This window comes from Mytilus californianus, unplaced genomic scaffold (assembly GCF_021869535.1).
Source record: "Mytilus californianus isolate M0D057914Y unplaced genomic scaffold, xbMytCali1.0.p SCAF_5, whole genome shotgun sequence".
NCBI lineage: Eukaryota > Metazoa > Mollusca > Bivalvia > Mytilida > Mytilidae > Mytilus > Mytilus californianus.
The window spans coordinates 106,475,587-106,606,587 of record NW_026262701.1 but is presented as its reverse complement, the minus strand read 5'-3'; the positions used below and the strand labels follow the sequence as shown (position 1 = coordinate 106,606,587).

Here is a 131,001-nt window from a genome sequence, read left to right as displayed (position 1 = left end):
GGGAAAGTAATCTTAATGATACCTTTAGACAATGATATATCACTTTATGGATTTTAAAATTTATGGAATATACATAATTTGAAAATAAGTAGTTTTGTTAAAACTTTTTTATTTTATAAAAATAAGATGTGGTATGATTGCCAATGAGACAGCTATCCACCAAAGTTCAAATGAAGTGACTGTAAGTAATTATAGGCAACCATACAGCCTTGAACAATGAGAAAACCCCATACATATAGTCGGCTATAAAAAGGCCCACACATGAAAAGTATGAAACAATTGAATTGAGAAAACTAATTGCCTAATTTATAAAAAAACAATTTACGAAAAACAAATATAACAGACATGAACTACAGGCTTCTGACTTGGGACAGGCACATAAAGAATTGCATGCCTTGATGTGTTTCCTAGTGAACATTTCCTTATTCATGACAGCTTCTTGTTTACTGGTACTTTTATGAAGGTTATTTTGTTAACAATTGTATCAAGATTATATGATTTGTGCTATAATTTTGTCTATCAAATGGTTTTTCAGATAGCTAAAATGGAAAAATTTATACAAAATGCACAGAGGATTATTTCACAATATCAAGACATGGAAAGGTATCATAACCTGCCATTATTTATAACTTATTCATACTGTAAAAGGCAAATGATAATTGACCAGACACAAAATCATATTGAAGTTATTCTTAACAGTTACTGTTGACAGAAATCACAATCAAATGTCAGAATATAGCAAAATATATGTTGCAAGGTTATTTCCAAGAACAAAATACAAAAAAATGAATAGATCATGATAGGTACAACCACTGGAAATAAAAGGTAAAACACAGAAATGTAAAAAAAAACCACAAAAATTACTAATAACTATAAATCTTTTGTGAATGTTGTGAATGTTGTACTGTGGAAAACTTTTGAATGAGATGCTGTTTTTTTATGAAAAAAATTTTTAGTTATAAGTATGTTTGTACATTGTGAATACATAAATGTCATTTATAACTGTTACTCAATCAGAAACATATCTCTATTTTCTCTTATTAAGGACTTTTGTCTGATTTATAAGGTAGGGTGAACTTATAATTACGAGGCTTTTGCAGTCATAACAGCTTTGTGTGCTGGTGCTACACAAAATGACATCATTTTGTAGTCATTGATTTCTTTTATAGTTCTCTTCCAAAAACTAACTATTGAATTTTCGTGTGCTTAAGCGATAATTTGTAAGATTTGGACATTTTCCTTTAATTTAAGAAAACAAATTTGTGAAAAATTTTATTTGACAAAAATCTGTTTCAGAGAATTATCAAAAACAAAAGAGGAGAATTTATACTTAAAGAGACTGATGACTGAAAAGGTGAGTGAAGGTTTAACATGCAGTAAAGTCGGTTAATTTCCTTTTGGTCTGAAAAGATCAAATATTTCATTGACAAAAATTTAAAAGAATGAAATTTTGAGCCAGCATCATATACATTCAAACTGTTTGAAAATGTATGATAGTACTCAGTGAGTATTGAGTACATGTACAGTTATTTAAGCTAAAGCAATTTGTTATGAATAAACAATTACAAGACTGCATTAAAATGGTATGAAAGATTATATAAAGTTGAAATATAATATATTACAGAGATTGATTTTTTTTTCATCAAAGGGAAATAACTCTTTTTTAAATTTATTTCAGGGTTTATCTGGACATGGAAGGTAAGTGATTTACATATAAGAAGTATTTAAATTAAATGCGCTATTACTTGATTTTCTATAATAGTTTCTTTCTTGAAAATACGTCAATAAAAGTGTTTATGTTTTTTATTTTTTAGGCAAATGACCCCAGGAAAGTACAGTCCAGTATCTAGAGGTATGATTTAAGATGACATAATACTTGGATAATATCTGGAATAATGTGATATACATATTAGATGTTTTGTATTTCTATTGACTGAAAAATTTATTTGCATTGTATATTTCCATTTGTATTTTTATTGAATAAGAATCCCTTCTTCTGAAAACCAATTTTCATCAATACAGATTATTACAAGTGATTTTGTACAGTGAAAGTGTAAGAGAAATTCTAAAATTGCATCTTTTGATTGTTAACATTATTTGAAAGCGCCTTTCCTGGGTACCATGTATGGTTTTTTTAAATGCCTTTGTCTTTTCAAGATGTTTGAACGAATTGTAAAGAAAACATTGAATAAAATTGATTTTCATTGATACCATTATATTTTATTGCAGGCTCACCAGGCTTTATGCAGTCTGTAAGTAAAATCGTAAATTCATATACCGATAGTACTAAAAAAAATCTATAGCAATTTGTGAAAACTTTATAAATACACATACACATCATATTGTAACTTGAAAATCTGAGTATATATCATTTATATTTTGCTTGACATTAAAGAATGTTCACCTCACTGCACTTTGTAGTTTGAGCTCTAAAAGGTGGAGATGAGTCACGGAATATATAGCTATCAAGCCAGTAACAATAAGGTTTTTATTGGACTTCATGCAATCTTTACCTCAAAAATTGCAAAAATATTCAGTCAAATATATATGGGAATATCCATCTCAACTTCTCAAAAGTCATTACTGGGAATCCTTTTCAATTAACCATAACAGAGTCTATTCAAAAGTTAATAAAATTTTCAGTGGTTGATTTATCTCAAGTTGGATTGAAATCTTTCTATCAGTTTTTGCTCTTGAAGTAAGAAAGAAACTCATTGAACTATGATACAGTCTGGCTTTAGCTGATATCTAATATCTTATTTGATGTTTTAGTTCCAATCATCCAGTAGTTCAGGAAAAGTATCATGTACACCACCTAGTGGCAGACGGGGTATGTACTTGTTTACTGTAACATGTTTTGAATAACATAAAATGTACATGTAAAAGCATTTTTTCGATATTATATAGATAAGCATCATGACTAATATAATGAAAGGGAAAGTCAGATTTCAAGATGGACAAATAGATATTTACAATAATTTTCTGATAAGGGAATTTTTCTCCGTGATTTCTGTGAACATACTGAGCAATTGCATCATTAAATTTGGGATTGATATATGTAAATTGCAAAGCCAAAGGAAAGGTTACACAAAGTAAAACATTTATTTGGCCTTAAAAGATTACTGGATAAGTGCTCTAACCAGAAATAAAATGTGATGCCAAAAAATATACTAGAGATCCTCCTAATGCTTTTGTTTGATGTGTGAAACCGTAACAATCAAATAGCTTGTTATATACACATAGTTGTCTTTATAGTCAGATTCTTACATTCTACAAATTATTTATTTCCAGGTTCACCAGCCTTCCATCAGCAAGTAAGTTATATGTATCATATGTGTCCACAGTTTTGGTTGATTGATAGCTGTTTATTGTTCAGCGGCAAATATTACATGTCTATATTCAGGACAATAACATAATCACACTTTATGCTACACTGACATACTGAGTCTTATTTTTACCTTGCTAGCACATAAGCAGTAGAAATTTTTAATCTACACAGAAATATTATTCTGCCTCTGAGTTGACCTGTCTTTGGCCTACTCCTAAAGTAAATGCTGGTGCTTGGCTAAAAAAGCAGAAAATATTACCAATTTTAAAAGTCTTTGATTTGACCTGATTGTAATTAAAACCATGGCCTCGAGTTCTAATGGCAACATTGCTAACACCAGACCATAGAGGTGGTCCCACACTTTTTAGTAAAAAAAGAGGGGCTTGACAAGAAATAAATGTTAATTGGAGCACAGGGGAGGGGACTACAGTTAAATTGGGTCAACAATCTTGCCTTTGTTTCATTTTCAGGAAGCCTTTCTTCTGAAGCTGATAAATGTGATTATATGATGCCATACAATTTTTTTGTTTTCTGTGAATAGACCGGGCCAAATATCACCAAAATATACCTTTTCCTTTTACTCAAAGCCTAACTGACTGGAATGAAATGCAAACTTTTCTGCGACTTTCACTAGAAACCAAAAACGTCAATTAAAAATAAACGATGTTAATTTTTTTTAGTGTCAATTAATGCACCAACAAATTCAACAGCTGAAAAAGACAATTAAATTTTAAATGCATATACCATACTTAAATTGACTTTTATGCAACGCAATCTAGGAACTTAATTCAGTCACTAAGCTTGTATTCTGAATTTTAAAAAGTTGCTGGACTTGGTAAGACAATATGACTTTTGAAAGGGGAATGGGGGTATTTTCAAATAGTTTTAATTTCAATGCACAGACATCCAGTAGTTTAATAGTGGCTGATATTAAAGAAGAATATATTTATTTCAGAGTTCCACCCATAGCTCAATAGCTCCTGGAAGATTATCTGTTCGTACACCTCCATCAGGAGGGAAAATAGGTTAGTAACTTACCGTTAGTATTTAAGACTTATTTGTCTAAGGGCTGTTCCATTAAAACATACATGGTACCCAGGGAATGCACTTCAAAAATGGGGTAACCACCTATAGAGGCAAATTAGAATTTCATTTATATTTCCACTATGCATAAACAAAGATGACACCCACCCATAGTTGAGATTTGGAAGTGCCTTCCCTGGGTCCCATGTATGTTTTTATGGAACATCCCTAAAATAAAGAATCACATTTACACTTGAGACTTCTATTTGCCTTTTAAAGGTAATTTCTACTTGAACTCCCTCAGGCAAAGTTGACCATAGAAAGATTCAACTGGTTTTTTTTTTCAAGCACTAAAACATTTTGTATGTTTTCCAAACTTTTGGTCTTGAGAAATACTTGGTATAGGTTATTCCAGGAACACAAGTCATGCACACAATATTGATATTGATTTTACTGTAGCACTGTATTTTTTTATTTAAAGTTATTTTTGTAAATTCATATTAAAAATAACTGAACACAATTTTTTTGGGATTGGAAATATTGTGTTATACAAATCAGGCAAATGATTGTATCAAAACTTTCCCTTTATTTAGTTACTTAAGACCATAGTCAAGAGTTAATATAATGCTGTCCCTGAAGGAAAAAAATAATTTGTCATTTCACTTCAGGTACAGTGCCAGGAACACCTCAATCAGCATCAATACCAGTACCTCATACACCTAAGTAAGTACACCAATCAGCATCAATACCAGTGCCTCATACACCTAAGTAAGTATACCAATCTAAGACCAATGGAGTTTGTAAATGATTAAGTTTGAAAAAGTCATTGATTTCGATTCATAACCAGCTATTTACAAACTTACATCAAGGTAAGAAAGCAACTTTGAGACAATTAAGTCAAGATTTATCTTGTTGTGTCAGTTCAACCCTTATACCACTGCCTACAGGCAAATCATGAAAAGAGGCTGAACTTAAACTAAACACAATCTCAACCTGTAAGTCATCATAATAAACTAAAGTACCAAAAATCAGTTCCAGATCTGCAATCAGTATAAACAGTCAGGTCGAGTTCAGTTCTATGTCAAGGGGGCTTTATTCCTTGAAAATTCTTTTTAAACTCTTTCTGTAAGTCACCAATTCACAGTAATGTATAAAACACAGGTCAATATCTGCAGACATAACATAAAGAGCCCAGACACTTGTTTGATTTCAAAAGGACGGAAATGGGTATATGACCCTGCCACTTAGTGCCAAGGGTGTAAACATAGCATAAAAGAGCCAAATGCAGAACAGTTAAAAATGGCTATTTATATACAGTCAAACCTGAGTAAACCGGACCCTGAATAAACCGGTTTCCTGTCCATTCCGGCCGAAAATTAAAGTCCCATGTTTTCCCCTTCTAAGTCTTTGTTAAAATACCCTTTGTAAACCGGACCCTGTGTATTCCGAATTCCGGTCTAATGATGCAGTCCCAATACTCTTAATTACATCAATTATTACCTGTCAAAACCGGTTTGTCTAATTAATTTAGAATGATAACAGTATTGGTCGATATGCAATCAAAACATATTTGTTTATACAAGATGGCTTTTCAGGATAATCAATTAGCCAGGTGTTAAACCGTGAACTTACAATGGTAGAGTAGTGAGCTGTTTTAATAAAACACTATAAAAGTATAAATTAAACTAAAAGACACGCCGAATATATCTCGGATAGAACTTACGTTGTAACTTAGATCATTTTTTTTTTCAAATCGCGGAGTTAGAAAATTTACATCTTGGGTTGCCTGTTGTGAACCCCTAAACCAATGACCCTGATAATGAAGAACACCTGGACGGCAACAATCTATCAGTATTGTACACTGTACGACAATGTTTTGATCGTGATGAAATTTCATTTAATAAAATTCTGGCTTTTTAATCGGCTATACCAACGTCGGAAATGAATGATGGAAGTAAAACGAAACTCTCGTGTCACAATTCAAACAACGCGATGATTATGATACAAATGAAAACAATGAACACAAAGTGAAAGTGACATGTCGAATACTGATGCTACCGATGTCTATTTGACATACTAGGATATGTAAAAAACGGTTAGAATATTATTTTTTTTAATTCGAGGAGCAATCAGTTTCTTAAATTTATATAGCCAATGAATAAGAAGATTCAAAACAACGATCATGCGAAGTTATTAGGTTATTGCGTTTTGTATTAATGAGTTTATAGCTTACAATCAGACAGAACTTTTACATGCAATATATTGGACGTCACAAGTCATTAACTTCCGGTCAAAATGGAAACCTGAATAAACCGGCCCACTGTCCAAACCGGCCCTTTTTCATAGTCCCGTAGCCGGCCGGTTTATACAGGTTTTACTGTACCTGATTTGGTGCAAGCACTGTTAAAGGGTAAATGGTGTTTTCAACCTCGTACCTTTATGATATAATTTAAATACTTTCAAATCTCTTGGTAAGTAAGGAATACAATCATTAAGAAATCATAAGTTCCTCTAATAAGGTTGTTTTAAACTGTTAGTATTTACTATAAGTTGGTATAGATATATCAAAATGAGTTTATCTTTTCAGGTCAGTACCTCATCCTATATCACTTAAAGATTGGCAGTTAACACCTGATTGAACAACCCTAGGTATACATATAATTGAATAAGCAGCTGATAGATTGCTCCCCTCTCAAAAAAACCAACAAAAAACAAAAATTCAAAAATAAAAGAGTAAAAAAAGTGAATCAACTTTAAAAAAAAACAGGGTATGCATGTGGTGGTGTTATAACATGGAGTATTATTATTTAAAAAAATATTATTTTAATTCATCAGATCTTATAAAAACAGCTTCCTATCTTGTAGAAAACTGAAGGAAAACATGTCAACCAACAAAAAAGTTCCAAATAGACACAATCAACACTAACCTAAATGTAATTTGAAGTTTTGTTGTCACCTTACAGAAATTTTATTTTTATATCATATGAGCAATTATAGAATCCAACAGCATACCGTTTCACCATTTCTTTTCTCACAGTTTCTTTTTATTTTGTAGGTTCATTAAAGAATATTAACAAAGATAGCAGATTTTAAACTTTTGCAATATTTTAAATATTTATGTTTACATGACATGTACCTTATCAGAAAATTGTTAAATTCACTCTTATGTTTTGTTTTTCTTTTTCCATGGTTTAACCAATCACTGATCAAAATGCAGATTTTAAAGGGTTCTAGTAAGCCATTCAACAATTCTATGTAGATGTAACTATAGTTTTTTACCAAAAATAGAAAAGGGTGACACTTATAATTCTGTTCCAGTTGTTCATAAAGAAAATTATAAGCATGTAAATGTTCAAAGTTTACTATGAGACATGTTTATTGTCTACTTACTGCATCTGACTATGATCCATATACACATACAAATAAGGAGATATGGTATAATTGCCAATGAGACATCTATCCACCAGATTCAAAAGGGTGTGGATGTTAGCAACTATAGGTCCCTGTACGGTCTTCAACAATAAGCAAAACCCATACCATATAGTTCGTTATAAAAGGCCCCTAATTGACAAATGTGAAGCAATTCAATCAGGAAAACCAACTGCCTTATTTATTCTTAAACAATAAATATCAAAAAGAAATATAACAGACAGCAACATACGACAACCACTGAATTACTGCCTCCTCATTTGAGTCGGACACATGAAGAACGTGGCGGAGTCAAACATGTATGATAGAGCAAAAGCATACCATATATCAATGTCAGCACTTCTTAACATACAATTATCAAATTAGAAAACATAACAGTTGAACAATGTAAATTTTGTAACTGACATGTAGGAGTGCTGATAGCATATCAAGGTTCTGGATAAGTACTTCTTTATAAACCCATTTCATTAGAAAACTTGACTTTTAAACAGTGTAAAAAATCCAATATCATTGATTAATAATCATTAATTACTGAGATATGTTTCTTCATATTCTTCTTCAGGACGAAACTTAAACGTGTCGATAGTTCTCTGTGGTTTACCATATATCAATGTCCTATCACAACTTTTCTATAATCAGAAAATCTTTAATTAAATGTTGATGATGACAGCATCTATTAATTTGCATAAAGGTAAAACCTATGTCTTGAATATTCAATATTTCATAGTTTTCACATTCATACCACAACCTTGCTATGATCCTGATAAGATCCTGCTACGATTCCTCTACTATAGTAACACGTTCTAGTTATGATCTTGTCACATTCTTGTTATGTCTAATATGACATTACTGCGATGTACACGATCTCTGTACGCTTCTACCAAGACCTTCCTGATTGCATTACAATCTCAATACAAGTCTACTACGATGTAACCTCGACTCCACTCTGTTGTCACTGCCCTCTTCGTCCCTATAATTATCTTGACTTTCCCATTGTACACACCAGTTTCCTTGAGAAAACATGCTACTAAAGGTATCAAAAACACTTAGAGGTTTTGGTGCTAAAAGTAGATGTAGATGTACAGGAAGGGGTCATTCCCTTAATTTTATCAAAATATAACAAATATGACGGGTTCAGATGAGGAGTCTTACTTATTGCAGAAGTAGGTTTTGCTCCATGGTCCATGGTTGAACTATAGGTAGAAGTTATTGGATCCGTTTTTTTATATCAACAGAATGAGGTCGTGCAATTATCATGGCTAGGACGTAGTAGTATCGTAGTAAGGTTATACTAAGGATGGCAAGCGCGTAGTAGCAGCATACTATTGTCTTCCATATTGTAGTATAATTGTATCAATATCATAGCAGAAGCTTAATGAAGACGTAGTGAAATCGGGATAGTCACAGTCAAATCCTAGTAAGGTTACAGTGAAATAATGTCCATTGGCTTCCTGATTGCATGTTTCCAATAGGATGCTTCTACACCCATCCTGATCTTTCTACATCCTTCCTACGCTTCTACTGCATCTAGATTTGACCACAACTGCACTACAAATGTTTTGAGCATGTTCAAAGTTGGTCATGAACCTCCAGGATCATGAAGACCTTGGCACTTCCTTACTTAGACCTTACTGCGACCACCAAGATCTTACGACTTCAAAAATTTAGTGTGATGAGGGTATTACCAACATTTTTCACAGCCATGAGCAGAAAACTCTCAAATAGATGTTGACAATGGCACCATCTATTAATTTGCATAAAGGCAGAAACAAACTGACTGTAAAACAAACATTTTGTACTTTTGTATTGTAACAGTTACTGAATAATATACATAATGTCATATTGATACACTAATCATATTTAACAAACAGGGTAAAATATGAAAAACAACTTAAGAAATGTAAATGGTCAGCTTCAAAGAAGATGTTTGACTTTAAGAATTGGTTTCAAAAGACAGATCAATATGTACATTACAAAATTGTTGTGCTGCAAAAAAACGTATAAAACTATTTTATATGGTATTGTCAATAACATATTCACAAATAAATTGTAGTTATAGTGATGGATTCAAATGATTCCTTGTGACTTTATCAATACCTAAACTTGGCAAACTATTTAGCAATAAAAAAACCACATGTTCAATTACCACAAGGTCTATCTGTTTAATTATTATTTGATTAACACAATGACAGCAAATATTAATAATACCAGAACTGGAACCTATTATACTAGTTTTGACTTTATAAAATAATTGAAAAAGAAAATCATTCTGACATGAAAATTTCAATCACAGCCACTCATTAAATGCATTTGGCAGCAATTCTTTTTTTTTTTATCAACTATCAATTTATAATATTTTTAAAAAAAATATTGCACAACTAATTATGAAAGTAAATATTCTTAAATTAAAATTTCTTTCATACACAAAATGATATATAAACATTCAGATTTTAGATAAGTTGACTTTTTTTTATAAGACAATGTATACAAGATCTTATAAAGGAAATGAACAATGTCATAACAATTTGTGTTAGTGGTCCCTAGTATATATAAAACAAAACAAAATATATTTACATGTAAAACAGACATAGCACCAATCAAAAGTATTTTATGCAGTATAAAAAGCAGCTTTATAAATATTTACACTGTAAATTACTTATCAAAAAGATGAGAGATTACTATCACATACATCAAATTAGAAAAAGAGCAGTGTCAGAAAATCATATCAAGATTTTTGTTCATTTCAATGAATGAATAAAATAGTATTTGTCACAAAATATATTGTGGTAGGGATAAGAAATTTCAAAACTTCAATAAAATTGATGTCTAGCTCTTATGTTAACACTATAAAATGTACAGAAATCAGTTTGGTTTTATTGGTTTTCAATATTTCTGGTTTTCCTACAAATGAAAACTAGAGGCTCTAAAGAGCGTGTGTCGATTACCTGCATCTTCAACAATGGCCACTTTTTAGTAAAATTCATCATTTAAGGGGAATAACTGTAATAAGAGTTACCTGACAATTTCAGTCATGTTGATGTATTTGTACATTGATCTTATCTTGCTGATCATTTTTCCTTTCTAAAGTTTCTATTTATCTTTAATAGTTTTCAATAAAATTGGCAAAGAATGCTAAAAAAGAGTGCACATGCTGAAATGACTCGCCTGCTTCACTGACCATTGATTTTATGTTGAAGTCATAAAGATAAAGGTTTCACAACAAGTATCACATAATCATAATATTTTCAAAGATCCCTGACAATGAGGTCAAGGTCAGATAAAAACTGTCATACAGATATGTACACCATACAATTATACTATACACCAAATAAAGTTGACTTATAACTGATGGTAATTTAAAAACAGACCAAAACACAAAAGCTTAACATTGACCAATGCACCAAGAAAATGAGGTCAAGGTCAGATGATACCGGCTAGACAGATATTTACACTTTACAATCATTATAAAAATATAGTTGACTTGCTGTTTATAGTATCTGAGAAACGGACCTAATCACATAACTTTAACCTTGATCACTGAATCATGAAATGAGGTCGAGGTCAGGTAAAACCCTGTCTGATGGACATGTAGACGTTGCAAGGAACTCATATACCAAATATAGTTATCCTATTACTCATAATAACTTACATCGCCGCCAGAGAGTAATCCCTATGTCTTGCATACTGCCACCGAGACTAAAGTCTCAGGTGAAACAAAAATGGTAAAATTATCATTAAAGGGCAATTACTCCAATAAAGAGTGGACAAGATATTGGCTCTTTTGTAGATCTTGTCTGACTGATCATTTTTACTTTAAAGTTTCTATCTAACTATTATAGTTTTCAGTATAATAGGTCAAAATGCAAAAACTGGGAAAAATCATTAAAGGGCAATAACATCAAAAAGGCGTCGACTGAGGATTTCAACCATGTTAACTTATTTGTAGATCTGGTCTTGATGATCATTTTTGCTGTTTAATGTTCCTGGCGATCTATTAAAATTTTCCAAATAATAGGCAAAAATACAAAAATTTTTAATTTTGTCGTTTAAGGGCAATAACTCTTGAACATTTTCATCCCTGTCAGATTTTCTCTATAGCGTTTTTCATGATTATAGACAGAAATTGCATTTTATCCCTATGTTCTATTTTTAGACATGTTGGCCATGTTAATTGGCAGGTGTGGTCATCGGACATATTTTTCAAACTAGATACCCCATTGTGGCCAACTTTGGTTAAATTTGCTTAGAAGATAATCTTTGTAAAAGTTAACAGATGACGGATGATGGAGAACACCAAGTGATAGCAAAAGCTCACACCTTTGGACCAGATGTGCTAAAAAGCATGGTTAAAAGCTCTTATATTTTTTTGACTATATAATTTTCTAAATGCTTGTGAAAGTAAAATGTCTACCATGTATTTAAGAAGGATAATAAAGAAACTGCAGGAGGCCAGTAGCCGAAACATCTTAACAAATGGTTTAATAACTACAATAATATATAATTTTCATGATGTGCATGCATTTGTAAAGCAAAGGTACTAAATAAGTAGCAGCACTCTCATTCCTTTGGCATGATAAAGTTTTGGTCATGTTCAATGAAAGATATTTAATGTTGGAAACTACTGTATTTAATTATATACAGAATGTTTCGCTTGGCAAGCAGCTTATTTCATCTAAAATCATTAAAAATCTTACAGTTTTACATAAAAAAAAATGAAATTTCTGATGTATGATTTTTTAGAAGCAGAAGCACTTTTCTCTAGGTACAAATGGTATTTTTATGGTCAAATTGACAGTTCCACTAAAAGTTTGTACAAATAAAATCAAAGTTATTTGGTTTTGCTTGGCAAGCAGATTATTACATCCGAAATCATTAAAAATCTGACACAGTTTTACATAAAAAAAATGTAATTGCTGATGTATAATTTTTTGGAAGCAGAAGCACTTTTCTCTTTTTAAATGTTTATAAATGGTATTTTTCTGGCCAAATTGACAGTTTTACTAAAAGTTTGTATAAACAAAATCAAAGTTATTTGGTTCTGGTGGTATTTGTGGGGTTTCAGAAGGTATTGTAATTCCTTCAATATCCAACAGGTGGATCTTCGTCTCCATATTCAATAGAAGTTCCAAATCTTTATTTTTCTGACTACTATCCATCTATAAAAAAAAAAAAAAAAAAAATAATTTTACAATGAATAAATAAATAGTTTTGCATTAAAGACAACATGTTTAATATATTGAAGTCTCATAATATGATCCAGACACTGCAGAAATAAGCATTCTGAGAGTATTGCATGGCAATACATAGTCCCCTACCGGTCAAAAATTCATTGTACTGGAACAAAATGCAAACTTGATCTATAACTTGTCATGGTGTAAACTATATAACAAATATCAAGTCAATATCTTCAAGCATGATGCAAAAAAAGTGTGGAAAACTGATTATTTAAGTGAATTTTCTAAGTCCAAGGACCATAACTCTGAACAAAATCATCAGACCAGAACAAAATTTGAACTTGATCTGTAACTTGTCATGATAAAACTATATACCAATTATCAAATCAATATCTTGAAGCATGATGAAAAAAAGTGTGGAAAACTGATAATTTGAGTGAATTTTTTTAAGTCCAAGGACCATAACTCTGCACAAAATCATCAGACCAAAACAAAATTCGAACTTGATCTGTAACTTGTCATGATAAAACTATATATCAATTATCAAATTAATATCTTCAAGCATGATGAAAAAAAGTGCGGAAAACTGATTATTTGAGTGAATTTTCTAAGTCCAAGGACCATAACTCTGCACAAAATCATCAGACCGGAAAAAAATTCGAACTTGATCTGTAACTTGTCATGATAAAACAATACATCAAATATCAAATGAATATTTTCACGCACGAAGAAAAAAAGTGTGGAAAACTGATTTGCCGGACTGATGGATGGACAGACAGACAGACAGACCGTGTGCAAACCTAAAGTCCCCTTCGACTTCGTTGGTAAGGGGACTAAAAAGCAAGCTCAGTGGACATGTGGATTTTTAAACCAAACGCCTAATAAGCTAAGAACTTTAAATAAAGCCCAATTACAAAAATATCAAGCACCTGATTTCTTTGATAATGTAAGAAAAAAAAAAGCAAATATTGCAACATCCATGAGACTGATACGTTTTATGCATCATATTTAAAGATTTCTGAATTTTTTTATTATATTTTGTATGCTGGTTGGTTGACAGAGTCACTAGATTTCATTTTGTAATAAAACACTTTAAAGATGATTGTTCTAAATGTCAGGTTCAAATTTTCCAATTAGACACAAAGTGATAGGAAAGCTTACAATTGCTCAACTGGAAAGGTGAACTAAAATTAACATTTACAAATCAACTCGAATTAAACATACATAATATTACCCAAAGGTACTTTACAAATGGGGGAGTCACTCCTAATAAAGATTCTAAAGAATAAACATCCACACAGATGTCTTGTGAATCTGGCTAGATCAACCCTTAGACAGATCTATACTTCCTTGTTTTTTCGTCTTTCATTTAAATTCTACATTATTGTTTAGGGGCAAGCTGAAGACCACCTCTGGGTGGGGTATGTTCTCGTTGCATTGAAGACCCATTGATGGCCTTGGGCTGTTTTCTGCTCTTTGGTCGGGTTGTTGTCTCTGACACATTCCCCATTTCCATTCTCAAATTTTATTTTTATAGATATCAAATGGAGACCTTTATATACAGGTTTGACTCGATATGATTATTTTATACTATCCTTTTCAGTGTGATGATTGCAAGTTGGAAATAAAATAACTTAAGAAGTACTAATACCATAAGATATCAGTGTTAAACCTCTAACATACCTCATTTCCTAATAAAACATTTAAACCATCAGTCCACATATCAAGTTCTGTCTCATCTTTGGCAACAAAACAAAAGTTCTCAGGATTCTCACTTGAGGAGGGTTGTGGTTGTATAGCAAAGTAAAGGTTAATTGCCTGAAAGACAAATTAATTACTATAGAAGTATTAGTAACTACATAGATATAGGAAGATGTGGTATGAGTGCCAATGAGACAACTCTCCATCCAAGTAACAATTTATAAAAGTAAACCATTATAGGTCAAGGTACAGCCTTCAACACGGAGCCTTGGCTCACACCGAACAGCAAGCTATAAAGGGCCCCAAAAATTACAAATGTAAAACCATTCAATACATGGTCATTTTTATAACCCAGCTGGTATAAAGTGTTGAAAGTGTCCTCAATTCAATCAATCAGTTCATTCATAGTTTAAATATTCTTTCGAAAAGCATATCCATAAATCTTATTGATTACTTTGTATATGTGCTGGTATATTGTATGGATAACCCTGGAAATGATTTGAACAATAATACTAAAGTGTACCTCTTATTTTATTTATTGATTAAGATGGTTTTTGGGATTTCCAAATTCAACATACTGTGTCTTCATTTCTCTATATATAGGTTTCATAGGCTTGATTCAACTCTTTTGTCATGTATTATTTTCAACAATAAAATATGTTTAAACTTTAGACTTGATCATTTTTGGCTGATTGTACTATAATGACACTTTTGATTTATCATCATATATTTACAGTGGATGTTCAATTCATACAAATGTTGATTTTTTATTGGCTGAAAGATGCATCATTTGATTGACATATGCTTTCATTTGATACTAAAACAAGCCAAGCGGTATGAGGCATCCCAGGAATCCAGGATTATAGAATTATTACAGAGTTCTCGAAAAGTGGTGGTCTCAAGGTTTTGACCACCAAAATTCTGCAAAAGACGGACACAATTTTGGTGTTTTGCAATAAAAATTAACATGTGGACCAGCAGGGAAAAAAAGGATTTTGAGAACTCTGTTATTAGCTCCACCTAACTAATGAATATACATAATTTTTTCACATTGTTTGTGTTCTTCATGCAAACAAAAATGCTTTTGCCAAATTAATGAAGTATTATAATTGATTTCACTTGGGTTGATACTTTTTTCAAAGATTAACTTCCAAATACATAATTTAAATAACATCTATTTATTTCAAAAATCTGTTTGAAATATCAGATTTGAATGCTGTTTTTTTGAAAATTGTTACCATCACATTTTTTTTAGCAAGCAAGAAGTGCTTCCGTGCTTCATACAAAATGTGATGATCCCTTGCTTCCATTTCATAAAAATTTGTTCTTAAAAAGCATTCAATTTTATAATGCAGTCGACTATACTGAGCTATTATATTTTAACAAATTGCTTGAGTTATGGGTCTTTGTGGCCTATTGTAAAATACAGGAAAATTTTGTGAGCACCTGACTTCTCTGAAACCATATATCCAAAAGCTTCGGTACTTTAAAATAAGATTATTTGTAATTATAAATAGTTAATTATTCTATATAACCAATTTGATTTGGTCAAATAGAGTTTGCTTTATGATCTAATTATTCGTTTAATCATCATTTTAAAGTTCTACCGTATTTCAAACACTTCGCTGCCCCATAATTTCTGTGTCATTTAATTTATGAACATGTAGAGTAAACATGTTTAGAAAGGGATGACCAAGTAAAATCTGAAAGCTAGACAAAAATGTTTGTCCAAAAAATATGAGCCAAAAAAGTTTGAGTTTACTTACACCTTTGGCTTTCTTTGCATGTTGGCAATCCTTTCCCACCAGTATACTCTTCATTTCACTTATTGTCACTGAAAAATACATTGTAATTCTAAATTAGAATAGTTACAAGCATTCTGAGAGTATTGCATGACAATACATAGTCCCCTACCAGTTAAAGATTCATTGTACTGGAAGAAAATGCTAACTTGATCTATAATTTGTCATGGTGTAAACTATATAACATATATCAAGTCAATATCTTCAAGCATGACAAAAAAAGTGTGGAAAACTGATTATTTAAGTGAATTTTCTAAGTCCAAGGACCATAACTCTGAACAAAATCATCAGACAGGAACAAAATTTGAACTTGATCTGTAACTTGTCATGATAGAACTATATACCAAATATCAAATCAATATCTTCATAAATGAAGAAAAAAAGTGTAGAAAACTAATTTGCGGGACTGACGGATGGACAGATGGAGTGAAAGCCTAAAGTCCCCTTCGACGACTAAAAATAGATAAAAACTCATTTGGCAAGGTGGCAAATGAATATTTGTTAAACAAAGCAGAATATTCCAATACAATTGGCAGGAGTTCCACTAACTCAGCAGCTGGTCTTGTGGACATCTGCCAAATTATTCTGCTGAAAAAAAACCATTTCTATAGAAATAATGTATTTAAATCCCTTGAGCCACTATAAAGCAATTATTTCCCTTCTGGTACCCATAACAAAATATTAAAGAAGGATACATACTTATTCTTATTTTTGTAAGCAAACATAAAATTAGAAAAAAATCCCATAGGATTCTATAGTTAATGTAACATTCAAAGGTGACCCCTCAAAGTACTCCTATTAGACCCCTGTGAACAAATAAAATCATGCACAGTTATACATGTAAGCCTAACTTTGAGAATCGAGAATATGAAAAAAGTATTTTTGGAGACTAAATTATACATAAAACAACCAGAAAGAGCCTAAAGTTCTTATTGACAAAAAAATAATAATGTAACAGCTAAACTGTGCAAGTATGAAACAAAATGGGAGCCATCTTACAGGAATAGACATTAAACTCTCCAAAAGATGACTTCTGGATTGTAAGAAAAATACACCCTCCATTGGTCTGATCATCACATGTAAACACCTACATTTATTAGACAGATCATCACATGTAAAACAGGTCAGATCATCACATGAAGAACACCTACATTTATTGGACAGATCATCCCATGTAGACAGATAATCCCATGTAGATCACCTATATTTATTGGACAGATCATCCCATGTAGATCACCTATATTTATTGGACAGATCATCCCATGTAGATCACCTATATTTATTGGACAGATCATCCCATGTAGATCACCTACATTTATTGGACAAATCATCACATGTAAATCACCTACACTTATTGGTCAAATCATCACATGTAGAACAACTACATTTATTGGACAGATCATCACATGTAGAACACCTACATTTATTGGACAGATCATCACATGTAGAACACCTACATTTATTGGACAGATCATCCCATGTAGATCACCTATATTTATTGGACAGATCATCCCATGTAGATCACCTACATTTATTGGACAAATCATCACATGTAAATCACCTACATTTATTGGACAAATCATCACATGTAAATCACCTACATTTATTGGTCAAATCATCACATGTAGAACACCTACATTTATTGGACAGATCATCACATGTAGAACACCTACATTTATTGGACAGATCATCACATGTAGAAAACCTACATTTATTGGTCAGATCATCACATTTAAAACACTTACATTTATTGGTAAGATCATCCAGTGCCACATCACAATTTTCTGAGCAATCAGCATACAAGAATGATTTTGAGTTAGGTGCTAGTCTCCAAAACCAATATTTATCTGAAAGTATATATAATTTTTTTCCGAAAAAAATTAATACATGAAATTTATTTGTATGAGTCTATAAAAATCAGGACCAGGCTTGCCGATTTCCTTTAATTATGAATAAATTTTATATTTCCTACAATGTTTATGTATTGATTTTATCCTGCAATTTACCACTGGTACTTTTTAACATTTAGTTTTTAAATTGCAAATAGTTGTCTCTGATTTGAATAGAAATTGACATGGCTAAAAAGCAGACAGCAAAGAGGACTCTAAAATGAACTGTTACCAAAAAAGATATATTTAAAACATTTCCATTCTCAAATTGAAAGCAGGATAACAGGAGACTTTATTTGTACCAAAAAAAATTATTTGCAGTCTGGTGTATCCGCCCACCTGACTTTTGGCTTCACTTTGGTAAATTCATAAAACCAATAATCTGATAAATATTGTATGAACAAATTCATGAAATACTTTAATTTCATGAAATCTTCTTAATGTATGATTTCAACCTTAAGATTTTGTGTTGTGTGTGTCCAAAAATAGGGAAACCCTTATTTTGACATTTTTTCAAATGTCATGTGATTTCCCGCATGCCATCTAAAAATAGTTAATTTTGAATAAAGGAAAGATTTTATAATACGAAATACTGTTCAGTTTGAACCAAACAGACTGCTAAGGATGCGGAGCGCGCAAAAATCATTTTGTTTTGATAAAATTTGCCTCAAAATGAAACCAATTTTATTTGATGATGTCATAATTTTTATGGACAATGACTAAATATAGTTAATCATGGCTTTGCAAAAATAAATTTATGCTTGAACTTATTAATTAATTTTAATCTTTCCTGTCCTTTCGGAAGACTAAAACAATTACAAGAACGATTTTATATTATTTTAAATTGCGGATATGACGAAATCAGATAATGTGAGGTATCACTGGCCACATGAACACAAGGGATTCCACTGTACCTGTTATTTGAACAATAGTTGGCTGATTGCAGGATAAAAATAAATACCATAATCTAATAAGGAACTAGAGGCTCTGTGTCGCTCATGCATCTTCAATTATTGCCACTTTTTTGTAAAAATCATCATTAAAGGGGAATAACAGTAACAGAGAGTTAACTGACAATTTAAGCCATGTTAATGTTTTAGTAGATATTATCCTGCTGATCACTTTTCTTTTTTAAAGTTTCTATTTTTCTATTATAGTTTTCAAAATATTAGACAAAAACACCAAAACAAATGGTAACAAGAGTGCACACGCTGAAATGTCTCGCCTTCTTTACTAATCATTGATATTATGTTGATAGTCCTAAATATAAAGCTTTACTACAACTATCACATACACTTAACATGATCCAAGAAAATGAGGTCAAGGTCATATAAACCAAACAAGAAATACATGTACACCTTACAATCAATCAATACACTAAATATAGTTGACCTATTGTTTATAGTTTCTAAGATACAGACTTAACCAAGAAAACTAAACATTGACCAATGAACCAAGAAAATGAGGTCAAGGTCAGATGAACAATGCCAGGCAGACATGTACTACAGCTTGCAATCCTTCCATACAACAAATATAGTTGACCTATTGCTTATAGTATTAGAAACACAGACCAAAACACAAAAACTTAACACTGAGCAATGAACCGTGAAAATGAGGTCAAGGTCAAATAAAACCTGCAAGACTGACAGGAAAATCATAAAATATTTCCATACACCAAATATAGATGACCTATTGCATAAAGTATTAGAAAAAAAGACCAAAACTCAAAAACTTAACTTTGACCACTGAACCATGAAAATGAGGTCAAGGTCAGAAGACACCTGCCCGCTAGACATGTACACCTTACAATCATTCCATACACCAAATATAGTAGACCTATGGCATACAGTATAAGAAAAACAGACCAAAACACAAAAACTTAACTATAACCACTGAACCATGAAAATGAGGTCAAGGTCAGATGACACTTGCCAGTTGGACATGTACACCTTACAGTCCTTCCATACACCGAATATACTAGACCTATTGCTTATAGAATCTGAGATATGGACCTGACCACCAAAACTTAACCTTGTTCATTGATCCATGAAATGACGTCGAGGTCAAGTGAAAACTGTGTGACGGGCATGAGGACCTTGCAAGGTACGCACATACCAAATATAGTTGACCTATTGCATATAGTATTAGAAAAATAGACCAAAACTCAAAAACTTAACTTTGACCACTGAACCATGAAAATGAGGTCAAGGTCAGATGACACCTGCCCGCTAGACATGTACACCTTACAATCATTCCATACACCAAATATAGTAAACCTATGGCATACAGTATAAGAAAAACAGACCAAAACACAAAAACTTAACTATAACCACTGAACCATGAAAATGAGGTCAAGGTCAGATGACACCTGCCAGTTGGACATGTACACCTTACAGTCCTTCCATACACAGAATATACTAGACCTATTGCTTATAGTATCTGAGATATGGACTTGACCACCAAAACTTAACCTTGTTCACTGATCCATGAAATGACGTCGAGGTCAAGTGAAAACTGTGTGACGGGCATGAGGACCTTGCAAGGTACGCACATACCAAATATAGTTATCCTATTACTTATAATAAGAGAGAATCTAACATTACAAAAAATCTTAACTTTTTTTTCAAGCAGTCATTGAACCATGAAAATGAGGTCAAGGACATTGGACATGTGACTGACGGAAACTTCGTAACATGAGGCATCCATATACAAAGTATGAAGCATCCAGACCTTCCACTTTCTAAAATATAAAGCTTTTAAGAAGTTAGCTAACGCCGCCGCCACCGCCGCCGGATCACTATCCCTATGTCGGGCTTTCTGCGACAAAAGTCGCAGGCTCGACAAAAATTATCATTAAAGGGCAATAACTCCAATAATGAGTCAACTGAAGATTTCTACCATGATGGCTTATTTGTAGATCTTGCCTTGCTGATCATTTTAGCTATTTAAAGTTTATATCTGTCTTTTATAATTTACGAAATAATGGGCAAAAATAAAAAATCAAAGCGTTATAGCGCTAGAAAAAGCATTTGCCATATATCTTAAAAATGTAAAAATCTAGATCATTTCGTTTAAACTGTTTCCATACGAAATACCGTGCATCGTAAACCAGTCCGGTAATGATATATCTTAATACCACAAATTACCACGTGGAAATAAACAAGACTTGTTGCAGATCCGCAAACACAGTAAGGTTTACCAATATGACACTCCAATTAAATTAACAAAAGTATTTTGATATTTTGATATTTAAACAAGCAAGAGAGCCACTATTTATTCTTTTAAACAGCAAAATTTAATTCGTAAAAAATAAAATTAACCATGTTGGTACACTTTAAACTGGTAATAAGACAGATCGAGATTAGCCAATAGAGGGCGCTGAATTTCACTGTATCACTGCATTTGATAATGAAGCCTGTTACGTAACCTTTTGCGGATCAACATTTCTAAGTAAAGGGGTTAACTATTAAACTTCCATTTAAATATTGCATTTAAGGAATGCTTAATCAAATTAAGTTAATATTCAATACAAAAATCAAGCAAACACATACTTTTACTAAATCTTGAAAGAACTATAGATTGAAAAACATGTGCACTCTATTTTGACGATAAACAAAATAGCCATGCACGATGGCAGTAAAAGCAAATGCTTTTAAAAATGGTAAAATTCATCGTTTAAGGGCAATTACTGTTGTAAGAAGTTGTCTGACAGTTTTGATGTCATAAGACATCAGATAATTCTCATCATTCTGAACATTTTTGCCCCGTCAAATTTCCTCTATCTTTAACGATTTTCAAGATAATAGCCAAACATTGCATTTTACCCCTATGTTCTATTTTTAGCCATTCCGGCCATTGGTAGGAGGGCCGGGTCATCAGACACATTTCTTAAACTTGCTACCCCAATGATGATTGTGGCCAAGATTAGTTCCAATTGGCCCAGTAGTTTCAGAGGAGAAGATTTTTGTAAAAGTTAAAGTATGCCAAGTGATGAGAAAAGCTCACTTGGTCCTTTGGTCCAGGTGAGCTAAAAAATACATTGAACTAATGTAAAATAAATATGTTCATCAAATGCAAACTGAATACCTTCATCTAATGTATAAAAATTACCTTCATCTAATTAAAAATAAACACCTTCATCTAATCTAAATAAATACCTTCATATAATGTATAATAAATACTTTCATCTTATGTAAATAAATACCTTCATCTAATGTAAATAAATACTTTCATCTTATGTAAATAAATACCCTCATCTAATGTTTGATAAATACCTTTATCTGATGTGAAATAGAAAACTTCATTTAAAGGAAAGTAAATAAAATCAATTCTTACCTCTGATTTTTCCTTTGTAGTTAAATTTTTGAAAATTTGTTCCTTCCATGAGAAAATTAATTCTTTGCTGTTTTATCAAGTTTAACATGTCTGGTGTAATGTGTTGTCTAAGTTCACTGAAATAGGATGCTATCACATTAAACAACACATATGGAAAGATTTGTAATGCTATTTAAAAATATGTTAAAAATTTAGAAATTTGTATGTTTAATGTTTCTAATACATAATGCCAAAAAAATGTGTCTGGGTACAGATAGAGTTCTTTAAACCCTTTACTTTTATTTTCATAATGTAATTTTTAAAAGACAAATTTTCCGGGGTTGTATTGAATAATTTGGCAGTTCAGCAAACTATAGAAAACTTGTTATAAACTAGATGTGTCGGAATGACACGAATGGCCAGCTTGCAAACAAAAACTTGAAGCCATTTTTAGGAGTGAAAAATTGAGAATGAAAGTCTCTATAACTGTTATTTTCACAAAATGTTCAAAGTCCAAAGCCAGTAACTTTGGCACAAATCAGCAGAGCAGAACTAAACTTAAACTCAATCTTTAACTCATTACCATTTGACTCACATGCTAAAAATCAGCTGAATATGTGAAGGCATTAGATAATAAAATGCTTCGCCAATCGCAGCCTGATACGACCGCAGAGGTTGAACCCTGAACAGTTGTCATCAACGTTTTTTCATGATTTACTCCTTAAAAATGGAATTTAGAATTAAATTATAAGGAATGACTGTGATATTTTTTCTGTATATTGGAAATAACCTCAAAAATGTGTAGCACACTTTTAAATAATGATGAACTACTTAGACCACAGAGGATGCACCCAGAATAATAGTTTTAGAACTAACATAATAGGTTTAGCCTGAGATTCCCAGTCCTCCTTTTTCTGTCGATCTTCTGCCCAGAGTTTCAGGATGTCTTGGTAAGTAAGTGTCTGAAGACGGGTTTTTAACACTTCAAATGACCTGGGTTGTACTTGTAATGCTCTAGTTATTTGTTCTTTTACTACACTAAGTACCTGTAAAGAAAAAAATATATCAACAATGGATGACATAGGTAAGCAATTTGAAAGCTGGTGCCGATCCAGGATTTTGAATAGGGGGAGGGGGAGGGGGAGGGGCCCTCACAAGACAATGTAAGGGTTGGGACTGAAAAATTTCTAAGAATTAACGATATATGTAGCTCCAAAAGGGGGATCCTAGCCCCATGTACTCCCCCAACAACCTAAATCTGTCTCTGGAAAGGTAGTATAATGGTAATAACTCAAGTACAAAATGTATTAGGTATGAACATCTGTTTAAATGCTAGTAAAAGGTTATATTTATTGATTTCTGACAAAATTAGGGAAAAGTGCATTCTCCCATGAGGTATAAGCTTAAACAGACAAAAGTTCCAGTAAACATATAGGTAAGGGAAAAATGGGCAACAAACTCAAAAGGTGGGGTTGCTATATCTATGGTTAGCAATTTGAAAGGTCATATCAATGGTAATGACAAAAATTATTTATTGAATTCTAACAATTTTTTTCTTTTACAATATAGAAAATGTGTTTCAAAAAGTATAAGGAAAAATGAAGATCGGTTGAGAGCTTGTTTTAGAAATACATGTACAAACATTTGAAATATGGGCCTTCTTTTACTTTAAGGGTCCCTATACTTTAGAGTTAGGGTTCATTCGTGGTAATGGTTAGGTTAGGGGATGTTCTAGGTTAGGGTTAGGTTTTAGGGTTAGAGCTAGTGTAAGGTTAAGGTATGGTTTAGGGTAAGGTTTAGGGTTAAGGATAGTTGAGTATAGCTCTATATGGGTTGGGACCCCTAAAGTAAATTAAGGCTGAAATATGTTTACTTATGCAGAGTTAAATTTAAAATTTCATCTGTTACTGAAGCAATTGAATGGCTTAGATATTATTATAGGATTGGCATGGCCTCTATGAGTTTATTAACTATTCTATTGAAACAATTATGATTTACCATATATTTATGAGTAATTACAAAATTATTTTTTTAGACATCTTTATTTGTAGATGAGACTTGAGAATGATATGAAAATAAAAATATATATTACAACCAAAAAAAACGTTTGAAAAACCAGAATTTTTGGTGAAAAAAAAATGCCTCTAAATTTTTTATATGCCATATATGGGAAGAAATGACTGTTTCTTGGAAATAAAGTGGATAGATTGATTGATTGATTCATGTTTGCTTAATGTTTAGTGGCAAATCATAGTAGAAATATAAAGTGTATTTGTATGATTTTAAAAAATATATAAAAATCAAAAGATTGCAAAACTTTTTTTCATTTAATTGCTTACAAAAAAGCCAAAAAGAATACAAAATGTTAAGGAAAAGTAATGAACATCATTAGAACAACATTAATTCACTTTCATAAATATATAAACTTGATCAAACATTTCCTACCTTAGGAAAATCTTCCTCCGAGGCTCTCATTTCTCTCCATGTTTTATTAAGAAGCTGTATACATATACAAAATAATTTCTCAAATGGTTTGTCATCATTGAAAAACATTGGGTAATAGGTTTTCCCATCGTCAGAAGCTGTAAAATGAAAAGTGTCAAATATTTCACTGTTAGATTCAAGGCCTGTTCTGATTAAAAAAATATTGTACCCAGGGAAGGCACTTTGAAAATGGGATAACAACTTAAAAAGACATTAGAATTTCACTTAATTTTCTTTGTACTTGACACCCATTCATAGTATAGATTTCAAAGTGCCTTCCCTGGGTGGGTCTCATGTATGTTTTTATGGAACAGCTCTAGCAAGATATTGCAAACCAAGTCATGCAAAGTCTACCCTACTAATTAATAGAAATTACAAAAATTCCATGCTCCGCGTCATGTTAAAAGCTTATAGTTGTTAACATTCTCATCCTTTCTTCTCTAATGGATAGTTGATCTTGTTGGGAATCATACATTTCCTTATATCTATGTTATAAACATTCCAGTATTGCCAAGCAGGAATTGAATGCCCAGATCTACAATCTCTTATAGGGTAACATTATAAACATTCCAGTATTGCCAAGCAGGAATTGAATGCCCAGATCTACAATCTCTTATAGGGTAACATTATAAACATTCCAGTATTGCCAAGCAGGAATTGAATGCCCAGATCTACAATCTCTTATAGGGTAACATTATAAACATTCCAGTATTGCCAAGCAGGAATTGAATGCCCAGATCTACAATCTCTTATAGGGTAACATTATAAACATTCCAGTATTGCCAAGCAGGAATTGAATGCCCAGATCTAAAATCACTTATAGGGTAACATTATAAACATTCCAGTATTGCCAAGCAGGAATTGAATGCCCAGATCTAAAATCACTTATAGGGTAACATTATAAACTTTCTTTTTAAATATTAAATCATTCTTCAATACAAGATGAGTGAAATGTAACAGAAGTCAAAAATAAGGTTGTGTTATCTAAAAACACCTAGAACTACACATTAATTGAAAGAAAACATTTTTTATTTCAAGGGTTCAAAATACTAGGATACTTGGAGGGAACTTCCAGAAACCATTTTTTGCAAAACTTTTAAAATTTTGGTAACAGTGACCTTGACCTTAGACCTATAAATCTCAAAACTCATACTCTTATTCCACTTTTCTATATCTTCAATGTGTATAAATTTCATATCAATGAAGCAAGGGATACTCAAGTTATCTTCCGCAAAACCATTTGTTTGGGACAAACGGACGGAAAAGTGATTACTACTGTGAAAGTACTTTTATTGGTCGGTATCAAATTTCGTGGTTCGACCAAAAGTAACATGTTCGTGGATTCTTCAATTCATGGATTTTAGTTTTCTGAAGAAGAAAAAATTGAGTGAGGAATTTGAAGCTATCAGAAACGAAGATTCTTGAAAATAATCATATGTTGTTTAATGATGATTTGTTGGACATTGCAAAATAAGGTGTTCATTTTCACTTATTTTGTCTTTCATTGCGAACAACATTCTTCTAATATTTTCAAAATAAAATAATTGCTTTCGTATATAAGCTGATTCATCTATGCTTACAAATTGTCTCGAATGAAGGAAATTGCAAAGTAAAAATTTTAATTATTGCACACACGTAATCAGGAGTAATGACACTAATTAACCCCAGATCGAATGATCAACAGATTAACGATCACCAAAGATGTTAATTGGGCCATAAACATGTCACTTAAAGCAAACGGTTACATAAAAAAATGCTACAAATGTACTTTGAAATGTAGAATTAATTCTAAATGAAATAAAAAAGCAAGCCCCTATGTCTTTTTTTTTTTGGTATGAGAATTATGAGGAGATAAAATGAACACTTCATCTTCGTATATCATCACCAGAAGTCTGACTTTCATCAATCAAAACTTATTTTTCATGACAATTAAAAAGTTAAAAGTCCTACAATTTAGGTTTATAAAGATCAAATGGGTAAAATCAGGTCTGAGGTTGTATATATAGTTCATAGCATGTTTGCTTATATTCGATGCATTCTCTAGATATGACGTATCAATGTAGTCAAACCTACATGGTGATCTTTCCATCTCTTTATTTGGACAACAGTTGTTATATTTCGTTGGACACTTAAATTCGTGGATAAAGCCATCCACGAAAACCACGAAAATTGATACCCCACGAATAAAAGTACTTTCACAGTAAATGCTCTCAAAATTTTTTAAAGCATAAAAATTAAATCATATGACTGCCATCTGTAAAACAGTCAGTCCCAACTCCTGTCTGTTACCACAAAAATCATAATTAGCATACTTACGTGGTTCTCCTATTTTGAGTATATTACACAGGACTCTAGTTAACATTATACTGGAACGTATAAACGGACAATCATGTTTATCTTCTCTACAAGAATTTTCTAGCACCACCTACAAATGAAATCATATTATACCTGTATTACAGAGTAAAGAGCTTTTTCTGGACTGATATTTAAAAAAAAAATATTTCACAATATACCTTCTCCCCATCTACCTTTTTCACCAATAAAATATAATTTTTCTACAAATGTGAGTTGGTGAAAATTGGTTCAATCTAAGAACTCACCCAAGTTATTCATATTTCTAACCTTGAAACAAAAAAACAGGATTAAAATTCGGTCATTTAACACAACAAACACTGTCAGTTACCTCCAGGTAATGTGTGTCATAAACCCTTCTTTTGGTTGAAATTCTCAAATTTAACCTTTTATCTACTAACAAATATTTTCGCTCAAAATAAAAAATTTTATGAATCATTTCCATCTATAAATTCATCCTAGATATTCATAATTGCAGCCTTCAGACAAAAAAAAATAGAAATCAGGCCAAATCTAGTCAAATCATCACATAAAAAAGTGTGACAAACAGAAAAAACATATAGCTCCCTCTCCCACAAAATCACAATATAGATGAATTATAAAAAAATTTGTTACAAGTAAATAACCCCTCAGAATGAACAATGGCTGCTTCCTTGTTAAAATTACTTTCAAATATGTGAATATAATTTAATTTTGGATGTAACACGTCTTCTGATTGGCTGACGTTGTTTTGTTTATCAGCTCATAGACATAATTCTGTCATGTGACCGTGACGTCATCAACGTTTTTTCATGGTTTACTCCGGTATAAAATGGAATTTAGAATTAAATTATAAGAAATGACTGTAATATTTTTTCTGTCTATTCGAAATAACATAAAAAATGTGGTGCACACTTTAAAATAACCCGCTATGCGAGTTATTCAGTGTGCACCACATTTTTGATGTTATTTCTTCATAGACAGAAAAAATATTACAGTCATTCCTTAAAGAACATAACATTGTTACCTTTATATAATTTTCTGACTGGTTTTGAGCAAAATAGTAAACATTGTCTAATGCAAGGATCCCAGGTGGAGTGTGCCTTACAAAATCCTGTGCTGGATGGGAGGAATCCTGTAAAACATATTATTTAGACATTACTCAATATTTCTGTAATAAATATATTGTATGATGTCTCTGCATAGATAAACTCATCAAAGATACTAGGATTAAAATGTTGCACACCAGATGTGGGTTTCATCTACAAAAGACTCATCAGTGACGCTTGAATCAAAAAAGTTAAAAATAAAGTGGGAAGTTTTGAGATCTATGTACTTATAATAAGAACCAGTTGAATTGTATCATTTACTAGTTCTATAACCACATAATCTGGAAACTCTATCTTTGTAATTTTGTTAAGAATCAAGAATTCTTAGAATTAAATTGTTTCATATGATGTGTGTAGTATACATGTAGTACTTGCCTTTTTGAAAATCAATGGGGTTGATTGAATGTTAAAAACACACTTACATGTTAAATGAAATTCTTCAATCAAAAACCTTGAAGATCATATTATACAACTCATCTACCCTGTACATGAATAGCCACTATATAATGCATGAATGTATTTTAAACTGATAATTTACTAAATAATCTGAATAGAATGCAGTTTTTTTTAAAAGTTCATTATAATTTACCTCAAATCCCAATTTCTTATATACATTAGACTTTCTATTTCCTAGTTGATTAGAATCTGCTTCTATATCCAGCACAGGTTTTCTCAGGGTTTCAATAATTCCTGTTACAGACTGGAATAAATTTACACATACATTAATATAGTATAATATAAGCTGTTAGCATTATCTATTCAGTTCTCTTCCCTCTTGTCATATTCATAAGATTTCAAAAAAATATTCATACATAACTAGGGAAATCATTGGATTATTTTGTTGGTACTTTTTTCTGTTGGGCTAAATTTGAGATTTCCTGAATTCAGCTATTGCTGTGTTTCGTTAAATTTTTCACATTTGCCTAAGGGGATTTAAGCTTAAACTTTCAAACAACCATCTTTGATGTTTAACTCTGTCATGCTTTTTTTATAAACCTTTAGTTTTACCTGTAAATTAGTAATGTGAAACTGTGATTTAATTGGAAAAAAAGTGCTACAAGCCATGAAGATTAAAATTTCTGAAACCTTGTCAAAACTACTTTTTCCTACTTAATATTTTCACTATAGTCTGCACCCCTTCCAGCTCCAAAAACCTTTTTGATGTTTGACTGTGTCATGCCTTCTACTTGCTTTTATATAAACCTGTAGATTTACCTGTGAATTAGGATCAGCCGGTGTCATCATTTTTTCCTCATACATATTTAGTAACAATGTCTGTAGTTTATACAACTGATGAGCCATCTCTGATCCAAGTTTACCTCCAAACACTGACTGAAAAATGTTGGTTAGAAAAGAAATTAACTATGAGTTACTTTTTCGGGGAAGAAGGGGGGTCAAATAATAAAGCTATTAACTTTTCGATTTAAACTCCTTTTTTAAACAAAAGATATACAAACAAAAGGTGACCTGTGTAAATGAATTTTTCAAAGAATATCTAGAAATGATAAATACTATATATTAGATCTATATAAATGTTTGATCTCAGTGAACATGGTGAAGAAAAGTCATCTTGGGAAATGGTGTCATACTGTATTTTGACCTTACTTTAAAATTTATCCAATATTCAATTTTCCATAAGATGACCTGTAAGGGGATGTAAAATACCATATGACAGTGGTGACCAACCTTGATATGACTCAGGGTTAATAAAAACATTCATAGTTTTCCTTTTTCTATTTCAGCAGAAATCTGGTATGGAAACAGGAGTACATAAAATAATTTCAAAGAACCAATTAAGAAATGTTTAACAAAAAAGCTAATTGAACATAAAATATAATATACATACAGACATCAACACATTTCTAAAAGCTCTGCTCTGCACACTGTCTGCTAATTTCTGCAATAATACAAAATAATTACTTTCTTTCTGTTAAGGAGTGTATCAACAATATACATATTAAAACCAATACAAACTTTTGCAGGATTAAAAACTGTCAATTGAATTATACACTGTATCAGATGATGATGATGGATGGCTGCTTAACTTCCAGCGGCAAATTAATATGCATATTCAGCACAACACTGTACGGTAAGGCTACATTAGTTGGAAGAAAAATTTTGATGGTAAATATTCAAGAAAAGTGATCTAAACATATCAAGGACTGTGTATGTGATTTTCATTTGGACGCAAATACTTATGATGGACCACTTTAAATATATATGTTGCATATACCATATGAGTATTTGGACCATATGTGTAAGAACACAGGGACAGCACTTATAAAGTACTGCTATTTTAAAATCATATAAATAGGAGCATGCACAAATTAAATATCTAAAAAAAAAATTGAAATGTTAAAGAAATTCTAATTTACTCAAAAATCAAATTTAAACACCAAAATAAAGAGAGAAAAAAAACTGAGAAAGGGGTTCAATGCCCCAAGTACATATGGGTAAAACAGTCAGTGACTTCTTGTTGAACATACAAGTATGGTCCAAATATTCATATAGTTGGGGAAATATACACCTTCCATAGGTGTGAACTTTAACAATTAAATAAGAAAGCAATGAAATTTGATTGTTAAAATTAATTAATGAGTACTTGAAAATAGCTCACTATTAAAGGTGAAAATTACATGGTAGATTTTTATAATGGAAATGTTTAGCTTATTTTGTATTACCACCTAATTTAATTTTGTAGGTTATATTCTTTCTTTTTGCACTATAAATATGGACAGTTCTTTCACTTATCTCATTATCTTGTCATTATAATGTCAAAATTTCCTCTACAGATAGAAAGTTGGGATTTTTAGACACAGGCTGATTTAGAGCTCGAAATCAAGTATAAACACCTGTAATACAATACATGAGTACATGAGGCTGTATTTTGTGCTTTAGGTGTCTTTTGTTATTGGGTTGCTGTCCTATTGACATAAACCCCACATCTCCTTTAATCCATTTTTAGTATTATTTAGGTCATACATGTACTCACCTTTCTCTTCTCTGGTCCAGCCTTTATGAACAATGCATTCAGCAAAGCTATAGCATTCTTCTGTACATCATTACTGCAAACAAAATAGTAGTAGATATTCTCTATTCCATAGCATAGCTCAATTACTTTGATTAATAATGTTTATATATACTCTTAATACATAATTTTATTATTACTTAAATCATTATGCAAAACAAAATGCTAAGTTTTTTGTAAAATATTTACTCCTTCAATGTAAGGGCTTTATTCTATTCATGATTAATAATGTTTATAGATACTCTTAATACATAATTTTACTAAAATCATTATGCAAAACAAAATGCTTTTGCAAAAAAATATTAAACGCTTTCAATAAAAGGGCTTTATTCTATTCATTTGTCGTCGTGTTTGATTTTTTTCACCCTACACTTATTTTTAAGAATTTCAACTTGTATTAGTTTAGAATTAAAAAAAAAAACTTTTTAATGATTTAAAACGGCTAATAAATCCATTTCATGAAATTTCCTATTAAAATTATCATAAAACAATTACTATTCTCATAACATTACAACGTGTAATAGATAAACAGAATTTAAATTTGCCTCTTTGAAATTGGTTTATTTGGCAAAAATTCACTGGGGTAAGATCAGATTTAACTAGTCCCAGTCAAGTAAGCTTTTGTTACCAGTTCCATGATTTGAATTACCATGATTACCAACAATGATAACTTTTACTCCTAAATTATATAGTAAATAGAGCTAATACTAATTTCATGGTTTACAAAACAAACAAGCAAACAGAACTTTGGTGTACTTGGTAAACACTCAAATAGTTAACTGTAACAAAACTGTGATCAAAATTTCAAAATAAATCTCTGTAATATAACTGAATGACATTAATATGTCAAAACATCCAACATGTAACTCAACCTTTGCTTACACACATAAAGCTCTCAATTATATTTTTGCTACATTTTCTACTCCAAGCTTTAGCAATAAGAAAATGCACTGATTTAAAGAGAAGAAGACAGCATATTTTACTAATGTGAAGCTTACAGAATTTCACCTTTCTTATTTCAAAACTTTACAAATATTAAAATGGCTTGTATATTGTACTAAAAATTATTTTACATATGTGAATCTTGAGGCAGTAGATGTGAAATTGCCTGATTTTTTTTTATCATTCAGTTGAAAATTAACAACTTCAATTAAAGTAGTTTGGGGATAAATTTATTACATTTCTATAGTTTATGTATCAAGTCTTCTGCTAGGAAACTTAAGTCCAACTGAAAACTTGCAAATCTCTAGAGCATGCAAGTTGTTTCCCTTGTTATATATTATACTCAGATTTGTATTCCCTTAATATTATTATAGTTCTTTCAAATTGTACGTGTGGAAGCCGGGAGGGTACTTTTTCTAGTAATTTGAAGACACAAAAATTAAAAGTAAATTCATACATTTACATTATACTGTTAAGAAGCATCTATGTCAATTTTACCAGAATAGAAACTAGAACATAACAATAGACCTTTCACAATAATATGAAAGCATGCTTGTAAGGTGACTGAGATGGCAAAATGAAACATTTTCCTGTAAAACCTGAGTTATTTAGCTCTTTGCCATCTATAGTAGTTTTATACACAATCCCTTTCCCTAAAAATATGTTTCATTAGAAGAAGGATAACCATCAGTTAAAATCATGCTAAATCAAGTCTGAAAATAGCACAGTTTAATCAGTATTCAATGGTCATTGAAATGTATAAAAAGTATTTAAACATAACATTTGCTGAGGCTGCAAGTTTTCAACATGGATAAAAAAATATACAATTCAAAGCCGAAATATCTTCTTTTTTTTTATTCTTTAATGTTTTCTTTAACATTAACTGTCATTTATCATTCCACTACTGAATATGCATTTTAATATTATGTCATATTTAGATGTAGAACAGCAATAAAAGTTCTGTATAATCATCCTTTGAAACTTCATTTATTTCAGTAACATTTACCAAACAAGAATGTGTCCATAGTACACGGATGCCACACTCGCACTATCTTTTTCTATGTTTAGTGGACCGTGAAATTGGGGTCAAAACTCTAATTTGGCATTAAAATTAGAAAGATCATATCATAGGGAACATGTGTACTAAGTTTCAAGTTGATTGGACTTCAACTTCATCAAAAACTACCTTGACCAAAAACTTTAACCTGAAGCGGGTCAGACGAACGAATGAACAAACAGACAGACGAACGGATGGACGGACGGACGGACGAACGAACGGACGCACAGACCGAAAAACATAATGTCCATAAATGGGGCATAAGAATACCTCCAACCAGACTATGTTGAAAATCAAAAAGATAAATGTACGACATATGCATGTAAAAATAGAGAAACTGCATCAAATGAAAGTACAGGCAAATTCAATACACATTCTGCTTCAAAATGTATAGAATCTGATGCATTATATCAACTGCATATAGTATTTTATACACATAAACAATACATTTATATACAACAAGTTCAAATTATCAAATAATTGGTAAACAAAGAAATAATTCAACTGAATTTTTCTCAATGGGATAATCTATGTGTTGTGCAAAAGGAGTACAAAAAAGTAATATGAAATGAGTGTGTTTAACCTAGAAGAACATAAAATAATGTGTAAAGAATTAGTTTGCAGATATAAATATCATTCTTTTTGAGTCTTAATTTGTATCTATTTTGGGGTCATTTGTAACTTTAAACGGTAAAGTTGGAAATTTTCTATAATATCACGATTAAGATAAATCAGGAATTATTCGTTGGCATAAATTTGATCTTAAAGAAAGACCAAAATCAAATCAAGAAAAATGAGAATTAAACCTCACAAACAGGTTTGGCCATTGCTAATGTGAGTTTATACTCTGCAAAAAAAAACCACACTATACAGTAATCATTGATTTTTAAAGAATATCTAGATAGTGTTGTACTCTAGAACTGATAAAACAAAGTCTTATTATATACTCTTTCATTAACAATCTATATATAAATAGAAATTGTATTCTTGGCTGAAAAATGCTATGTGCCTTTAAAATTGTATTTTTTTTCAACAGTATGAAAAAAATGCACACTCTTATTTACACTAAATTTATATTACAAGCCTTGCTTTTATATGTGTTGAAATTGAGATATTGATGAAGAGCTTTAAATTTACATTGACTATATAACAATAACTCATAAAATATCTCAAGTAACGTTGGCTACAAAAATAATTCCAAAAGGAAACATGATAAACCCTAATGCTAGCAAGAATTGGCTTTTAATTTTAATGTTTGCAAAGAATTGACAGAACTGGCAACACTACTAAAGAATACAAACACTATTCAGTCTAGATCACATTTTAATACATAAAATAACTTAAAATTGTTATCAATGAGAGTAATCTTTCAATCAGATTATTTCATAACATTTTAACTGAAACATTAAACTAGAGGCTCTCAAGAGCCTGTGTCGCTCACCTGTATTTACTGATGCTTTGGAAATCATGTAAAATAAGGTTAAAATCATAATTAATAGTATTAGATATTAGATATTATAATGATATCTAAGATAATAACAAAAAACTTCAAAATTTTTGTAAAATTACTAACTCAGGGGCAACCTGATGAACATTTTTACCCCCTGTCAGATTTGCTCTAAATGCTTTAGTTTCAGAGATATAAGCCAATAAAATGCTCCGCAGGGCGCAGCTTGATACGACCGCAGAGGTCGAACCCTGAACAGTTGGGGCAAGTATGGACACAACATTCAAGCTTGATACAGCTTTGCATTTGGATTGTGATTAAATATTTGACACAGCATAGGTTTCTGACACAGAATGAATGTGGTCTAAGAACTTAAAAATTTTAAATTGGACATTCACCTATTATGGTCCAATATCCAAAATCTAAATACATGGTTAGATTCAGCATATCAAAGAACCCCAAGAATTCAATTTTTGATGAAATCAAACAAAGTTTAATTTTGGACCCTTTTGACCTCAATGTGGACAAAGTTGATAACGCGGCCCAAAAATCAAAAATATAAATACATGGTTAGATTCAGCATATCAAAGAACCCCATATATTCAATTTTTGTTGATATCAAACAAAGTTAAATTTTGGACCCCGATTTGGACCAACTTGAAAACTGGGCCCATAATCAAAAATCTAAATACATGTTTAGATTCAGCATATCAAAGAACCCTAAGAATTCGATTTTTGTTAAAATCAAACTAAGTCTAATTTTGGACCCTTTGGACCTTAATGTAGACCAATTTGAAAACGGAACCAAAAATTAAGAATCTAAATGCATGGTTAGATTCGGCATATCAAAGAACCCCAATAATTCAATTTTTGATGAAATCAAACAAAGTTTAATTTTGGACCCTTTGGACCTCAATGTGGACCAATTTAAAAACGGGGCCCAAAATCCAAATACTAAATACACGGTTAGATTCAGCATATTAAAGAAACCCAAGAATTCAAGAATAAAACCCCATTGAAATTGGTCAAGAAATAAGCAATTTATACGAAGTATCTTCTTTTGCACAATACTGTGCAATTAAATATTTCTTGCTATTGCGCAATACTGTACAATTGACAATTTCTTGCTATTGCGCAATATTGTGCTATTGGATATTTCTTGCTATTGCGCAATACTGTGCAATTGAAGATTTCTTGCTATTGCGCAATACTGTGCAATTGAAGATTTCTTGCTATTGTGCAATACTGCGCAATTGAAAATTTCTTGCTATTGCACAATACTTATTATATAATAATTTACACATCCTGTTTGGTGTGTATATCCTACCATATCATTATTATTTGCTTTTAAATATAAATCAGAAATAACCAACTAAAAATGGAAAATTTTAAAAGAAAAAAAAAAGGGAAAAAAAAAAATCCCCCCCCGCCCCAAATTTTTTGAACCCCCTTATGATTCATCACCCCGAAACTCAATCCCAGCCTTCCCTTTGTGGAATGGTACCTTGCAGTACAATTTCAGAGAGATCCATACACTTGAACACAGGTTATTGTCTGGAAACTAGAAAAATGTGTTTTTTGGCCCCTTTTTGGCCCCAAATTTCTAAACATTTAGGGCAATTACCCCCAAACTCAAACCCAGCTTTCCCTTTGTGATATGGAACCTTGTAGTACAATTTCAGAAAGATCCATACACTTACACACAAGTTATTGTCCTGAAATTAGAAAAATGCTTGTTTTTTGCCCCTTTTTTGCCCCTAATTCCTAAAATATTGAGGCAATTACCCCCATCATCAATCCCAGCCTTCCCTTTGTGGTATGGTACCTTGCAGTACAATTTCAGAGAGATCCATATACTTGAACACAAGTTATTGTCTGGAAACTAGAAAAATGCTTATTTTTGGCCCCTTTTTGGCCCCCAATTCCTAAACCTTTCGGCAATTACCCCCAAACTCAATTCCAGCTTTCCCTTTGTGATATGGAACCTTGTAGTACAATTTCAGAAAGATCCATACACTTACACACAAGTTATTGCTATGAAACTAGAAAAATGCTTGTTTTTTGCCCCTTTTTTGGCCCCTAATTCCTAAAATTTTGAGGCAATTACCCCCAAAATCAATCCCAGCATTCCTTTTGAGATATGGAACCTTGTGGTACAATGTCAGAGAGATCCATACACTAACACACAAGTTATGTCTGGAAGTTACAAAAATGCTTATTTTTGGCCCCTTTTTGGCCCCTAATTCCTTTACTGTTGGTACCATAACCCCCAAAATCAATCCCAACCTTCCTTTTGTGGTATTGAACCTTGTGGTAAAATTTCATAGAGATCCATTCACTTAAACTAAAGTTAGAGTGCGAAAACCAATGTGTCTTCGGACGACGCCGGACGACGACGACGACGACGACGAGAACGACGACGACGACAACAACGTCATACCAATATATGACCACAAAAATTTTTTTGCGGTCGTATAAAAACTGCATTTTACCCCTATGTTCTATTTTTAACCAAGTCAGCCATGATGGTTGGAAGGCGGGGTCATCCGACAAATTTTTAAACTAGATACCCTAATAATGATTATGGCCAAGTATGGTTAAATTTGTCTCAGTAGTTTCATAGGAGAAGATTTTTGTAAAAGATTACAAAAATTTACAAAAAATTGTTAAAAATTGACTATTAAGGGCAATAACTCCTAAAGGGGTCAACTGACAATTTTGGTCATGACAACTTATTTGTAGATCTTACTCTGCTGAACATTATTGCTGTTTACAGTTTATCTCTATCTATAATAATATTCAAGATAATAACCAAAAACTGCAAAATTGCCTTAAAATTACCAATTCAGGGGCAGCAATCCAACAACAGGTAATCTGATTCATCTGAAAATTTCAGGGCAGATAGATCTTAACCTGATGAACATTTTCACCCCTGTCAGATTTGCTCTAAATGCTTTAGTTTCAGAGATATGCATTTTACCCCTATGTTCTATTTTTAGCCATGTCGGCCATCTTGGTTGGCAGGCGGGGTCATCGGACACATTTTTAAACTAGATACCCTAATGATGATTGTGGCCAAGTTTGGTTAAATTTGGCCTAGTGGTTTCAGAGGAGAAGATTTTTGTAAAAGTTAACGGACGACGACAACGGACGACGGACGCCAAGTGATGAGAAAAGCTCATAGGTGAGCTAAAAAGGTAAATTAAAAAAAAAAAAAAATGAATAAACTGAATAATCATTTTATACCATTTTAGTGGAAAAACCAGGGACTACTACTACTTACTCTAGAACAATAAACATGGAGCTCTTCTTTAGGAAAAGGATAAGAAAGTCAATATTTCATCTACTCCTATCTGTTTTTATGTGTTTTAAATAAAATTGTTATAAAAGATTACACAATTTATTTTGATTTGATCAAATCATATTTTTTATTTAGTAAATCTTTAATCAACGTGTTCTTGTGGTGAAGATGACATTCCCTAAAAAGTCAACTTCAAAGGGCGATAACATTCTTACCACTAAACTTACAACTGGCAGAAATAGTTTTATTTTCGGAGCATGTAAATAATGAATATGTCAAAAAAATTAATTGAGACAAAGTTCATGTGATCTAGACTGGTTTCTATACAGACCTTGGAGAACTTATTTTTTCTGGTTTTCTAACATCTAATTTCCTGTTACAATTATACAAAACTCTCATTTGTAATTAATTTGAAATGTATAAGAAAAGAGTACACTCGTCAGCTTTACTGATCATAATTAAATTTTATGCTGAAAGTATCATAAACACAATCAATAAAAGTGAGGTCAGGGATAGATGAACCCTGTCTGACAGACATGTTCACCCCACAATATCTTATCAACAATATATAGTTGACCTATTGTTTTTAGTATCTGAAAAACTTACCTTATCAGGAAAACTTAACATTAACAAATGATCAAAGAAAATGAGGTGAATGTTGGATGAACCTTGCCAGATGGACATTTACACTTTATAATCAATGAAGTTCACCTTATAACCATTCTATACACGAAATCTAGTTAACCCTATCACATTTGGTGCCTGTACCAAGTCAGCTTATCTGGACCACATTTTGTTAGCTGTTGTTTCTCTTTGTTTGGACATGTTGGGTTTTTTTTTTTTGCATAAATCTGGTGTTGGTTGTTGAATGTGGTTTGTTGTAGCGTCCAATACTTTTGGTGATTCCTTTTATCCTTTTTATGCACTACCATTTATAGTTGACCTTTTGCTTACAATATCTGAGAATCAAACCTACCGTATCAGTTTTGCTCATTGTTGAAGGCCGTACAGTTACCCATAGTTGCTTACCTCCTGGTAATTTTGATTGCTGGATAGTTGTCTCATTGGAAATCATACCACATCTCCTTAGTTTTATACTAATCAACACAAGAGTGCACACACTGAAATGTCTCGCCTTCTTTACTAACCATTGATTTTATGTTGATAGTCCTAAATACAAAGCTTTACTACAAGTAACACATAAAGTTAACATGATCCAAGAAAATGAGGTCAAGGTCAGATAAACCAAACAAGAAATACACGTAAACCTTACAATCATTCAATAAACCAAACATAGTTGACCTATTGCTTATTGTTTCTAAGAAACAGTCTTAAACAAGAAAACTTAACATTGACCAATGAACCATGAAAATGAGGTCAAGGTCAGATGAACCATGCCAGACAAACATATACACCTTACAATCCTTCCATACATCAAATATAGTTGATCTATTGCTTATAGTTGAAGAAAAAAAAGACCAAAACACAAAAACTTAACACTGAGAAATGAACCGTTAAAATGAGGTCAAGGTCAAATAAAACCTGTGAGACTGACATGTACATTATAAAATATTTCCATACACCATTTATAGTTGACCTATTGCATATAGTATTAGAAAAAAAGACCAAAACTCAAAAACTTAACTTTGACCACTGAACCATGAAAATGAGGTCAAGGTCAGATGACACCTACCAGTTGGACGTGTACACCTTACAATCATTCCATATATCAAATATAGTAGACCTACTGCTTATAGTATCTGATATATGGACTTGACCACGAAAACTTAACCTTGTTCACTGATCCATGAAATGAGGTCGAGGTCAAATGAAAACTGTCTGACGGGCATGAGGACCTTGCAAGGTACGCACATACTAAATATAGTTATCCTATTACTCATAGTAAGAAAGAAATTAACATTACAAAAAATGTTGACTTTTTTTCAAGTAGTCACTGAACAATGAAAATGAGGTCAAGGACATTGGACATATGACAGACGGAAACTTCGTAACATAAGGCATCTTTATACAAAGTATGAAGCATCCAGGTCTTCTAGCTTCTAAAATATAAAGCTTTTAAGAAGTTAGCTGCTGCCGCCGCCGCCAGATCACTATCCCTATGTCGAGCTTTCTGCAACAAAAGTCGCAGGCTCGACAAAAACCTAAAGTTGACCTGAATTAATCATAAAAAACTAGATCAATGTCAGGGTGAACCCCGTCTGACAGACAGTTCCCCCTCTCCTTACTGAATACTTCCTGATCTGTTTTCTGCACTTAAAGCATAACAATTGAAATGAAGTATGCATTGCATGCCTTCTTTTACCTGACAAAAGGCATTTCAACTTTAGACAGTCAGTGCAAAATCTAAGCAATTCATAAGTGATATAATTATGACAAAAATTTCAAATTACTATGGAGTTAACATTAAGTGCCAAAAACTAATAGTTAGCTTGGTGTGATTTTAAGACACTTCAATGCCTGTCAAAGCATTGTATTGTAGTGATTTCTTAAACACTATTCAAATACGAATGAAAACTAAGACGAAACATGAAAAAAAAAATGTCAATTCAAATATTCCTACAAAATGTAAAATGTTCAACACAATATATGCTAATACTGGATATGCATAGCCTAGCTGATTTCTATTCATTTTTTTATCTAGATATTCCTTACCCATGCACTGTGCCAGTCTATTTTTAGGCTAAACATTGTATCTGGGTATTTCTTATGCATGCACTTTGCCAGTCTATTTTTAGTCTACCTTTGTTGCAGATTATATGGGTACACATACTTTACTCTCAAAGCAATACCTCTTTGTCTCTATACCACACCAACATATGTTTTCTCAATGCAATCTATCGTCACCTGTCTATGATCTGACCTAGGACTTGAATATATGTGATATACAAGGGCTTTGACAGGCAATGCTAGTATTTTTTTACCCATGTTAGACAAGCTAACAGCCAGATAGAAATGTACAAACCTCTGTGCAAGAATAATTCTGAAACCATAAGGCTTACATATAAAAACCAAAAAAATGGAATAATATCGTACATCGGGAAATTTTCACGTGTCTTATTTTCCTGTTGGATATTTTACTGAGAAATTCACCTACAAGAATTTGAATGTGTTGTACAAGACCACAAAACCCAAATTATGAAGACAGTGAATATTTAACTGTCCCATCTAAAGCCCAAACCCCAAACTAAACATGTCGCGAAAATAACCCAACATACGCTACTTGATTATCTAAAATCATGCTGGAAAATAAATACAAGAATAAAATAATTATAGACAAACAAAAATTTAATATAAAAGCATTCAAGAAGCTTTGAAAAGATGTTTATTATATTAGAATAAAATAAAGATGCTTAAATTGAGGAAAGGAGGAATTTAAGGGAAAAATTAAAAATAAATGACATATTTGGGAAATAAAAAAAATAGCAATGTACAGTTAATGTAAACAAGTCAAATATATATATAAAAGTAAAACAACTAAATTAACAACACTTAAGTAAACTGGAACTTTTATTTGTCGACATATTTCGTCGATTAGAAGTAAAAGTGAAAATAAAATGATGTTTATCACTGAAAAAAAATCCTCAAATTTTTTACTTTTTCAGTATCAAAATGTAAACTTTTTACTGTGATTTATATGATTTCAAAAGTAAGAAATTTACCCCTTATATTTCTAAACTCCTTATAATTTTCAATACATCAAGTATATTTTCCATTTTATCTTCTGTTAAAGAACATCCATTTGAAATTCAATTAATTATGTAAGAAAAAATAAAAACAATTGTGTTTTGTCCTTTGGCCTTTAATAAAGCTGCTGAAAATATGACAGTAATTCCTGAAAGATTTATAATATTTATACATGTATGAACTTCCTCCTTATATCCATATAGTTCTAGCTTAATAAGTAAAAGAGGGAGGTATGAAAAGAACCTTTATTTGGCCTCTGGAATTGAAAAAATAGTTAAAATTTTCAAGTCTATCAAAATTATGTTAATTTTATTGATAATAAACAGTTTGATATATTAATCTGAACACTCAAGTGCAGAGAGGTCACCTTTGAAGATACTATGACATCATAACAGGTCTAAATTGTTAAATTCAACCTAAATTTACACAATTTTTTTTCATCAAAATATAAATATAAGCCAAGGCCTAAATGAAGGTGATATTTTACACATATTAGCATCTGTGTAAAATACATCTCTGGTAGCAAAATTTCTTTTTGGGTAAAATTTTTTGATGCAACAAAAAATACTTCCTTTTTTTTTCTGTTTCAGAATTACATCTTATCCAAAAAGATACTTTACACACATTAGCATATTTTTAAAATTAATCTTGCAGCAAAATATCCTTTTGGGTAAATACTTGGCTCATATCTATACATTAATGACAAGAACTCAAAATGGGGCTATTTTTGCTATTTTGTACTTTTAAAATATAAGAAGTCTGAACCCCAAAATTAAAATATGTAGGCCAACATTAAAAAATATTTATACTTATACCTGATAGACTAATGTCTTATCAACACCTGCAGGTTTTAATAATACTTTTGATTTTCAAATTCAGGGGTCCAAAAAAGTGGCCTTATCATACCTTCTCCTGTGCCTTTAACATAGTCTTTTCATGAAGTTTCTTTGTAATCAATGAAAAAGTTTTTAAAGGGTTTCTATAGGTGTAATGTATTTATGCCAACACCAGAAAAGATATTATATTATATGAGCTCATAAGTAAGCTATTAATTAAACCAGTCACTATCTGGTACATTACCTTTGTAAATGAGTCTGTATCCTTTCTGGAGTCATGTGCTGCTCTATCACTGGATGTTTTGTAAGGTCACTGCTGTAAAGTGTTATGAGATAAGTTTTGTATATTTTTCAATGACTAAAATCGTATTCATAAATATATTTTAAAAAGTTCATGAACTCACACAAGTAGTGAAGATAGTAAAAAAAACATAAAGTCAGAAATGCAGTAATATATTCATAATAATACAAAAACATTAAATAACCATTATTTCATTAAATATCCATATTTTAATATATTAAGGTGAAAAGATTTGCGCAAAAAAATATATACAAAAAAAAATATACAAACAATATGAAAAGAAATGGTATTAACAATTATTTAGGCACAACAAACGTCATTCGTTATAATTTATTATTATAAGTGTTGAAACATGTCGACTCAAATAGACATAAAACTCCCAAGATAACATGTTTTTTTTTGTCTTTATTTTACCTATCTTAAACCTTAATGCAAAGTTTTATTTTTTTTCAACTGTTTAAGGTCTCCAACTCTCTGGTCATAGTTTTCAAGTGACCTCCATGTTGTATCAAATTTTACAGGAACATTTTACCATTAGTCCAACATAAAATTTATTGTTCATATATTTTGGAATTTTTAGTAAAATTCTGAAAAGACTTACACTTGGACATCTGCTAAATATTACTATTATGGGGCTTTCAAGTCCAGGGTGATTTTTACATACTTCTCATCCATTATACTCATCATATTCATGTTAGTATAAACCAACTCATCGTTATCTTTCAAAAGATGGGCCATTAAGCCAAAAAATCCATTTTGCCCTATAAGATTTTTAAAGCAGCATTTTCAGGTCAATGAAATTTTTAATTTAGTTAAAGAGGATTTCAAATCCTTTTTTAGCCATAGGTCTAGGACATTCTGTTTTTGAAATAGACTCTGTGTGCTGATGAATAGATTTTGCCTGCCTAGGCCTCATAATCTTGCTGTATTAACCTAAAATGAACAGTTCCTTGGGTTCAATTGTAATAATCCTTATTAATCATGTCCTATTCTAGTACTTTATCACTGTAAGTTCAGTTCAGTTACTTTATCGATGTAAGTTCTCTTTTTTTACTTTATCAATGTAAGTTTTGTTTTTTAACTTTATCTATGCAAGTTTTGTTTTGTTAATTTATCTATGTCAGTTAAATTTTTTTCCTTTATCTGTTCAAGTTTTGTTTTTTTACTTTATCTATGCAAGTTCAGTTCTGTAAGTTTTGTTTTTGCTCTTTTATCTACTTAAGTTCAGGTCTGTTACTTTTTCTATGTGAGTTAAGTTTTATTAGTTTATCTATGTAAGTTCAGTTCTGTTACTTTATCCACATAAGTTAAGTTTTATTTCTTTATCAATGTAAGTCAAGTTCTATTACATTATTCATGTAAGTTAAATTTCATTTCTTTATCCATGTAAGTTACGTTCTATTACTTTATCCACATAAGTTAAGTTTTATTTCTCTATCAATGTAAGTTAAGTTCTATTTCTTTATCCACTTAAGTTAAGTTCTATTACTTTATAAGTCATACCAATGTAACACTACATTCTCCAGAATTTCTAAAGCTGACTGTAGTGGGCTGATTCCTGACTTTGGACTTATGATACAATCTACTATCTGTCAAATAAATAAAACACAAATTCAGACTTCCAGTAAAATGTACTTGTATTTCTTTACACCCAAACTAATACAGGTGTTTACTAATTTTTTTAGATTTATTAAATTTTATCTGTCATTTAAAAAAAATCAGGTGTTAAAACTGCAACTCTAGGTAAAATTAAAGTTAAACTTTATTATAAATGTAAATACAATGGCTTTTCTTTATTTGGTACATAACAAATAAGGCAATAAAGTGCACTATGCTTATAGACAAACATAATCAAATTGAATTCAAGTAAAGTTCTCTGATAAATGGGCATCAGTGAAAAATAAAGTTACAAGTGAGCAGTATTGTTTCATTACAAAACTGGATTGAATTTACGTATTGCATGCTAAAATAAGATAAATTTGCTGACCTTTATTTAGCCATTTTACATTGTTCTTGCAATGTAATTTTCACTGTATTTTCATGAGTTGGCTTTCATTGAGTATTTTGAAATAAATACTCAAAAAGTATGCGTTACCATGCTTATTTTTAGAGAAAAGTCTAAAAAAAAATCCTGAAAATAAGATTTTTCAACTTTTGCTTCAGAATTTGTGGAAATCACTTTTCAACATTTGGAAAAGATTTTGATGTCTCAAGTCATATTTCAAATACCAAACAATAAATGGCCAACAATTTTTCGAAAAAAAATGTTTCTACTCTGTTTTTTTTTTTAAAAAACAGTAAATATTTTTTGGTTCCAATTGACCCAGCAGTTACTGGAGATGATTTTTGTAAAAGTTAACAGACAAGGGACACCAAATGATGAGAAAAGCTCATCTGGCTATTTGGTACATCATACTTTCATTGTCATACTAACAGTTATCCACCATGACCCTGTATTGACCCCCTCTGAATTAAAGAATAACTTATAGATTTGCTAGTTTTTATAAAATGCAGAAGTTTAAATTACCAACCCTTTTAGTAAAATCTTGCTCTATTATGTCCCATTCAACAACACCATGTTCCATTAAGGCCATGAAGGACTTCAGCTGATAGGCCATTGGATCTCCTGGGCTGGAAAATAAAATAATTCATTAGTAATAAAATTGAGAATGGAAATGGAGAATGTGTCAAAGAGACAACAACCCGACCAAAGAACAGAAAACAGCTGAAGGCCACCAATGGATCTTCAACACAGCGAGACAATCCCACAACTGGAGGCGGGCTTCAGCTGGCCCTTAAACAAAAATGTGTACTAGTTCAATGAAAATGGATGTCACACTAAACTCCAAAACATATAAATGAACTAAAATTAAACAAGCATTCTGAGAGTATTGCATGGCAATACATAGTCCCCTACCGGTCAAAAATTCATTGTACTCGAACAAAATACTATCTTGATCTATAACTTGTCATGGAGTAAACTGTATACCAATTATCAAATCAATATCTTCAAGCATGACAAAAAAAAGTGTGGAAAACTGATTATTTGAGTGAATTTTTTAAGTCCAAGGACCATAACTCTGCACAAAATCATCAGACCGGAACAAAATTCGAACATGATCTGTAACTTGTCATGATAAAACTATTTAACAAATATCAAGTCAATATCTTGAAGCATGAGGAAAAAATGTGTGGAAAACTGATTATTTAAGTGAACTTTCTAAGACCAAGGACCATAACTCTGCACAAAATCACCAGACCGGGACAAAATTCTATCTTGATCTGTAACTTGTCATGATTAAACAATACACAAAATACAAAATCAATATATTCAAACATGAAAAAAAAGTGTGGAAAACTGATTTGCCGGACTGACAGATAGACAGACAGACAGATAGACGGACGGAGTGCAAACCTAAAGTCCAATCGACCTCATCGGTAGGGTACTAAAAACAAACTATAGTTACAATACGGAAAAGAAATATAATAGACCAGGACCAACAGTGATAACAAATTTATACATCGTTGAAAATTTGTAGTTCACCTATACCAAAGAAATCCATGCAGAATTGCTGTCTTTGTTCTATCAGAATAGAAATAAATCAAGGGGGCTTAAAGGAGTAAGTTTTTGGTAAGGGTCATATCGGCCCCAATTATCAAGTTGAATGTTTCAGGATAAAAAATGTTTCAAGTTGATAAAAAGACAAATGCGAGGAAGTTAAAAAGAACTATTTCTGTCATAGTTTTATTTTGAAACATTGATATTTACATCCAAAATAGGTCAAACCTGATTTCAACCAAAATTAAGGCCTAGGAAACATAGAGTGCAGGCGTCAACAAACTAATTATTTATGTCAGATATGTGAATTGTCATAACAAAGATTATGTAAAAGATCTTTTTTGTTGTCGCCTGCGCTCCAAGTTTCCTGTCCAAGAAATCAATGAAAATTTATCCATTTTCATTGAATTTTCGTGGAAAATCAAAATGAGTGCTCATTTCATTAGCTATGATTTATTGTGATATTGGTCAATTAATCCTAATTTCAAATCTTAGCCAGAAATAGGGCCATTTTAGGGCCTTATCAAACCTACTCCATTATATTGATTTTACTACAGGTTGGCCCTTAATGCTTAATATTTTACCACGTAGAATACTAATGTTCTGACATCACAGATAGAGTCGATGTTCAATGACGTCATATATTTCTATACTCCAATCAACTCTTGTGGTTTGTTTTTGAAGACAATGGATCATGACTGAGAGAGTGGGGCTAATTCATTTCCATGGAAATGAGATGTGCCAATGCTAATACAGCTGCCTACCAATTACCATTGACTGTTTCAAAGTCAATGGACTTTAAATGAGGGGCCAAGCTAAATAATCTCCATGGAAATAAGATGAGCAAATACAAATGCTAATGCAACTACAATCCAAATATCATTGACCTACCATTAGTGGTTCCTCTTTACATTGACCTACTATTAGTGGTTCCTCTTTACATTGACCTTACACAAACTTTAACAATTGCTGACACCATAGCCAAGGCACTGGAAATAGCATGCTAAAGTTTTACCTCCTCAACTTCTTTGATGCAAGAAAATATGTTATAGTTTTGTAACTGCGCTAGATTTGACTTACTTTTTTCCTTCAATGACATATTTCATAATCAACATATGACCCTGTTTGTTGATGAACTCATGAGCAAATGTACTATCTGTGGCTAATTTCTGTAGTCTTTTTAATGATTCTAGTTTCTCTTCTGCTCTGCCCTCTGTTAAACTTTTGTACAAATCTTTGGCACTTTTTTCCTTAAGAAAAAAATAAATTATCTTAAAATCACTTTCAATCTATAAATGCTTTAAAAACAAAAAAGTAAAATTTCCTTATCAATTTATTTCATTTTATTTCATTATTTTTATTTGAGGAGGGTAGTTTGCATAATTAATATGAAAAAAATATATGATAAATGTGAATGAAACAGGAACCCAATAACTAAATGTGTAAAATCATATAGCCTTAAGTATGTTCTGATAAATTTCCAAATAATAACTTTTTCATAAATGAAAGAGATTACTGTGGATTCTTTTATTTTCATGGGTACCAAGTTTTGTGGATTACGAAATAAAATGCTTTGCAGAGCGCAGCCTGATACGACTGCAGAGGTCGAACCCTGAACAGTTGGGGCAAGTTTGGACACAATATTCAAGATTGATACTGTCTCAATTTGGATTGCGATCAAATTTTTGACATAATATAGGTTTCTGACACAAAATAAATGTGGTCAAAGATCTTTGAAATGGGACATTTAATTTACCTAGTATGGTCTGATATCCAAAATCTAACATGGTTAGATTCAGCATATAAAAAACACCAAAAATTTAATTCTAGTTGAAATCAAACAACGTTTAATTTTGAACTCTTCAAACCTTATTATGGACTAATTCAAAAACAGGGCCCAAAATAAAAAATCTGAATGCACAATAAGATTCAGCATATCATAGAGCCGCAATAACTCAGTTTTTGATGAAATCAAACAAAGTTTAATTTTGGACCCTTAGGACCAATTTAATCAAAGCGCTAAAGCACTGTAAAGGCAGTTAATTACAGGTTGTGTGTATTTTTAGTCCAGTTATATCATTATCTTGCATAGTACAGTGTACTTATCAGAGGTGGCTTTCAGTATTTAAGATTTAGAGTTCTCTAATGATATTGAACAAGTTATATGAATGTCATATTCTGAGCACTATATGAAGGTGATTGTTCTCACTTGTTTATGAACTAGTGCATTATGTCCAGTTTGTACCTTTTTTTATCTATGTTTATAGTCAAATTAGTTATCAAAGGTACCAGGATTATAATTTAATACGCCAGATGCGCGTTTCGTCTACATAAGACTCATCAGTGGCGCTCAGATCAAAATAGTTATAAAGCCAAACGCTGTCGGCTCTCTTTTATCTCCGATGTTAGCGTTTTACGTTTATTCAAAAAGTAATTTACCTGTGATTGTTTCTATATAGGATTGTCTTTCTTCAGAGTTGAAGAGCATTGAGGACCCAAAATTCCAAAAAGTTGTGCCAAATACGGCTAAGGTAATCTATTCCTTGGATAAGAAAATCCTTAGTTTTTCGAAAAATTCAAAGTTTTGTAACAGGAAGTTTATAAAAATGACCATATAATTGATATTCAAATACTGTTTAAAATAGTTAGGCATTTTCTTTTTAGTAATAAGTAAATGTTATCAGCTGTATTTTATTCAACTCTGCAAATGTGGTTTGTTACTGTTAAGTATGGATGATAGTTGTTTCATTGGCAATCATAACACATCTCCTTATTTATATAATGATCTATATTCAACGACCTCAGGTACAAAACAAATGTATGTAACTTAACTATGATGGGAAACCTTTGACTTCTTTCTTTTATATAAACTTTTGATTTGGTACCATAGAACTATGTAGAATAAATGTACATTGCAACATGTCAACTCTTTCAATGACAATACTTTTTTTAGAAACTATAACTCCAAGCAAAATTATATTTCCAAGTTTAAAGTAATTTATGAATGAAAAAAGGAGTTCTTAAACTGATTCGCTGAGCGCAGCTGGATACACCCGCAGAGGTCCAACTCTGAACAGTTGGGGCAAAAATGGACACAATATTCAAGCTTGATACAGGTCTGAATTTGGATTGTAATTAAATATTTGACATATTATAGTTTCTGAATAAATGTAGACAAAGAACTTGAAATCAGTTATATGAATTGAATTTATATTCAATTAAAGATTTCTTGCTGTTGTGCAATACACTGTGCTGTTGTGCAATACTTAATAAATCTGTTGCCAGACTATAAACAAATAAAGTTCAATTTCTTCTCAATGTCATATTTGAAATTTATGAAAATCTATAGGGAGATTACATCAATAGCTATAAATAATTCACCAAAGTTTCATGCGAACTGCTTAAAGCATTTTTGAGTTGTTGTCCAACAAGAGTGAACACGCTGAAATGTCTCGCCTTCTTTACTAATCACTGATATTATGTTGATAGTCCTTAATATAAAGCTTTATTACAACTGTCACATAAACTTAACATTAACCATGAAAACTGCACATTGACCAATGAACCATGAAAATGAGGTCAAGGTCAGATGAACCATGCCAGGCAGGCATGTACAGCTAACAATTCTTCCATACAACAAATATAGTTGACCTATTGCTTATAGTTAAAGAAAAACAGACCAAAACACAAAAACTTAACACTGAGCAATGAACTGTGAAAATGAGGTCAAGGTCAAATAAAACCTGCGCGACTGACATATAGATCATAAAATATTTCCATACACCAAATATAGTTGACCTATTGCATATAGTATTAGAAAAAAAGACCAAAACTCAAAATCTTAACTTTGACCACTGAACCATGAAAATGAGGTCAAGGTCAAATGAGACCTGCCAGCTAGACATGTACACCTTACAATCATTCCATACACCAAATATAGTAGACCTATTGCATACAGTATAAGAAAAACAGACCAAAACACAAAAACTTAACTATAACCACTGAACCATGAAAATGAGGTCAAGGTCAGATGACACCTGCCAGTTGGACATGTACGCCTTACAGTCCTTCCATACACCGAATATACTTGACCTATTGCTTATAGTATCTGAGATATGGACTTGACCACCAAAACTTAACCTTGTTCACTGATCCATAAAATGAGGTCGAGGTCAAGTGAAAACTGTCTGACGGGCATGAGGACCTTGCAAGGTACGCACATACCAAATATAGTTATCCTACTACTTATAATAAGAGAGAATTTAACATTACAAAAAATGTTAACTTTTTTTTCAAGTAGTCACTGAACCATGAAAATGAGGTCAAGGACATTGGACATGTGGCTGACGGAAACTTCGTAACATGAGGCATCCATATACAAAGTATGAAGCATCCAGGTCTTCCACCTTCAAAAATATAAAGCTTTTAAGAAGTTAGCTAACGCCGCCGCCACATCACTATCCCTATGTCGAGCTTTCTGCGACAAAAGTCACAGGCTCGACAAAAACTGGAAAATCCCCCCTTTTTTAATGAATAAAACTCCATTACTCAGAAATGTAAAATCTAAAATTTATAAAATTCTAAAGGGAGCTTACGGATTGATAATTTAGTCTTAGATGCAAGATTTTTTTATCAGTTGTTAGTGGCTTTGAACTAGCTGTCAGTAACTGTGAGTACTCTCAGATCTGTACTTAGTGTCTTTTTGTTGTTTGGATGTACAACTACCCGACCACGTCCACTTGTATTTGTATTTATCCATCTGATGAGTTAAGCCTCTTTCAACTGATTTTTATAGTTCGTTCTTCTATTGTACTGTTACACCACTGTCCCAGGTTAGGGGGAGGGTTGGGATCCCGCTAACATGTTTAACCCCGACACATTCTGTATGTACATGTATGTGCCTGTCCCAAGTCAGGAGCCTGTAATTCAGTGGTTGTTGTTTGTTTATGTGTTGCATATTTGTTATATTCGTTCATTTTTTGTACATAAATTAGGCCGTTAGTTTTCTTGTTTAAATTGTTTTACATTGTCATTTCGTGGCCTTTTATAGCTGACTGTGCGGTATGGGCTTTGTTCATTGTTGAAGGCCGTACTGTGACCTATAGCTGTTAATTTCTGTGTCATTTGGTCTCTTGTGGAGAGTTGTCTCATTCGCAATCATACCACATCTTCTTTTTTATATTTACATCAACAGATATAAACAATTCACCAAAGTCAAGGTGAGACAACAAAACTTAGTGGTAAGATCTCTGAAATTTTTTACATGGTACAAGTTTTTCTCATTGTTGGAGATTGTACGGTGACAGTAACACCTGTAACTGCTTAAACCAATTTCTTATGCACTTTAGTTCGATAAACTCACTGAATATCATACCACATCTCCTTATTTTTATATGCATTACAATTTACATGTGCATGTAATTATAAATATATATATATCAGAACAAAATTCATTGCGTCACTTTTATTTATGCATCCTTTGGCACAATACAAGTTCTAAAATTACACAACATAAAACAACTAAATGTTATTTCAGATGAAAGTTTTGTTTCAGTTCCATTCATAGGATTTATTAGAATTTTGTATGTTTTGCTAAGTCCAATAATTCGCTCTATGTGCACATGTTAATTGGAGACTTTTCTATCCCGTATAAGAGTTTTGGAACTAATTCTGTTTCTTTTTTTGAAAAAAGTTAGCAAACAAATCTTGCACATTTAAACCTTTGTCTGCCATCACACTGTCACCTGGATCACATAATTGAACTATTCTACATCTTTCAACTATTTCATAGTCACTGGTAGAACCAACATATGCATTAGAGACATACATGTAGTTGACTAAACCACCAGGTGTAGAACATACAAGTATTTTCAGTGTTTCTGTTTTTATATGATGAAAAGGTTGCCTGAGCTCTAGGAGCTTTAGGTTTTATCACGGGATATTCTGTGCTGTCAATAATAATCCAAGTCGTTGGATGGTGAAAAATACCTGACTAAACCACTAGATGGCCAAGTGTTAGCCTCACACCACTGTTTAGACATAAAAACAATCCATGTATACACAATATTCTTAACACTAGATTCAATCTAGAATCTAGAAAGTTCAAAGTTGGTTGTATAATGCCTCAATTTCAACAAAGTCATAAAAAAACTGATTTTCAACTGACACCCTATCAATTTGAAAATATATGTATCTCAAACAATGTGCTGCTGGACTAAGTGTGGTCAAAACAAATAAAAATTTTAGTATACAACTCTAAACCGGTATAAAAATGCATGGCTGTGTCACGTGTCTTCATTTCAAAATTCTCTGCTGAAAACATAGGCATTGATGGTGTTTGCGTAATTCCATCTGTGAAGCTCAACATTAGCTCGGCAGTTGGTGGTGGACAGTCATAAATCCTTTCTGCAGTATGAATGACTTCTTCAGGAAAACCAACTTTACAATCAAAACTTTCCTCTAGATTTCTACTACAATATTCATCAAGTTTAGTTCTTTTGTTTTCACAGGAAACTGCCCTGATTTTTCTTTTTGCGGACGATTCAGTCTCTTGCTTGGTCCAGGAAAATAGGCTGGGAATGGCAGTAGACTTAAGTCTCTGTATGGTGGGTTTGCGCCCTGAAAAAGGTCATAAAACACTAGTTTTTTGATAATTAAATGAACTTCCATTAGCAATGTATACTTTGTATTACCTGGCGAAATATTAACTAGATTTATTCATTACAATCTGGATAAAACTATGTTTGCCTGATTCAATGTATGTTATGTAAATCCAAAGGACAAACAATGAGAGACTTATGCAACAAACGTACATTGTTTGTACCTAAATAACTATAATATAGATGAGAGCATGTCATTGTTTTGTTCCTGTTAACATTGTCATTGATATTTTTCAAGAAAGTCTATGAGGCATAGCTTATGCATTCCTGTCATTACTACATTAGCATAATTACTGCTAAAATAATTCTCAGTATGATATACCTCTTGTAAGAAATCATTATAATTGTAGCAATCACCAAAAAATCTCAAACAGATCACATTGAATCGTAATCCAAAAAATTATGACGTCTTGAATTAACCACCCCCTTTTATTCTAAAACGATAATTGCGGTTGTAAACAGACTTTGGTTTATTCGCATGGCGATTACATATATAACTATATATTTCAAAAAGAAAATAGAGTTTTACCATGAATAGTTTCCTGCACGTAGTCTTTTTCAGTAAAATGTGCCTTGCAAACAACAGCTGACTGAGATGGACTCCACGATTTCATCGTGTTCTCGTCCAATCTGCGTATGGGCCATGGCGTTGATCCAACTTTTCCTTCTTTTTAAGTCATTTGGAAATGCATGTCCTCCTCTTAAATGACATCCAAGTACACAGCAACAAGTACTTGGCATCGTTAATTAAAAATGTAACTGAAATAGTTGCACAGTGCAGAAACCGGAAGTTGAGGAACAGGATCGGCTACCACGGCGCCACCTATTCAGGAACGATAATTTGCTACTTTAAATAACTGCGAAATAACAATAACGTTAGACGGGTTCACGCTTTAAATTGTATAATATAATTCATGTTCAGTCGACCTTTAATTATTATATCAACGACTGAAATGATTTATAAACATATAGATTGCAGATAACACTCGAAATTAACCCAGTGATATTGTTGTCTTTTTTCAAAACTACCTCTACCGTTTTTTATTGGGAAAAATGCATATTTTTTATTGAAATTGGGAAATTTGTATATTTTATTCTAAACACATCTCTGATTTTTTGCTGACCTTTGCTGTCTTTTTTGAACTGTTGTTTTCATGTATATTTTGGTTGTCAGACATTTTCAACCTGAAAGGTACTTTTCGGAGAGGGGAAAGAAACAGAAGCAATGATGGTACTTAATGCATTGAAAACCACATGTGTTACAAACACCATGATGATTCTGATCAGAAAACCGGATCTCAAAAGTGCTTTCTAATATCAAAATAATAACATGAATACGATATTTACAAACATTTCTACCAATGCCATCACTGTTTGGGGAAAATGAAAAACTTTTTGGGATGAATTTTAAGCCATTTTTTTTAGTAATTGGGAATTTTCTCTAGGGGAAAAAGCAGAATTTCGGCTGTAATTTGAGGCAAACAATATCACTGTAACCCGAGCTCTTTCCACACGGAATTCAAATAATTCTAGTTATCGGTTGACTGCTTATAATGCAAAATACAAATATATCAAAAGTTTTTAAAACTAACAAAACACAATGATCGTTTCTCTATTTCCCAATGTAAATGAAATGAAACAAAAAACATTTTATATCACAATAAGAAGAGGAGAGAATTCAACATTTCCGGATCTACTTGGAGCCTAATGACCCCCCACGTAGATAAGTTGGATATCGCGGAAGGAAGGATTAACCCGGCAACCAGAAAGGCATTAAAGCACTGCCTTTAAAAATGGGGCCCAATATCCAAAATAGAAATACAAGGTTAGAACCCCCAAAAATTAAAGACTTATTAATTTAATCCCATTGAAATTGGTTAAAAGATTTGTATTTATTTTCTTCTGTCAAACTTACATAAAATTCCATGCAGGTTTGACAAAGTTATTGTTGACTGAAAAACTTTACCCTTAGACTAAATGTTGACTGTAATAAAAAAAGACTAAGTTCATTTATCAAAAAAATACTGAAAAAATGAAAATAATATTTTCAAAATTTTGTTCTGGATACTTTTTATGCTCATAACACAGCTTCTATCCAAATTTCATAAAATTTTATAAAGGTTTGATGCAGTTATTGATGTCTAAAAAACAGTAATGACAGACAGAACCTAAATAATGACCACAGAATCTAGGATCGCTATGTCTCGCTTCTGAGACATAAATGTCACAGGTCTGACAATAAAACAAGTAACCATAGTGTTAAACAAAAGAATTTAACCACTTACAGGTGACCAAGTTAAAAGTAAAACATTGCCGTTCTGTAGTTCTGCACGATTCTGAAAAATAAATAAACATAGTATATAACACTAATTTCTTCACAATGACATGAAAAATGATAGTTTTTAACAATGTTAGTTGACTATTTATAGAAACTTGGTTTGTAAATTTCTACTTATTATTAATCTAGTATGGAAGAATAAAATGAAAATCATACTTTGGCTAAATTTAGCGTATAATGCTATTTTCCCCAGAAATAAAGAAAAGTTTAGTGTTTTAGCATGAAACAGGCTGTTGGTTTTCTCTCTGGAATTGTTTCACATTTTGTCATGCAGGGGGCCTTTAAAGTGTACAAGAGGGTATGGGTTTTACTCATTGCTGCAGTCCATAAATGACCAACAGACCTATAGTTGAATACATCATTGTCCTTTGATCTTTGGAAACTGAGTATACCAAATTCCAAGTTCTTGTAAAAACACACGAACAAACATCAGTTAATCTTTTTGTTATTTTTAAAACCTATATGTTTTAAATGTTTAACCTGCAATATTAAAACAAAAGAGCATTTGGGATTCAAAAGTCAATAAAAGAATTCAATTCATAAACAAGATTTACGTTGTTTTTGCATACAAAGTATTCATAAGATCTAGAATAATTTGCTCCTTAAAACATTGCAAAAATCCTCATCCTTATGGGTTTAGTGACATTGTATAAAATTTCGCTTAACTGAACTGGTGTACAGCATACTTAAAATTCCCTCATAAAATTTAATTACGAACTATATTACTCTACTACAATTAATATGTACAAGAATCACATTGATTAATTTCACATGATTGTCAGTTGTTGAAGATTAGAAATGATAAATGCATTTTTTTAATTTTTTAATTCATGGTAACCAAAAAAAAAAAAAAAAGACAAAAATCTATATTTAATTGTGTATTTACCCTTTCTGTGATATAAACTTGTCTGTTTGGTTCTGTAAACTGTAATGCATAATCTGCTGCATTTTCCAATGTCCATCTATAAATACAACAACAAAAAAATCAATACACTGTAAATTGTAAATATCAAATGATGGATTGATGCTTTTAAACGTCCAGGGGCAGATAATACATACATTTCCAGGGTGATAACATATATAAATGAATATATGGAATATCTTTTTGTTTCAATTCGGTATTGCAGAGATTTAATGTGAAATCATTTTTTTTCAAATCATGCAACAAGACAAAATTAAAATATATACAAAAACACCTGATATACAGCATACATTGTTTTGAACTAGACCATCATATTACATGTTCTAGCTCACATGCTAATAGTCTGCAGGAAGACATATTACCCTCCGGAAACACATTATTCTGACTCTGAGCCTTTGCTCTTACTCTTATTTGCCACTTGCTTTGAGGAAAAGCAGAAAATACCAATTTAAATATCTTTGGTTGGACCTTGCTGCTTATTGATATCACAACCTTCTGCCTGGAGGAGCCCACAAAGACTGTTAGTATACACATGGAGAAAATATTATATTTTGGGCGAAACAACATTACACTAAATGCATTAGATCAGAGAGATCTCAACTCTATTCTTTTTTTAATTCAATCAGTTCTTACTCTGTCATGTCTTGAACTTGTTTGATGGTAACTAAAATATATATATACTCTTTACTCAAATACATTGTTCTCCCTCAAACCCAGGGCCTTTTATCCTTATGGTAATGTGATGCTCTGATGTTTTTATGTGATGCTATCTGAAATGATTTTTTTAATGAATATGTTACAGATGGGATGCTAAAATTTCTAGAAACAAGATGGTATTTCAAAATTCCTTGTTTATCAGGATGCTATATGAAATGTATGGAGAACACTGATACATGTATATACCTTATATATAATGTATCAGATGTAATGTACATTGACTTAAATATCCATAACAAAATTAATAGAAACAAGCATTCTGAGAGTATTGCATGGCAATACATAGTACCCTACCGGTTTAAAATTAATTGTACTGGAACAAAATGCTAAATTGATATATAACTTGTCATGGTGTAAACTATACAACAAATATCAAGTCAATATCTTCAAGCATGACGAAAAAAAGTGCGGAAAACTGATAATTTAAGTGAATTTTCTAAGTCCAAGGACCATAACTCTGCAAAAAATCATCAAACCGAAACGAAATTCAAACTTGGTCTGTAACTTGTCATGATAAAACTATATCCCAATTATCAAATCAATATCTTCAAGCATGACGAAAAAAAGTGTGGAAAACTGATTATTTGAGTGAATTTTTTAAGTCCAAGGACTATAACTCTGCACAAAATTATCAGACCGGAACAAAATTCGAACTTGATCTGTAACTTGTTATGATAAAACAATATACCAAATATAAAATCAATATCTTCAAGCATGAAGAAAAAAAGTGTGGAAAACTGATTTACCGGACTGACAGAAGGACAGACAGACGGACAGACAGACAGACAGACGGACGGAGTGCAAACCTAAAGTCCCCTTCGACTTCGTCGGTAGGGGACTAATAAGAAGATGTGGTATGAGTGCCAATGAGACAACTCTCCATCCAAGTCACAATGTGTAAAAGGTAAACAATTATAGGTCAAAGTACGGACTTCAATACGGAGCCTTGGCTCACACCATACAGCAAGCTATAAAGGGCCCCAAAATGACTAGTGTAAAACAATTCAAACACGAAAACCAACAGTCTAATCTATATAAAAAACGAGAAACAAGAAACAACCACATCAACAAACGACAACCACTGAAACAGGTTCCTGACTTAGGACAGGTGCAAACAAATGCAGGAGGTTTAAATGTTTTAACAGGCGCCAACCTTCACCCTAACCTGAAATAGTAGTGTAACATTACAACACAGAAAGACACACTATAAAATATCAATTGAAATGGCTTAACTCAATCAAAAAGATTAAAACACTGTTTTACTTGGCAGCCTTTATACTTACTCTGATGCAATGTCTTGAATGATGGCAGCCAGTGGTCTATTCTGTAAAATTAAGTACATATATAAGTATTAAACAAATGTTAATGTGTCTGCAAACTGTTTCAAGCTTATTTACAAACTGGACATAAAAAAATGATAAATGATCTAGGGAATAAGTGATTGAAAATGTCAGGATTTTTACAGACAACAAGGACTTCTTAAATCAAAGCACTGTGTATGATGTGGGCATGGCAAAACCAAGGCAAAAGTAATGATGAAAATTGTGGAAGAGTTGGTTTAGTTATTTATCAAAGCTTATAATAAAATGCTTCACAGGGAACAGCTTGATACAACCGCAGAGGTCGAACCCTGAACAGTTGGGGCAAGTAATTTTGGATACTACATTCAAGCTTGGTACAGCTTTGAATTTGGATTGTGATTAAATATCTGACACAGCATATATATAGATTTCTGACACAGAATGAATGTGGTCAAAGAATTGAAAAATTTTAAATTAGACTTTTACCTATTATGGTCCAATATCAAAAATTTAAATACACTGTTAAATTCAGCATATCCAAGTTCACCAAGAATTTAATTTTTGTTGAAATCAAACAAAGTTTTATTTTTTAACCCTTTTGACAACGATTTGGACCAACTTGAAAACAGGGCTCAAATTTGAAAAATCTGAATATAGGGTTAGAATCAGTATTTCAAAAAACACCAAGAAGAATTCAATTTAAGTTGAGATAAAACAAACTTTAATTTGGACCCTTTGTACCTCAATGTGGAACAATTTGAAAATGGGACCCATAATTAAAAATCTAAATACACGGTTAGATTCAACATATCAAAAAACCAAGAATTCAATGTTTGACTTCAATTCAAACAAAGTTTAATTTTGGACCCCAATTTGGATCAACTTGAAAATGGGGACCAAAATAAAAAAATAGAAAAACACTGTTAGATTCAGCATATTAAGAACCCCATTGAAATTGATCAAGAAATTAGCAATTTATACAAAGTTTTATAAAATGCTTGTTTTTGGCCCCTAGTTCTTAAAGGGTAAGGGCCATAACCCCCAAAATCAATCCCAACATTCCTTTTTGTGGTATGGCACCATGTGCTACAATTTCATAGAGATCCATACACTTATACTCAAGTAATGATCTGGAAACCAAATGTCTTCGGATGACGACATCACCATTCCATTATACGGCCCCAATTGTTTTGATGTCGTATAAAAAATCTCAAGTATCAACACTTTTTTTGTACTGTTCAGTTTTCCACTATCATACACACTTTTCTCATCAACTATACCATTTGTTTTCAAAAATTGATACCAGGTTTTAAGTTACTTAAAAATATGTATCCATTTGGAAAGTATCAATGTCTGAGAAGATGCATGTACAAGTAAGCGTAAGCATGTCTCCAGTGAATAATTGAAGAAAGCAAAATGCATCTATAATGGGAATTTATGAAAAGATGATTTAGTGAGTTTTATGGGAAGCTTCAATCTTAGATCATCTTAGGATGCCTTTTTTACACAAAATATTATATAGAAGGCTAATATTAAGTTCATGATTATGAACCTTGCTTTGTTCATGACCAACACGCTGAATAAATGTTTTAATGTACATGTGCTAGTTCACAAGCTTACAACTTAGACTCATCATACCTACATTTACCTCATCAGCTAAATCAATAACTATCAAGGTGTTGGTCAAATTTCACCTTGAATTTTAAACTACACGGCACGGATTAGATTTAACAAGTCGGGTAAACTTTTACTGATATACGATTTTTTGACTGAAAATTATATTACCATGGGCCAGAAATAAAGGACAGCCCTAAGACTAACAGGTCTAAGAACCACTCTCCAATATTATATTGGCCTGGGGAAGACAATGAGTTTGGTCAACGTAAGTTCTACAGTACAAAATTTATGCTTTTCTTCCTTTCTATGAACAAAAAAAAACTAACAAGTCTACTGACACTGTATTCTGAGGTTGTGGAACTATAGCCAAATACGGATAACTTTTTTTCTTTAACTTTGACCAAGGATGTATAACTAACAATATACGTCATTGCTTTGACCAAACCAAATTTTAAAGAGAAAAAAACTTCACTTCCCTATTCATCAAGTTTTGAGGAATAACCATTCTTTCTTCGCAGCAGTAGAGTGGATTTCGGTTACTTACATTGCCAATTTTTAGATCGCAAAACGGTATGCAGTACTAGTTGATATCTGAAATCTGAAATTACAGGGTCAAACACGATGGGAAGAACAGGAAACTCCCGAAAAAGGATGGAGCTTTGTAGAGGTCTAAAAAATCAGTTAAGATTATCATTCACATATTTTCTACAGTTACGATTATCATTCACATATTTTCTACAGTTACGATTTTCTTTTTTTGGAGTTACGATTATCTTCCTTAAATTTTCGATGGCTATTATCATGGTAACGAGACCATATATGATATTAAGAACACACACACAAAACAAAATTGTAGAGATCAACCTGGCGGCTGAGTAATTCTTGAAAACAACACGTTTACACGGAGATAAACAAATGTAAGCAGAAAACATTTTTATCGATTTCTACCTCCGCCATTTTGGGATCGTGGTAACTGCAGTTACCACGACCAGTTTACCACCAGTATTATATGTCATGTTGCTGTTTTTTCACAGTGCAACATTGTATTTCTAGTTGAATTTATCTTTAAGCTTTCACTACTCTTCCTTCGGTTTTGTTTTGAGTTCATTTGTAAGTGAATGTAAGACGAGGATAACCAGAGCATCGTGTCATGCTTGAAAAGCTTCTTTGGTATCATCAGTATTTAATATTGAGGACATATTGCCTTAATTCTTTCAATAAAGATTATAAACAATGGTCGGTATGTGTTGTTTACCGGCGCTTCGTTTTGTCTCCATGACAAAAGAAATTATAAAAATAGAATGTTATCGATCTATAAATAAATTTAATGACCCGTATGTAAAATATTTATAGCTGTTTCCGCACAGTAGTAAAGGGGCCCTTTACAGGTTTTTGTTTGATGTGAGTGTTGTACGTGAGAAAATTAAAGAACAAGAATTAATTATTTTTTCACCAATAACAAAAATAAAACGTAAAACGTATAAAAGTAAAAATAAGAAGATATGATGTAAAAAAAAAAACAACCAAAAACAATGCATACATGATAAACTCTGACCTTTTGTCACATGACCAAAATCTTGAACTTATAAGCCATTAAATCATTTGTCATCCAACTATAACAACTCCATTTGACAAGGCCAGTTATGTAATAAAACGGAATAATATAAAAGAAAGGAACGAAAGCAGTAATAAAGTGATCAATGCATGACTTCCAAAAGACTGCCACATGACTGCTACGTTTAAACGGCACTGTAATAGGTACGATTCATGTAAACAAAGTTGCAATATAGTATCGATCACAGCTAAACGCTTGTAATAAATCCTTGATATCTACCATGTCTACTTTTTCGTCTACTAGTTTAATAAAATTACCGCCAAACGATATCCATGTGCAATTTGTCATTTGGTAAACATAAACGACTTGTATATAGAAATTTTCGGCGATGAAATATTTCATACAATTGTTCTTAACATTGTTATTAATAGCACATAAGATAAAACTCAATTAAAGACTTTCCATAGAGCACTATTTCCAATGTTCAACGTCATTGATTTTGGGTTGTTCGACAATCATTTAAGGTTATATTAGACATATTTTTTGTATTCCAGAACTAAAAGCATGAAAAAAGTGTCCAATTAGTTATACATGAACTACCAGCCTGCTAGATAAGGACAATTGCACCTATTTCAGTATTTCCGGGGAAAAATGCAAATCTAGAGTGCAAGCATAAAGCAGCTTAACTGCCTAAAAATTGTGTAACAATAAGGACGTGTTTATTTAGATAACGTTATATACTTTTGAATAATTACATGCACTATAATATTTTCAAGGAATTTGCATACAAGACACAAAAATCATATTCCTAAAGTTAAAATGTACTTTAATCATGTTAATTGAGTTAAAACAACATAAATCTTAAAAAGTGAAGTCTTTATTATCAGTATTATTACACCATATTTTTGGGTAATATCAATCAGTTTCTGTGTTTTTAACCGATTTACGGGTTATCAGTGTACCAAAGATATGAAACTTTGAGACAACTAAACTAATATATAAAAAAAATAAATAATAAAAGAACAGAGTTCCAATGTCCCCTGTTTTGCACATATTTTATCTATCCAAGGTACAAGGTCAATAACTAAAAAAAAACACTTTTTTTTTGTTCTTTTAATTTATGTTCATAAATATCTTAGAGAAATGAAGGCTTCATAGCAAATTCAATGTGATTTCCGATATAATTAATATTTCCAAGGGGCATAACTAGTTAAAAATAATTTGATCAGCACTTACAATGTATCTTCGAAAGTGTCAAAAACATTGCTGATATAAACCTATGATATAAGTTTCATAAAATTCTGGCAAGAATTGTACACATGAGAGCACTAACGATGCAATTTTCCATATAATTAATATTCCCAAGGGGCATAACTCTTTTAAAAATAATTGATCAGCACAGATTTTAAAACTCATCCAAGACATTGATGATATAAACCTATAATATAAATTTCATAAAAATCTGGCAAGAATTGTACACATGAGAGAGCTCACAAGGCAATTTTCCATATAGTTAATATTTCCAAGGGCATAACTCTTTCAAAAATAATTGATAGGAAAAGATTTTCAAACTCCTCCAAGAAATCGCTGATATAAACCTACAATATAAGTTTCATAAAAATCCAGCAAGAAGTGTACACATGAAAGCGCTAACGATGTAATTTTCCATATAATTAATGTTTCGAAGGGGCATAAGTTGCTCTTTTAAAAATAATTGATCGGCACTGATTTTCCAACTTGTCTGAGAAATTGCAGATATAAACCTATGATATAAGTTTTATAAAATCTGGCAAGAATTGTACACATGAGAGCGCTAACGATGCAATTTTCCATATAATTAATGTTTCCAAGGGACATAACTCTTTAAAAAAGAGACACAGATTTTCAAACTCATCCCAGACATTGCTGATATAAACCTATGATATAAGTCTTATAAAAATCTGCCAAGAATTGTACATGTGAGAGTGCTAACAAAACTGGATGGACGGACGCCCGGTATTTCTATGTCCCCTGCAACGCATTGTGCTGGGGACAATTATATTAACAAGATTTAATGTGGTGATATTTCATATGATCATATGTGATATATATTCTATGATAATCTCATCCACTTTATGTGAATTTTAATTTTATCTCCATTTATATGTTTAAATGTGTTATGAATGAAAATGTATAATTTGTGTATTAATACTATTATTGTCATTCCGTCCCGTGAGGGGCCCTTGATTGGAAATAAAGAACTTTGAACTTTGAACTTGGTATCCAATACCAGCGGTACATGTATGTCATATCTATGCGACACTTAAGTTATTGCATAAAAAAATGGGTGACAGTATTTACTAAATAAATAACAGAATAATTTAGCCCTGTTAAGTGTTATTAATTTACATTTGGATGATCAACTTTGACCCAAAGCTAGTTACAAACCTGATCAATTCCTCTCAATAATGGAAGTTTTCCATCTGCTGTAATGGCTATTTTCTTGACATTATCTTGTTGGCTCCTTGAGCTTGTGGTTGATAGAGTAGAGGCCCTGTTAGGACTTAATACTCTTGTTGCTCTGAGATCTGGTTGAGACATTTTATCTTTGAGAGGAAAAAAATAGCAATTTTGTTAAATTAAAATGTCTGTATGTACACTGTTGTTCAATCAATCATTGGATGCAGCTGTCATTTGAAATAGACATCTTCTTCCTCTTTTTCTGAATCAGCTTCCTTGTTTATGGTTGAATACCTAAAATATGTCTTGTCGGACCCCAGACATAAATGCCTAAATTTAATTACAATTTCACCATTTGTTCGATTATTTTATAATGATGTACGAACCAAAATTTAATTATAATAAATTTGTTATATTAATGGAAAATATGTGTTTTTACTTCCTTTTAAAGTTATTATTTCATTTTAATCTCGGGTCAGATTCTTGTTTATATATTTTTCATTATCTAGAGTTAAATTTAGAGTTTCTTCCCTTAGACCGGTCTATTTTTTTCCCTTTACACCACGAATTCTGACCTTGAAGCCGGAACATCATCTCTGAACATGGCACTCCGTCAAGCCGTTAAATCGTCAAATCTTATTCGGTTCCTGCCACAGTATGCCTCAGCTGTAAATGTGAAGCAAAGGTACGAGCACATATTTTTTACTAATTATGCATAATTTTGGATTTTTTTTTTATGATTTTTTTTGTGGGGGGATCAGAAAATTATAAATTATACTAACTTTACCGGTTTCATAGATCTTTTTGGATACCTGACTACCAATATATCTTCATATTCCAATATGATACAACTTTTACCCTAACGTGCAATTGCATGCGTGACTGATGCATTTTTTAACTTATATTCAAACCAACAGCTAATCCTTTTCGGGGATTCTGTGATGGAGGGATTTTCTGATTTGATCACCCACTAAAGGGATAAGCTCACAACAAAAAGTCAAAAAAAACTATATAAAAAAGGCTATTATCTATGTTCCTGATGGAACAAACATTCTTTACCCTTTATTCAGCCATGAACAAACATTCTACCAATGTATACCATTTATTCAGCAGTCTGCACCATTAGCCACTAGTCTGATGCCCCAGACTAGTAAAATTTCATTCAGTCTAATACATATTTGCAAAACTTTTTTAAGACACATAAGAAAAATGTCAGAATATTGTTCTCCAGACTAGTACAAATGTAGTTAAAAGATTTTGGTGCAGAGGGATTCAGTCAGGAACTAATACTGTAATATTTCTTCCAGATGAAAAAATATTCCAGACTACATATGTATTTATTACATTTGGAACAAACATTATAATGGAACTTCTATTCCATGACATTTAGACCAAATAGCTAGGCCCCAGGCCTTAAAAGACAAATGCAAAGAAAAATATTACCATGTTACCTCTTTCAGTTTGATCTTCTAAAAAGAAACAGCAGAGAGATTTATTCATCAGCGGGTCATTAAATAAAAATGAGAAATACTTAAGATGATTAAGCACTATCTTGTTGCTGAGATTTTTTCTTTGCAAGGTTAAATTTGTTTTGAAATTTTGATTATTAAATACATGTAAAAATGAGGTAGAAGATACATGCACCAAGATATAAACCATTAAAAGGAAAATCAAATTGGCAACATATATAGATTCAGATGGAAAAAATTTGCATTCGAAAATATTTTACTACATTCTATTATATGAAAGATTAAAGAAAAAGTGAGATTTGTCAAGAATAGACAAAACAGGACAAATGTTATATAAACGTGATAAACGAGGGTGTGGATGCATGGAGGTTTACAGATAGAGAATAATGGGCAAAAAATATAAAGAATAGAGAAAAATGGACCAAAAAATTAAAGAATAGAGAATAATGAGGTGGTAAAATATAAAGAATACAGAAAAATGGCCTAAAAAATTAAAGAATACAGAAATGAAGGACTCCCCATCCAGACCCTCATAAACGTGATTAACAAAATGACATAACCTATATCCTGTCTCACAGACTTAAAAACATAATCATTAGGTAAAAACAAATGTAGTATCAATAAAACAACATCCTTTATTTTGAATATTTATCATGTAACTAAAAAATGTATGTTTAAATTGTGACAATACTACATGCATTGTGCTATTAAATAAAATATCCTAAATAATAATATATTTGCTATACAAAAAAATGATCAAAAATAAGTTTAATATAAGACCTTTTTCTTCATAAATGATACAATCTAAAATTCAAAATATATTATACAGTCCGCACCAAAATCTTTTCAAACTATTAGTCCGATGACAAATATTCAGACATTTTCTTTATGTGTCTAAAGTTCTAAACAAAGTTTACTAGTCTGGGGCATTGGACTAGTGGCTAACGGTGCAGGCTGTTATATTAATTGATTGATTTTTGGTGTTTAGCACCATTTTTAGTATTCTTGTAAAAGTCTATATCATGGTGGCTCTTTTTTTTTTGTGAAAAGTCAAGGGTCCTCATAGATAACCTCTGACCTTTGGCAGTATTCATACATAGAAAGAAATTATTTATTAAGAATATTGGCAATTTGAGAATGAGATTTTAATCTGTAATGTTTGCAGTGTACATGTACATGAAAATATTGAACTAAAATCATAACAGTATTTTTCAGTTCTGATAAGTAAAAAGATTTTTTTACCTTTTTCTTTCACGAGTGTCATAGTGTGTCAGACCTTTAAAACTTACATGAAATTGTCATACATGTAGTACAAATGCAGTTATTGTAGATAGATTTTATTCAAACACGAAAATGATAATTTGTATCTTTTATAGTTCAACATGGGGTAGTGTAGAAATGGGACCACCAGATGCTATCTTAGGTTTAACAGAGGCTTTCAAGAAAGATACAAATCCCAAAAAAGTTAGCCTTGGAGCAGGTGCTTACAGAGATGACAATGGAAAACCATTTATTTTACAATGTGTTAAAACAGTAAGTATTTAAATACTTGCAGGAAAAATACATTTGAAGGAATTTTAGAACCAAAATGAAATTATCAGATTGAAAGGTTTTTAAAACTCTAAACATAATGCACAGACAATAATAAAAAATGGTTTCAATGGTATTAAATGAGCTGTGTCGGGTAGAAATCAACCTTTGGCAAATGCATCGTATACATGTACATGACGATGTATAAGACTTTGATTGATTTTGGAACATTCAAATACGAAATAAACTTTTAATAAAGGATTGATTTTGGTCTGTTTTGTAGGGTTCTTAAATCACCTGAATTTTCAAACAGTCGCAGACTTTGCATAGAGATATTTGTCAACCCAAAATAAGCTAATAGATCTATTGATATTCATTTGCATACGGTTGATTTCCACTCAAATGAAAACATCTTTTTTTCGCTGTAAAAGTTGTTGTGATATTTGTACGTGTACCTGTAAAAATTTCAATTGATTTTACCATGTTTACATGACAGTATGTGATGAAAACTGATATTTTTATATGTTTGGAATCTGATTTGGATTTGCACTTTGTGCCTCAAGATGTTTCATAACAAAATCTACATACTAAAATAGATGTATACATGCATGGATAGGATGTTCCTAATTTGACACAAGAAAATTAGTATGTTTACAAGACATTATACATGTTATATCAGATAAAAAAAAGACAAATTGATTTTTAGATACGATTGTCAATTAAGTAAATCCTGATGTAAATTACAAAGTTACATATAGTAAATTGTTTCAGATGAAAAAATTGTTATATAAAGATTGCATTATAATTCTGGATAACAAAGGAAAATTTTAAACATTTTAAACAAAAATAGCAAGGTTTACTTTTATTGAATTCAATGAATTCAATAGCAGCCCCATTCTTACAAATGTGAGAACATTTGAAGTATATTTGATTTAAAGAGAATTTTGCTCCAAAATTTTACCCTATCTTTTAAACTCTTGATCTAAGTAATTCAAATCTGTAGACCTGTACGTGTAACTACATTTGATAAGTGAACAGAAAATACAGAATGATGATTAATTTTTATTTAATGCTTATCTTGTTCGCTGAAGTTTATAATGTAATCAAAATACTGACATTTATTTTAGGCAGAGAAACAAATGATGGAAGAGAATGTTGATCATGAGTATGCACCAATTAGTGGTCCTCCATCCTTCTGTAAAGCATCTGCTGAATTAGCATTTGGTGCTGACAGCTCAGTCATCAAAGATGGTCGTGTAAGTAGTCATAAGTTGTCTGTAAGCACAATTCATGGTTTTTGATTGAAAGAATTGATAGAAATAGTTCTAGAAACCTACATGATAAAACATATACAATTTTGTATTTTGATTGGTTGAAAATGATGAGCTCACACTTACTGACAACAACTACCATGAGAGAGGACAATGCCATCTTAACTGAAGGGAGATCACTCAGAATAAGAAAAAGTCATAAAAAATATCACCAAAAATGATGACTGTGAAAGAGTTCAAGTTTTCATGGTCATAGTCAAAGATTTTAATAGTACATGTAGCAATGTACTTATTTAAAAAGGATAACAGGACCATTTACCAAAAATGTTGGAGAGTACAAATTACCATACCAATGCCTGACACCCTTCTAAATGATGGAAGTACAGACAGTTACAAACAATAGTGAACAACAAATGGTTCAGATAATATGTCTTTGTACAGACACACATATGGTGGGGTTTAACCAAGTATTTATTAATTCATTTCACAAGCCATCAAAGCAATAATCACATTATGTTTATACATGTATTAAAGAAGTCCATCGCAATAATTATAGTTTTGCTCATTAATGGCATCCTGACTACCGAGTTGGTATTTTAGGCAATGCCTATATATTCTTAAGCAAATTAAACGGCATTATTCTAATATTTGTATACACAAGATAAATCACAATCTTATACTAAAGATTCTAGAATGATAAATTTGTTCACATCAATACAAGAATTTGTTACCATTTTTTATGCAATCTGAAAAAGAACATTTAACCCTGATTTTGTTTTTAACTTCAATAGGTAAATGATAAACTGCAGTAACAATCAGTATATATGAAATATAACCTGAGGTACAGTTAATTAACTTTGAATGACCATGGTATCAATATTATGTAACTTGTTCAGTGGTCTTGTGGTACTAAGATTATGGGTTTAAACCCCAACAGGGTGAAACTAAAGACTTGAAAATTAGTATTTGCTGCTTCTCCCCTAAGCATGCAGCATTTTATTTGCCACTGGACGTCAAATATCCATTCATCAATATTTTGTACATGCAGAACTTAAAAAATATGATGTTTTTTGTACATGCAGAACTGAAAAGATTGATGTTTGTTTTGATGTTACAGAATGTTACAGTTCAGGGTATTTCTGGAACAGGATCTTTAAGACTTGGCGGTGCCTTTTTTGTAAGTAATTGTATTTGATAAGTCTTCAATTTCAATTATCAAGGCCTAGTCATATAGTTTCCCTTGTTATAGGTATCCAGGGAAGCAATATATATTATATGTATGTCTGTTAATTCTAATACTTGATTTAAGTATTGACCTTATGTCTTCTCTGAATGCATCTTATAGGAGCTATCGAACATTCAATAATAATCAGCATTGCAGTTAGTGTCTAGCTTACTGAACACCTACCCATAATAATAAACATATGTTATGCTAATGTTGTCACCTACCATTTGATATAGTTGCTGACAGGTTTAATACCAAACTTTGATAGGCTTACCAAACTAGGCCTTACTTACTGTAGATTTGTTATTATTCATGGAATACAATTTTCGTAGGTATACCGTAGGTACACTTATAAATTTAGAGGTTCACAGAAGTATTCATTTTCTAAAGATTTATGTGCAGATTTTGGAAAAATCCACAAAATCAAATATCTACAAAAATACAATTTTCCCTGAATATGTGAAAATTGGTACCTAAGGAAATAAAAGAATCCACGGTATTTCCCAAAGTTTAGGCTAGTTTAAAAATATTGGAGGTAGATGGTCATAAAAAAAGATAACTTTAATAAACATTAAACAAAAATTAACACAATAGACTATTCAGCTGTCCTTCATCCATTTGGCTTTAACAGATTATAGATCAGATATACACCTAGGACCTCTTTCCTTCAATGCTTTCTATTATGTTAAGTTTTATTATTCGAACAAATGGCATTCTAGTTAAGTTTTATTATTTGAACAAATGCATGGCATTCTAGTTAAGTTTTATTATTTGAACAAATGCATAGCATTCTAGTTAAGTTTTATTATTTGAACAAATGCATGGCATTCTAGTTAAGTTTTATTATTTGAACAAATGCATGGCATTCTAGTTAAGTTTTATCCCATTTTGGATGGACCTTTACAATTATAATTTATATGATCATTTATTTATGTAACCAAAGCATCAAAATTTTTGGAACTAATATTTTTACATTTTTTCTTCTTTACAGTCAAAATTCTACGCAAAAAGTAAAGTATTTTATACACCAACACCAACTTGGGGAAACCATATTCCCATCTTCAAGTAAGTAGATTAAGTGTTGTATGAAGATAACAAGGGGCAATTGAACATCCATTAATTAAAGATCAGACAAGAACATGACCATAAGATAAAAATGTGAAAGACCAACAAACAATTGGGGAAAATTCCAAGGGTGGGGTGTAGTGGGGAAATGAAGCGCTCGGTAAGGCCAAGGAGGTCCTTCACCATAAGTAGTACTGGTGGTGTTGTCTATTGTTGAAGACTGTTTGTTGCCATCTAGAAGTCTTTTGGTTATTTTTTAAATAGGTTTGCTGTCTAATTTATGTATACCCCACATCTTATTTTATTCATATTAGTATTTATCTGATAATGTCTGGATCAAAACCACAAAAAGTTGGATAATGAAGACAATGGTGGCTTTCATAAAATAATAATAGTTTTTTTTTTTTACCTTAAATGATTTGTTAGAATTCTCTTTACTGCTAGTGTAAAACCCAGTATACATTATAGTTACAATATACAATAGGATGTATGTTAGTATCTTAAATAGTTTCCTAGCTGGTCGAAAATAGAGGGATGCAGCACTTTCTATGCACTTCTGTTTCACAGTACTGCCGATGTACATTCATTTTGTATTCTGAATGAAAATAAATACTCTTCAAATTAAAAACAAATATTTTAACTACTGGGAAAAAGATGTTTACAATCCCAAATTACTTCAAATTCAGCAAAAATACATTAATTTTATTCCATTAAAATTTTATGAATTTGATAAACATGATCAAGTGTCCCTTCTCGGACAAGAATTCACCTTATCATGACCTTCATCTTATAAATCTGCTCCTCTGTCCTTAATTCTTGCTAAAATACTGTCAAACTACAAAAGTGTCTTAATATACCAGACAGGATAGTTACTGTATATTTTAAAGTTCATAGCAGTGTCGTCCTTGCCTAAGTTTTGAAATAGAAAGGGGGTTTGGTGAGAAAAACATGATGACCCTATCACAGCATAAATAATGTAGTTCTCCTGTGCATTTAAGTCAGTTTTAAAATTATCTTGTATTTGTTACTTTTTGAATTTTCTGGTTTAATGCTAGATGCAGGGATTGAAGTGTTGGGTAATCTATGCTTAAATGCTTTTGTAAAAATACTGAAAAGATTTGAAGTTTATAGCAGTAAATATATCTATTAATAACTATTTATATTTGTAGACATGCTGGTTTGGATATCCAGTCCTACAGATATTATGATCCTAAAACTTGTGGGTTTGATTTTAATGGAGCATTAGAAGATATTTCAGTGAGTTTGTTACTGTCAAAAGAAATTAATTGGTGCGGTTTTATGCCCCCGCATCTGAAAGTTGGGGGGGGGGGGCATATTGTTTTTCCCCTGTCTGTCCGTTCGTCCCATTATGGTTATATAGTTATTCCAGATAACTCCTCCTACAGTTTGAATACTAGGAATGTTTTGCTTTACTGCCTGTTTGTACATATACTTGAGGTATGCATGTGGTCAGGGTTTTGATTTTTATTTATATTTGCTCTTTTGGGAGATAGTTGAACTTTGTCATTTTTTGTATTATTTACTTACATAAGAGGTGCATAGCATTTCTGGATAACTCCTCCTACAGTTTGAATGCTAGGAAGTTTTCACTTTGCTGGCTGTTCGTACATATATTGAAGGTGTGCCTGTGGTCAGAATTTTGTTGGGGTCACTTTTACCGTTCTAGAGTTATGCCCCTTTACAAATGGAAACATTGCTGAATTTTTCGTTTCCGTTCTCTAACAGTTTGCCTCAACCAAATTTTATGAAACTTATGCACAATGCTTATTACCACAAAACACAGATCAAGTTTGAATTTTGGTGGCGTCACTTTTACCGTTATAGAGTTATGCCATTTTAAAAATGGAAAAATTGCTGAATTTTTCGTTTCCGTTCTCTAACTTTAGTTTGCCTCTACCAAATGTTATGAAACTTATACACAATGCTTGTTACCACAAAACACAGATCAAGTGTCAATTTTGGTGGCGTCACTTATAACATTCTGGAGTTATGCCCCTTTACAAATGGAAAAATTGCTGAATTTTTTGATTTCGTTCTCTAACTTTAGTTTGCCTCAACCAAATGTTATTTGTAGACATGCTGTTTTGGATATCCAGTCCTACAGATATTATGATCCTAAAACTTGTGGGTTTGATTTTAATGGAGCATTAGAAGATATTTCAGTGAGTTTGTTACTGTCAAAAAATTAATTGGTGAGGTTTTAATGCCCCCGCATCTGATAGTTGGGGGGCATATTGTTTTTCCCCTGTCCCATTATGGTTATATAGTTATTCCAGATATGGCCTCCTACAGTTTGAATGCTAGGAATTTTTTACTTTACTGCCTGTTTGTACATATATTGGAGGTGTGCATGTGGTCAGGGTTTTGATTTTTATTAAGATTTGCTCTTTTAGGAGATAGTTGAACTTTGTCATTTTTTTTAGTATTTACTTGCATAAGAGGTTTATAGCAATTCCGGATAACTCCTCCTACAGTGAACCATAGACCTAAGTGCTCCCATGCTCAACTTTGTGTATTTTAAAGTAAAACTTTGCATCTGCCGGGCATCATTTGTGTCTCCCAGACACAATAATATCTCAAAGAAAGTTCTACATTGGATTTGTTATAATACAGTTACTTCAGAGTGGAGTGCAGGGGCATCACTTTGTCTAGTTTTCTTTGTATTTCTATTTTGTTTTGATTATTTTAAATGGGTAAATAATTTGTGAATTCCTCATGTTCCACTCCATTAAGTTTCCATTGAAAACCATGCCACCGATTTATTTCTCCATGAATAATGAACATTTCAAATACTTTCTTCAAATTGACAGCACTAGAATCCACCATTTTTTATTTGTCTGCTGGCACGAATGATATCTTTTTGTTTGAAAGCAATTTGTGCGATTTCGGCCACGAGAGATGTCGGAATCGGAAATTTTTCAGAACATCTTTTAAAAGGTAACTCTCTTGAGCAATCACTTTTGATACTTCCCATGAGTGACTGCTCAATACAGGCTTGACTTTATCTGAACACTTATGTTTATGAGCCTTTTCTAGTAAAAAACTATTGTTGTTTAAATATATAATTTGTTTTAACATTCTTAAACTCTTGTGATCTTGTACTTATAATATGGACTAACAAACAAAATTTTTTTTTTTTATTTTTCAGAAAATTCCTGAGGGTGGTGTAGTTGTTCTTCACGCTTGTGCTCATAACCCCACTGGTGTAGACCCAAAGGTAAGAACTTGATATTATTTATTTGGTTAAAAAAGGCAAATAATCATCAGCACAATATTATATATTCGTGAAGAATTTTCAGCATGAACAATCGCCAATAATATTTAAGCATCTTTTTACATACTTGTTATTAAATAAAGAACTGCTGAACCAATGCCTCTTAAATTTTGTGCTGGTAGAGTTCCCTTAAGTGGATACCAGATGGTATGTAGGGTTGTCAGATAAAAAATATATTAAATACTGCTAATTTGACAATTAAGTGTTGTCAATTAATATAAATAAAATTCTAATATGACGACCTATATATTGTCAACCAGTATAATCACAGTATATCTACTTTAGATGAAAACACATTAGTACATTAGATTGCCTGTTCCGCATTATGCCCATGTTATTTATAGGACCAGGTAAACTCAACTTTCAGTAGTAAAACCCACGTTTTATGTAGGCCAAGCTTCAAATACCACAAGGTTATCTCTTATTCTAATGCAAAATAAACAAATCAGTCCATTTCAGTTATTATTTCGGTGTAAAATGTCATAAAACAAAAATTCTGCGAAAGATGTTATTGTCTTTGGCAATTAAACAAGATGACGTCATATGTATGCTTCGGATGTCAAATGTATACACCCGGCATTTTCAGGCTTCTTGTACGCCTCAGAATGCAATAAAACTAAGAGTAAAGAACATTTTTATGTGAAAAATGTGGGGTTTTTTTTATATTTATTATTGAATAATATGATATTATTTAATGGGGTAAAACGGAACAGACAAAACAGTATTGTGTGTATAGGTATTTCACGGTTGACAAAATTACCATATTTGTCCTATTAGACTCAGAATTATTCATGTCAGCCATAGATTTGTTTTCATTTAACCATGGGTTGGGCAGTTATAATTGATTACTTTAACCCATGGTGAAAGAAAGCAAATCTATGGCTGCCATGAATTGTTTCTTAGGTTGATATTGGGTAGACATCAATATGACAGCAACTTTCCACACAAGTTAACCGGTTTCACCATTAGAAGGTCATCATGGACCAGTATCATCTTTGTATACAAAGTTCTAAATTGCCACAGTTCTAGACAACAAATTGTCATTGAATTCAACAAGGACAAATAAAAATCTGACATCAACGAAAACAGTTTTTTTCATTAAACGTGTATAAATCTAACCAAAATATATCTCATTAAACATGTATAAATCTAACCAAAATATTTCTCATTAAACATGAATAAATCTAACCAAAATATTCCTTATTAAACATGAATAAATCTAACCAAAATATTTCCAGATTTCGATAATATAAAGCTTATGTGAACTTAACTAATGTATTTACAGCCAGAACAATGGAAGGAAATCAGCAGTGTTATGAAGCAGAAAAAGTTATATCCTTTCTTTGACATGGCTTACCAAGGGTTTGCCAGTGGGGATATTAACAAAGATGCCTTTGCAGTCAGACATTTTCTGGCTGATGGACATGAAATAGCTCTCTGTCAGTCATATGCCAAAAATATGGGACTATATGGTAAGAATAATTGTCTAGATATAAAAATAAGGAGATTTGATATGATTGCCAATGAGACAACTATCCACCAAAGTTTCAATGAAGTGGATGTAAGCAATTATTAGGCAACTGTACAGCCTTCAACAATGAGAAAAATCCATACTACATAGTTGGCTATAAAAGGCCCTGTCTTGAAAAATATGACACAATTCAATTGAGTAAACTAATGGCCTTATTTATAATAAAACAATTTATGACAAACAAATATGACAGACATGAACCAATGACAACCATTGAACTAGTCTCCTGACTTAGGACAGGCACATGAAGAATGTGGCGGGGTTAATATAGTTCATCAGAAATATATTTGTATTAAGTTTGTCGTAATAGATGAATGTGGATATTTATTTTCCACTCATACAAAGTACTATCTTTGTCCAATAACATTTGATTTGTAAATAGTTTTTTTTATGTACTGGAATATGAGGCAGCTATCTTTAATGATTTGCTTATGGTGTGGCCCATATCTTACATGAATAGATATTTTGTTATTGTCTTGTTTATTTTTCACAAACTTGTTCAGTATTAAAAATATAAACTTTATAGAGATTGAGGAAAGGAATAAAACTTCACAGAATAACTTATAATTATAAACTTCCTATTTTATTTTTGGCCAAATGATTCTTGAAGTTTCCTTTTAATAACAAAACATTGACTTTGCTAATATGTATTTCTGATCAGATTAATTGTGTTTTACAAAGCAAATTACAGAATTTGCCATTCAAATATATTGAAATGGTTGTCAAAAACTAAGTTCTACATTTTACATTGTAAGGAAATGAAACTTAAATTTTTTATCCATGTGTAATTGTGAATCTACTGTTTATTTAAGGGGAGTTGATACAATTTAAGGGTAGATAACTTGTAATATGATAATATTCAATTTTCCATTGATGCTAAAAATGTTAATGATGAAGTTTTGTTACAAAAGTCTGGTCACAGGATTTTTAGAAATTAAGATTGCATAAAATTTCCCTTTTATTGAGTTACAAAAAGTTGTTTTGTTGTTATCAAATAATTTTTTTCATTTTTCTCCTATGCATATTTAACAGAGCTTTTAAATGAAAAAAAAAATGGCTTTTTATTTCAAAATATACCAGTTATAGAAAAGTTTAAAAGTTGTCAGAAAATTACAGTGAATTTACAAAATTTTCCAATTTTGAGCCTCATTTATATTTTTTTTTCAAAAACCAGCACAGTAATTTATGATTTAAAAAAAATTAATTCTCAATCTACAATATATCTCAAAATTACAAAAATGACAACATAATTTGAAACAGTATCAACTCCTCTTAATGATCAGATGAATATGATGTTTCACATAGCATTATATGGACTGTTGTCATTTCTACATAAATGAAAGTTTGTCTTATTATTTTATTTTTTAAATAAGATTTTGATGTATATTCTTTTAACTCTCTTTTAGGAAAGTTAAGAAAAATTAATTGTTTGTACAGTGTTTCCTGCAGATTAAAATGTTGAATTACACTTGCTTTACCAATGAACAAAACATTACAATTTTTGCTCCACTAAAAAAGAATAGTCAATGGGAAAATCTGAAAGGCTTTTAAAAAAGTGTCAAACACAAGATTTTTCCACAAAAAGATCTTTAGAATGAAATAGATACTCTTTTGTTTAATTCTGACTAATATACACACGTAACTTTGTAGGTGAGAGAGCTGGTGCTTTTACAGTTGTTTGTTCTTCAAAAGAGGAGGCAGATAGAATAACGTCACAAATAAAAATCCTCATCAGAGCTATGTATTCAAGTCCTCCCATTCATGGAGCAAGGATTGTAGACAGAGTACTCAATTCCCCAGAACTCAGAAATATGTGGTATGTTAATCTTAAAAAAATGATGACCATTCCAGAAAAAAATTTGTTGGGGGTTTTTAAAGGAAGGAAAAACTTTTGTTACATCCACTACACATCAGAATTTTACAAGAAGTACTTGCATTTAAAGATTTCATCTAAACCACCACATTCAAACGTTTTTTCTAGTAGACCTAATGATAAACTATTTCAATACTTTTAGTAATGATTGCTTTAACCAGGAAACTTTGTAAATTTGAACAGACCAAAGGTGTTGCTCCATTTATTTAATGCATCAGGCATTGTTATCTGTGAGGGGGATTTTATGCAGTTGTATCTATGTTGTGTTACTGTAGCTACGTATTGTGTTGTTATTTGGTCCCATATTATAGCATCAAGTGTTTTCACAAGAATGGTGGTTGTCATAGGTTTTCTTGGTCCGTTCAGTTATTCTACTGTTTGCAATAGTTTTAGGTGTGTTGAGTACTTACAAAACTGGTTTAACTGCACATCGGATGATTTGGATTAGCATCTCTTTGTTTCATAATGTATTTTTTCATCATGGCATCTCTTTGGTTATCACTGTTGAATTGTTTACAACTTTGTCTTCACTCAATGCAATTTAGAGCCCAACATATGGTAAGGATACACGTCTTTCATTAAACGTCTTCAGCAATCACTAGCATGTCAACACTGAGGTTGTAAGTTCAAACACCGTAGATGGCAGGTGTGTTTGATATGAAATGTCTAGAATTGCCAGAATTCCTGCCTAAGATTGTGGTCTTCTCCGGGCACTCTAGCTTCCTCCAACCAATATAAACTTACCCCCATGATATACCCAATAGAGCTGAAAGTGGCGTTAAACACCAACAATCAATCAATCAATCTGTCATTGAAAACTGGAAGCATATTGACCTTAAATGGATTTTTTTTCTTACTTGTGTTATGAGATTTCATTCAAGTATGAGCTATAGCAAACAATTTGGGCCTGTCAACCACTAATTTAAATATTTTCATCATCTATCTTGAAACTTTTTGGTCAGTTCAAATCAAAGCTTGGTGTATTGGACGTATTGAAGAACTTGATTTTATGGATCAGTGATAAAGATTAAGTATTCATGGTCAAGTCCATAACTCAAATATAACATTGTATAAGTAATAGGTCATGGCTGATTTGTCAATATTAAGTTTTTATGGTTAAGTCTGTTTCTCAGATACTATAAGCAATAGAGATATATTTGGTGTATGGAATAATTAAGTGTACATGTTCATTTAGCAGAGTTCATCTGACCTTGACCTCATTTACAATGATCATTGATAATGTTAAGTTTATGTGATACTTATAGACTTTCAACATAAATGCAATGATGATCAGTAAAGCAGACGAGACATTTCAGTGTGTGCTCTTTTGTTTCATTTTCTTATCAGAAAGGTCTTGAACATTTATTTACCAAGCATATTTTCTGTACTTTTTCTTTACTGAATATTCTCACTGGTATTGTTTAATACTTAAAAAAAACTTTGAAGTATGGAAAAGTATCATAATCCAAAGCACCTGTAGAAACATATCAAAATATGAGATACATTTGGAAGTCTACATAGAAATTATCTCCCCTGTCAATGGCATCTTAAGATATATTGCATTATTTTTATGCCCCACCTACGATAGTAGTACGGGCATTATGTTTTCTGGTCTGTGTGTCCGTTCATTAGTCCATCAGTCCGTCTGTCTGTCCATCTGTCCTGCTTCAGGTAAAAAGTTTTTGGTCAAGGTAGTTTTTGATGAAGTTGAAGTCCAATCAACTTGAAACTTAGTACACATGTTCCCTTTATGATCTTTCTAATTTTAATGCCAAATTAGAGTTTTTGAACTCAATTTCACGGTCCACTGAACATAGAAAATGATAGTGCGAGTGGGGCATCCATGTACTATGGACACATTCTTGTTTTCATCACTTTTAGGAACTTCTGAAAATTATGAGAAAAATTTGACAAAGTTTAATTGAACCACATGCATATTTCATATATTTTACATATGGAAATAATAGTGCTTTGAGGATTTGTATACAATTCAACAAAATGATAAATTAATTTTCAAATTAACAAAAGACTTGTATGTAAGTTTAAGATTCTAACATTATTAAAACTTTGAAATGTGTTTAGCTATCACAATTTATTTTTGTATGACCAGGTTAGGAGAAGTGAAAGGAATGGCTGATCGTATTATCTCTATGAGACAGAAATTGAAAGATGGACTAGCCCGTGAAGGATCAAGTCATAACTGGCAACATATTACTGATCAGATCGGAATGTTCTGTTTTACTGGTTTGAAACCTGAGCAGGTAAGAGAAAGAATTACTCAGTCTGTATACCTTGTACTGAAATTTTTATGCAGAATATTTAGACTGAGTTTATTGACCTTAGCAGCTGTCATTATTTTGATTCCCTAGTGTGTATATTTTTTGTGTCTTTGTTAATAAGAAATAACTAAATCAAACATTTAACTATGTAATTACTTTTAACTGGCACTTATGATTTAAGTACATTGTCATGGATTACTTTTGCCTATTTTTTAATTTGCTAATTTTTCACTTAAAGTGAAAACTTTTTGAAATGATTTTTGTCTCGCCTTGACGGAATCAAAAAGCGAGACATAGGTATGCTGTTTCCATCGTCGGTGGCGGCGACGACGCCGTCAACAATGTATTATTAGGTCTAGTTCATGGTGAACCACTAGTGGTAGGTCAATGATATTTGGTATGCAGTTGTATTAGCATTGGCACATCTCATTGCCACTATAGATTATTTGGCCCTGCCCCCTCAGTCAAGGTCTATTGACTTTGAAACTTTGCTTAGTTTACATGTATTAGTTTGTGATTAGGTCAGTTTATGGTAGTGGTAGGTCAATGATATTTGGTATGCAGTTGTATTAACATTGGCACATCTCATTAAAATGGAGATTATTTAGCCCTGCCCCCTCAGTCAAGGTCTATTGACTTTGAAACTTTGCTTAGTTTACATGTGTTAGTTTGTGATTAGGTCAGTTTAAGGGTAACTGTTAGCGGTAGGTCAATGATAATTGGTATGCAGTTGTATAAGCATTAGCACATCTCATTTCCATGGAGATTATTTGGCCCTGCCCCCTCATTCATGCTCTATTGACTTTGAAACTTTTGCTTAGTTTTCATGTATTAGTTTGTGATTAGGTCAGTTTAAGGGTAACTGTTAGCGGTAGGTCAATGATAATTGGTATGCAGTTGTATAAGCATTAGCACATCTCATTTCCATGGAGAATATTTGGTCCTTACCCCTCAGTCATGGTCTATTGACTTTGAAACTTTTGCTTAGTTTACATGTATTGGTTTGTGATTAGGTCAGTTTAAGATGAACCACTAATGTTAAGTCAATGGTATTTGGTTTGCAGTTGTATTAGCATTGGCACATCTCATTTCCATGGAGATTGTTTAGCCCTGTACCTTCAGTCATGGTTCATTGACTTTGAATATTTGCATAACTTACATGTTAAAGTATTGCTATTCTAATTTCAACATTTGCATTATCAAAATAACAAATAGGCGAGACATATCTCTGTGTTAACAGTTTATTAAATTCAATACTCATAGTACATGTACTTGCAGCTGTCATTGAAGCTGGTATTGACAGGTGAATGATATAATGAAACAATTTCATTTCAAAAGAAAATTGGATTTGAATGCAAAGTATCCATGGTAATTTTTGCATATATTAAGGGCAATCCTAGGAAAGAAAAATATGAATAACCAGGAATAAACCTAATGGAGGAAAGAGTTTATTCAGATTCTAGTTATCTACTTTGTTAATGATTACTGTACAATAAAGTAAGTCAAATGACTCTATGGTCAGTTGTACCATGTTTAAGTCATTTGACTCTATATGGTCAGTTGTACCATGTTTAAGTCATTTGACTCTATGGTCAGTTGTACCATGTTTAAGTCATTTGACTCTATGGTCAGTTGTACCATGTTTAAGTCATTTGACTCTATATGGTCAGTTGTACCATGTTTAAGTCATTTGACTCTATGGTCAGTTGTACCATGTTTAAGTCATTTGACTCTATGGTCAGTTGTACCATGTTTAAGTCATTTGACTCTATGGTCAGTTGTACCATGTTTAAGTCATTTGACTCTATGGTCAGTTGTACCATGTTTTATATAATCCTATGTGTACTGTATTTTTGTAGGTGGACAGACTTATTAATGAATTCCATATTTACCTGACAAAAGATGGCAGAATTTCAGTCGCAGGTGTAACATCAGGGAATGTTGACTATGTAGCTAATGCCATGCATCAAGTTTCCAAATGAAAATAAGACATAGAATAGTTACAGTATTTTGCTGTCATCATATTGTAGAATCCAGAATGTGAAAATATTCCTTGCAAATCTTTTAGCAAGAAAACTGCTTCTGCTATGACATGTATTTTAAAGTTACTAACAATATGCCTATAGTATTTTTAAGAACTGTTAATAAAATTAAAGTTTATTTTGTGTTGGGGAAACAATTAAAATTTAAGCTTAAATATGTTTTGATATTAGAATAATGTTAAAATACTTGCATCAAAGTGTTCAGTAGCAAAATATTTTCTATGTATATTTTAAATATTTATTTTATTTTCAGTATGAACATCCATACTTATTTGATTTTATGATCAGTTTTCTCCTATTTAAGTTATGTTGTTCTTAATACTTTTCATTTATAGTGTAGTGACTAAGAAATATATTGTAACGGTATGTTGACAAGATGTCTTTTCATAAATCCACCAATTTTCTTTTACTTTTTGGTCAGTACTGTTCCCAAGTATTTAGAATATAAGCCCTAGATTTATAGTTACAGGATTATTTTATATATCAGTACAAAGTTCAAAACCACAGCAGTTTACATTGCATAATGTCTTGTTAAGTTTGTTTATGATCTGTTCACAAGAAATTTTTATTTGGTAGTAACAAATTATTGTGTATATTTTATTACTCGCCATACGAAATTTTAATTTTGGTTTGGTGTAATAAATTGTGATATCTTCGATATTGTTGTTTTCCTTTGCTATTCACTCTAACAGTTACAACAAAAATGCAACTGTCATGATTTGTTTTAACTTTAATCATCTGCAGTTGCATGGTAACTTTAACAATATTTGTATAGTGTAGGAAAAGATATATTTCTTTGTATGAGCTTTATTCATATGAGGCTGAATTCATGCAGGAACTTCTTAGGAAGAAAAAAAGAAGTTAGCAGTATCCTTTAACTTCACTTTCCGATATATAGATGATGTTCTCTCACTAAATAATTCAAAATTTGATGACTAATGTTGAACACATCTATCCCATTAAACTTGAGACAAAGGATTCAACAGAAACAGTTAAGTTTACCTCATATCTTGACTTACATCTAGAAATTGACAATGGGGGTCGGTTGAAAACAAAACTTTATGACAAAAGAGATGATTTCAACTTCCCAATTGTGAACTTTCCAATTCTATAGCAAATTCCAGCAGCGCCTGCATACAGAGTATAATTCTCCCAATTGATATGATATTCCAGGACTTGTATTTTCTATCATGATTTACTTGATAGAGGGTTGCTTCTCACAAGGAAGCTATTAAACCAAGAGTTCCAAGTGGTGAAGTTGAAATCATCCCTTCGTTAATTTGACGGATGCTATCACAAGTTGGTTGACTGTTATGGAATATCTGTTTCACAGATAACAATGGATATGTTACAATTGTCATAGCTACAATCCCGTCCACTTTTCTCGGAATGTGACCTAACAAATTAGACTCATCACCGGGTTTTAACTAACCTGAGCAACATGACGGGTGCCACATATGGAGCAGGATCTGCTTACCCTTCCAGAGCACCTAAGATCACCCCCAGTTTTTGGTTTTCTATGTTGTGTTTTGTGTACTGCTGTTTTGTCTGTTTGTCTTTTCTTTTTAGCTCACCTGGGCCAAGTGAGCTTTTCTCATCACTTGGCGTCCGTCGTCCGTCCTCATTAGCTTTTTACAAAAATCTTATCCTCTGAAACCACTTGGCCAAATTTAACCAAACATGGCCACAATCATCATTAGGGTATCTAGTTTAAAAAATGTGTCCGATGACCCCGCCAACCAACCAAGATGGCCACCATGGCTAAAAATAGAACATAGGGGTAAAATGTAGATTTTGGCTTATATCTTTGAAATCAAAGCATTTAGAGTAAATCTGACATGGGTAAAACTGATTATCAGGTCAAGATCTATCTGCCCTGAAATTTTCAGACAAATCTGACAACCTGTTGTTGGGTTGCTGCCCCTGAATTGGTAATTTTAAGGAAATTTTGCAGTTTTTGGTTATTATCTTGAATATTATTATAGATAGAGATAAACTGTAAACAGCAATAATGTTCGGCAAAGTAAGATCGAGAAATAAGTTTATATGACCAAAATTGTCAGTCGACCCCTTTAGGAGTTATTGCCCTTAATAGTCAATTTTTAACAATTTTTCGTAAATTTTTGTGATCTTTTACAAAAATCTTCTTCTCTGAAACTACTGAGACAAATTTAACCATACTTGGCCATAATCATTATAAGGGTATCTAGTTAAAAAAATTTATCCCATGACCCCGCCTTCCAACCATCATGGCCGACTTGGTTAAAAATGGAACATAGGGGTAAAATGCAGTTTTTGGTTTATATCTCTGAAACTAAAGCATTTAGAGCAAATCTGACAGGTGGCAAAAATGTTCATCAGATTTAGATTTATCTGCCCTGAAATTTGCAGACAAATCCGACAACCCATTGTTGGGTTACTGCCCCTGAGTTAGTAATTTTACAAAAATTTTGCAGTTTTTTGTTATTATCTTAGATATCATTATAATATCTAATATCTAATACTATTAATTATGATTTTAACCTTATTTTACATGATTTCCAAAGCATCAGTAAATACAGGTGAGCGACACAGGCTCTTGAGAGCCTCTAGTTTAGCCATGGCTTTGTCATTTTTTTTTCGACTTATGAGTTTGAATGTCCCTTTGGTATCTTTTTCTATTTTTAGCTCACCTGGCCTAAAATTTCAAGTGAGCTTTTCTCATCACTTGGCGTCCGTCGTTCGTCGTCGTCCGTTAACTTTTACAAAAATCTTCTCCTCTGAAACTATTGGGGCCAAATTTAACCAAATTTAGCTACAATTATCATTGGGGTATCTAGTTTAAAAAATGTGTCCGACGACCCCCCTGCCAACATACATGACCGCTATGGCTATAAATAGAACATAGGGGTAAAATGTAATCTCTGAAACTAAAGCATTTAGAGTAAATCTGACATGGGGTAAAAATGTTCATCAGATTATGATCTATCTGCCATGAAATTTTCAGACGAATCAGACAACCCATTATTGGGTTGCTGCCCCTGAATTAGTAATTTTAAGGAAATTTTGCAGTTTTTGGTTATTATCTTGAATATTATTATAGATAGAGATAAACTGTAAGCAGCAATAATGTTCAGCAAAGTAAGATCTACAAATAAGTCAACATGAACAAAATTGTCAATTGACCCCTTAAGGAGTTATTGCCCTTTATATTCAATTTTTAACAATTTTTCCTAAATTTTTGAGATCTTTTACAAAAATCTTCTCCTCTGAAACTACATAGACAAATTCAATCAAACTTTGCCAAAATCATCGTTGGGGTATCTAGTTTAAAAAATGTGTCCGATGACCCCAACTGCCAACCAACATGGCCGACATGGCTTAAAATAGAACATAGGGATAAAATACAGTTTTTGGCTCATATCTCTGAAACTAAAGCAAAAGTATAATGGTTGCATTATTTCATGCATCAATTGTAAACAAAAATATCAGGTGAGCGACACAGGCTCCTTGGAGCCTCTAGTTTAGAAACAGAGAGAAAAGAGAGACAGGCTTATTGAGTTTTTTTTATACGACCGCAAAAAATGTTTTGCGTCGTATAATGCTATGATGTTGTCGTCTGCGTTGTTGTCGTCCGAAGACACATTTGGTTTCCGGATAATATCTTAAGTTTAAGTGAATGGATCTCTATGAATTTTGACCAGAAGGTTCAATACCACAAAAGGAAGGTTGGGATTGATTTTGGGGGTGATGGTTACAACAGTTTAGGAATTAGGGGTCAAAAAGGGGGGAGGGGGATGAAAAGCATTTTTGTAGTTTCTGGACAATAATTTGTGTGTGAGTGTATGGATCTCTCTGAAATTGTACCACAAGGTTACATATCACAAAGGTAAGGCTGGGATTGAGTTTGGGGTTAATTGCCCCAACATTCAGGAATTAGGGGCAAAAAAGGGGCCAAAAACAAGCATTTTTCTAGTTTCCAGACAATAACTTGTGTTTAAGTGTTTGGAGCTCTCTAAAATTGTACTACAAGGTTCCATACCATGAAGAGAAGGCTGGGATTGAGTTTGGGGGTAATTACTCCAATTAAGGGGGGGGGGGGGGGGGTCAAAAAGTTGAATTTTTGAAATCTTCAATTGCACAGTATTGCCTAATAGCAAGAAATCTTCAATTGCACAGTATTGCGCAATAGCATAGTATTGTGCAATATCACAGTATTGTGCAATAGCAAGAAATCTTCAATTTCACAGTATTGCACAATAGCACAATATTGCGCAATAGCACAAGAAATCTTCAACTGCACAGTATTGCACAATAGCTAAAAATCTTCAATTGCACAGTACTGTGCAACAACTCAGTATTGCGCAATAGCAAGAAATCTTCAATAGCACAGTATTGCACAATAGCAAGAAATCTTCAATTGCACAGTATTGCGCAATAGCATAGTATTGTGCAATATCACAGTATTGTGCAATAGCAAGAAATCTTCAATTTCACAGTATTGCACAATAGCACAATATTGCGCAATAGCACAAGAAATCTTCAACTGCACAGTATTGCACAATAGCTAAAAATCTTCAATTGCACAGTATTGTGCAACAACTCAGTATTGCGCAATAGCAAGAAATCTTCAATAGCACAGTATTGCACAATAGCAAGAAATCTTCAATTGCACAGTATTGCGCAATAGCAAAAAATCTTCAATTGAAAACAAATACAAATGTTTTAACCAATTTTGATGGGATTAATTAAGTCTTTAATTTTTGGGGGTTCTAACCTTGTATAATTTTTTGGGATATTGGGCCCTATTTTTAAATTGGTCTACATTGAGGTCAAAAGGGTCCAAAATTAAACTTTGTTTGATTTCATCAAAAACTTAATTATTGCGGCTGTATGATTTGCTGAATCTCATTGTGCATTTAGATTTTTATTTTGGGCCCTGTTTTCAAATTAGTTAAGGAATGACTGTAATTTTTTTTCTGTCTATGAAGAAATAACATCAAAAATGTGGTGCACACTGAATAACCCGCATAGCGGGTTATTTAAAGTGTCACCACATTTTTTATGTTATTTCGAATAGACAGAAAAAAATTTACAGTCATTTCTTATAATTTAGTTCTAAATTCCATTTTAAACCGGAGTAAACCATGAAAAAACATTAATGACGTCACGGCCACATGACAAAATTATGTCTATGTCATATGAGCTGATAAACAAAACAACGTCAGCCAATCAGAAGACACGTTACATCCAAAATTAAATTATTTCATATTAGTGTTTGAAGGGTCCAAAATTAAACTTTGTTTGATTTCAACTAAAATTAAATTATTGGTGTTTTTTTATATGCTGAATCTAACCATGTTGTTAGATTTTGGATATCAGACCATTCTAGGTAAATTAAATGTCCCATTTCAAATTTTTAAGATCTTTGACCACATTTATTTTGTGTCAGAAACCTATATTATGTCAATAATTTGATCACAATCCAAATTCAGACAGTATCAAGCTTGAGTATTGTGTCCAAACTTGCCCCAACTGTTCAGGGTTCGACCTCTGCGGTGGTATCAGGCTGCGCTCAGCGAAGCATTTTATTCTGTTTTGTAGTAAGAACAAATAAATTTGATGTTTTCATACTGTTTTTGTTCTGAAATTGAACTTTGAGCTTAAACTTATAATTTTCTTTTTACATCCAAACTGTATAGTAAAAATCAACACGACTGAAACACTAGCCAATCCGTTTATTTCAAGAGATCATTTCAGTCGTTGATATAATAATGAAAAGACGTTGATATAATAATGAAAAGACGACTGGACAATGCATAGTTGCTACATGTCAATAGTAACCCAGATTTCTTGTGAAGCCTTTTCTTTTTCTTGTCAGAACAATTAGTACGTCGAATTGCTGAAATCCACCTAAACTATCACTATCCATCTGTAATTTAGCGAAAACCCCATATTAAAGGAAATAAATGATAATTCCACAAACGAAAAAAACAGCTACACGTTTCTTTTTAACAAATTTCAGGAAAAAATGAGATGAAAAATCTCATGGAATTATGACAAAATAGGAAAACAAACTTATGTTAATGGGCTTTTAACATAGGTTTAGTATGCAAAATTATGTGCACAAACAACATTTCATGGTCAGTTTTCGGATTGTCTATTTTTACGGATTATTTTTAGAATTTTATTTTTTAGAGCACAATGTGTAATCATTTAACATGCTAAAGAAAGGTTTCTAGAATTGACATATTGAGACATGCCCAATGCCATGCCCTCCCCAATACCCTGCCATCTGTTTCATTCTACTGGTATAAAAGTTGTAGCAGAACAGCTGTGTTGTGTTTTTTAGCTTAATGAAGTGTTGTTGTTTCATATGGAATCCATTGTTTTGGTGGTTGTGGGTACAGTTCATCATAATTTGCATAAATATGTTACAGTATACAAAGTTCTGATAGAGCCCATCCTTTTGTTTTAAGTTGTGTAGGTATGATTTTGTTTTCTGGAGGTGCCGTTCACGTGTATGCTTTATATGTCTAGTACTTGAAAGTATGGAGTGTTATAAATCTTAATGTGCTGTCTTAAACAATGCATATTCTGGTGATATATTCTTATTGTGTCTTGACCTAACTGTCTGTAGTATAGATGCTTGAGTTACTAGTCTGCTCTTTATTTCTGCTCTTTTTACATGAATTGCGTTGTTCCCTGTTCAATGATATGCCATAAAGGTTGGGGTTTTCTTGTATTTGAAGGTATTTCACTTTTTATTGGACTGGTCTTCTATGCAGTCCTCATGCAAGTATTTATTTTGATGATATTTAACTATCCTTTCCATTTTTCCTTCCCATACTTAGAGCTTCATGTATTCTATAGATATATTGTTTTTTTTTCCATTTCAATGCAAGTTGTCGTTCTAAGATTTAAAATTCTAATGAGGTGTTATTTCCAATTATGTTAATTAACAAGGATAGCAGAAGTTCGGTCTATCACCATATGGATTGGTACTACCCCAAATGGGGTGTAGACTGTTGTGTTTGCTACCTGACTGGAAAGGCCTTGAAGATGCCTTAAGATTTTCCTTCGTATGGTTTCCATTTGGTTCAATTTTTTCTCGATTGGCATGACCTCTAGCCCATATTTCATTTTTGGACCAGCATCTACCTTCCAGAATAATGCGATACAAGAGGAGAAGAACCGTTCCTTATATGGAGTTCAGGTCCTTACATGCCATAGATAGTAGCCCTTCCTACTTTCAGTGTTTCATAAAAATCAATTGTATTTTATTCATTTCTGGTTATTCCTAGATGTCTTGCAGTTGTACTTCTATCTATCAGAGATCTGCATGTGTTTACTACTCTTTCCTGGATGGTATTGTAGCATAAAAATGTATAACAACAATACCAAACTCCAAGGCAATTTAAATCAAAGAGCTGAAAGCTCTGAGGAAAAATGACGACACTGTCTCTAATATTGTGATATTTTTTATGCAAGTCTTGATTTTCACATACCGTAATAAGTTAAACATTGCATCATATCTCGTAAGCATATAATTGATATTCGTATATGTGTCTGTTTTTTCAGTACAAATGAATAGGTCAAGACTACCTGAATGATCTACAGTATCCAATTACTACTGGCTGGTTTTTTTTTGTATAAATAAATAGGTCAAGACTACCGGAATGATCTACAATATCCAATGACTACTGGCTGTTCTTTTGTACTAATAAAAAGGTCAAGACTATTTGAATGATCTACAATATCCAATGACTACTGGCTGTTCTTTTGTACATATAAATAAAGACTACCTGAATGATCTAAAGTATTCTAAGTAATGTGATTTTTTTCTTGCAATTACATTTTTCTAAATCAAGAATATAGACTACTAGTATCCTTTCAAACCAAATGATTATGAAGAGCCTGTTGTTAGCAAGCTCTTTTACCCCACATACTCATTAAATAAGTTACTAGTGACCTAGTTATTTCTGTTACTTGAAGCAAATTATATTTCTGTATATTTAGACAATAGTATAATATTGTTTTACTAGTTTTATTTCACCTTGAAGATTAGACAAATAGGGATACTCCTTCGATTTTTTATTTCATGTCAGTCAGGTCGCTTTATATGAAACTTGAAACCACTTCTCTGCCATATTGTTATTATATAACAACTCTGCCCTTGACCGTGTTGACCCATGTAATTGATATTCATTCTTTAACCATATATCATAGTCAGTTAGTTTTTGATTTTGCACTCCCACACCACCTTTCATGTCTTTCAGGTCAAATGTCTGTCTCCATTTAAGTTATGACATTGAGCAATCATGGTATTAAACACAATTTCAATAGTGATAATGCTGTTCTCGTGGGTCACCATATATTTAACTTGGGTAGCATTCCAGTTATTGAAATTTGTGTCAGATTAGAACAATGATCTAGATCTTTAGGAATGGATCTTATAATTTAATATGGAGCCATAGTATGGGACCCCTACACGGTAACAAAAAAAAACAAGCTTGAAAGGATACAATGTCAAGCGGCAAAATCTATCACCAGAGATTACAAGTCAAAAGAGGATGGACAGGATACGTCTCTAAAATGCTTGCTGAACTGGAACTACAGCAAGATCTCCAGACAAGACGAACAAAGCGTTGAAGCCAGAAGTTAATATTTATGTAAAAAGTAGTTGAGGGGCTGATTCCCACTATTGAACCATACTGTCATTCTATATCATCATTGCGTAAGTATTTCTGTACTTGTTATTGGTCCTTGTCTTGGGTGTATTGGTCTGAGGCAAAGCGGTAGGCCAATACTGCTGGTCGAGGACCAATAATAAGGCCAATACAGAAATACACGTAATAGTATCTTTATTAATTAACTACAGTGTTACAATATTTTTTTTATTTCATTTCACAAGAGATAAACATTTTTACCTTGAAGTGGAACTATCCAAATCTCAGTTTCCTTTTATAAGATGCAATATCTAATGATTCGGTGCCGTTTGACTGCTGACCGAGAACTAATAATAAGGCCAATACAGAAATACACGTAATAGTATCTTTATTAATTAACTACAGTGTTACAATATTTTTTTTATTTCATTTCACAAGAGATAAACATTTTTACCTTGAAGTGGAACTATCCAAATCTCAGTTTCTTTTTATAAGATGCAATATCTAATGATTCGGTGCCGTTTGAAGTATCTTCAGCCTTTTCTCATCTGATGAATTTTTCTACCCTTTCCAGTCACTATAAAGTGTTACAACTTTAATTTAGACACAACACATAAATAGTAATTGGAAAGGTACTGCCATTGCATGTGTAATGCAAATATATTTTAAAAAAAAATAATGTAAGAGTTGAAATTGATACAACTATCCATAAGCCAATTGACCAAAGAACGAAGATTTGCACAATTACAGAATGCATATGCCTGGTTCGGGTTTAAAAATAAACGACCGTTTAAATACAAAACATGAGAAGCGACAGTTAACAGTAAAAATCGATTTGTACCATCGACATGATGAAATTATGAGGTCGTCAAGAAATGAACTTTGTGATAATTTACTCGTTCCCCAAACCTGAAATAATCCCATCGTCTACTTTCAAAATGCTTTTTAAATGAATGGGACCGTCTTTAACCTAAAATATATGCCATACTGAACGTTTCAGCTTGTTTATGGTGAGTAAACCTGCGTCTTACAAACAACTGTTTACTTTCAGTTTGAGTTTATCGTGACTTAAAAACTAGAGACGTTCCGAAATCCTGTTTTGTAAACAAAGATTCATACGCACCGCGTGGGAATAACAGTATTACTAATTTCCGATTTTTAAAATCTTCGTAAATCTGGATAAAGACCAGTTTCTATCCAATGGATATCAAAATGATTCCGATTTTCACTTTTTTTAATGATTGTAAAGTTGAAATGGCATGAAAGGCTGACATTATTTAGAAGAAATATTTTGTCTAGCGATTGCTGATCATTGGAGGGTAAAAAGTCCAACACCATAACAAAACGGATCTATTTATCATGTATACATACCGAATGTTTACGATTGTAAGACATGTGCATAAAAGTGAAAGCTCGAATAAATATGAAAAATACAACAAAGGGATTGCTCCAAATACCATTTAATAACAAAAAACATATGGACAGGTCAAGATATCTTTTTGGTAAATAAAATAAAGTATGTAAACTGGTTCCCATCCGACTACAACACTTTGTTCGAGTGTAGCGTTATACAAGCAGATTCCAGTTAGTATGTAAAATAGTAAATATGAAACCGAGTGCGGTAGGCGGAGGTAATAATCGACTTCCGTAAGTTCTGGTCAATGGTATCGGAAACATGCCGCTGATAGCGTCATTTTCCAAAAATCGTGAGTCCAATGTCCGATTTTTTGTGGATTGATTTGACTAGGTCTCTTTGTGTATGATGGTTTACAATGTCCATAATGCCCTGAAGTTCACTTTCTGAGCTTGCCAGTACTAGTTTGTCGTCTGCACATGTTGGTGTAGAAATACCTTTTGTCCCTTTAGATGTCTTCCTAATCCACTTTTTGTTACATTATCTAAAATGGTATTATTATAGCATTTGTATTTGGAGTTTTTAGAATTTTGCTATATTCACTCATTCGGTTGACAGATATTTTGTCAGAAACGAGGCCGCCAGATTTAGTTGTAATGCTCATTTCTCTATGCATATTCCGGAGTATTCAGAAAATTGAAACGGAAAGGTATTATTTCCCCTCGACTGCAGCACTTTCAGGCAGATGCTCTTAATCACCAAGATTACAATCGGGTTACGCCATGTCGTTGATTTAACTTTATAATAGTTACTGAAGGCATTAATATTATAGCTAGTGACCCGATTATTATCTGTATAGAAAAGTAGTAATAGCTAGTTAAACGTTGGTTTAAGGTAAATTTACTACACAAGATTTTCAAGAAATAATATGTTATTTAAAAATTGATGATATACTGTATTTACAAGTCTTGTAAATGGCGGGCGTTTATCCACGATGAAAATTTACCTGGCCAATTAAGCCGTTTCACAACATATTATTTGTTAGGTCCTTTATCTTTGGCTTTCATGATCTTCTTCTTTAACTGAAAGTACTTTTGTTGCAATTTGAGTTTGAAGTTTGAGAAAGTTGGAAGTTGGCGCATCTTTTCTCTTTTCCATAAATCGTCATATTTCATGGCAACCTTTTGGACCTAACTTTGGTCAAATATCCCAGCTAGTTCTTTTTCATGGTAGTCTTCAAGAAGGTTATAAATTGTGGTATTGTTTCTCCAAAATCTTCCTGATATTGTGAACATCTCTCCAATTTAAACTTTTATTTAAAGTCGACATCTAGTAAACTACATAAAACATAAGCTTTTCAAATTGACTTTATAACAATATATAAACATACATACAAGGATCATGAACACTACATACAATGCATGGCAAGATACTTTAGATGACATATAAAAGTTAAAACATAGTTTGATAATATTATCGGAAATATGCCTGCAAAACAAAGTTTATCTTAAAACATAGCATATGTTAGAACAATAAGCTGATAATAGCAACACGAAAGCTATGTTTATGCATTTTTTGTCCTGGAAATACACCGGGTGCAATTTGATCACGTGGCCGGATAATATAACAGAACGATGTACTGGCTATTGATGCTCATCGTTCTTTTTTTCTTTTCTTTCGAAAAAGCATTCTGCACGATGCATGCAACATTCAAGTTACGATGATGGCTTCCCTCCACAAATAGCTCATACATGTCTTGGCTGTTTGATGCGTCTTTCATGAGATCATCTTTTATGACAAGACAGGGATATTTAGAGTATATCAATGGATCGTCGTTAGGCGACGACCATTTGATGTTCAGGGCCGGAGAGTAAGAGATTTTTTTGCGGATTGACGACTAGTATTCATTTTCATCTGTTGCTATGTATGCTTATGTTTTTACTTTAATTTCTTCTGGAATATACTTTTTTAACAATCTGCTGCATTTCAGTGAATAATGGCTGCCACCATTCATAACACCATATATTATTCCTTCTGGCGAAGGTTGTACCATTCCCCTTGCTCTCTTCAATAATGTTTCTATCCAAAACTTTTCCGGAACCTGTTGGTCCAACAACCATCATGGTAAATGAATGAATTAATATGACCTTGTCTTCACGTGACAATGTTGCGCGAGATTGTGTATCTGACCTTGTCTACACGTGACAATGTTGCAGGAATTTGTGTATCTGATCAAGATATAGGTGATTTTTTTCCATGGCTACTGTCTATATGTCCCTGCATATTGTCTTTTCTGTAAATTTATATTAAAAATAAGGGCACTGGCATATCTTTTCACTTTGAAAACAAATTTTAAAATGGAACTATTTTTTTGAAAAGCTGTTTTTTACATTGAACATTCGTCTCTTATACTGTCATTCAGTTAAGAAACTATTAGTTCGAGATAGATCATCATCGAGGAAAGATTTCAAGAAAATGCAACTGCATTGAATGCGGTGTTTAGTTTTCAAGAAGTAGTTTACTTGATGGACATAAAAAATACTGGGAAATTGTGGCGTCTACAGATGTCTCGTCTACGACAATGGTTTCACATAAAGGATAGCTTATGAAAGAAAACACAGCAGTTTAGAATTACATCAGTGCGAGACGTGTATAAAGGTGTTTAGTCATTCAGATCTTTTAACATTACATATGACAATACCTTCATAATCAGTCTGGTTAGATTGAGGTGTTGGAAGGAAAGCAACAAACGATGATAATGATGGTCAATTAAAACGTAGAATTATAAAATATGACGAACTAAGTATATCGTATACCATATGTGTTGTTAAAACCCAGGAATGTTTAACCCGTCATCGACCAGATATAAATCTCAGGACAATGTCCAGAAATCGACTTTCCTATCTCTACCGTTTAGGTGATTATCCTTATAAGTGTTCTTGCCCCTAAATGACGTTGGGGGATGTTTCATTGCAATCACAGGACAATATTCACATATTTATCTAGATGACAGAAATTGTCCTTAAATGATTTTTACCTTTTATGAGCATACTTGACAAAAAATATGGTGGATAAAGAAAAAATCTTCTCAGCAAAAATGATGAGCAAGACATGATCTATACGCATAAGTCAACATTAACAGAATTGTTATTTTGACTCGTAATAGGAATAAGTGCCATTAAATTTATGATGATTTGTACCTTTTTGTGTGCTTTGCAAAAACTATAGAAAATAAAGTCAAACTGTAAACAGCAATAACGATCACCAAGATAAGATCTACAAATAGGACAACCAAGCGGTAAGGCAACTTTTTGTAAAAGTTATTGGCCATGAATGACATGTTTAATCAATTATCAGTAATACACGATCAACAAAAAAGAGATCTTAGTCTTTAATTATATCCCAGTCTTTCATTGTTGAAAATGCCCATTGATAAAGATGAGAGACACATGTTCTTGGAAGCCTCTAGTTCTTTATACTTGTGATCTTTGGAAATATATGTCATATAGTAGGGTTCCAAATGTCCAAAAAGCCGTCCTCTATTTAACGAGTTTAAGTTAACGGAATAACACACGGCTATTTTTTCGCAAATTATAGGAAAATCATTAAATTTTACAATCATGATTGTCGTCGTAAGTTCCCATGATCACGATTTTCTAAATTTGTGTGTTTACAAGGTACCCCCAGATACCGTATTGTACGGGGAATCTTTAACATGAAAAATAAAATTATTGCGTTCTTTGTTGGTGGTTGAAATAGTACTTAGAACATAGTTTATATACAAAATATATCATATGACGTAAGCGGAAAATATTTTTTTGAGAAACTAGCAATCAAAAACACAAATTAAGTCAACATTTGTGCATTAATTAAACACGGATTATCTCGTGCCATTAATCATCTTGTTGCTTACACTATATTAAGGTCAATAACAAGGACAGTTGTCACTCAATACATTTCTCATTTTTGCTTGTTGTGTGTTTGAATTGTTTGTTTTAAATGGCCAGTTAACTTTGTAGTTGTTATTTTGTTCGGAGGAATATAATTGTGTGACTGTCGCTTTTTCAAAATTTTAAACTTTATTTAGAATAGATTTTTTGTTATAATTGTAGTATAAGAATCAAATCGGTCGGGATTTTTTTCACACTCGGAATATGGCATATCAAGTCTATGTTATGGTCTTGCATGCAGGCACAAATGCAGTAATTTTAAAGCTGAATATGCATGTTCAGTCTATCTACCATGTTTCAAACTGGAATTTTGGGGGTTTTTTTCTGTGAAAATAATACATTTAAAAAAATCGTTATTTTCAAATATAATCAGCTATAAAAGGCCCGACAGACAAATTGTGAAACAATCCAAACGAAAAAACTAACGGTTTTATTTATGACAAAAAAAACAAATATAGCAGACAGGATCAGACAGCGACCGACGAAAACCACTGAATTAGAAGTTCCGATATCGCACAGACACTTACAGAATGGAATTTTTTCCAGGATTGACCATTTATTTTCCCTTTATTTTCATCCGTTGCTACGCATGCTAAATTTTTTCCGCGATTTTCTTGGCAAAAATTTATTTTCACTTTTGTAAAAAAATATATCCTAAACCTCAACTATCCTGTATTTCATGTTGCAGAATATTCATGTTCATCCTGTCTTTTGCAAAGTCATTTATTTTCAGTTCATACCAGGCCAAGTTATTCATTTTCAAAATCATTACCGTAAAAAGTACATTTATTACATAAAATTAGAATTATCAATGATCCATGTAAATGAGGTAAGATCAGGTGAACTCTGCCATAAAGACATGTACACCTTGCTATCATTCCATGCAAATATATTTGACACACTATTTATAGTATCTAAGATACGGACTTGACCACGGAAACTTAACCTTGTTCACTTAATCAAGAAATGAGGTCGAGGTCAGATTAACCATGCTTCACGTACATGTAGACTTTCAAAGAATACCATATACTACTAACCAAATATAGTTATCCTTGAACTCATGGTAAGTGAGACATTAACATAACGAAAAAAAAATCATATACAGTTTTTTAGCAGTCACTGAACCATAAAAATGAGGTCAAGAACAATGATCACATGACAGACGGCTGACGGAAACTTCGTAACACAACGTATCTATATACAAAGTATGAATAATCCAATTCCTCTACCCTCTGAATATAAAGCTATATAAATAGTTAACTCCGTTGCCGCCGCAACCACAACCAGATTTTGTTCTCTTTGGCTCGCATTCTGCGACTTGCGTCGAATGCGAGTTAAAAAAGAACAACTGAAATTAGCTATCTGACCTAGACCTGGTCGGTGAACTTTCAAACTATCAGCAGACAATGAAACGTTATAGCTACTACTAGCTTCGACAATTTTTCTATGTTTCTAAATACATGTATGCTGTACACATAACCCTCTTTTTGTCGTTAATCTTTAACTTCCTGTCAATTGTATAGCCAAAATATGCTTAGTAAGTCATATAAGTGTGTAAGATGGAGTAAATTACATGTTTCTGATTGTCATTTTGTTTTCATAACTTTGACAGACACCCTCCTCCTTTTTCGCCGTTTGCAGTGTTTCTCATTTCTTATAGAGCATAGATATACTCATGTGCTTTCACACTCACCAAAAAGAAAATTGGATATTTATCCAGAAAATCATTACAACCACCTTCTAGCAAAAGATGGAAAAAAATAACATTTTGGGAGTGCAACTTATGAATGTTAATATCTAAACAAACATCTATAGAGATCACTTGTATTGAATCTTATGTAAAAATTCCAAATTTGGAAATTTTAATGGGTCAAGGTCACTGTAATTTATCATCTGAATGAAAATTGTAAATGTGCACCAAGTACAAATGTCAACCTCGAATCATGTTTGCAACAGAAATATCAAATTAGTCCTCAATATAAAACGTATAGTAATAATCCTTTAAATCATTCGAATTCATTTCGCTTTAAAAGCATATATGTTGGCGCGGCAAGCTGTCGTAATGTGACTCAGCGTTTTCCCTGGAATTCTATCTTTGACCTTTGACCCAAATTTAAGAAAATCGTGACCACTTTAGATAATGACGACATCGATATTTCGATGAGGCTTATTATCCTCCTTCCATTGATATAAAATACAGCCGTGTGATATTCCGTTATCCCAAATCTATTTAATTCGTTGACAGGGTAATAAATCATAACCAACATTTTTTAATTGAAGTTTTTGCTTGTTATTTTTATTTTTTTTTTTGGGGGGGGGGGGGGGGGGGGTATACACATGTGAAATTGAAAATCGAATGTGAGTGTTTACATTTCTCATCAGAGTTTGATCATTTTTATGCCAAAAGTTTACATTAGCAATAGGACAAGTTTAAAAATCGGTGCTGATCTTGCGTTTCTTGACAGATTTTGTGAAATTATTGTTAATTGAAAAAAAACAGGAGAAAATAAAAAAGAGTAATAAAACTCCAATAATTGTAAGAAGAAAAACCAGACAGCAAAACCTGTTAAGGGACCGTTCAATATTTATCAGATAGATGGGCCGGTGCAAAATGGGGTGAGGCAAGCACTTTCTTTGTGTAAATATTTGGATGGGGGAGATCTTTTTTTTATATGTATAATGGATGGGCCAGAACTTATTTTATAGGAAAAAAATTTGCTATAAATTTTGTCGGTGTGTAGGAAATTTCTTTTGCAGGCACAAAAAACATGATAAAAACAAAAATAACAATTTATGTGATTTTAATGTATTTTAGAAATAATTAAATCATGTAACACGAAAGCACAACATTTTGATAATTAAATCATATAACATGAAAACACAACATTTTAAAACTTTGACCAACCAACAATTCTTACATGAGTGGAGTTATCTCCCATGTATTAAAGCTTGTATAATTATACTTGTTTAATATATTCAGTATATAGCTTCTGATCAATGCTTAAAAATATAAAATAACTATAGAAGTAGATTTGCATACTGACTTATATTTACTAATTTCAAAAAAAAAGTAAAATATTTGTTCTACTTTAAATAATACCAGAGGCTGTCCTCTAGCTATTCAGTGACATGTTTCAATGATAGATACTTTTATCATATGGATGATATTCTATATTAATCTTAAAGACATATATAGGATCAATATATATAGCAATATTTTGTTACAAAAATATTTCAAACACCAGTCTTACAGTGTACAAGTATTTCTATTATATTTCAAGAACCAAGCAGGATATAATTAAAGGGAAACTTCGCAGAAAAATGAAAAATTGATATTATGTTGATTATGTATAAAAAACCACAAATTCATAAATATTAAAGTTTAATTCTGCTAGATAAGAGATCACCATCGATTTTAAATTTAGAGTATCACTTCTCCGCGTGCAGCCATTTTGACATCATCCCTGAATAGAAACCACGATATATCTATAAACCACAAAGGACCAAAACAAGCAGTAACCTAATGTAGCCGTAATTGAGTGTCGATATCTTGTCAAGCGTACGGTTGTTTTACCCGACAAGGAAAGCCTAAACAGTTTCCCGGGTCACAAAAAAAGATTATAATAGACATGGTTGTGCATGCAACCTTTCCTAACTAACTTGATACGGAAAATGTAATTATATATAATTTTTTTTCAATAACTAGTACTATGGTCTGTCGTTTTGAAACTGTTTTTTTTTTACTAAGTTTTTGAAACAAGAAATGTTAATGGAAATTAGTTAAAAAGTTCAAAGTGATAAATTAAGTGTTCCGTGTAAAAATGTTTTCGAAAATCTAGTGTGTTCATAATTCATTTATGTAATAATCTTATTTAAATAAATTCGGACCTTCCCTTATCTGATCACCAGCATTGCTAAAGGAATTGTTCCCAGAGGTATTGTGAGTTGACACGTCCAGGTATTCAAGCGATTTCCTGTCGGGCTTGAAAACTCTTATTACACAATTACATAAAGCAAGTTCGTGCATCACTTCACCTCTGAGGGTATTGAGAAGTGTACACGGCCGATAACTTGTAACTTTCCATTTTGAAACTATCAGGTGAATATACATCTTTGTCTTGCGTGTCCGATAGTGATATGCTAGTCTTTACTAAACCATAGATATAATAGCCATTATATATATGACTAAACTCATACGCTTGTTTATAAATAACATTTATGGTGTAAAAAAACATTTATGAAAATTTAAATAATTCCAAAAAAAGATTTGATAAAATAAAAATATATTTACATATTTTCCAAACGTAAATTGGGGAAAATGTAAGTAATTACTCGTTGTCAATAATTATGGACATTTTGAAACGTACAAATATTGATTTAACAAAATGTACGCACTTGTCGATCATTGGATTATACGCCTAGATAGAAGGTTACGGAACTATAGATAGTCGCAATTTAGAATATATACATGTATATTGAATATACGAGAGAAACATCCAAAACCAATCTGATTTAAATACAGGTCGATATCTAAGTGTCTCATAAGTCTATTTTAAGGCTGGATATTCGATCTCTGTTTTTCGATTTATGAATTGTTGTATATATATATTGTTTGATCAAATATGTGACACTATAATAAAATATTTATTTTATTTATTTTATTTATTTTATTTATTTTATTTATTTTATTTATTTTATTTATTTTATTTATTTTATTTATTTATATCTAACTTGCTTTGGTTCATCAAAGTTATGCACATAGTAAAATCACAAATTTTTATTTCCATAAGATTATTTTGAACAGTTTAAGAAAGTCGTCATCATCTCAATGGTTGTGTATTATCAGAGACATTGTATTATATGTCTCTGGTATTATATATAATAATGTAATAATGTGAACATGGTTCTATTATACCTCATGTCAATTTTCCTGTTCCGACATGCATGTTATATATATGCCACTGGACGTACACTAATGATCCCCAAAAAGCTTATTTGAAGAAATAAAAAAACTTCACTCCGAATTGACTGATAGTAGATGTGTTAACGTCTGGTCAGCTAGAAGGTTGATTAATTTATTTAGTTAGCTTAAAAGGGAGGGGGGATAAACCATTCCTAATATTGCATTTATGCATAAAATATTAAATGAGAGTAATATAAGAGAAAATATAAATACGAAAAGTCGCATATCTGGTAAAAAAAAGTCTCACTGGCAACTATAGAATTTCACGTACAATTGTCATTCTAAATCGAAATAACGGGCAGTCATTAAAATACATGCATGTACACTTTGATAAAAAGGGGTGCTGCAGTTGCATATTATTCATCATAAATCTATTTCAAGTATATACTTTCCTGTCATTCTTATAAGTTAACGCAGAGACATGTAACTTTACATCTCTAGTTAACGACAATCAACCATATAAATATTTGAATCTGATGTGACTTACCGTTCATCTCTTTCTTTTTTCATCTTTTTTTTTTTTTTATTTGGGCAGGTACACAAACATTGTAATGTTAGATATACTGTTCCCAGGTTGGGAGGGGGCGGTGGTTGGGGGTGAAGTATATCGAAAGTTACAAAATAAGAACGTTGTATTTAAGAATTTACATGAAGAATTCTGATCTTGGGCGTATGTTTCTTTTTTTTTTCAGTTCAGTGATTTAAATTGAGAGAAAAAAATATAGTCAGAATTTAAATCGTACCGGCAATTTCTACCTAAGACTCCTCTAAAATCATGAATGGTCATGCTTCACAATCATCAGAATTTTCTTTGCATTGGTACAATCGTATCAGTAGTGATTTACCTTGACATTTCCGGGTATAACATCTAGCTACTTGTATATTACCTGTATGTGGTTAGGTGACGTCCCATGAGGTCTTACGTATACAGGTTCACATTTATAATGGTTTCTGATATAACAAGGTTTTATGACATTCACACTTCTGCATGTTCTGTATACCAAATTCTTATCTTATTTTCAGACCAAACGAGGATATGAATATTTTCCAGGAAAAATATTGAGTATCAAAGTATCAAATTAATTTCGGGATTTTTTTCTTTCTTAGTATTAAATCACAGAAACTTAAAGAAAATACTGCTTGTCCACTTTAGGTGTATTCTTGTCAGTTAAGACGTTAGATTGATTCTGTTATTTTTTTTAAACATCGTTGGTCAAATAGCTAAAGTATGTATACGTTGTGAGATTTTAAATATTTTAATAAGGGCATTCCCGATTAGGTAAATGTAGATCGCTGTGGACGGACCAAGCTATATTAATCATGTAACCGCGATAATTTTCTCTAAACATTGAAACATTCACGGTTAATACCCATGATAATTTGAAAAAGTAAGTACAGTGTTTGGTTTATACGCCCGTTTTCGTGGGCCATTTTTATTTGTAAAATTATTTAATTGAAAGTAATTCAGAATTTCGATGTTACAACAAAATACTCACCTATCTATTTTGAAATTAAGCTTACGCAAAATTTAAAAGATATACATGTATATAACGGCGATTCAGGTATTTTGCCACCATATTCCTCCCCAAATAACTAATGTTTTTATCATTCATACGAAATGTTGTTCACACCTGTAACGGTGAACCGTGTTGGCTAAAATTCACTGAGTGAAGATCAAAAGAATAGAATTACAGAATGCTAATCTTTTAATTACCTTGAATTTAACCACGCATTCAACAGGTGGTCACTTAGTGTCACAGTACAATACACATTGTATTTACACAGTACTAGACTGAAGTAAAAGCCTTCAGGTGAGAATACAAACATGCATTTGTAAAACAATATCAGTTATATATGTTTGTTCAAAATATCCGTCGGAAAAAAAATTCATGAAAATATATTCTATTGTATGATTTACTTTTATTACTATAATCATATCAGAAATCCTTTAAATATAAATTGTACATTTTAATTTTGAAAGTTGCACGGCGGATCACTTTACTTTCTTAATTATTAGTTGGTTAATAGCTACGCCAAAAGTCGTCGATGCGCTTTAAATCGCGTTATTAGATGATTAACGAACAAGACTTACAACGAGATTTATTCACTCCCGGCATGCAAAAAGACTTAAACTACGTCACAGAAGTCAGGAAGTTGGAATAAATTAAATTATTAATTCCCAATTTTCTTCTTTATTAGTGTTCATATCCAGATAAAACTTGGTAAATATGTTTTTTATGGTATTATGAACATAATAAGATGAAAAGTAAAAAATCGCGAATTTTCCCTTTAAGGTACATGTATTAAAGGAAAATCCAAAAGGTTTTATAAAATGAGTTTTTGTGGTGCAATTACAAGATATGCATATAATGTATACCTCCCATTTTTTGAACGGACTTGATTAAAAATGTAAAAAGGGATCTGAATTGAATGAAAAACTGTTAGAAAGGGGAGATAATTTAATGATTAGGAATAAAATTTACTGTTATTTTAAGAGAAGAAGGTGAGTTTCACATGCCAATAAATAAATTTCAATTCTATTCTTGTCAATTGTTATCCAAGCAATTTCAAAAATGAGAATTCTGCTTTTAACATTAAAAACTACCACTAATGCAATTATTTAATAGAACAAAGACTTAAAAAGAGAAAAATTAAACTGTTTCAAATTATAAATGACCTCAGATTTCCGAATAAATATAAACTTAGTACAGTTAATAGTATGGTTAATATTTCTTCATATGTTTCTGACTTGTATGAATATTGTTAGCACTTCTTAAGCCTCTATGAAAGGCTGGCTGATATAAATATAGATTATAACATGGCATTTTTCATATCAGACCCCTTATCAGCCCTAGGTCATGATATCAGCCCGAGAGCCGACAGGCTCGAGGGATGATTTTGACCATGGGCTGATAAGAGGTCTGATACGAAAAATGACATGTTATGTTCTTTTTAACATATACTTCAGCAGAAGCCATACAGACATGAAAACTTTTTAAAACTTTATAAAATTCATTTATTGTATTATTTGTTTTGCGTTTTTTAATGATATACTTTCCTGTTTCCTAATCTGTTATTCTACTTAGCTATGTTTTTCACTTAAATGTACCACTTAGGTTTATTTTCCGGAATTTGCAGAATGACGTCGAAATGCTTTGCGATTACGTTAATTAAAGAAAGGCATGCGATAATAACCGGAAGCAGTTGATATAAACCGGAAACAGTTGATATATACCGGAAGCAGTTGATAACAAAAGTCATATCACACGGCTAAGACAATTCTTCAAATTTATTGAATAAATATATGTATAAATTAGTTTTATCAAGGGGTACAATTATACCATTATTTTCTACAAATATATGATAAAGTATACTATTACTTATGTATTGAGATGTAATTGTGATATTTATATGTATATTGTTTCAGGCTACCTTTCAGATAAAATCAAATCTATACACGTATATTCATACTAGATTTAAACAACAATAAAATGAATGATTCTGATATATCATGTACTGTGTAACAACTCTAGATTCTACTGACGAAGAAAGGTAACACTAGGCCACCGAAAGCTGATTTTTTTAGTTCAGTCTAGGTGGCCGACTCGGAGTAGTCTAGAGCGATGGACACAGTGCAGGCGGTGTAGTCTCGATATCCCAATAGCATGAGTTCGAATCCCAGCGAGGGAAGAACAAAAATTTGCTTCCGCAAATTTGCAGATTTAACATTGTTGTGCTGATATTTAGAGTAGTTATGTATATTATATATATAAAATTTTTGCACCTCATGTTTGCGGTATACCATCTTTTCCGCAAATTTATTGTTTTCTGTTTGGTAATAAATCAATAATAAGATCCATTTTGTTACATCTGGTGATCCGTTTATTTGGCAATCGCCAATGGCAGTCAGCAGGGTTTAAGAACATCAGTTGTTCGACCTGCTAGTCAAATGCGTTTTGTTAAAATATACTTTTTCACTTTTTTGGTCTTTTGGTAAATGTTGTTTGTGCTGTATTTAAACCCCTCTACCAAGAAATTTGTTTTGCATGCACACGTATAAAAATTGCGGTATTTGAACGTTGTTTTCAATTTAGATTTGTATATATATATATATATATATATATATATATATATATATATATATATATATATATATGGAATAAACAAGCACATTTTGTATTTTGTATTACACCAAAGTCTATTCTTTGATTTCCAGACATAAACATGCAAACTTTAAAATAGAAAAAGATTCTAAATCTTTATTGATTGTCTTTAAGTTTTAGAGGGGCAAGCACTTTTTTTATAGAATTTTTGAGATCGGCAAGCACTTTTTTGCAGAATTTAAAATGATGGGCATCAACTTTTTTAATGAAACAATATTAAGAATGCACCGGCCCATCCCTCTGATAAATATTGAACGGTCACTTACATCAATATATGATCTTGTCATGGCGGCCGTCCACTGCTCCATCTCCATTAACAGATAAAAGAAAAACAATTAATATGAACAAAGAAAATAAGAAAAATTCAACAACAACAAAAAAATAACTAAAAACCACCTATACTCATTAAATTTGCTTCATACAAAAGATATAAACGCAACCTGGTGGATATGAATTCCTTATCGTTATTTAAGATCTTCTTTTATTATCCGTAAATTCAGAACATTATCATCTTGGACGACCTCGTATTGACGTCGATAAACAAAACTGTAATTAATTAAAAACCAATTGTTCAGAGAACAATCGAAGGTCTTTCCACATGAAATTTTTAGATTTATTGAAAAGAGGCTGGTTCGTGTTTACTCAAAGTTAAAATTGGCATCTTATCATCAGTTTCTTCATACAGATGCGATAAATAAGTGGTTTCTATATACTTCTGAATGAAATAAGGGAGATAATAAGCTACTTCCAGTGAAGTAAATGTCACTTCCGGTCTCATATAATAGTTTCTTTCACACTGATTCCAAAAATATATAGTTTCTATATGCTTTTGCTTGTAAACCAGGAGATAATTGGCCACTTCCGGTTTATCGAAAGTCATTTCTAGTCTTCAGTGATAAGTTAATGTATTAAAATTACAAAATATATGGATTCCGAGTACTTTTCCATGAAGAAAGTGCAAAAATGGCTACTTCCGGTTTTCTCAAGGTCACTTCCGGTTGTCATCCAACCTTTTGTAAAAGGTCATATGGCTTTATAATGAACCAAGTTGAAGTAATAATCAATTAACCTTATAATTGGAAATTTCAGGGGCACTTACTCCTATAAGATGTCATTAGATTGTTTCAGACCAAATGTAACATATCTTCATTACAATAAAGCAAACATTTTGCACTTGTTATTTCATATATATCTTTAAAAGTGTTTGAGAAAATGCAAAAACAAGGAAGAGTCAAAATTGAGAACTTGACCTTGACCTTTGACCTTGACCTGATTTTCTAAGTAAGGACCTAGGGATCTCAAATAAAAAGATTCCAGGGTCATACGTTTAAAGGTTTATGAGTTAAAAAAACATACCGACAAATTTATTTGGTAAAGGTAGATAACTCCTTTAAAATTTCATCAAATCGCTTCAATCCAAATTAGCCAAAAATTTCTGAGGATGTAACGAACAATTTAGAAAAAGAATTTTGTCGATATCTTTTTTTTTGTTACGAAGTAGATGCACACACTTGATAAACAGTGAATAGGGAGATAACTCTTACAAAGAAAATTGTTCGGCTTAGAATGGGTGAAAATAAAAAGCGCATAAACTGTATGATACTATATAAGAAATATTTTAGTGACATATTGCGAAACAAAAATTTTACGCGATGACAAAATTTGGCGGAAGAAAAAAATGATAATAATCAGAACAAATACAATAGGTCTTTCCACAGAAAGGTGGAAAGGCCTAATTATCTATTTACCGGTAGTTACCACAGAAATTTATTGGTAGTTGTTTTAAATCAGAACTTTTACTTTGGCATAGACCGTACGCAGAGACGGAATTGATATTATCTCGTTCTCATTAACAATTGCATAGATCGTTAACCAATCACATCGTGACGCTAGGGTGACAAATGTACCTGTCAAGAGCGGAATTTTTGTACAAAATATCGAAGAGGCGACATATCGGAAGACAACATGTCGGACAGTACAGATAATTTCCCAGTCATATCGGAAGGTTCTGACACACTAGATGATAGAGATAGGTTTATAGCTTGTCGGAAATGCGAAGTGTTTTTTGCACACATAAGGGGTATGACAGACAATAGATAGAGAGGTTGCGGGAAGAAAAACTCAATCGTCCTCCCAATGACATTAGAAGAAGTAGAAATTATTTTGAGCGGATTACCCGTGACTGTTTCCTGAGTAGATGAACTACTAACCTATGTAAGCGACAGATCAAAAACGTTTGTGGTCAATACCGACAATTCCGATGAAAAGGGTAGTTATTTGGTCGCTTTCAATTTCTCGTTTCTGGTACGCCTAATTTTTTTCGACTCCTTAGGTCAACCACCAGAAACGTACCGACGATATTTTTTAACTCAAAACTTTGAGCGCTCTCAAACATGTTTATATATCACAACTGGTTCGCTATGCCCGTGTCTGTTGTGACGTTTTTGGATTTCAATGAACGTAATCTATGTATTACTGATAAATTATTAAGTCAGGGATTTCGTTACCACAAATTACTTAAAACTTTTACTAAATTCTTCCATAGATATAAAGATTTGGTTTGAAGTTTGGTTGTACCTGTAGAAAACTTATTTCAAACGGGATAACACACCCTAATTTTTACGGAGATGTTGTTTACCGAGCCCGGAAATTTAGATACGATTCGGGTAAACTTATCGATCCTTTAAATAAACTTAAACTTATTCTAAAAGGTTACCAATTCAACACTGTAATTAGATCTTTGAATAATGTTTTTATTACTATTGATATTGATTTTGTTATCAGTAAATTAAAATCAAACTAAATATTATTTTTATATACATATGCACATTTATGGCTCTACAATCTGTCGATACCTGTATCTTGGCATTGCACAAGGTCATGTTTTTCTCTGACTGTTAATGACGTCTTTACACTAAATCCATTGGATGTTGGATGTGTACTGATTGATATTTTAGTCTTAGATGCATGATTTTTTTATTAGTTGTATTGGCTTTGAACTAGCTGTCAGTAACTTCGAGTACTCTCAGATCTGTACTTAGTGTCTTTTTGTTGTGGGGATGTATAAGTACCCTGCCACGTCCACTCTGTGTTTTTGTTATATGTATTTCTGTTTGTATCTATCTGATGAGTTAAGCCTTTTTCAACTGATTTTTATAGTTTGTTCTTATGTTGTACTGTTACACCACTGTCCCAGGTTAGGGGGAGAGTTGGGCGCCCGCTAACATGTTTAACCCTGCCACATTCTATATGTGTCCCAAGCCAGGAGCCTGAAATTGAGTGGTTGTTTGTTGCTGTTTATTATATGCGTTGTTTGTTTATTGTTTTCTACAGTTCTTGTATTGTCCTGTTGCACCACTGTCCCAGGATTAGGGGGAGGGTAGGGCATCCGCTAACATGTTTAACCCCGCCACATTCTGTATGTGCCTGTCCAAAGTCAGGAACCTGTAATTCAGTGTATCATATTTGTTTTTCGCTCATTATTTTGTACATAAAATAGGCCGTTAGTTTTCTCGTTTGAATTGTTTCACATTTGTCATTTCGGGGCCTTTTATAGCTGACTATGCGGTATGGGTTTTGCTCATTGTTGAAGACTGTACGGTGACCTATAGTTGTTAATTTCTGTGTCATTTGGTCTATTGTGTAGAGTTGTCTCGTTTGCAATTATACCACATCCTCTTATTTCTATATTAAGCACGCCACATTCTATATGTACCTGTCTCAAGGCAGGAGCCTGTAGTTCAGTGGTTGTCGTTGGTTCATGTCTGTCATATTTGTTTTTCGTAAATTGTTTTGTTATAATTTAGGCCGTTAGTTTTCTCAATTGAATTGTTTCATATTTTTCATGTTGGAGCCTTTTATACCCGACTATACGGTATGGGTTTTCTCATTGTTGAAGGCCTATAATTGCTTACATCCACTTCATTTGAAATTGAAAAATGACAACAGATACGTTCCACTTGTCTACTGGTAGACCAACTTTTTACTATAGGAACCCTGGCTTTCTTAGCTCTATCGAGAAAACCATGATGGGAAATGCAAGTCCTGCAATAGCAACTTTGAGATATATTCTGCATATACAGGTGTTGCTGCAATGTTGCTACAATACAAAAATCTAGAGTTTCCAAAAGGAAAATTGAAGTACTCTTTTTGTTTAAAATTTTAGTTCTAATGGCCCTAGTCCATTTCTAAATGTAAGTAAAACATTTGAGGCAGACTTATCTTTATCATCAGCAGTATCTGGGACATTTTCATACACAAGGTTTGGTGGATTTACCGGAGTTGGGAGATATGATCATCTGTAAGCTTATGTACCCTGTATTAGATAAATCGTTTATATGCAGTTTATACAACAAGGTTGAGAGTACACCACCTTGGTGGACTTTAGCAATCATACCACATCTCCTTATTTTACATTTAACCCCGATACAAAATCATGTTACTCCTTTACTTATACTGCACTTTTAACATCAGTATAGCATTGGTCGAAATAAAAAACTTTTTAAAAGGACTCTTCGGTCAATTATTTTGATATGTTTGATTTAAATTGACCCATTAGTTAACTTCTATTTTTACTTCAGTGCTTTTAGTCTTAGACACATTGTTTTTTATAAGTTGTCATTGGCTTTGAACTAGCGTTCAGTAACTGCGAGTACTCTTAGACCTGTACTTTGTGTCTTTTGTGTTTTTGTTAGGGTTTTTATGTGCTTTGTAAACAGAGACATACTTGGGGAGACCTGCTACGAATGACTCCGACAACAAAGGTATACACTATTGTGTAGATAAATCAATTTAGATTTACGGCATAACAAGTTTAACAAGGGTTTGACAACCGAGAAATTGAAATATAACGGAATTTCGCGACCGGGTGACATTTTTAAAAAATGCGGATTAAGTACCTTATGTTATATTAAGGTATATAGGAATTTTTTTCAGAGACAAGTGCCTGTGCATTGAGGGCAGAATAACAAACATGTTACATGAGTAGAGGGAAAGGAAAAACATTTTACAATACATTTTATTTATCAACTACAATAAATCATTTTATAAATGCACATGACAAAAATGGATACATGCTTCAAAACTAGGCTTTATTAGATTTTCTTTGAACCTAAAGGAAATCATTTTTGTCTTTGGCCAATGTTAGCTATTACGATTCCTAAATGCGGTTTTCGTCGTCTGTAAACGTTTTATAATTTCTATCTTTTTTTCTGAAATCTGTATATCTAATTAGGTATTTTTTTCTATTACTTCATATTTTCCAGATAGGACTACATATCAGATATCTTCTCATATATATCTAATAACGCCATTTCACGGTAGGTATAGTGTCCGGCTAGGATTGTGGTTTTTCGAGTGAATCGGTCCACTTTTTTCGAGTGTAGATCGGGTTTTTTCGAGTGATAAAACATGCAATAAGGTCAATTAATTGCTATTTCGTAATTATAATAGTTTTTTACATGACTATCAATCTTATTTTGAATACTACACATGTTTTGAGCAATAAAGAAGCACAATTTCCTTGTATTTAACCAAAAAATTCAATGTTTGATATTGTCCGGGTTTTTTCGAGAGCAACAGTGAAACCGTCTGGGTTTTTCAATAAACGGTCCGGGTTTTATAACGAAAATTTGAATAAGAAAAAAGGTTTTCTTGACTATAAAAAAATTAATTTTTCTAGTTTATAACTGTAATTAAGTGAATGACAATTTCATATATTCCCAATTAATCACCAAAACATATTACTACGTTGATCAAAATTCACCTTTTTCAATTTAATGCAAATTTTCTGTTCGGAAAGCGTTCTGCCACAACTTTCCAACGTGTTTGTCCATGTTTTGTGAACATCTGCCGCGTGTTATTTGAAAGAAAATATTTCCTTTACCTATATTGCCTGTACTGCCTTTTTATTTCGAATGCCTATGTTGCCTTTTTAATTTCAAATGCCTATATTGTCTTTTTAATTCGAATGAAGTATACATGTTTTTCCGTTTGAATGGTTCTGCACTAGTAATTTTTTGGGGCCCTTTATAGCTTACTGTTCGGTGTGAGCCGATGCTCCGTGTTGAAGGCCGTACCTTGACCTATAATGGTTTACTTTTATAAATTGTAACTTGGATGGAGAGTTGTCTCATTGGCACTCATACCACTTCTTCCTATATCTATTACCTATTCTTTTTTTTTTAATTTTCACTGCTTTTTATCGTAATTTAACTCTATAAAAGATAAACCAGATTATTTTTCCAAATATTCTTAAAATCTAATTTTAGTTGTAATTTCCTCGGATCAAATGCATGTAAAAGAAAAAAAGAAGGGTTTAGTAGTACATTGTTTCAGAAGCATACAATATTTTTAACTTCTAGTCATTTGGTTAATAGTCTTTAATAATTTTGTAAGTCTAGATTATCTTCCTCAACATTCAACATAAGTATGAAAACGTAATGTAATATTCTTTCAGCAACACATGGCATTGATACTGTTTAGGAGAAGCTGTCTGAATTTCTGGATTCGAAAAATGTAAATTATTGGATTGATAATAGACGGTAAAGCAGCGAATAAAAATGCTGCATTCCTGACAAATTGTGGTTGCGATTCAACTAGTGTCTCGTAAATCCTTGTTATGACCCAAGGCATATGTAGAATGGTACACACAGCACTAATTATTGCAACTGTTATACACAATCGTACATCATCTGCACCTACTTTACGCATCTTCAATTTCTGCATTTGACGATGATGTCGAAAAAGAAATATAGCTAATATCAAGATATTAATTATTGTTCCGACTTGGATGGTGATAGCCATTATAGGGATAACAGGAAGTTCGTTTGGAGCAATGCGACTCAGCGAACATTCTTCTTCACCATTGTCTTTTGATCGTAATATTACAACAAGTGCAATAAAAGTACATGAAAATGCCCACGATAAGATAACACTTAACAAAGAACACATTTTCCTGTTCTCTGTAAAAATGTTCGTTTTTAGGCATATTTTGCAAACTCGTTCCAATGAAATACAAAACACGTGTATGTTTGAGACCGAATATGAAACGGATGAAATGGTGTACTTCAACAAACATTCCTTGTAAGAAATCTTATCACTTGTAAGATTGCTATTTATGACAACAGCACAGCAGACACCAAATAACATATCTGTTATACTTAAGCTAAAGAGCATCTGGGAATTCTTCAGGTCAATGTTCCTAAAAAGTGAAACAACTACAATGAATACTGATGGTACATTCATCACAATGATCACTGTGAAAAAGAAATAAAGAAATGCAATCACATAAGGAGGATATATGTCCCCCATGTCAGTAAAAATTTCAGTAACATTGGCTACGATAGAAGTCACATTGGTTACAGTAGATGTCACATTGGCTACAGTAGAGGTCACATTATCTACAGTAGAAACCAAATTGGCTACAGTAGAAGATATATTGGCTACAGTAGAAGTCACATTAGCTACAGTAGAAGTCACGTTTACCGGATCGGTTAACGGTATCTCACAGGTAACGTTCTCCATCGCTGTAATAAACGCTGTCGTAGCATCTTGTGTTAAAGTTTCGTTATCCACTCTACCAGATAAATTCATAGCAATGGTTGTTTTTATTCTGTCACTTTAGCTAAAATTGACGCAATACAGTTCTCTATAACATCAAGGTGGCAACATAGTAGTGATGTCTTCAGTCGGAGTCATATCCAGGACCTTCTCTCTTACACGTTGATATCATAATAATAGAAAATTTCCATTCAATTCACCTGCTGACTTTACATATTTAGTTTCAATTCCTGTGTAAAACTCTTAAATTAATTGTTTTAACTGAATTAAAATGTGTCATTAGCTCTTCTCGCGAAATATGAAATGAATGTTATGTTACAAGGCATATACAAATTTTCTGGATTTACCTTCATTCATTGTCTCTTAACTGTCAAAACAAAATCATCTCTGCCTTATTTAACACAATTGGTATTGGTTGATAAAGATAAAGCAGCCGTTAGAAATTCATAAAACTATTGTAGGAAACCAATCAGCAATGAGACTTACCTATATCGCTAATTAATTGATGAAAACGCAGATGCTTGCTTGTTCTTTCATTTGTTCTATATGATGTTTTAGATAATATAAAATTATTTCCTATTCGTTCGAAAGTATTAATTATTTACAGCTTCATTGCGTTAATATTTGAATCCCTTATTAAGATTTTTGTAACAACCTCTAGCAATATACTTTCATAATCAGTTTAATGACCAATAGTTGAATGTTGAAAAATATAACCATTAAAAAAATTAAAAACAAATTGCAAACAAAATTGAATGTTAGACGTTGAAATACTGAAATCGTATGTTGAATGTTATATATTTGAATGTTGAATGTGTATAACCTCTCAGTGAAAGAGAGGCAAAGAATACCAGAATATTCACTTGAATCGAAAACGAACTGACAATGACATGGCAAAAAAAAAAGAAAAACGAGTAAAAGACAAACGCCAATACTGCATACGGAGTATATATCTCCCAGTTAATACAACATACCAAGGCTTGTATTTCCGGTCATGATTTCCTTGATATAGGGTTGCTGCTCACAAGGAAGCTATTAACCAAGAGTTCCAAGTGGTGAAGTTGAAATCTTCCCTTCGTTAATTTTACGGCCGCCATCACGAGTTAGTTGACCGTTAAGGAATGTCCGTTTCACAGATGATAGTGGATATGTTCCAAATATCGTAACTACAATCCCGTCCCCTTTCCCCGAATGTGATCTATTACCGGGTTTGTATTAACATGAGCAACACGACGGGTGCCACATGTGGAACAGGATCTTCTTACCCTTCCGAAGCACCTGAGATCACCCCCAGTTTTTGGTGGGGTTCGTGTTGATCAGTCTTTAGTTTTCTTCATGTTTCCAACTGCGATAAACATGTACCTTTTTCCAATTGTGATGAATGATAACACGCATGACTGAATACTGCAGTTTATGTTTTGTAAAAAAATGTGCAATAAGCAAAACTATGAAAATGAATCAAAGACTCAAATTACAATGTCAGAAAATGTTTCTTAAACAATAGCAAATGGTGAAATTTAAAAATAAAAAAAAAATCTTTTAAACAGCTCCATAATACCAGAGGTTCATGATGAGTGTCCTTAATTTCTGTATTCTATTTAGGACAGTTTTCTTTATCTTTAAAAATAGCGCTTATTCTCAGTAGAATCAAATTGCCGGTTCTGCCATAAATCTATTTTTAGTAGAAATATTGCATAAAAATGATAAAAAAAAACGAAAAAAAAATAAAAATGTGAATGAAGGACATACGACAAAAATCTATTTTTTTTGTCATTTTTCTCAATTTTATCTCTCAAAATTTGATTTTTACTGCGCATGCGCATTAAGGGTTAGGGGTTAGGGTTAGGGTTAGCCTAAGGGTAGATACAAATATGTTTTTTTACAAAAAACCCAAACACCTTAGAAGGATGTAATCCTAGGGTAAATACAAATATGTCTTTTGTTCAAAATATGGATGAACTCAGAAGTCCAAAAATCGTAGACAACGAATTTATCAATGATAATGTTTTTGAGGAAAAGGCAAAGGACCAGAGCCTGGAAACCTTAAAATGGAAGGAACTCCCAACCGATGTGATCTATAAAATCCTGGAAGTGGTAGAAGTAGATGGGAAGTTTGGGAGGAGTAAGATCCTCACCTTGAAAAACAGAGAAGGAGAAACGAATAGGGTGTGGGCCTGCAGTGGACTGAACAGAGAGAAGGAACCCTTGGAAGGAGCCTTTGTGAGAAGTGTAGGCTTTAAAGTCAGCAAAAAGACCAAGCAGGAGTACTTATCTTACGACCTTGTGAGAAAGTAAGTAAAAAAAAAAAAAATAATGGGCCGGGTGGGGTACAAAAAATTTTTCCGATCCGACATTTTTGCCGGATTGGAAATTTTTTTTTTATGCTTGAAACGGAGCACATCATGAAGTGAAGCGGAATGGAGCACATCGTGAAACGATGTGTGGAGTGAAGTGTAACGGAATGATGTGTGACGTTTTTTACGGCGCATGCGCATTAAGGTCCTCACTAAAAGTGGTGGAAGGTTGTCTTTTTCATCGTAGTAGTTTTTGAGGCAGGTGGTGATTTTCCCAAACTCAGCACCATCAATTTGTTCATCATTAGCCAAAGCAGTACTAATACAATTGTTCAACCAAAAATTTTGTGGACTGTGCCAATTGCAAGGTGTCGCGGTGTTTTTTCGTTTTTTTTATGATACGCCTTGAGATCAGTGTGAGTACCATCACGCCAGTGGCACTCAAGCAAGCAAGGGATCCTAGGGGAAGGGAGGCTATAAACCTATGCCGGTTAAAGCTGAACCCATGGTGCAGCTGGTCAACACCAAACTGCCCACAGAACAAGCACCCAGTGCTACAGATGTAAATTTGTCCAGACGTTTGTAGATCTTTAAGGTATGTTGATACTTATGAATATCCGCGTTGAGTTGGTCTTCCATACATTCGACTTTGGTTTGTCGGTATCCAGAATCTAAATCATCCATTTATTTATAGGAGCATACCGAGGAGGGGAATATTTTTGAAGGGGCTGTTAGCACCTAAGATCAGACCAGCTCCGTCGTGGAATTGCTGACCACGCTTCAAGTAGAGTCCATCACCATAAGTGATCCGGGCGTTTGAGGGTTTGAGGTAGAGACCGTTACCACTAGGTTTTACTGTGCAAACGCATCCACCACGTTTTAGGTACAATCCAGACCCTAAGGCTTTGTTGACGGCTACACCACCCAGACCACTCAAGGCTCCGACACCTAAGGCGGGTAGAAAGGTTTTTGCTAACATGGGGAGTGCCCTCATTGCCAGCCCCGCCAACATGGGTAGGAAGCCACCCACCTTCTGCATGTTTTCCTTCAATTGGGTTGCACTCAACTCTAGGACCATACCACCAGTACCCTTTTGTAGGAGCTTTGCGATCTTTTGAACCTGGCGGGTGGTGAGCAAAATCTTGTGTTCGCCTTGCAGATTTGCGTGGGACAAACGAATGGAGACCGGACAACCTTTTTTAGCCGCCCGTTGTAGTTTATCAGCTTGACCTTTTGTTAAGTTCAAACCATGTTCGTGATAAGTCATTTATTTATACCTCACGAAGATGAAAGCGGATGGTGAGAGGTTCACCCCTGAAATCGATGGGCCTACCATCTTGATCGGTGAGATACGTTTGCATGCGATTGATGGTTTGCAAGGTTACTGGCAAGTATACTAGATTTCTGGGGGTTTGAATGATCTTCATACCAAGACCGTCTGCGGGAAAGAAGCTGTAGATGGTAGACTGCTGTGTACCATTCACATAACTTCCATAGATGATATCACTATTCACCAAAATGCTGTTGATGCTGATAATATTTACAATGTGTTCCCCTTCCGTATAGCCGTTTGTGGTTATATCGTACGTGTAAATTTGTCGCTCGAATCCCAAGACGGTGTTGATGCTATTGACAACGTTGAAGTCTACTTGATAGTGTCTGGCGAGGGTCAAGCGTTGCTCTTAGGGTTGCCCGGTTGGCATTGATGATGATCTTCGTTTTGTGGTTGTTGAGCCGTAGCCACCGCTGAATCTCATTGTTGATGTCTTCGATGTTATAGGAACCTGTGCTTAGTGCGATGGGAAACCAGTTGGCACCATCGTCGGGGGAGTAGCGGAAGGAATTGTTACCTGTATGAATGTTGGGGATGGAGTTATAGGTTTCCAGGTTTATTAATGCCATTTCGTAGGTCTTAGATTCCTTGAGTGGTAGTGGGGGGTTGAATCTGGTAAGGATTTGGCTATCGTTTCCAGAGACGATGAAGGAAAACCCATGCTTTGGGTTGGTATTATCGACAATTTGCTGCAACAATGTGTTTTCTTTTTATTTATGGTGGACCATTGTCACATATTTTTGCTTCCACTCTTCGATACCGTCATACTGCTCCTTGAGTTGTTTACTAGCCTTCACTACGATCGCATAGACTTCGGCGGGGCGACTGGCAAAGAGGAGTTGTAGGTGAATTTTATCCATTTACTTTTTAGTACACAACGTTCATCTTCTGACCATCGGATTCAAACTGTAGGATTCTATCTGAAATGACAAGTGCAAACGCTTCGGTGTTGGCTGGAACATTACGGGCAAATTCTGCTCGGATCTGGATGTCTACAGTAGATTCTTTGAGACGCTCAGACTGATGACTCACATCAATCACAAACAAGGGGTACAAGTCGATGAAATCGGAGGGATTGATACCACCATTACTGAGGAGAGTGTCCATGTTATGGAATTTCTTTCTGAAGTCGGAGGCCTCTTTGAACACTCTGGCGATCCTATTTTCGTTGAAAGCTGCATTATAGTCGACTGCTGGATAACGTTCAGCGTTGATGGTGACATTGATATTTCGCAATCGACAGTGATCGAACACGGCAGCATTATGGGTTTGGTCACCACTTTTGTTGGTTTGAAAGGCAACAATGATATATCTAGGCTTTTCGCGACCACTCTGGCAGCTAGACGCCAATTAAACTATGAGGCTTGGGGAACGGCTATGGAATCACACTGTCTCATGCGAAATCCACAGTGGATCTTGGATTTACTCTGGATAGTTTTGTACAGTTGCATCTTATTTTCGTCTAAGGGGGTGACGTGAGGAACAAACCACGATAGTTTACTTAGGACAATCTTTGCCGGATCGTTGACGGCAGCTGATTTCAAAATGGCATTAGCATTTGAATCGCGAACGAGTGAGAGTACGTGCCTAAACCCGTACACTATTTTGTTGTAATCATCTGCGTAACCTTTCTTGATTTGCAACATTTATTTATAGGATATTACGATGAAGCGCCTTATATTCATCGATACTAATATGTCTACCCTTTTTCATAGCATCGATAATCGACACAATTTCGTTGCGCACACCATTATTCCCTGCTTGGTATGCTGCAGCACACAGTTCCAAGCGATCAAGAAGCTGCTTGAAGTTGGAAGGAAGAAATATGGTTTGCAGCCCACTACCAAACTTATCCTTCTTGTAGATGTGGGATACGATTTCCTTCCACTTGTAACCCTTATTCGCCTTCGGGGTTCTCGAGAGGGTGGAATTGCCTTGATACATGGCACCGGAACTTTTCTAGGTCTTCGGGCTCGAACGATTTTGGATTCTTTTTCACCATGAGTTCCCAGAGGCCAAGGGTTCCTTTGTACCTCACACCATCCACGAAAATATCATCGCCGTCAAACGTAACTGGTGAGCTTCCGATGAAGAGACCATCGTTTTCAGATCGCAATCCAAAGGTGTGGTCGGCGGAAGGAGTCATACTGAGCTGCAAATACTGCTGTGCTCGAGGTCCGAGGACGGTGTCTGTAGGTGGTGCGATGGGTAGTGGGTCGGCAAACTCGGGCGGTGGAGGAGGAAGGGCTGGCACTGCTGCATGTAAATCTTCGATTGTTTTGGTGATTTTTGAAGCTGCTTCCCGCTCAACCACAGGCTTAAACACCCTGGAAAGGTCTCGGCTGAGTCCAATCTTGTCGAGACGATGTTGCATGTTGCTGGCTTGAATGCTCCGCTTAGTTTTATGCAACTCCTTTGCGAGCGCCCCACGCTGCTTAGGGTCGGTAATCTTGATAAACGTCATTTATTTATAGGAGCGAACGCTGTCGAACGCCCCTAAGCGTTGGTGTGAACGCCCCTAAGCGTTGGTTTGAACGCCCCTAAGCGTTGGTTCGAACGCCCCATAGCGTTGGTTCGAATGCCCTCGAACGTCCCATAGCGTTTGATAGCGTTTGAACGAACGTCCCTAAGTGTTAGCTAAAACGCTTCCAAGCACCGTAGGGAAGCCCCAAACGCTTTTCCCAAATGTGAGTGATATCGTCCAAACAATCAAAGGAGCAGAAATATCTGTATACATCTTCGAGGAAGTCATAACCCTCGCTCCCGATTTTTACACCCAACCTGAGCTTTACAATAGTTATCAAAAGTACCAGGATTATAAATCCGGGCATCGATATATCTACTTTGACACCACACTGGTAACATGTGACAAATTTAGGCATATCTTCTTTGCAAGGTGTTAACTTAGCATCACATCCGGGGCGATCCTTTTTAAATTCAAGGTTCAAGTGTCTTTTGCATTTGTTTTTACCTGGTTTGCATGGGTGTGTGCACTGATGGCCTCGAATCGTCTTGGTAGGGCATTGGGGTTGTGGGGGACGCTGTACAGGCCCATACTGGCGGCCGGAGTTCCATGCGTCGAAATCACCTCCACCGCTATAGATCGGGCGGGTGATCACGAGACCGCATTTGAAACATATACTCCTCTGTTCGACTGGATCCCACTCAAACTTACATTTTTCGCATAACCAAATACGCTTTGGCTTAATAGGATCCATAGGACCAAACTCCAGCTCCAGTTCCATCTCATTCTCCGACTCCTCACTCTCCCACTCCTCATTCTCCAAAATGTTGAAGAATTTTTCATACTGATCCATATTTATATCAACAATATTGGTTGCCATCCCTTTATTATAATTAGTTTACATAGAACTCTTCTAATTTGCATCGATATTTTCCATTTGCCTTGGGGCTTGTGAGATCGATGGTTACAAATCCATAAGGTTGGGACCAGCAATGCTTACACAGAGCGTCAAACTGTTCCTTGGTGAGATCGTTGCAGTGATCGCTCCGAATATGATCGAGATTCTTAACATCTTGCTGAAAGAGACAGATAAAGTTTGCATTTTCTCGGATCGTTTGTCGGGGTAGTTTGAAGTAGTTCTGACACAGGTAGAAACAATCGACGTTGTTGTGGCGACCGCGCACGTAGTAGTCTTCACACGTGTTCTGTTTGCTCAGCATCAAATCGTCGAACACCATGAGGTTCTTGCGACTGGGGTAGATTTCCCGGGGGTCTGGTACATCGTTCCCTTGCTCGAAGAAAACAGTGTCGATACCACTCGGGTGTCGTGGTGGTGGTAAGGCGTCGACCACATCGATCAACGAGTAGGGTGAATTGCTCTTACACTGTAGGAGGTCTCGAATATCTTCCTTAGGAAAGCCTTTTCCCAGCGCTTGCTGCAACAGCTGGTAGATGGGCTGGTGAAGCGATTTTCCGAAGACGTATAATCGATCGTAGTCGAGCCATCCATCGCGCAGGAGTAGGTTGTTCAATAGCGTTGTTTTACCACAGTCCGACTTCCCAATGATCAACCCTCTGATCGACCGCTGCGGAAGGAGGTAGTGATTGCTCCTCTTGGGGGCGTTGGCACTGTAGGAAATGTCTTCGACGTTCATTTATTTAAATAAAATAACGATGATCTTCTGCGTAAAATGTCGTAGGAAGACGAACACAGTTAACCCTGGCGAAACAATTACCAGCAACGGGCGACGTAGGAAGGTTGGCAACTGCAAGGTGTGCGGTACCAAGAAGTCTCAGTTTGCTGCTACAACCGGTGCAGGGTTCATGAACAAACTAATCAACCGATTACCCATGGAAATGTATCTACCCGGACACAACTTTACCGGGCCAGGGACTAAACTTAGCAAGCGACTACTCCCCAATGGCACCCCAAAGGCTTGGTCAAAACCCATTAATCGAGTGGACCAAGCTGCATATCACCACGATCTCTGTTATGCCCAGCATGAGGATACCGCTTCACGCAACTCCATCTGTGACAAAGCTATGCTAGCCTCGCTTAACACCATTCCCAACCCTACTACTCGCGAACGCATGGACCGCAGCATCGTCGGACCCATCATCGGTACCAAAGCTCGATTCGGTCTGGGTATTAAAAAAAAAAAAGTTCGCTGGACCGATGATTTAGCTGAGGAGTTGCACAAACCAGTTCGACGTAAGTTTCAGAAACGCCGTGTGGTTGTGGCTGGTGTGTATGAGACCTGGGCGGCCGACCTTGTTGATATGAGTGCCTTTTCTAGGAACAACAAGGGAAATAAGTTTATCCTGAGCATTATCGATATCTTCTCCAAATATGGCTGGTTGATACCACTCAAAAACAAGAAGGGGGTGACGGTGCGGGATGCCTTTCAAGTGGTGTTCAAGGAGCGTATGCCAAAAAAGCTTTGGACAGACAAATTAAAGGCACTGAGTTTTACAACAAGGATGTGAATCAGCTGCTTCAAAAGCATGATATTGAGCTCTACTCCACCGAAAATGAGGAGAAGTCGAGTGTGGTTGAGCGCTGGAATCGTACCATGAAAGAGAAAATGTTCAAATATTTCTCGGCCAACTCTACACGCACCTACATCAATGTTTTGGATAATCCTGTTCGCCAGTACAATACCACCAAGCACCGATCCATCAAAATGACCCCTGTCGCCGCAAGTCACAAGGAGCATGAAAACAAGGTGTATTGGAACCTTTACGGCAGCATACCTCCCATGAAACCACCGCGATTTCGTGCTGGGGATAAAGTCCGAATCACCAAGAAGAAAGGTACATTCGAGAAGGGATACACACCCCGCTGGACTGAGGAAGTATTTACCATTTCCCTGTGTTGAACACTCAGCCGCCCACCTATCGCCTCAAGGATTTCAGTGGCGAGGAAATTCAGGGATCCTTCTATGAGCCAGAACTTCAAAAGACTGATCAAAACATCTACCGCATCGAGAAAGTCTTGCGCCGAAGAACCCGGGGAGGAATAAAAGAGCTCTACGTCAAGTGGAGGGGGTATCCCACGGAATTCAACTCTTGGGTCAAAGCCACAGATGTGCAATAAACTAGTCAAGTTTTCTTGTCCTAATTCATAGGACAGGAAAACTTTACTGTGTTACCTTATAATTTCATGAGTTCCGCCTTGATTCTGTCGATGCGCTGGTCCTCCTCAGAAGTGGAATCCAATTCGCGCCGACTCCTGTCCGTCGTGTGATAAGATTTCACCTTCTGTTCGATGGTATTTATTTTCTTTTGAATCGCCATGCTTAGATCAACATAGTTCTTTGCATACCATCCTTTGGTTACCGGTTCATGTGCCGCCACACCCTCTGGAAGATTGACGATCAAGTATCCCTGCATATCCAGGGCACCACTCATCTTACCGCCGGCCATAGGCAAACACTTCACCACATCTTTCTCAAGACCGTTCAGGCGTTTTTTCATTGCCTCGAGCTCTTTCGAGATTGCTTCAAGCGCAGCCTCTAGGTTATTGATGTCTTTTATACCATCTTTCATTTGTTGGGTTACCCACCGTTTTGTCACAGCATCCGAGCTGTCCTTGGGTTGTCCTAGGCTAGTAATGCGATTGTCGTTCATATGGTCCAAGGACACAGTTATCGTCCTTTGGTTTTCGTTGTCTACGAATATAGTCCCTAGTGTGAACAGTGTATAACTTGCATTTTTTTTTTGATACTTTTCCAATTTATTTCTTGATATTTTATGCATGAAATATTAAGTAAGGGGATGAAATTACATGTTAAAAAAATTTGGGTGCTGAATCTTTATGTTAAGTAGTGATTTGGTCCAGTTAAAAAAGGTCAAAAATTAGAATGTCGGAAGCTGTCAAACTGAAGTTTAGCCCCCTTAACACAGAATTGTCAATATTTTGAGTTAGAGCTGGTAGAAGTTTCTATAATTTTGATATTATTTGTATCAATAGTAGTTCACTACACTGTAAAAATCTTTTTGAGATAGAGCAGGTGCGATTTTTTTAATTTGAATTTATTGTCTAAAAGAAATGCACTACGAAATAACTGTGTTCTCGGGCCATATCCAAATCCTGTAGAATCCACCAGACAGATTCGCGCTTTCTTGCATGAGATCCAAACTTATCCATTTATTTATATAGTAAAAAGATTGTATCTTCCAGCGATTTTCCAATCGCCAACACTTTCAACACGAATAGGCAAAAGTGGCCACACACCACCGAGCCTCGCTGCTGTAATTCATCGGTGCTATATCGAATTTCAGGCTGTAAGCAGTTCACCATCTCGTCAGGCGGTGGCAATCCATAGGAGTCAAAGTAATACTTTACCGGCCCACGTTTATACCAGCAGGTCCAATGCGTTCCAGGACCTTCCCAGCTATCGTGATTCAAGATTCCACATTCGATGCGGCGCGGGCTGGGTGGTAGGGTATCTCGCATAAACACCCCTCTGAAGTTTGAAATTCCTAAATTTCGAGCAGCCTTTTCGAGTTCAATGTTGGACAGGGGTTTGTTTGGAAGAATTATACCATGAATACTAATTTTATCCATTTATGTTATAGTGTCCATGGGATAGTGTGCTAATTCCATCCTGCAATATATGTTGCTTGTCATCCTTAGCTGAGAGAGCAACCTTGTTGAATTCTTCAGTGAAAATGTTGTGAAGGCGACTCCTGATAATGTTCATTGATTTATATACCTCTTCTTGTGTGTTGAGACATCGCTTGTATTCGTCGAAGTTGATACAATTCTTGATTACATTCTTTTTGACTCCCTTAGCCCTCTTGGTCACTTCCTCACCCACCTTAAATGCATACATTTTTGCCCGAAGGCCTACAAATTCCGTCATTATTTTTCCACCACATTCATCCTTGAACATGCCAACGATTTTCTTGTTGACACCCGTTGGAATTCCCGATGGATGTTCAGCCGGAAAATTGGATGTGTCGAATTTGTCCTGGACGTATGGGGTAATATCCTTGTAGAAATCCTCTCTCTGAATTTCATAAGCCAAACTGTCGGTATCGGTAAACAAGAGTCTGGCATTATCACCATATTTCTTTCGCATAAAATTGTAGTGAAAGTCATACATCAAGGTCTTTGACAAATCTAAGATGCAACTTCCTAAATATACTGGCTTGTTGAACTTAAGTTTGGTCTTTTTCATATGCACTGCGACCAGATTTTCACTGAAAATAACCCTACGATCAAAATTAGGTTTGGCTACAAGTTTCAATGCTTGTTTTTCCGATGTCACAAGTTTGACATTAGCCCTCTTGCGGATATTCTCCATGGTCTTATACTGAATTGTTCATCAGTTTGAAAAAATCCTTCTCAGAATCATTATTGGCCTTGGCGCGAAGGTTGGTGTTGAGATCTATATATTGTTTGAGCCATGGAGATTGTTCAAACCCAATAATGCGATGAACCTTGGTCAATTTCATTCCCAATGACAGATTTTGTTTGAGATTCCTATAATGGAGCACATATTTGGTACGATTATTCAGAGATGGGATTAATTTAGGTACCTTGTTGATCACCATAATCTCGGGCGCCAATGGATAATCATAATATTATGCTCGTCGTGTAATTCCTGTGGATACTCGAGGTCACATTCAATCATGTAACCGTTCTCATGATCATCCGCATGGTCCAGAATCTTTTCGATTTCTTCGGGTTCAATCCACTCAAATTTCCCCGTGGGCAAAGGTTGTGACATGGCATACCCATAAAGATTGTTAGCATCCAGATAAGTCAAATATTTAGTTGCTTGCATTTTGTCATAATCACTCATGTAGGGATTGTTGGCCTTGCCATGTCGGTGGGTTATCATAGCCACCCCTCCTCTGGTAGCTCTCTCAAACATGAGCAGCATGTCAGGGTCAGACAGCAATTCCAATTTAACACCTGTCATTTTAAGTGCTGCATCATAGGCCAATCCTGGTGATGTGTAATACCACATAGGGTCCAGTTGGTAATTTTTCATGCATACATCCCTGAAATTTTCCATAACGTCCGTCAATAACATCACATCGGTCAGTAGGTACAAATTGTGAAAGTCTCCCATTGTCTTACACTCGAACGTTTTCCATATTTTCTGAGCGTATTCATAGTCATCATCTTCAATATCCTCGCCGGTGAGTCTACTGTAAAATTCCTCTTTGGGAGGTAGTTCAGTCTCCATTAATTTCTCTGGACTGTCCATGTATTCATAAGGATACACCCCTTTTCTCAAGAGTAGTTCATAGTGTTCATGAAAATTTCCTCTCACTGATTTGGCCGATTTGTCCTTTGGTATATCATAGCCTTCATCCATGACTTTGTTGGTGAAGGTAATATCACATCCCATGACCTCCTTGACATTCTGTGAGCACCCAGCGAGTATCTCTGAGAGTCGTTCTGATGACACATTGTCCTTGTAAATCACGAGGCCATCAAACACAAGTGATCCAACTTCAATACCTTGCTCTGTCAAATAATCAAACGCGGTCATAAGGGCTTTGTTTTCCAGACTACACATCACATAATTTACCGTGGTCCCTTCGATGTTGTAATCAGTGCCTTTACGGTTCTTTGACTTCTTTGCCAGCTTAAAGAGGTCAGGTTTTAACTTAACAATCAAGTCACTGATATATCTCATCCCGTTATAAAATTCCTTGTACCATTCTGGGTCCTCAGGCTCTAGCTTGACCTTTCTTCCATTAATGATTGCCAGTAAATGCGCCTTGACTTCATCTCGTGCGTTTCCTGTGCGCATCATCCAATCTGCCATATACTCTTCCCTATTCGCTATGTAAGCATCAAGTCCTGTACAGTTGATACCATTGTCGTGGCAGTACCAGGATAGCAGTGTAGGGTGGGCATTCTTCATATCAATGTCATACATGAAGTCCTGACACAATGTATGTCTGATCTTCCTACTCATGTTCTGGATACCTATGTCACCTTCAGTCCAGTACCTTCCAAACTTATTTATCTGATAATAGTTCAGCAGCCTTTCACCTTTCCCATTGACCTGTTCCAGATAATTTTTCATAAGTGTCAGCTGTCCGTTTTTGTCTATCTTTTTTCCGTTGATGTGTCGACTTCCCAGCTGAAAATCATCAGGGTGTGATACGATATATTCCAGTTTACGCGCGTCAATTACTTCTCGCAACTTAATTTTTCGCTCATTCTCAGACTTAGCAGGTATCACTCGGTTTAATTCAGGATCCAGTGAACATTTGCTGAACACCTCTCGAGTGTTCTTGAATTGGTCCTTCGTCAAATTCTTTACCAAGGTGTCTAGTGAGTTTGGCATGAATCTACATGAATCAATAAATCTCATCTCCATTGATCCCACTTTCTTCGAGAAACTGATGTATTTCTCATCTGTATTGGGGATGCAGTTAATTTGCCCACCGTTAAATCCTAGCTCTTTGACAAACAAATGCGCAGTAAATAAATTTTGGAAGTTGAAATGCTAAATTACATTCATTATGTGCAGCACCACGATACTTACCTGTGATATGATCATGATCTCGAACCGTGTCCCCATCGAGCTCTTTACTACAGATATGACAGGTCATGCTGGATTCATGTCTTTTCTTGTCTTCCTCAGTCATCACCATGTCTTTCTTATCTTGGTAAATATTGTAAATCGCCCACATCTCTTTCTCCATTTCTCTGACGAATTTCTTAGCCACATCAGGCCCTTGGTACAAGACCGGTGATTTATATTGTCCATGTTCATATTTCACGTAATAACAGTATCCTGATGGTTCATGATGTTGATATTGTTTCGTGTATGGTTTTGATGAGTTGGGCTGGCATGTGTCGATTTTCTCCACAAAACATTCAAAATCTGCATAAATGGCAAATGGAACTCTCATTGCACGGTTGTAACTGTCGAATTGTGTGAAGGTCCCTGGCTCTGGCAGTTCTATTTTTACCGCTTCGTTCTGACTGCAATAGTCAAGATGATCATCCAGAATGTCTTGTCTGGTAAAATGATTCAAACACCTACGACAGAAAAAAAGCTCATGACTATTTGACGATACTTGTGATCCTAAAAGTCGCAATAGACTCTTCACCCAGCAATAATGCTCCTGTTTTTCACCCTCCTTATCGTCATTTGTCAGTAACATGAGGTCTACCATATTTGCACACTTGTTCTCTGATATTCTCAAGGGATAAACTTCCAGCTCGCGTTTCTTGGTAATCTCGTATCCGAACACATTCACATTGATGCTTGGGTTAAGCTTTTCAAACTTATCAATTGCTTTGGGTGACACCGGGAATTCAATGCCTTTAAAGTCGAGTTCGTCAGTCCATTTCTCGTATTGTTTCACCCGGTCGGTCTGTTTCTGATCTACCTAATTATGATGAAGTGCTGAAAGAACAGCCCACTTAAAACATTGCTGATCCGTATTTTTTACGTTGATTATTGCTTCTTTAGCAATAGATGTTTTGGAAGTGCTATGAATGAACTTCCGGCTAGCGGTTTGAACTTACTAAAATGAATATCTAACCGTTTGATTTGACTAAACACCCACCCACTGCCCTCGCGTTGATATTTAGACATTCTTTCTTTGATCTTTTCGACCGCGTCATCAATTTCCTGCTCAAGGTCTGTTGCCTCGAGAATGGTCATCTGCAAGGATCTAAAAAAGGGTTCCGTTATTATGGATTCATCAGGTGATGTAGTGCTTGGTTTCATCATTTCAACTATTAAAACCAAATCCACTTTCAACCCTTTTTTCTTGGTCAACGCCCCTTGTATCTTGCTAATGATAGTGCTTCGACACAGCTTCAAAAATGTATTCACATCATTTTTCTTTTTGGATCCAATTTTCACTGTGCCAAATACACCATTCAATGCATCACGTCCGTCCGTTACTTCTAGTTCTTCGTCAATGGAAGCATTCTCGATATTATGGATGATTAGGGTACTTAAATTTTTCTTTGTTAGTCTGGAATAGTTATGAATCTCACGCCTTTTGGCGAGTGCTTTCAACTGTTTCATGGTGAAAACCTCTTCCCGCTTGAATCTTTGGTCTGTTTTGTCCTCAATGAGGATGACCAGATTGATTTTCGACAATCTACTATAACCTTTTAATTTCCCTTCCCTGGCAATTTGTCGCAATTCCTTGATGGTTTTGTTAACCTGTAGTTTACCACTACTGATAACCCAATCATTATCATGGTTGAACTGCCTTCTGTGCCTCCAACATTTCCCATCTTCCCTTGGTTTGTTCTGACAGTGCCCATCTTTCCTCTTCAATTTGGCCCCGCAGATATTTGGTAATTCCTCAGCACTCATATTTTGTAATGATGCCATATTTCTTATTACCTCTTCTGACGCTTCCCTTTAAGTTATTTTAATTTTTCTTCTTAATGCACATGCGCCGTAAAAAACGTCACACATCATTCCGTTACACTTGCTTGAGTGCGTGAAGAAAAAACACCGCGACACCTTGCAATTGGCACAGTCCACAAAATTTTTGGTTGAACAATGTATTAGTACTGCTTTGGCTAATGATGAACAAATTGATGATGCTGAGTTTGGGAAAATCACCACCTGCCTCAAAAACTACTACGATGAAAAAGATAAGCTCCGACAACCTTCCACCACTTTTAGTGAGGACCTTAATGCGTATGCGCCGTAAAAAACGTCACACATCATTCCGTTACACTTCACTCCACACATCGTTTCACGATGTGCTCCATTCCGCTTCACTTCATGATGTGCTCCGTTTCAAGCATAAAAAAAAACTTTTCCAATCCGGCAAAAATGTCGGATCGGAAAAATATTTTGTAAACCCACCCGGCCCATTATTTTTTTTTTTACTTACTTTCTAACAAGGTCGTAAGATAAGTACTCCTGCTTGGTCTTTTTGCTGACTTTAAAGCCTACACTTCTCACAAAGGCTCCTTCCAAGGGTTCCTTCTCTCTGTTCAGTCCACTGCAGGCCCACACCCTATTCGTTTCTCCTCTATTTTTCAAGGTGAGGATCTTACTCCTCCCAAACTTCCCATCTACTACTACCACTTCCAGGATTTTATAGATCACATCGGTTGGGAGTTCCTTCCATTTTAAGGTTTCCAGGCTTTGGTCCTTTGCCTTTTCTTCAAAAACATTATCATTGATAAATTCGTTGTCTACGATTTTTGGACTTCTGAGTTCATCCATATTTTGAACAAAAGACATATTTGTATTTACCCTAGGATTACATCCTTCTAAGGTGTTTGGGTTTTATGTAAAAAAACATATTTTTATCTACCCTTAGGCTAACCCTAACCCTAACCCCTAACCCTTAATGCGCATGCGCAGTAAAAATCAAATTTTGAGAGATAAAATTGAGAAAAATGACAAAAAAAATAGATTTTTTGTCGTATGTCATTCATTCACATTTTTATTTTTTTTCGTTTTTTTTATCATTTTTATGCAATATTTCTACTAAAAATAGATTTGTGGCAGAACCGGCAATTTGATTCTACTATTCTCATAACAATAGGTTTGTTATCACATTTTTCTCAAATAAGATAACTTATTCAAAATACGTAAAAACAATACACAGATTAACTCATTTTACCTTTAGGACATACCTTGTTATCCTGATATTTTCTAGATGTTTTAAAATAATCAGTTATATTATTTATATGTACTGGTACATATTCATCACCATGATCATGTATCATAAAGCCTATAACTTCACCAGTTCTTGCATTTAAGTCTCCCACAATCATAATTTCACCCATAAATAAAGGCAACAGTAGTATACCGCTATTCGAAATAATGTTATATTTTGTAAATTTTTCATCAAGACATGCAGATATATCAACGTTAATTTCACATATTACTTTATGTTGTTTTATGATTACTTGATGATATTTTGTCTTTACTTAATATGGTTTTGACATTACGTAATGATGTTTTGATATAACTCAATATGGAATAGTCATTACTTAATGATATTTCGATATTACACGATATAGTTTCGTATTGATTTGATGTAGTTTTGCCATTACTCAATATGGTTTTGTCATTACTCGATGTGGTTTCACCATTATTTAATGTGGTTGTGTCATTAGTCAATGTGGTTTTAACATTACTTGATGTGAATGTGACGTAACGTTATGTAGTTGTCTCATTACATGATGTGGTTTTGTTATTTTGTAATGATGATTTGCCTATTCTTTATATGGTTTTAACATTACGTAATGATGTTTCAAAATTTGACGATTTTACACTACATTATGTGTTTGTTTCATTATTTGATGTGGTCCTGTCATTCTTTGATGTGGTTATCCCATTACTTGATGAGGTAAAATCACGTGACCAATTCGGAAAAACCTGTTCTATTTTTAGATAGATTTCCATGTTGTATGTGCCTTGGATGAGTGTGGCCATCCATCGAATTAGAGTTCAAATTAAAGTTCGGGTTACTGTTTGAGTTATACTTTGAGTAAGTCTTCGATTTCGAATTCAAGTCATTATTAAATAAAGTTTTAGTAAGCATTGAGTTTCGAGTTGGACTTCGAGTTTGAGTCACATTTAAAGGTATAGTTCTAGTTACAACATTAAATTTGAGTCACTTTTTGAGTTTGAGTAAAATTCAATTTAAGTCTCATTCAGATTACTTAAGATTTTGAGTTGAAATTCGAGCTATCTTATATGAGTTCGTAATTAAATTTTCTATCGCGGAACAAGGTCTTTTGCTCGGGCTTCCGAAAAAAGGGCTCCTGGGTATGCGTACAAAAGATAAACAATGTTACAGTATACAAATCGCAACATACATGTAGAAGTTGAAATAAAGTTAGATGTGGTGTGATTGACAATGAGACAACTATCCACCAGAGTTTAAATGCAGTGGGTGTAAGAAATCATATATAGGCAACCGTACAGCCTTCAACACACCGTATAGTCAGGTCAGCTACAAAAGGCCACCATGCACCATGTGAAAAAATTCAAACGACAAAACAAACGGTCTTAATATTTATATTTAAACAATCTACAAAAAAAAAAAATGACACACATTTATACAACGACAACAATTGAACTTCATGCTCCTGACTTGGGCAGGTACATAAAGAGAGTGCACGTGGCGGAGTTTAAGTTCAATTATCTCCCAAAAGAGCAAATGATAATAAAAATAAAAACCCTGACCACATGTACACCTTCAATAATTGTACAAACAGCCAGTAAAGAGAAAACTTCCTAGGATTCAAACTGTAGGAGGAGTTATGCGGAATAACTATATATCCATAATGGGACGGACAGACGGACGGACGGACAGGGGTAAAACAATATTACCCCAACTTCCAGTTGCGGTGGCATACAAAACAGTTTCATTTGGCTGACTCAATAGATCGGTATGAATGGG

The 131,001-nt window shown here is 33.3% G+C and overlaps 4 protein-coding genes across 5 annotated transcripts in view; 2 read left to right on the top strand and 2 right to left on the bottom strand.

Moving 5' to 3' along the window:
• Positions 1-6,990, top strand: part of LOC127700491 (uncharacterized) — a 7,162-nt gene extending 172 nt beyond the window's left edge. Inside the window, exons 2-11 of the mRNA XM_052203991.1 lie at positions 536-603; positions 1,297-1,354; positions 1,679-1,698; positions 1,815-1,852; positions 2,230-2,252; positions 2,773-2,830; positions 3,292-3,314; positions 4,284-4,353; positions 5,020-5,074; positions 6,939-6,990. Coding sequence (XP_052059951.1) covers positions 545-603; positions 1,297-1,354; positions 1,679-1,698; positions 1,815-1,852; positions 2,230-2,252; positions 2,773-2,830; positions 3,292-3,314; positions 4,284-4,353; positions 5,020-5,074; positions 6,939-6,990 — 456 coding nt within the window. The 5' untranslated portion in view covers positions 536-544. The remainder of the gene's footprint in view (positions 1-535; positions 604-1,296; positions 1,355-1,678; positions 1,699-1,814; positions 1,853-2,229; positions 2,253-2,772; positions 2,831-3,291; positions 3,315-4,283; positions 4,354-5,019; positions 5,075-6,938) is intronic.
• A 2,577-nt stretch (positions 6,991-9,567) lies between these two features.
• LOC127700467 (engulfment and cell motility protein 1-like) lies at positions 9,568-64,587 on the bottom strand. Of its 2 annotated transcripts, XM_052203958.1 has the most exons (22): positions 64,297-64,587; positions 58,680-58,720; positions 56,644-56,719; positions 55,705-55,755; positions 47,841-48,010; positions 45,733-45,832; positions 44,705-44,790; positions 43,145-43,216; positions 41,343-41,360; positions 31,577-31,649; positions 30,431-30,481; positions 29,800-29,916; positions 29,174-29,284; positions 28,503-28,610; positions 27,461-27,569; positions 25,106-25,242; positions 23,537-23,706; positions 22,682-22,797; positions 18,203-18,304; positions 16,422-16,489; positions 14,638-14,772; positions 9,568-12,936 (listed from the first exon to the last, which is right to left on the bottom strand). In XM_052203958.1, exons 1-22 carry the CDS (start codon positions 64,447-64,449, stop codon positions 12,781-12,783), a joined length of 2,220 nt encoding a protein of 739 aa, XP_052059918.1. In that variant the 5' UTR covers positions 64,450-64,587; the 3' UTR covers positions 9,568-12,780. The 2 variants fall into 2 exon arrangements, with proteins under 2 accessions (XP_052059918.1, XP_052059919.1); XM_052203959.1 differs by lacking the exon at positions 41,343-41,360.
• On the bottom strand, positions 52,210-54,282 carry LOC127700489 (uncharacterized). The gene is made up of 2 exons (XM_052203989.1): positions 53,949-54,282; positions 52,210-53,378 (listed from the first exon to the last, which is right to left on the bottom strand). Exons 1-2 carry the CDS (start codon positions 54,031-54,033, stop codon positions 52,975-52,977), a joined length of 489 nt encoding a protein of 162 aa, XP_052059949.1. The 5' UTR covers positions 54,034-54,282; the 3' UTR covers positions 52,210-52,974.
• A 249-nt stretch (positions 64,588-64,836) lies between the features above and the next one.
• LOC127700478 (aspartate aminotransferase, mitochondrial-like) lies at positions 64,837-82,544 on the top strand. The gene is made up of 11 exons (XM_052203978.1): positions 64,837-64,993; positions 67,154-67,310; positions 68,435-68,563; positions 69,696-69,755; positions 70,795-70,868; positions 72,038-72,125; positions 74,038-74,106; positions 75,449-75,635; positions 77,345-77,510; positions 79,678-79,828; positions 81,706-82,544. The coding sequence occupies exons 1-11, from the start codon at positions 64,911-64,913 to the stop codon at positions 81,826-81,828; spliced, it is 1,287 nt and encodes a 428-aa protein (XP_052059938.1). The 5' UTR covers positions 64,837-64,910; the 3' UTR covers positions 81,829-82,544.
• Positions 82,545-131,001: the final 48,457 nt, after the last annotated feature.

What these genes read in the sequence shown, in the direction of transcription:
- LOC127700478 (XM_052203978.1), top strand. Translation starts at nt 64,911, where the DNA reads ATGGCACTCCGTCAAGCCGTTAAATCGTCAAATCTTATTCGGTTCCTG. An exon ending in CCACTGGTGTAGACCCAAAG is followed by an intron (nt 74,107 to 75,448) that starts GTAAGAACTTGA and finishes ATGTATTTACAG; the next exon opens with CCAGAACAATGGAAGGAAAT. An exon ending in CAAAAATATGGGACTATATG is followed by an intron (nt 75,636 to 77,344) that starts GTAAGAATAATT and finishes GTAACTTTGTAG; the next exon opens with GTGAGAGAGCTGGTGCTTTT.
- LOC127700467 (XM_052203958.1), bottom strand. Translation starts at nt 64,449, where the DNA reads ATGTCTCAACCAGATCTCAGAGCAACAAGAGTATTAAGTCCTAACAGG. An exon ending in CTGGACCAGAGAAGAGAAAG is followed by an intron (nt 30,482 to 31,576) that starts GTGAGTACATGT and finishes GTATTATTGCAG; the next exon opens with AAATTAGCAGACAGTGTGCA. An exon ending in CGGAGGAAGATTTTCCTAAG is followed by an intron (nt 23,707 to 25,105) that starts GTAGGAAATGTT and finishes TTTTCTTTACAG; the next exon opens with GTACTTAGTGTAGTAAAAGA.
- LOC127700489 (XM_052203989.1), bottom strand. Translation starts at nt 54,033, where the DNA reads ATGAAATCGTGGAGTCCATCTCAGTCAGCTGTTGTTTGCAAGGCACAT. An exon ending in CGTGCAGGAAACTATTCATG is followed by an intron (nt 53,379 to 53,948) that starts GTAAAACTCTAT and finishes GACCTTTTTCAG; the next exon opens with GGCGCAAACCCACCATACAG.